This window comes from Pomacea canaliculata, linkage group LG11, assembly GCF_003073045.1.
Source record: "Pomacea canaliculata isolate SZHN2017 linkage group LG11, ASM307304v1, whole genome shotgun sequence".
Lineage (NCBI taxonomy): Eukaryota > Metazoa > Mollusca > Gastropoda > Architaenioglossa > Ampullariidae > Pomacea > Pomacea canaliculata.
This window is the reverse complement of record NC_037600.1, coordinates 19665437-19804133: the sequence shown is the minus strand read 5'-3', so window position 1 is coordinate 19804133 and position 138697 is coordinate 19665437. Positions and strand designations below refer to the sequence as shown.

At 38.9% G+C, this 138697-nt stretch overlaps 14 protein-coding genes and 1 long non-coding RNA gene across 33 annotated transcripts; 5 read left to right on the top strand and 10 right to left on the bottom strand.

Annotated features, from left to right (window-relative positions):
• Positions 1 to 2790: 2790 nt before the first annotated feature.
• On the bottom strand, positions 2791 to 7078 carry LOC112574693 (beta-1,4-N-acetylgalactosaminyltransferase bre-4-like). Its single transcript, XM_025255922.1, has 6 exons — positions 6853 to 7078; positions 6055 to 6290; positions 5428 to 5621; positions 5071 to 5214; positions 4092 to 4186; positions 2791 to 3533 (listed from the first exon to the last, which is right to left on the bottom strand). Exons 1-6 carry the CDS (start codon positions 7055 to 7057, stop codon positions 3370 to 3372), a joined length of 1038 nt encoding a protein of 345 aa, XP_025111707.1. The 5' UTR covers positions 7058 to 7078; the 3' UTR covers positions 2791 to 3369.
• An 11141-nt stretch (positions 7079 to 18219) lies between these two features.
• Positions 18220 to 25317, top strand: LOC112575366 (telomere length and silencing protein 1 homolog). The gene is made up of 9 exons (XM_025257174.1): positions 18220 to 18342; positions 18711 to 18825; positions 19084 to 19142; positions 19655 to 19735; positions 20194 to 20265; positions 21197 to 21328; positions 22609 to 22742; positions 23375 to 23476; positions 24081 to 25317. The coding sequence occupies exons 1-9, from the start codon at positions 18251 to 18253 to the stop codon at positions 24170 to 24172; spliced, it is 879 nt and encodes a 292-aa protein (XP_025112959.1). The 5' UTR covers positions 18220 to 18250; the 3' UTR covers positions 24173 to 25317.
• Positions 25318 to 27036: 1719 nt separating this feature from the next.
• Positions 27037 to 37176, top strand: LOC112574692. Its single transcript, XM_025255920.1, has 12 exons — positions 27037 to 27645; positions 29183 to 29495; positions 30745 to 30931; positions 31264 to 31453; positions 31583 to 31722; positions 32513 to 32635; positions 33040 to 33191; positions 33458 to 33501; positions 33720 to 33842; positions 34332 to 34541; positions 34878 to 34977; positions 35374 to 37176. The coding sequence occupies exons 2-12, from the start codon at positions 29285 to 29287 to the stop codon at positions 35406 to 35408; spliced, it is 1515 nt and encodes a 504-aa protein (XP_025111705.1). The 5' UTR covers positions 27037 to 27645; positions 29183 to 29284; the 3' UTR covers positions 35409 to 37176.
• On the bottom strand, positions 37138 to 44419 carry LOC112575367 (multivesicular body subunit 12B-like). Of its 3 annotated transcripts, none has more exons than XM_025257176.1 (10): positions 44351 to 44419; positions 43618 to 43721; positions 42937 to 43044; positions 42483 to 42573; positions 42108 to 42243; positions 40398 to 40508; positions 40020 to 40126; positions 39571 to 39632; positions 39125 to 39175; positions 37138 to 38619 (listed from the first exon to the last, which is right to left on the bottom strand). In XM_025257176.1, the coding sequence occupies exons 2-10, from the start codon at positions 43696 to 43698 to the stop codon at positions 38560 to 38562; spliced, it is 807 nt and encodes a 268-aa protein (XP_025112961.1). In that variant the 5' UTR covers positions 43699 to 43721; positions 44351 to 44419; the 3' UTR covers positions 37138 to 38559. The 3 variants fall into 3 exon arrangements, with proteins under 3 accessions (XP_025112961.1, XP_025112960.1, XP_025112962.1); XM_025257175.1 differs by having other exon boundaries at positions 43618 to 43698; positions 44351 to 44401; XM_025257177.1 differs by lacking the exon at positions 44351 to 44419 and adding an exon at positions 43932 to 44169.
• Positions 44420 to 45819: 1400 nt separating this feature from the next.
• LOC112576329 lies at positions 45820 to 49141 on the bottom strand. The gene is made up of 5 exons (XM_025258689.1): positions 49093 to 49141; positions 48350 to 48649; positions 47451 to 47663; positions 46806 to 46906; positions 45820 to 46549 (listed from the first exon to the last, which is right to left on the bottom strand). The coding sequence occupies exons 1-5, from the start codon at positions 49124 to 49126 to the stop codon at positions 46331 to 46333; spliced, it is 867 nt and encodes a 288-aa protein (XP_025114474.1). The 5' UTR covers positions 49127 to 49141; the 3' UTR covers positions 45820 to 46330.
• Positions 49142 to 50095: 954 nt separating this feature from the next.
• Positions 50096 to 53130, bottom strand: LOC112575447. Its single transcript, XM_025257323.1, has 3 exons — positions 52659 to 53130; positions 51611 to 51809; positions 50096 to 50967 (listed from the first exon to the last, which is right to left on the bottom strand). The coding sequence occupies exons 1-3, from the start codon at positions 52967 to 52969 to the stop codon at positions 50785 to 50787; spliced, it is 693 nt and encodes a 230-aa protein (XP_025113108.1). The 5' UTR covers positions 52970 to 53130; the 3' UTR covers positions 50096 to 50784.
• Positions 53131 to 54660: 1530 nt separating this feature from the next.
• LOC112575449 lies at positions 54661 to 55773 on the bottom strand. Of its 2 annotated transcripts, none has more exons than XM_025257325.1 (2): positions 55558 to 55773; positions 54661 to 55040 (listed from the first exon to the last, which is right to left on the bottom strand). In XM_025257325.1, exons 1-2 carry the CDS (start codon positions 55679 to 55681, stop codon positions 54778 to 54780), a joined length of 387 nt encoding a protein of 128 aa, XP_025113110.1. In that variant the 5' UTR covers positions 55682 to 55773; the 3' UTR covers positions 54661 to 54777. The 2 variants fall into 2 exon arrangements, with proteins under 2 accessions (XP_025113110.1, XP_025113111.1); XM_025257326.1 differs by having other exon boundaries at positions 55575 to 55709.
• A 41-nt stretch (positions 55774 to 55814) lies between these two features.
• On the top strand, positions 55815 to 59412 carry LOC112575448 (von Hippel-Lindau disease tumor suppressor-like). Its single transcript, XM_025257324.1, has 3 exons — positions 55815 to 55954; positions 56740 to 57178; positions 57506 to 59412. The coding sequence occupies exons 2-3, from the start codon at positions 56773 to 56775 to the stop codon at positions 57652 to 57654; spliced, it is 555 nt and encodes a 184-aa protein (XP_025113109.1). The 5' UTR covers positions 55815 to 55954; positions 56740 to 56772; the 3' UTR covers positions 57655 to 59412.
• Positions 59413 to 61725: 2313 nt separating this feature from the next.
• Positions 61726 to 65401, bottom strand: LOC112575451. 5 transcript variants are annotated; one of them, XR_003101645.1, is made up of 4 exons: positions 65338 to 65401; positions 63902 to 64354; positions 62504 to 62605; positions 61726 to 61865 (listed from the first exon to the last, which is right to left on the bottom strand). It is a non-coding gene; the product is annotated as an uncharacterized LOC112575451 (long non-coding RNA). The 5 variants fall into 5 exon arrangements; XR_003101646.1 differs by lacking the exon at positions 65338 to 65401 and adding an exon at positions 65267 to 65285; XR_003101643.1 differs by lacking the exon at positions 65338 to 65401 and adding an exon at positions 64837 to 64969.
• A 2110-nt stretch (positions 65402 to 67511) lies between these two features.
• On the top strand, positions 67512 to 77418 carry LOC112575190. 2 transcript variants are annotated; one of them, XM_025256855.1, is made up of 8 exons: positions 67512 to 67664; positions 68905 to 69064; positions 69364 to 69503; positions 69636 to 69821; positions 71162 to 71275; positions 72094 to 72180; positions 73491 to 73632; positions 74037 to 77418. In XM_025256855.1, exons 1-8 carry the CDS (start codon positions 67569 to 67571, stop codon positions 74108 to 74110), a joined length of 999 nt encoding a protein of 332 aa, XP_025112640.1. In that variant the 5' UTR covers positions 67512 to 67568; the 3' UTR covers positions 74111 to 77418. The 2 variants fall into 2 exon arrangements, with proteins under 2 accessions (XP_025112640.1, XP_025112641.1); XM_025256856.1 differs by lacking the exon at positions 71162 to 71275.
• Positions 77419 to 77571: 153 nt separating this feature from the next.
• On the top strand, positions 77572 to 81930 carry LOC112575191 (ribosome-recycling factor, mitochondrial-like). 2 transcript variants are annotated; one of them, XM_025256859.1, is made up of 7 exons: positions 77572 to 78178; positions 78431 to 78755; positions 79150 to 79299; positions 79701 to 79819; positions 80256 to 80347; positions 80883 to 81042; positions 81591 to 81930. In XM_025256859.1, exons 2-7 carry the CDS (start codon positions 78437 to 78439, stop codon positions 81675 to 81677), a joined length of 927 nt encoding a protein of 308 aa, XP_025112644.1. In that variant the 5' UTR covers positions 77572 to 78178; positions 78431 to 78436; the 3' UTR covers positions 81678 to 81930. The 2 variants fall into 2 exon arrangements, with proteins under 2 accessions (XP_025112644.1, XP_025112643.1); XM_025256858.1 differs by lacking the exon at positions 77572 to 78178 and having other exon boundaries at positions 78297 to 78755.
• Positions 81931 to 82036: 106 nt separating this feature from the next.
• On the bottom strand, positions 82037 to 93700 carry LOC112575189 (methyltransferase-like protein 13). Of its 2 annotated transcripts, none has more exons than XM_025256853.1 (14): positions 93624 to 93700; positions 91142 to 91267; positions 90051 to 90279; positions 89687 to 89895; positions 89326 to 89452; positions 88913 to 89034; positions 87700 to 87834; positions 87058 to 87244; positions 86645 to 86837; positions 85811 to 85927; positions 84712 to 84788; positions 84400 to 84535; positions 83885 to 84013; positions 82037 to 83612 (listed from the first exon to the last, which is right to left on the bottom strand). In XM_025256853.1, exons 2-14 carry the CDS (start codon positions 91231 to 91233, stop codon positions 83287 to 83289), a joined length of 2079 nt encoding a protein of 692 aa, XP_025112638.1. In that variant the 5' UTR covers positions 91234 to 91267; positions 93624 to 93700; the 3' UTR covers positions 82037 to 83286. The 2 variants fall into 2 exon arrangements, with proteins under 2 accessions (XP_025112638.1, XP_025112639.1); XM_025256854.1 differs by having other exon boundaries at positions 83479 to 83612; positions 83880 to 84013.
• A 278-nt stretch (positions 93701 to 93978) lies between these two features.
• On the bottom strand, positions 93979 to 111088 carry LOC112575867 (nose resistant to fluoxetine protein 6-like). 3 transcript variants are annotated; one of them, XM_025257970.1, is made up of 16 exons: positions 110982 to 111088; positions 107801 to 108196; positions 107038 to 107219; positions 106653 to 106743; positions 105660 to 105756; positions 104845 to 105056; positions 103792 to 103959; positions 103454 to 103550; positions 102795 to 102887; positions 102275 to 102440; positions 101790 to 101869; positions 101071 to 101199; positions 100008 to 100128; positions 99655 to 99844; positions 96627 to 96769; positions 93979 to 96177 (listed from the first exon to the last, which is right to left on the bottom strand). In XM_025257970.1, exons 2-16 carry the CDS (start codon positions 108174 to 108176, stop codon positions 96064 to 96066), a joined length of 2259 nt encoding a protein of 752 aa, XP_025113755.1. In that variant the 5' UTR covers positions 108177 to 108196; positions 110982 to 111088; the 3' UTR covers positions 93979 to 96063. The 3 variants fall into 3 exon arrangements, with proteins under 3 accessions (XP_025113755.1, XP_025113754.1, XP_025113752.1); XM_025257969.1 differs by lacking the exon at positions 110982 to 111088 and adding an exon at positions 110737 to 110933; XM_025257967.1 differs by lacking the exon at positions 110982 to 111088 and adding an exon at positions 109737 to 109863.
• A 2279-nt stretch (positions 111089 to 113367) lies between these two features.
• LOC112575866 (nose resistant to fluoxetine protein 6-like) lies at positions 113368 to 123792 on the bottom strand. 3 transcript variants are annotated; one of them, XM_025257964.1, is made up of 18 exons: positions 123353 to 123792; positions 122586 to 122740; positions 122128 to 122253; positions 120976 to 121378; positions 120430 to 120584; positions 120018 to 120114; positions 119531 to 119618; positions 119055 to 119242; positions 118620 to 118787; positions 117978 to 118074; positions 117600 to 117692; positions 117093 to 117258; positions 116878 to 116957; positions 116552 to 116680; positions 115905 to 116022; positions 115419 to 115605; positions 115069 to 115211; positions 113368 to 114742 (listed from the first exon to the last, which is right to left on the bottom strand). In XM_025257964.1, exons 2-18 carry the CDS (start codon positions 122685 to 122687, stop codon positions 114590 to 114592), a joined length of 2493 nt encoding a protein of 830 aa, XP_025113749.1. In that variant the 5' UTR covers positions 122688 to 122740; positions 123353 to 123792; the 3' UTR covers positions 113368 to 114589. The 3 variants fall into 3 exon arrangements, with proteins under 3 accessions (XP_025113749.1, XP_025113750.1, XP_025113751.1); XM_025257965.1 differs by lacking the exon at positions 122586 to 122740 and having other exon boundaries at positions 123353 to 123790; XM_025257966.1 differs by lacking the exons at positions 122128 to 122253; positions 122586 to 122740 and having other exon boundaries at positions 123353 to 123790.
• A 4057-nt stretch (positions 123793 to 127849) lies between these two features.
• LOC112575361 (nose resistant to fluoxetine protein 6-like) lies at positions 127850 to 138442 on the bottom strand. 5 transcript variants are annotated; one of them, XM_025257143.1, is made up of 16 exons: positions 138196 to 138442; positions 135943 to 136339; positions 135511 to 135671; positions 135296 to 135392; positions 134277 to 134364; positions 133784 to 133968; positions 133364 to 133531; positions 133017 to 133113; positions 132620 to 132712; positions 132257 to 132422; positions 132040 to 132119; positions 131521 to 131649; positions 130939 to 131056; positions 130458 to 130644; positions 129892 to 130034; positions 127850 to 129545 (listed from the first exon to the last, which is right to left on the bottom strand). In XM_025257143.1, exons 1-16 carry the CDS (start codon positions 138301 to 138303, stop codon positions 129393 to 129395), a joined length of 2370 nt encoding a protein of 789 aa, XP_025112928.1. In that variant the 5' UTR covers positions 138304 to 138442; the 3' UTR covers positions 127850 to 129392. The 5 variants fall into 5 exon arrangements, with proteins under 5 accessions (XP_025112928.1, XP_025112932.1, XP_025112930.1 ...); XM_025257147.1 differs by lacking the exon at positions 138196 to 138442 and adding an exon at positions 138033 to 138131; XM_025257145.1 differs by lacking the exon at positions 138196 to 138442 and adding an exon at positions 137894 to 137999.
• Between the last annotated feature and the right edge of the window lie 255 nt (positions 138443 to 138697).

Here is a 138697-nt window from a genome sequence, read left to right as displayed (position 1 = left end):
ACTCATCCATCTTTTGCGTTTAGCATTTAGGATCACACTCTTTTCATTCCTCATCTGATCCTCCAATCCTAGGCATTCCTTGTAGTCACAAGAAATGTTTGGTCTACAATCTGTACAACACTAGTTGCCCTTCCGTATTCGCAAAAAACGCTCTTTTTTTCAAAAGTTCTTTAGAAACTTACTCTTTCTTGAACTTTGATCTTCTAGTACTACTGTGCATAGCTCTATTTCTATCTCTCTCTTCCCATTAGAGTGTGTGTGCGAGAGAGAGACACGTGAAATTTTCTGACTTTTGTATTACACCAAAGAATGGCTTTCAGGTTTTGCAATTATTATTACTTAGATTTCTAGAAAACTTGAACATTAAACGGTGTATGTTATCAGCGCGCTAAGGACACTTTTTAAGTTATCTAATCTAAATATGCAGACAGGCATCAAAATTAACTCTTTGATTATTTATTACTAGAAATACATGTATTTGAGAACATAGAGAAGACCACAGATTCATAAAATACATCTTTCCGACCACACAAGAAGAAAAACTTAAGCATTGATGACTGTCACTTAGGTCCTTTCGAATGCATGAAAGGTCCTTTTAAGGTCCTTTTAAGGTCCTTTTTTGGCACCATCCCTGATCCCTGGGAACCCTGTAATAGCTTTAGACCAGGACAAAGAAAGAAACAAGTCTGGTACAAAGGAACCTCACTGTTCCGGGTGGCGAGGTAGCGAACGCCCGACGGAGGTCCGTCTGGTGTAAGACATAAAAGGGTCTGAGGGACCCGGGAATATTATTGTATCTGAAGTATATCTGAAGTAAGGAATTTATTAGTGAATCGTGAACTCTAACTTGGTGAATTTGTGCACCGTAGAATATTATTGTATACGAAGTTGGGAATGTGAACAGCGGAATTATTGGAATTTGTGAACTTGGTGAACTTGTGCTCCGTGGGATTATCACCAGGAGAGCAACACCCGAGAGATAAGTTCAGGATTTATGTAGTAACCTAAAGTATGACATATATATATATTCATGTATTTTTGAACTACATTCTGTTAATTATTACTAAGATCTTTATTGAACCTGTTGTAATTGCGATTTGCGAGTTGGCGAATGCTAGGTGAATGAATGCAAAGTTAGCTGTTGCGCGCAGGACCCACACCTTACGTCCATTACACACATATACTCATATTTACTTATGTATATATATGTAAACCTCCCCCCTCCGCACACATATACACATTCTATTAATTCTTCTAGATTACTGTTCTAATAACAAACTGAGATCATCTAATAAGGGTCTGTTTATTTGTTGATGTCAATGAACTGTTATGCATTAGGATTGTGAGTATATTAAGGTGATAAATTATTTGTATGTTGGTCAGTAAATTTTTTTACAGTTGAATAGATAATGAAATTACAAAGTATGTAGAGCCTTTCATTTCTAGGATTTCATTTTGTTTACATGTTTCTTGTATTCATGTATTGGACTGTAGGTTTGTTTTGCAATCCTTTCGTGTGTGGTGCATTGAGCAAACATTTACACGTGTACAAGCGCCTTACAAATTCAAGAATTAATATTATATATAAGTTGTTGTTTTTTTCCATTCGAGTCTGATATCAAGTTGCTGTCGATAAATCCAACTACTTTTAGAAATTCACAGGCCCGATGTGTCTGCATATCTTTGTCTTTTCAGCACAACCTTGATCCGGCAATGAAATTTTGTTAGGTGCTCGCCATGCAAACCATCGGTGACTCTCGCCACAATACGAATAACAGTCGATTTGTCTACGTCAGTGAATTCTCCACACACTTCTTGAGAGTTTGATGTGAAATAATATCGTCAAGTGATGAGCACTTGTAGTGAAGATGTTAGTGTACCTTGCCGACTGATGACAGCGATCTCGCATGATACTTCAGCGGTCAGCGCTAGAATGTTCTCTCGTGTAAAATGAATAGTCATTCAACACTTCAAACCGGTGCGATCTGTCACCAAACACTCTATTTGGTCTCGACAATCGACGTTGTTGTCACTGAACACAGTGAAGGCTGCCATTTTTCCTCGCGAGTAGCGAGTTATTCAGCCTCGGAACCACCGATAACTTTATACGCGAGAAGCCAGATCGGAGAGCTTCTCCGGGCTCTCGTGCATACGAATGTTTCGCTACTATCCACCCGGATGAGCTGGACATGAGGGTTACCTGGAGCGGGTTTCAGCCGAACGACATCAGTGGTGGACTCTGGTTGAGTCCTTATGTGCAACCTGATGCACGAAGAGGAATAGATAGATAGATATGCTTCCATTGGCAGTCAGTCTGTATGTTCATGTCAATATACGTCAAGATTCAGAAGTCAGGTGCCGTAAAGTTAACCGAATAATTCCACTTTCATCTTTTTTCCAGACAAGTACGAAAATCTTCATCAAAGAGTTTTGTGTGTATCAGTATCTGATAGTGGCTGTAAAGTAGTTTTCTTGCAAAATTGTTTTTAGAAATAAGAAACATCTAGGTGTCAAATATATTTTTTCAGAATCGTTCACCACTCATTTTATCCATTATCCGGATTCTCTAATCTCATTATATAATATGAAGCTTTATTTAGAATCGTAGAACATAACAGACTGATCCAGTACCAAACACACTAAGTCCCGCTCTGACCCCAGATGTCCCTATGTACCCTAAGCGCGTGGAAGCTAAATTAAAGGCAACAATTAAAAACTGTCTGCACTGCTTTGTAAAGAGAAAACAAAGGTCGACACTTGTAAACATACATACCATCAGCTTTTCCCAGTGCTACAAAATTGTGAGTCATCTACGAGATAACCCTGTGAAATGGCGTTTAAAGGACTCCTTACAGTGGACCCTAAACCAACGAGATTAGTTTCAACGATATAAGACAAATAAAATGATCTTTAATAAATTATATATAGATATCAAAGTATATATAAAATATATTATTAGAATCAAAACAATACTACTAACTCCACCATACACAATTTCTAATGACAATGATGAGTGTGACTGACATAAAAAAGATGGAATTCCAAATAAACTTGTACAAAATAATCCAAGAATAAATATCCATCAATGCGACTAAAGATAACTCACCTCCGCTGATAAAAAAGTATTTCATAAATCCCTCAAACACAGAGGCTGACCACAACGGGGTCAACAGGACAAACAAGAGATCGTGGGATGCTCAGTCAGTTAGTCTGTGTGTAAGTATAAACAACTCACTCCACTCGTCATCACATGTTCAAGCGGACAATCAAGTTCTCAAGTTTTCGGAACGAATGCGACACGTGGAAGCTTCAGCGACTAGAAATGTTCACTCAGCGTTGCTGTGTCCCACACCTCACATCAAGAAGCAATCATGGTGTAGGTGTGGTGCCATAGATGGAGGCTGGTGGTGGGGGAGGCTTCACGAGAAGCCACGTGTACAGTTCCTTTTCTTTCGCGTCAACCAGTTCGTACTGCAGCGAGTTCAAACCGTCCTTTTTCATCCGCTTTTTTGTGGTTTGGCGAAGAATTTCTCTGAAAGATTTAATAAACACTTACAGAAACAGTTGTCAACATGAATTTCGTCTATGTCTGTGTGTGTGAGGGGGAGGGTGATTGTGGGCGTATGTCTGTGTAGTATGTCTGTGTAGTTGTTTGCTAGCTTACACGCGTGCGTGCGTTCGTGTGTACAAACTTTTGCTCGCGTGTTTATATGTAAATTCCTGTGTAGTAATATGTGCAAGTACACTGTTGGATACTAGTTCTTTTCGAATATTTGAAACGTAATAGTAAATGCAGTATTGTGTGATTGATATCTCCGACTAAAGTTTAATCCCTTCTTACTTCAGTCCTGTGCAGTCCATGGTTTGGGTATGTGTTTATGTTTGTCTGTTTGTGTGTATGGTGGTGTGGTGGTGAAAGAGAGAGAGTACCATATTTTAACACCATTTTTCTATCAGTCTTGGTTTGGTAATGTGAAGAACCTGGCTACATGCTGGGATTTCTATACAATCACCATCGTCGTCATCATTGAGGTCGAAGTCGACGACAACCACAACTTAAACGTTTGTTTTTACCAATAGGGAAATATTACCCTGAGGATTACGAGTCTGCTTTTCATGCTTCAAGGTGTAGTATGCTCCGATCTCCCCTGGGTAACGAACAACATCAAGCCCTGTGTCTTCCATCCTGGAACAAAAATTGTTGTGAGTGCGGCGATGAGGTGATAATCTTTCTAAAGACACAATAGCGAGTGCTCATGCTGCCATATTTGTGTAGGAAACAAATACAATGGGGTAGCGTGGATACTTTACTCTTTTACAGGGTTTGCAATAAAAACAAATCAGAATGAGAGATTCTTGTCGTCGTTTATGAAGAGAACGTCAGACGTTTGAAGATAACTCTATGTTTACACTTTGTGAGCAAGATGGACAGGAGGCTGGTCTGGCGGCTGTTTCATCATGTTGTTGATCATTTGTCTCCGTGTTCTGCTTCTTTATTAGCTTCTGCCTACATTTGTCAGTGATTGATGTTTTCGGTTACAATCCCCGGACGATTCATTTGTAAAGACGGACCCAGGTTTCTGTAGTCACCGCCCTGTGTGACGCTCATCATCGTCTTCGTCAAACAAGTTTACTGATTCTGATGGTGATTGCCGAGGACCTGATGATGACTAGGGATCGTCTGAATGTCATAGGTTTTTTTCCTGCCTCTGGAAGGTATTTTTTGGTTTATTTATTTTTACATAATTATTATTAGGTATTTACTAGATTAATGGATTTAGTCCTTTATTATTTAACAGTTTTAGTCTTCAATCACTGTAGTGATTGCTAAGTTATTATTTAACAGTTTTAGTCTTCAATCACAGTGATTGCTAAGATGAAAACTTTATTTTGACCAGTTTTTAAAAAGTGAAAATTAGGACAGCTTGTGAGTGCCTCTCTGTGCGTGCGCCTGTGTTTACGAATTTATGTACCGCGCTTTGAACCCGGCTTTGAATGTCGTTAGATAAATTATGTTTCATTGTGAGTCTTACCTTCATCACAACTAGGACATCACCGTGTGACCCTGACCTTATTTTGAGGTCGTCGTCCTCAGATCCCCACCCGTAGAAGTAATTGGAGCAGCCATTACTCTTGTTCATGTGGTCCTTGCGAAGTCCCAACACTCCCCCGATAAAGGAGGGATACGGTAATCTGTAAAAACACGCGGACACACACACAAAACACACACACTCACAAAATTAATGTGCAAGACATGTTCCTACCTTTTTACCCGCCATGTTTGTATGTAACCTCGATTATCTTGAGTTTTTCTCACTCTTCTTGGTCACCTCCTCGTTAACATGCGCCAAATCAGTCTCTGTCTCTTTCTCTCTGTCCCTCCCTACGTGCGTGCATATGTGTGTTCCGATTTGACCCTTGACTCACTTTTGTTTCCATGTTTCGTTGCCGCGACTGGTGACGAAATGGCGGGGCACTTTGTCGCAACGGTACAGGTTGCGGTTGTCACGTGGTATCAGATCGGTGTCTTGAATTATGAAGCAGGTGAAATTCCCTCGTTTCTGAGCCTCTACGAAGCCGACGTTGAACATCAAGCAGCGGTTGAACAGGTAATCTTTAGTCTGGTCACGGAATTACACAGAAGAAATACATCATCCAAAGAATTTCTTGTCTGATTAAAGACCCTTCGTGTTCATCCACTTGCACCGGAATATGTCATTAGCCAACGTGGACTTAACAAAGGGACGAACATGTGACCAAAAAGTTTTTGCTTGACGGTTATAGAACATTGTCAAACGGTCAAACTTTCATCCCATTTTTGTCTAGTTTAGGAGGAGCTGTCTTCTGCGTGGATTTGTCTCTGCTCGGGTATTAATCAATCTTGGAATCCAGCACTCTAACCACTGAGATATTCGCATCAACACAAATACAATACAAAAAAAAGAGGGAAATTGCCATGCTTTTAGATCTGACCTGTTCTGTAAAAAGATTTAATGGCAATAAATACACAACCAAGACCTAGTAAAAAAAAAAGTTGACTAATTACCGTCTGACCTGCTCGACCACGAAGATGGTGAACTCCAGCTGCTGGCGCACCAAGAAGGGCACGAGGTTGCGGAGGAGGATGTGCAGGTTTTTTTCGCGATCCCTGTACGGGATGATCAGGGCCACTTTCTCCAGTGCCTTGCACGTGCCAGGACTGTAGCGGCCGCCAGTTTGAAGAATTCCTCCTAGGGCTTGTAGGAGAGCATCGTAGGAGACAGCAGATAAATTGAGAGCTACTTTCTCCTCTGTCCACAGACATCGAAACACAAACATGGATACAGCCGGGTAGATCCCTGTACCATAACCTACACCTCTGTCTGAATACCAGGACAGGATGTCCTATACAGAATCATCATCATCATCATCATCAGCAGCAGCAGCAGCAGCAGCAGCATCGAACTTATTTGTGTTTTATCCAAGACTAATCGACTCAACCCGTGCTTTGCCAAAATCACAAGTTACAAGATAAAGAATATTGCATGAGATCCTTCTTTGTAGGGGAGGTAAATATCCTCCAAAAAAGCTCTTAACTACAAGTACATAAAGGATATATCTCTAGTAAATTTGCTATCCTAACCTCTTCACGACATCAAAACATCACGATATGCTAAGTGTTTCCTGCCAAATACATTGCAGATACAATCACACTTTTAAAAGATAAGTTCGATTAATGAAAACCTCTGGTATATCTCCCGCTTTACTTCAGACAAGCCATGCTGCCTATGCTCATCTATGTCTGAGAATAAGAGAAAGAAAGAAAATTCCTGATATACCAGCACTTACAACAGAAGTTTCGAACCTGCTCACCTGTGACCTGGATGTCCTTAGGGCAGGGCATTGTTCTTCTCAGGAAACGTATCGGCGGTAAGGCTTTTAGTCTGTTCGCTACTTGCCGAAAAAGCATCCCAGGGGCTGGTGAAGACAACACTAACGAGCTCAGTATCAGAGTGAAAGAGATAGCAAAGAGAAGCAGCAGCATGAACATGGTTTGGTGTCTGGAAGGCTTGTCCATCCTTTACCGACAGGAGTTGCTTGTTCTTCCTGAAATGTTTTACGTCAGTATTGGCCTTTTTTGAGACCTTGTTAGATGGCCGATGTCCTTGCGACCTGACAGGAACACATTGCAAGGGGTCACTGAGATATGGAGATAAGGGTCGCAGTGCAGAGCGCTTGCAGTAAATAAAAAGCCATCAAGGTACAGACAAAAGTAAGAAGTGCCAAGCAGGAAACAATACAAGTCAACAATTTCTTTTGAACATATTTTTATTTGATCTTTATTCGATCGTACAACAACACACAACAACAGGACAGTCAACAGATCATTTATTTACAGTTTCTTTCCATTTCCCAAGTCAGGGAAGCCCAGCCTCTTCTTTTCCTCACTCAAATTTCAGTACTGGATCCAAACCAACGATCAAGCTATCAATCCTGCCGAGATCAGATGACCAATTTATGAATAGCCACCAACCGAAAAAAAAAACACAGGCATGGTCTAGACTCTAGACATCCCTGGTACAAAGCTGTCATAGCTATTCACCCGTTTAAGAGAGATTAACTTCATTTGTGCATTTGCCCTCCTCTCACAGAGTCACACTAGTCCAGACACGCTTCCACTTCCACCAATAAAGACGACGAAGTTGAAAAGTCATCTGTAAAATATTATAATGAGATTACCGTAAAAATACATCTTAGTAATGTTCGATGATTCGAATGCAAAGGTGGGCCTAGGTGCCTGCCAACTACAGGTGAGAACAGTATACCAGTCTGGCCCAGGGTAAGCCAACGACAAGGTCCTATATAATACTCCAGAAGCGTGTAGACAGCCACAGTCTCTGATTTGTCCATACCCTTCATTACAGTCAAAATGTGGAAAATGGGAAACAAAATTTGGAGAAAAAGTCTGAAATAGCCAGTTTTCCTGTCCTAAGCACTTAATTTATTTGTCAGTTTGTTGCAAAAAAATTATGAACTTGTTTTAAAAAGCTGTTTACCTGAAGTTCAGTGTTTCGTCCACGCTGTTCTTTCCATGTATGAAGGCATTTTTTTAATTTTGTAGAGTTGGTTATTTAAACAGCCTGCCATGCCTGCCATGCTATCGTCTTGTAGTTTTAGTTGTTGGCATAAAAAAAAATTCAGTGCCCTCCTCCCACATCCACACCGCCATTACGCCTCCTCATCTCGGGGAAAACCTTAAGGCTTTGGCCGAATTAAAAGGCAGATAAGCATCTGCTTCTAAAAGAGAATTGTCGATATCATTCTGGTTCGACTTCTTCCTATTTTTATATTCCATGTTATTGTAAATTGTCGTCCTACTACCGAGAGTTAGAAAATTAAACCACGTAAGGGTGAGCTGTGTTTCGGGTGGCACACTCCAAACTTCAAAGATGGGTGGTTGGTCTTGCTACTCGAAAAGTCAGAAATGCGTTTTAATAAGTTTTTTTGTTTTTAGAGATATAAATGGAGGGATTGCAGACAAATGGAGTTGGGGGATTGCTGCACCGCGGAGATACTGGACGGGTATATGTGAGGACTGACAGACGGGAAAAGATAGATATCAATGGATTGAAGAAAAATAAGAAGCATGATATACAGTTATTTTTTTTAAACTTGAACTACAGCGTCTTTGTCGTGTGTCATTAAAGTATGGGTATATACCTGAGCTGATGAAGAAGATCGTCGGGTATGTGAATGAAGTTATCGACGGATGAAAAGAAGAAAGCAACGCTTGCGGTTAGACTTTTTTTAAAAGGAAATAATTTGATGCACGACGTGAAATTTATTTTACAATATTTTCACGATATTTTCACATTCTCTAAGTGATACTTCTTGCTGCTAACCCTGTTTACTAATTCATTCTAAAGGCAGATTTCATGACACCAACGATATCATAACAAAAGCACCATCACGACATGGCAGACTGCGTGATATCAGATTTACTGTAAACATCTTTAGAGAAAGGAGTAGACACGAAACTGGAGCAACATAAAGGTAGTCTATGAACAAAGCTTTCCTGAACTGTCGGCTGAAGATGAGGCTCACAGAGAAGAGGAACGGTTGTGTCAGGTAGACTACCCACTCTGTCAGGTACGTCAACATGTAGGCAAGGTAACGGTTGACAGTAAACAGACCATAGTCGGGTACAACGCTGATGGCAGTGGTGTTCACAGCGCTGGGGAGAGCGAGGAAGAAGAAGGTAAGGGTGTGGATCAGAACGAGGCGAGAGGTTTTCATAACGGCTTCTGACCGGATGTTCCTTCCCCCCAAGTCCTGGGGTCGCAACTCCTTCTGATCCGCTTCATTTCGTTTTCACTCCCTTTCCTCTGGAGTCCAATGGGTTGTCTGTGTCTTTTGCTCCTCTTGTTGCCCGGATGTCGAGCTGCTTCGCTGCATGCGTGCGCAACGCAGCAACTAATGCCACGTTGATGGCTAACAAATACGTCAGAGGCACGTAAAAAAACGTTACCCTGCTCATGTGTCTTAGAAACACAAACAGCGAAGGGTTTTCTACCTGAGACCTCGACACCACCACCGTCCAAACATTGGCCTTGACTTCTCTGACCTCAAACTCCATTATTAAAGATAGATGAACGAGGAAAGACAGAATGAAAACGCCGACAATCACGTAACGAGGATAACTGCTGAGGACATTTGTCTTCATTTTGAATGGAAAAATTATTTTTATGAATCTCTCGGAAGAAGCGATTCCATTGATGACAATGGCACTGCGGCGACAGACTATGTTCGCAAAAGTAGATACATAGAAAGAATACGTTTCGCAAACCTGAGAATATAATGGGAAAACTAAACTCAGCATGAAGCTAGAGCAAACACTGAATAGGTACAGACTGTCCCCGACACTAACTCCAGTGAAATAAGAAAAATATGCCTCGTGACTACATCGTGAATAGGACAAAACATTTAGAACACTAGTTAATATCCCCACGACACAGAATAAGATTCCGAAAGACTTGTATTTACTGAACTCGTTCAGTTGCTGCAATGAAATTACTCCCTGGTCATAAAGACTGAGAACTGAGAAATTGTCAGTCTTATAACTGTCACTGTTCACACTGACTGAGGTGTTAGAAAACACATCTTGTGCCATGCCTGACATCTGGTGTATAAACCACACTGAACAGTTTATCTATGCACTGAACACTGTACTGTTCACAACACCACACAAATACAGTTCCTGTCCTTTGACAGTCAACCATCAGGGAGAATGGTCCGCCTGCTTCTTAAAGACAAAGACCGTCAAGAAGTTTTTGAATTAATTGGTAATCGCCTTTTATATCCAAAACATTGTTCTAAAGATTTAATTTTGTTTTAATAATTTTAAATATTGTAAGTTCAAGAGCAGGAATTGTCCTCAGAATAGCGTTAAAAGTCCTTAAGTAATTTTCATTTAAGTGTGCTTATTTGACACGCCTGTCCATAGAAACATTTATGAAGAAAAGTTGGAAGTGGAGAGTAAACAGACTGGAAAGATTAAAGGTCATGCCGAGACTATTTTCATCTTTTCCAAAGAAGCCTAAATGTCTCTCGTTTCTACACTGGATACAACAAGACGAAAATAACTGGGCCAAGTACTGACATCAATAAAAGAAATGTGAACGAGTGTTTTGACAAAACAAGTATCTACATAAATCCATTTCCTAATTTTTAACAAGCAAACGCAGAAAATTTATGGTCCTTATGCAGTCCTTTCGGGCAATACACAAATTTGCGTGAATCGAAACCAAAATGTCATTCTTTCTGGGAATATTGATCTCTATAATTATATCTCAATGTCTATGAACATAAAATGAGTGTCATAATCATATAATTGCTGTGTAAGTATTGTCGACACCTCCGTGAAAATAAGTGCTTGCGTGCGCGTATAGAAAAGAAGAATTGTGCTCCATGAAATAAAGTAGTCAAGAGTTATTTTTTCATATTCATAATATTAGTTATTTGACTTATGGCCTTTTCTTGCCAGCCTATTTCAATAAAATAACATACTTTTATCATTTCTGCTTTAAGCAAAAGGTAATTTTGTGGTTTCGAAGGTCCTTCCTGCCGATGAGTGTGATGAGAAATGTCTTCCATTAAGCGACGTCGACAACATCTCATATTTTATAATCTACATAAAATCCAGCGTTGCTTTCGGGATTGTTGACATTTTTTTCTTTTACTTACTCATTTCCAGTATCGCTTATACGTTTATATTTTTACTGGAGTTGAGCTTGTCTGACAGGCCTTGTAGCTAAGTTATTAGCAAAGAGATGGTTAGTGAGAGGCCTACCTCCGACCCTCATTGAGGTGTGCTGATGTTCGAGTATATCACACAGGATCATCTCTAGAAAGGTGTTGAGCAGCTTTGGATAGAGCATACAGCCCTCGAGTACACCAACAGTCATGGGAACGAGCTCACTTACCGGTACTTGGTTGTTGAAAAGTACCTCGCTACTGGAGCCGTCGTACAAGGCCTTAATGGTGTCTACCAGTCCATCTTCCACCTTGAAGGTCTCGTCAACCCGATGAGGGGCATCTGTTTACATCCCCCATGCCTACACACATACATACACACAGCCCACACCACACACACACCACACACACACACACACACACAGAGTTTCCCGAGAGCGGTCCTGTTAGCGTCTGTCGCCAATACAATGAAGGTTTTGTCCTGGGGTTAGATATTATCTCAGGCATGCTGTTCTTTCTCTGTATTCAGCATCTGCTTAAAAGGCTGGTTGTTTTGTGTTAGTTCAGTTTATGTTTATTCCTTGTTACTCCTCAAAGAGCGTAGGACGCAGGTTGTTTTGTGTAATATATGACTTATTTGCTGGTCCGGCCTGTAACACAAGTTTTTTCCACATTTGTGACATGTACATAGGACTTCTACAAAAATTCTAAAATGTAAAGTTTGTAACAAAATTTTTTTAAATTTTTTTCTCCTTTTATCTTTCTCATCCGTCACAGGACAGCAGGTGAGATGCTAACTAAAGTAAGATAATTCATGAAATCATTATGAACTGTGGAAAGATAATAAATTTCTATGGACCACAGCCTCTGAGAAGGCTCCCATGTCGCCTTCATTAATTTGCTCGCACCTTTTGTAACTACACCCTAAAGTATCATATTAGTGCCCCATTTTGTCTATGAGCCATTAAAACTGTCAGTTTTATTCAATCAAGTAAACACATCAACGTGGTTGGTGGATTGGGGGGGGGGAATGTTAATATTTGTCTATAAAACTGTGCATGTTTATAAGGCTACTGACAGGTGCGCATGAATATTTGCAACGCAATACTACTTTTATTACGAGCAACAGGTTACGGAGGTTTCGCACGTGGACAAAGTTACACCGTGTGAGGTTACCTTTAACTCCTGACAAACATCCGACCGTTGAAGGGTGGCTTCGTTGTCAACGCCGCCAGGTGAAGCGAGTGTTCTCTCGTTGTCAGAACTAATCACACCCGGCACAACCCCATTCGCTCTTTATTTGAAGATACAACAACAAGAAACAGTCCACATGTCATTTATTAACAGTTTCTTTCCATTTCCCAAGTCAGGGAAGCACAGCCTCTTCTTTGCTTCAGTCAAATTTCACTACTGGATCATAACCAGCGATAAAGACATCAGACTTGTAAAGATCAGATGGTTGATTTATGGGTATCCACCAACAGAGAAAAACCAAAACACAAACATGGTCTAAATATTCCTGGCCGAAGCCGTCTCACCCGTTTAAGAGAGACTAACTTCCATCGGTGCCTCTCACAAAGCCACCCTAGTCCAGACCCGCTTCCACTTCCAGCAATAAAGATGATGATCATTTGTTAGCAGTGCATTATAAACAGCTAAGAAAGAAAGAAAAACTGCAAAATGAATCGCAGACTGTGGGATATGGCTGATAAAAATAAATATTAAAATTTAAAAAGCCACTGTCAGACTAAACACTTCTAGATACTGCGCCACGCATATAAAAGAAAATGTGTTCCAGAGATGGAATGGAAAAAAATGTTGTGAACAGATGATTTCGCTTCGGGGGCAGATAGAGTCAAAATATAACCTCAAGAACTGATTATCATAAGAGCAGCAGTAGAAATCCCTGTTTAACAGAAGTCAGACAGAACAGGAAAATCCAGGTTTTGTAGAACAGTCAAAAAAAGAGATGAACAGCTTCTATCGGAACCTCCAAACTAAACAAGAACGAACTTCGCGACACCCATCACACAGTATAACAGGAAAACAAACATTGGCAACAACAACAACAACAACAACAACAACAAAAAACCAGAAACACGGGGTCACTCGAACAGTGTTATCAAAAAAAGGACAACACAGGAACAGACAAAACAAAAACAGAGAACAATTGAAAGCAAGTTTTTATTTTTAAGTAGAAGGAGATCCCGAGAAATTTTATTGAAAAAAAAAAATTATGAAGTTGTCAGATTTTACAAATCGGGCTTTTTCAATCATCAGAATAATAATTGGTGTGTGACAGAACACGATGTTGTCATGATTCTTTACATTAATTTCATTTATCTAGAGCAATAATCTACAAAATGTATGTTCAAAATTATATTCAAACACTGATGTTAGGCAAAACTCAATTCACATTATTTGGGATCATATACAGTAATATCGACTGTATATACCCTTTAACAGGCTTTATTTTGTATGCTTATCCGACTTCCACTAGTATATTTAATGGTATCAATATATATGTATAAGAGTATTTCTGAACTTTCCATTTCTTTTGTTTTAATTGCCATTACTTAATGTCTCCTGTACATGATATATGAATACAAGTCGCAATCATAAATTCCATTATGCTTCAAATAAATCGTTGTTGTCTATTCAGATATTTGGAAAACTTAGCGAAAATATAAGAGAATAAAATAACTTACAGACCTTAATGTAATAACTCACTGTTAAAAGATGTCGAATATTCGAAAGACCTACCTATTCAATGCCGTTACTAAATCTGTGTAAAATTTTACATGGAGGATATTTTGCAATTTCTCTTGGAAAATATCAGCAAGTTATCCAGAAATATAAATCAGCCATTTGTTACAAAAAATAAATAAACTTCTTTTCGCGCAACTGAAACAATTTTAATTTTAAAGACCATTACTTAAAACTATCGTTAAAATAATTTAATTACTCATATTCCGGTGTTTTAGATGATTGTCATAGTATAATCCATCCTGCAAAAAAGGGAGGGGTATCAAAAAGTTGAACAGTTTTTCTTGAATAAGACCTGACGCTGACAAAGACCTTCATAAAACTTATGAAAGAATGATTTTCGGAAACGTCGACTTAACACAATGCATGCAATGAGACTACAGGGTTGTGTGAGGTACACTATCCACTCCACCAAATGTGAAAGCAAAATACACAGATAACGGTTCCTGGAAAAAAATCCGTAATCAGCCAGAAAACTGCTCAGTGTGGCGTTCACGGTGCTAGGAAGTGCTAGGAGAAAAAAACTGCCGGAAATTATGAGAAACGAGGAGAGATGTTCTGACGAGGGCCTCAGTCTGTGAGTTCCTTTCCGCGGAGGATACCTGCGGTCTCCCTCGAGTTGCCCGGATGTTGCGTTGCTTCGCCGTGTGATGCTTCAAAGCTGCGACTAAAGCCAGGTTGATGCCGAGAGAATAAACGATGGGTAGATAGAAGAAACACTACCCTACTTGCGTTTCGTAAAATAAGGAAGGTGTAGTAGTTGTCGTGCTGCAGTCTCGTCGCCACGACCATCCACACGCTTTTTGTGATTTCTTTCACTTCGAGCTCCAGAACTAAAGGGAGATGACCGAGAACACAGACTATAAAGATGAAGAGAATTACACGTCGTGGATAACTGCTCAGAATTGTTCTCGATGTCTTAAATGGAAAAACCAGTTTGAAAAATCTCTCAGAAGCTGAGAGGCCGTTGAGGACAACCGCTGTTCGGCGGAAAACAACGCTTCCAAAAGAAGATACATAAAGAGAATAACATTCGTAGGGCTGTGATGACACTGGGAAGAAGACATTGAAGATTGAGCCGATGAAAACTGTGAAGAGGAACATATTGTCCCAGAAAGCTACTCCAATGAGATAGACGACATATGCGTCCTGCCTGAGGTACAAGTTGACCACAATGCTCATTAAACTCGCAAAAATTCCTGACACGCATAGAACAGTACACCCAGAGCCTTGTATTGATAAAATGTGATCAGATAATCCACAGAAACAAGTCCTTGGTCGTAAATGTTCACTCCAATTTTATCTTCTGTGGTAAGTCTGTTTGTCGAATTGTCGAGAATCATTGTTCTTTACTTGCTGCAAGATGAATTTTTATAAAACATATGTAGGTATTTTGAGTAAATATTTAGCAGTGTCGAAATGATTTTAGCCATAGAAAATATATGGCAGAGTCAGACTTCACCAATAAAGGAAATTTAAAAGTGTCTGGCAGTTAAAGCATTTTGTATTTTCATACTCTCACATTAATACAATACCATTGTTCCCAAATATTGTTTATAAGTATACACATCTTACCCTGGAGAAATATATAACACAACTTAGTTGCATGTGGAACATTAGCAGACTGGTCTATTGCACTCCAGGAAACGGCTTTTATTTGTTCAAATATTGACAAATAAGCGTGTGAAAATATTCAATCAATAAACTCCATTAAAATATTATTTTTTAAATAATACAATTATAAGAAAGTAGAAAAGCTTACAAAGTACTGACTACACTGTCTTTGAATATCTCACAGACATAACCGAATATTTTACTTAGACTTTCCTATGATTCGCACGGTAACATTAAATATTTTGTTGCTTGTTTGTTTAGCAAAAAACAAACGGTTATATTGAATAATCAACTTCTGTTCTTACTTGAGAGCGACAGCGAGGAGAAAAGACTTAATTACCAAGAGGAATTTTTAAAATTTTACTTTCTTAGATTGTTCGACAAATGTCGTGTGTGTGTGTGTGTGTGTGAGATAGATATGTAATAAGCAGCGTTTCGGCAAAGTCGCAAAAAAAAATTAACAAATACCGATCTGAGTTTCTTATAAAGGAGGAGCAACCCTTTCTAATTATTTACCATGATATATTATTACATCGAATTTTGGGGGTTTGTTCGATATGTTACTTTTATTACTGAGAAACAACCATATATTTAATTCCTGCAGCTGCTATAATAACTTTGCAACTGCTCATTAAAAGTAATTTTTCTATGTTTTATATTTATATCTGCAGTTTCGCTGTTTCAGTTCTGTTTACATTGTGATAAAAACGATCAGCCTTACGTAGGTAAACACTGTGACCAAACCATTGGTAGCCCTGGCTTCTGAAGTCAGTCTGTCAGTTGTCCCTTGACTGATACCGGTCGTTGGTGGGGACGAAGGATGGCCAGACTGTTGCAAGTAGGGGTTCCTATCCTTCATACAAAGCTTTTTTATTTTTTATTTTTTATTTTTTATTATTACTATTAAGGTGCTTCTCCTGCCCTGGAGGGTGGACAGAACCAGACACCTTGCGGTCTCCGGGGACATGGGAGGAGGGAATGAGGGGTGGCAGGCACTTAATTCATTGTTGGTGCTGTTGACACTTTTGTTGAACGTCTTGAAAGTATCACATCCTTCTGTGATTTGCACTCAGTCCCTTCCGCCGGCTAGTGAACTCAGTATGGTTTTTCAAAGAGGCAGCTGCTCTATAAGCAAAAACAATAACAACAACAACAACAAAAAAAGACTTCGATCTATTTGATCCGTTCTATGACTGGAACTGAGGTGTGGAAGAAACCATTTGCAGCCTGGATTACAGCCTGGATTACAGCTTTTCCAATGGATTGTGCACTCAGGGAGCATCTTTTGGCTACATAACTTTCATTCTATCTGGCATTCTATAGACACCAATTTTTCATGTTATGCTGCGTGCATCCGTGTATGTCTGTGTGTGTATATATCTTTCTAGGGGGGGGGGTTTGCTTGTTTGTTTCTTTGTTTGTTTGGTGGGTTTTTGGGGGGAGATTGTAAAACGCCATGATATCGACCTAATCAAGATGAACCTGAAATATTCTGGCAGTGTTCTTTGGAACAACCTTCCCTTCGATCTCCAAGGAACGGAATCCAGTCTGTACAAGTTCAAGGTGGGACTTCTTCAATACCTATTTCAAACCCTTCGATTACCTACAGAGGCTTCCCACCCAGCTTCATCATCTATTACTCGCACCGACAAAACAAACATTTCCATATGATAAGTGCTCAGGCAACAAAAAACAATGTTCTATTTATCGATGAGGGACAATAGCAGCTTACATCATGTTATACCCACCTGCTCCAAAGTCATTGGAACTGTCAAAAATGTTCTTAAGACTGTATCACAGAGAGATTCTTCTGAAAGCGTCCAAAATTCTTAGTGATGACAGGTATCTGCTGTCGGGAGAATCTTTCAAACTCCCATCGGCCCATGCACTGATTCTGTGTACTTGCATGCAGGACCAGCAGATTGACGCTGTCTTTCGTTGTTTTAGCCGTGCGGCTTCTGATTGTTACTGCGTGCGAATGAATACAGCTGCCTGAATGTATGAGTCTGTTGGGGATATGAATATGTTGTGGTAGCATTTTGTGGTATTGTTTTATGCTCTCGTATAGATCAGCTGCCCCTAATTTTCTAACTTGTTTGTTCATATTTTCTCTATGATTGTATTGCCTTGTTTTGAATTAACGTAGTATTTTTTTCTTTATTTGTTCTACTAAGAAATGGCTAGATGTTAAAAAAGAAAAAAAAATCCTAACTTTTGCTCATTCTGTTACCCTCGTAAAGAAAGATTTTTCATTTTTCACCCTCTGCTATTCAAGGTGCAGGAATGACAATGACAATGACAATTCTTTATTAACGAGAGGTAAAATAAGCAAGAAAATGCTTTTTCCCATTTAGCCCTCGCCCTTTACGGGGAAAAATAAATTTAGTAAAAAGAGGGGATGCAGGGTGGAGGTAAAAAAAAGCGCTTTCGCTTCAATATGATACATAGAAATATACTTATTCGGCGCATACTGACGTTTCGGTCAACTTCAGACTTATATCAGACGATGCCCACCATAAGAATATTGCGGTAACCTTGTTTTCATGTCTGCAGTTTCGTTACCGCAGCTGACAAAGAGTTATCTTTCTTGATCAGCTCTTCTTTCAAGTAAGGACAGGAATAAACATTAACGCAAAAGATGGCGGACTTCAAGAAGAGGAAAGTTGTTCTTCGCAAAAGAAATGAATCGTCAGACAGTGATGATAGCTCTGAAGACGAGGCAGCAGTACGGTAAGCATGTGTGGTGACAAAAGTGTTTTTATTACATTTTGCAACAACATTATTGGATCTTAATTCATTGTTCGTCATCTTGAGACTACGATGAGGAATAACATTATGTTGTTAAATGAAGAATAAATAAATAATTACACCGTAATGCATCTAGTATTATGTGTAATGTTATCATTCCATACAAGTATAGCATTGTACACTGCTGGCGAATACAAGTGTAGTATAGGATCATACACAAATAACCTAATGTGTTTTTAAATTATAACTAATTATTATACAACTTTTTTAGTTGATGCATAAAAAAGGTAGTTTCGAGCATTTATTGAATTCAACATAATAATATTTACTTAGCTGTTTCTTTCTTTTAGAGCCAAATTAGAGGACATTAGAGCTCTGCAACAGCTGAGAAATCGACAAAGCGGAGTCAGTGCTGCCAGTTTGGCTCTGGGGAAGAAGATAGCCAAAACAGAGGAAATAACTGATGTATATATTGGTTTTAATCTTTTTTGTTTGCTTTTAATCTTTTTTGCGAACAAAAAGATTTTGAAGATAACAGTTGTGTTTTAGTGTTTTAATTGCTAAAGGTATTTATTTAAATTCATGGATTAAAAAAAAACTCATAAGAGACAAGCCCGTGTGCCAACATACTCAGAAATATAAACTTATTAACACATAATATGAAGTGACAGTTTTTGTTTTCATACTGTGATGTATTTTTGAATTTTTTTTTTTCACTTTTAGAGTGATCCCTTTAAGATGAAGACTGGTGGATTTGTGGATATGAAGGCCTTAAAAACAAAGTAAGTTACCTGGAATGGTATAATCCTTAAATAAATTATGCTAAATTAATCATGCTCATTTCTTTATATTATTTAAACAGATATGATATCAGGGATAATGTATTCCTTCTTTTATTCAAGTTTTTGCCTAAAGCCTCATCAAATATGTTGAGTGCTATAACTATAGCTTCAAGCATTGCATTCACAAATGGAAGCAATATTTTTTAATACAGTGTACAACATTCGTATTATCTCTAAAATATTTGTGAAAAATATCCACCAAGAACATCAAAATAAAAATTAGCTACATTTTGGAAAACTAAAATTTAACTACTAAATAAGTGTCTTCAGATTATTTTCTCTATCCAAAAGGGTATTGTAAAATATTTATTGCTTGATAGTTTATGTGAGCTTATGGTGTACTGTATCATAGTAGACCAGGTTACTGAAGTTTTGGTGTCCATATCCAGGAAGGCAAATTAAGCTTTTGTTCATGCAGTTAAAACAGTCATTTCTTTATTATCTTTTTTCAGGCCCTTAACTGGTGATGTAGCTGAAGCTATTGGCACTGCTTTTGCTGCTGAGACAAACAGACGTGATGAGGATGCTGAAATGTGAGAAATACTAAATGCAAAAATTTTCTGTGTTCCAATTTTTTTGTGGGGAAAAGGGGGGAATATCTTCCTTATATGTAAAAGAAAAGCTTGGGTTTTTTTTTTTTTTTTTTTTTTGGGGGGGGGGGGGGGGGATATCATGTTTATCGGTTGCTAATATCGGAAGTTTCTGGTGGAGCAAGCTAGTTTATCAGTCATATGATCTGGGTTTTTTTTTTATCTTTTGTCATAAAGATTAAGATAATAAAGTTGTTTTGACAGATGTTAGACAATTTAGAGAACTAAAGATGGGAGGGAGTTAAGACACAAGAGAAAAGCAAAGGAATGTCTCAATTTCACAGGAGCGCATGCATGCACAACCCTTACACACATTCTCTATCTCTGTCTGTTTACAATATTTCTTTAAGCATTGATAAAGGATGTAAAGAAGAGTGACAGCAGTAATTATCTTGTTACAGGTTGAAGTATGTGGAGGAAGAAGTCGCCAAGCGCAAAGGTCATATGCAAGAGGAGAATAAATTAAAGACCAGGTGGGAAATAAAATTTGAAACTTGTGTTGTACTTTGATAATTTTGTACATATACATTTTGTATAGGGCCCTCAAACTATTGACTATATAGGGCAGAGAAATGCAAGTGGTTCATCAGATCCTAACCATCTTTTTCCACTGCCTTTTACCATCCTAGTAAATTATGTATCTATAAGCTAGGGTGGAGTGGAGGAAGTTTTCTGGATAAGAGGCCTCAGCAGGTCTCAAACCAGCAGCACACTTGGAATGTTTTCTGTTATGCCCTCAGGCATTTATTTTTAACTGTCAAAAATCCAGTTTACTATTAATACTAAATATCAACCAATAACACTCAAACGTGGTGTAAGTAATTATTAAATAACTAGTCTTTTGCTGTAGCTTGCTTTGTTGAATTCATTGCTTGTATTTAATAGCAATTGGATGGGTGCGGGCATGAGTTGGTCAAAGTGGTTGTCAAGTTTGAATGGTGGGAAAACATCAAACAAGCAACTTGTCATGAAGAGACATCTGTTTTCTTCTTTTTCTTCCTTTTCAAAGGCTAAGGCATATGGATGAGACATGCAGAATTTCTGTGATGCCATTCACGATGCAATTTACATGTTCATCTGCTACATAGATATACTCATAGACATACAGATCAGTTTTTCAGATCAAATTCATGGCCTTATTTGACAGGTTGAGGTATTTTTTTAAAAAATGGTTAAGCAAGCATCCAGACTGCAGCAGTTCAAATAGGAAGCCTTTATTGTACATTAAAACTGTGATTCTCTCTTACCTAAAATGTTTGTTCAAAGACATTAAATTTTGATTTATGTGTAACATGAGTAATGCTTCAGAAAGCTGTCTGAAATATTTCTTGATAATGTCAGTTTGATGTATTATATAGCCGTGGTTTCTTGATAGTGACTATCAACTCATTTGTCTTTATCTAGCATCCAAAAAGCTGAGGATTCCCTGTATGAGCTTCCAGATCATCTCAATTTAAAATCATCAACAAAGCGATCTGAGGACATGTTATCCAATCAAATGCTGTCTGGAATTCCAGAGGTTGACCTTGGCATAGAGTGAGTATCTTGTGTCTTAAATGTCGGTAATCATTTTTTTTTTTCATTTATTTATTTCTGCATTCCTGAGTAATCCTGGGTTACTTCGAAATAATTGTTGATTATTGATTTTTTTTTTCATTTCATCATTATGTTATATGTGCAATTTATAAAGCACAGAATCATGCTCAGCACTTGATTTTAAAAACAATAGGTCAATATCTAGTACATAAAGGAATAGAAAGAAGGGCAATGAAGATAAAGTACAAAAGACAGCAAAGACACTAAGGCAACAGCAAAAAAGTAATGAACAAAGTGATATCAACAAAAAAGAATGATAAAAAACGAGGAGAGAGATTAGTAGTGAACTTTCTTTTAGGAATAGTGTTCATAGAAAAATTGTTTTTAATGTACATTTCAAAGACTTAGATAAATGGTGTACACAAAAAGAGAAGGCAGTTCCACTATTTTGCTACACCATGGCTAAAAAGTTGGCGACCATATAGTATTGTTTTTGTGACAGAAGTAGATGGCACTCGCTGGTCTGGTGAAGATAGTCTCAAAATATTTATACTGAATTGTCCAGCTGTGCATATTTTGTTTCCCTTATGACTGTATAAATCTTAGTGCAAGATACTATTTCTGTGAATATTTTGCCCCAGCCTCCTTTTCAGTTCTTGATATACAGGCTTACAAATAACCATATGCACAGGAAGAGATCAACAACACAGAATCATATATGGATGTGTTGACATTATCAGTACTACAGTCAGTAGAAGAGCTCAAACTACTTTGTTGAGCTCCCCTACTGTCTGCTAGGCTCAAAATAATGCTGCTCATATTTTGTTCCATGGGCAAAAAGCAGACCATGCTGCACCCCTCATCTGGCAGCTTCTTGGGCTGCCAAGATCGTCATACCTCTCCCGTTTGTTTTCGCAATCTTGCCTGAGCATACCTGTCTGAGTTATTGGGGCCTTATACCAAGTCATTTTCTTTACTCCACTTATGTTGCTCTCCTCTCTGTGCCATGCAACAGACAACAGAAATTTAAATGATGCTCCTTCTTAGGCCTTATTAAGAATTCCCTGCCCCTTGCTCTTGGAACTGTCTATATTGGAAACTTTCAAATTCCAGCCTCAAATAGGCATCACTATGGATGAAGGTGATGTTACCTGTGTGACCTTTTTCTTGAACAGAAAATACACATTGGCATTAGTGTTAATGAAACTAAACTAGATATTCATTTGCACAGAATATGTCTTTGTGGAGATTTTCTAACTCGTAAAGTTTGCAACCTACAGAGCCAAAATCTGCAACATAGAAGCTACAGAAGAGGCGAAGCAAAAGCTGTTGTGGGAACGAATGCACAAGAAGGAGGAGGTGTCGGACTTTGTGCCCACGAACATTGCTGTCAACTATATGCAACACAATCGCTGTGAGTCTCTGGAGTTTGATGTCAGAAGAAAATGTGCAGCACATTTAGAAAGTTCCCTTTGTAATTGAGGCCATATCGGCTGAGGTCACATGACATAGTTAACCAGGGAAATGTGACTTTTTAAAGTTTTTAACATGTCTGCAACTGTTTTACATTTTGGGTTTTTAATCCCTTTTTTCGTTTTTCTTCCTTTTATTCTGCTATTTTTTAACAGAATATTTTTTTCATATTTTTAAGCACTTTGTTCCTTTATATGCTGTGCTTCTTCACTGATACAATTTGCTGCACTGCTCTGCATTTTCTTACCTTAGGACTAGATGCTGAAAGCATTCTGTATGGTGTGTAATTGTTTTTAATTTATTTATATTTGAGAATTTATTTTTGAGTCTTTTGAAAAAGTTGTGTTCCTTCTAATGCAGCGTGCTTAACTATCACAGTATATTTTTTGTTATGGCAGCTGTGAGCTTTGTGTCAGATGAGGCAGTAATGGCTTTTATTTTTATCTTGTGTGTATGTAGTATGTAGCAAATTTACTTGATTCTCTTTGTGTGTGTTTTTTTAAAGAATATTTTGATGCTGTGACCTGAGGCAGCTGTTATACTTATATGTGTTTGAATTTTGTTTGCCTGCAGTCAAACTTGAGGACCACCAAGCACCAAGAGTGAGAAAGGTTGAAGCCCCAAAACCTGTCCTGCTACGAGTTGGAGACGTTGATCAAGCAAATACCCCTGCTGGTGTGTAAATTTGTGGATTTGTTTTCTGATGATCGTTCCATTATCTTTTGTTCACATGAGGGAGAGGTTAGACAGCTCCTCTCAGACCCAGTTTTTTGTGAGAGAGACGGCATCTTCTTTCCCTCGCTGCCTTTCCTTTCCTATCCCTTTGTTAGTGGTGAGGTATCTGTTCAAGGGCTAGCTCATGCAGGAATTGTGCTGCACCAAATGGGTATCAGACTATCTGCTGTACATACCTTCTGTCTGGAACTCTTGCACTGGAACCACTTGGCAGTCTGCATGCAAATAAAATCTCTTAGACTTCCAGACAATTTTTTATTTATCAAAACTACATATTTTTAAGTCTTCACTTTCAGAATTTAAACTGGAAAAACGAGAGGCATTTAAAAAATGTTAATGAATTCTTAGCTCTTAGGAAACTTCTTTAGAGTGTACCTGAAATTTCATTGTTTCCTTAATGACATTTGTTTTGAAAATACAAGCACACTAATCATGTATCTGTGTTACATTCACTGTTGACGTGGACTTTTATTTTTATGTATCCGAGGGCACCTGTGTTCGTGCCAGAAGTTGTTGAAAAGTAAATTTTTGCTCTGTGTTTCAGCCCACAAGCGCAGCAATAAGTCTGTTCAGGATGAAAAAGCTACAGATGATTTCCACTATGAAAAGTTCAAGAAGCAGATGCGAAGGTTCTGATCACTATTGTGATTTCGAAGGAGATAGACACAAGAAACTTATGACTGCTTGTGATGTAATTCCATAGTGAAAGGGAGTTATTTCATATTAACCACTTGTTCAATAGTTTCAGTTGTGGTTGTTGATCAGTAGGAGAAACTGTTGACATAATCCTGGTCAAGCAGTTTGGCCTTTTTCCTGCTGAGGGAAGTGCAATCCCAGTGAGATTACGAGCCTAAAAATAAAGGAAAGCAGGTTAAAGAGGCTTCTGGTAACTAAGGCAACAAGATTATATTTCCCATCCAATTGACAGAAAATACACAGGTTTCCCCAAATGTACCTCTTGTACAGAAAAAGAATACATTGATGTGACTTCACTTGGGTCTGGTTGCAAGTCAGTTCATTTAAATCAGGATTGGTGGTAGGTAATAATCTAGAAACTTGTTTGACGTGTTCAGTTTTACTTTTCGTAACCAGTGCATCTTCAGTAAACTGACACTATTCCGCAGTGCTCCAGATTTTTTCCACGACAATATATTTTACTATGGAAGAGATTTGCTGTAAAAGCTAATGTTCACATGACGGCTTTTTCATCTTCAGAGGTTCCTATGCGATAAACGCTTCAAAGGGGAGACAGCTGCATGTCGTGGGGGAAGGAACGTGGAAGTTTTGTTGTAAGGAGAGGCAAGCGCCTGCCTTTTGACTTAATTTTTATCTTCATTTTAAAATATTATTATCTACACAGAATTCTTGCCCCACCTGTGTTGATGAGACATTTCCAGCACTTAAGTGGGAAAGTATCTGTTCTGGAGCAAGAATCCTGAGGGCTATAGACCTGAAGCTCATGAAGGTTCCGTCTCATTTCATAATTTCTGAAACAGGAAGTAACTCTTTGAATATTGGTAATATACCAAAAGACATCGTTAACAGTGCACTACAATAATTGTGATTGTAGATCTGTGTATCTGACTAAAAAGTCATCTACATGTAGGTTGCTGTTTTTAGTCATTTGTCCTGGAAGTGGTGTCATACAATACATGTATTTGGATACTGGATTTCACTTCATGAAGTGAATTTTCTGACAAAAGATTTTGAAGAAAAGGTCAGACAGGGCATTAAAACTGTAATAAGTATGAGTGAAAATTAAAACCAAACGCTTTACAAACTGTCATGTCACTTTTTTTTTAAGTTGAAACGTGACCACGTTGCACAATGCAGCTGTGTGTAAAAGTTTTATGTGATTACTTGTGCAGTGCGAGATATACATATTTCTACACACGTTATTCACAGAAAAAATTGCAGAAGCAAGCGAAAAGGTTGCAAAATGGTTTCCATTTGACCGGAGTTTTTTTTTCCTTTATACAAGTAGCTCTGGATTGATCAGAAATCTAAATTGTTGCTGTCCTGGGTGGCATCAGCATTTTATGTTAACTTAATTACCTCTTTCTCACCTTTTTTTTCACCTTTTAGTTTTTTCCTTAATGTTCACCAAATTGTTAACTCTAAATACATGATGTCCCCCCACAAAAATATAGTCAGCATACATATCATGTATCTGGAAAGTTCCAAGTCAGCATGAGAAATTTGTGCTGTTTACTATCTTCCTAACTCTGTACAAGACTGAGTAATTGAGTGTAAAAGAGACGGAGTGTGGAGGGATGTTCATTTCCTGTAACAGTAAATTCAAAATCTGTCTTGCAGTTTTCTTTTATGGCATTTCTTTATTATTGACCTTGACATACCCAAGTAGTTCCACAAGATATTAAAACATATCCAATAGTGAAACACTTTCCTTTATTTATAAAGCTTTCAAGTTTAAACCCTTTCTAAAGCTTTCCTAGTTTTCATCTTCCTTCATTGAAAATGGGGGCTCAGTACCAGGAGTAGTCGAACATATTAACTATCTGCATGTCAGCACAAGGTGGTGGTGTAAAAAACGCTGACGGTACACCTGGTAAATGGACGGACTTGGGACAGTTTATCTACAAACATTACATATGCTACAGAATAAGAGGGTTTTGGGGCAACGATTTAACCCTGTTTGTATTTTAACTTCATACCTTTCTTAGTTCTTCGCTTTTGTCGTTTTTTTTTTTCCTCTAGTTTCGAGGGTAGAATGATTTGCTTGTACTTCTCTCCATAGTAAGCAAACTGCCCGTCTATAAAATACTAACATGAAAAAATGTGTCCTAGACTTTCTGCACTATTCTCTACCAAAATAATAAGTGGATCTTTGGAACTTAATACTCTCATACCAAGAATAGTTATTCAAGACATGGAACAGCTTTCCTTCACACCTGTAGCCAGTGGAGTCCAGTGTATACCAGCTCAAAGCAGGATTTCAAAACGTTTGATCGCTTTGCAGCGGTCTTACTCTCAAAGTAAATATAACAAACAATGGAAAAAAAAAAAAGAACACGCACCATATGTTACTGATTCATTAGTCAAAAACCCGTGTAAAATAAACATCGACCCCCATCTGCGTATATAAACAAATTTTCCTCATTTTTTTTTTATTTTTATTTATTTTATTTATTTTTTTTAATGCCTTTGCTTTGTAGTCAAGTGGTGTTCAGTTTACTTTGATAGAGGACTAGATATTAAAAAAAGTATAACTTGTGCTTAGTCTTTTAGCCTCGTAAATAAAGATTCTCTCTCTCTCACGATACCCGCCAATTGTTTCCAGTTCCTCTCCCTCTTGTCTTGAGTTCCCAGCGCCGCTTTTTATGGCGATTTTTTTATCCTTTGAAGATCCTCCCGCTTCATTTTCGCTTTTTATTCTCCGGGTACATTTTTTCAGTCTGTCGAATGTTTTTGTGTCCGCAGAAAATTCCATTTATATACACATAGCTCCTTTTTTTGTTTTTTTTTTTTTTTTTTTTTTTTTTGTCGACTTGGCTTGCACCTGACTTGCGAAGTACATACATACACTTGCTTCTTATTTACAATTTGATTTTGATGAAAGACCGACACCATCTTACAACTGGAATAGTCTGTTTCTTGTGCGGTTTCTGTCATCGTCACTTTCCACTGCCAGGCGCCGTCTCCTGGAAACACATCCTCCTCCTATCAGCCCTCGCGCGTCAGACCGTGACGTGACGTGACGTGACGCTCGTAGGACGCGACGCAGCGCGACTTGCCGCAAGCTGTTGCGGAGCCTGGCTCGAGCGGTTCAGCGGGCCCAGCAGCCAGGCGACTGATGGGCGGGGACAGGCTGCTTGACAGTTGGTTCTGCTTCTGCCCTACCAAAAGGTCGCTTCGAAACAAGTCTGTGAAGTGGTGGAGATGGAAGGGGTTCACCGGCTCTAACGAAGATGATCACAGGATGTGAGTTTTGTCGCAAGTCGTGCCGCTGTGCAGCGATTCGTGTTTTGTAAATATTGCGAGCTGGACTGTCAACGAAGCAGAACGGCGCCAGTGACCAAAAGTGACGGTTTACTATAAACTACTCACGTGACTAGAGACTAACACTTGGTGACAGCACTCAAGTGCATGTAAGTATCACACGGTGTCATTAATTATTTGCGTCTACGTGATTCATTTTACAAAGTATTTTATTAGTCAAATGCATTCTTTTACTTTTATTCTTATTTTCTTGCTTTAATGTCCGTTAACCTGCGCTTAGTGTGTAGCTTGCTATTGTTAACTAATGTCTTAATATTATTTATTTTTATTATTATTATTCTTGGTCGGAGTAGAGTGCGCGACCTGCTGGGCGATAAACATGTGCTATTATGATCATCTTTAAAACATATTGTGAGGAAATGTTCTCTTTAAATTAAAAAAGGGGAAAAGAGGTCATAAGTGAAAAAACAGAACAGATTTAAAACTTTTCTTTTATTGGAGAGCTCCTCCACTCTCCGCTGATCCAAGTCCCTTTATCGTTTCCCAAACCCACCCTGCCAACTCAAGGGCCTGAGCTGAAAAAAACTGCTTGCTAATCAAGGAGATTCACAATTTCAAATGAAAAAGTAAATGATAAGAAATGATATCAGCTTTACTCACTAAATAGTCAGTGGTTGAAGCAAATGAGGACCGTGGTTTGAGGCTCAGATTGTTGCTGGCTTTTTGGTTTTTTCGTGCTTCTTCTTCCTCCGGGTGTGACATGGGTTTGCAGCTGTCTGTGATATGAGCTCAGCAGCTGCTGAGTCGGAGTAAAAAAAAAAAAAAAAAAAAAAAAAAATATGCTCTGAGAACAGGGTGCGGGAAGAAGAAAATATTGTGGAGAATCAAAGATTTTTTCTGGCTTTTGCCGCTCCATTTCCTGTTCTTCCCGTACTCCTCGCATTCATCTGCCTTCCTTTTTAATTAATCCTCAAGAGTTCAATGTTGGCGTGGTGTGTTGTATGAGCTGCAGACACTGGCATCCAGTCAACAACACTCATACAATTCATAGGGAAAAAAAGAAAATTGGAAGTCATGCGATCTAATCAGGTGCACTCAGCATTTAACTCAGTTCATGTCACGGAGCAGCCGCTCATTAATCACCTGGCTTATCCGCAAAGCAACATGTGTTCCACGATATATCGACCATCAATCAGTATAATCCCCAAAACGTAAGTGTAATATATATATTTATATATAACTCTGACCATCGGTGTGGTACAATTTGCTTCCTGTGGTTTGGTAGTTTGTTCGGATCTTTGCGATTGTTTCTGTCAAGAGCTTACAAGATCATTGCTGCCTTATCATCATGGACGTCGTCATCGACGCCATCATTATTGTTGTCTGACTCATCATTACAATTATCGTAGAAAGCATGTAATGTCCACACACTATCATGCAAGGGGACCCAGTGCATCAGGCATTGTTCATTTCTTTCGTAAGGTGAGCTCCCATAACGAAGAAACCTGCCCAGGTACACAGAATGTCTCCAGGCTCCAGGTGGATGCATAGCCTAACCGCGGATATCTTGTATAAAGTTTATGTTTCGCAATGGTTAGTCAGTTAGTCCCTAGGGATGTTCTGTGCAACCGGCCCCAGTAAGTTCGCAGCCGCTGACATAACTAGTTGTTTTGCTTTGTTAAGCAGGGTCTGAACCCCTTCGTCGTCCTCGTCGTCAGCATCATCAGTGGGTGCCAGCGGTCCGAACCTGGGGCAGACCGACGCCAGCATCTTGCTGCTGGAGGTGCCATGAACGGGGAGGTGGTGCAGGAGGCGGATGCCAAGACAGCGCATGCTGTTCTCGGTCAGCAGGCCGCGGACGACAAGCAGACGACCGGAAACAGCGGCGGGAGGTCCTTGGGAAAGAGGCTGACCGACTTCTGGCACCGACAGCGACGGTACTCGGTGGTCCTCGGGGGGATTTTTGTCTACTTGCCGATCGGCGTGCCATGGTACTATGGTGAGACACTGAATGTGTGTGTGTGTTGAGTATGGTGGTGGTGGTGGTTGTGGTGGTGTGTGTTGATTATGGTGGCTAATGAGACGAGACACCATCTGTTGGCAACAGTTTATTTGCCTGTGCGACTCAGCAGCTTTTAGTAGCTTAGGGTGCACCTACGACCGTAAACCGTAAGTGGTTCAATGTGAAAAATCGAGCTCAACTCTCAACTTCCGTCCTTTGAATCGTATACCCGTTGGGTGTGCAGGTGGAGTGTCATGGGCCAGGGAAGAGCACCAAACTGGTCACTTGTTCCGGAGTCCATAACACTAATCATAGTATACCCCCAACCCCTACCCTTGCCCTCTCAATAAGAATGAGACAACTACTTTCTCCAGACATGTAGATATGTAGCTCCTTAGAAACTATGATGGTGGACAGTTATTTTCTCTGTACACTGAAAAACTATTTTATAATCCTCGTAATAGTCGAGTGTTGTAAGAAAACAAGCTGTTGTAGTCACTACGTCTACCTCTTCACAGAACCACTTTGCCATCCCGTCCACGTACAGTCCTACGGCCCACTACGTGAAATGTACGTGGCTGTTTGCACGCTTTTTGTTAAAGACCCTGTGAGTGATAGATTACACATTAACAGTTATTCATTAACTGCCTTCTGCTGCATGTGGCGACGAGGGGTAATTTGTCACCCATCATCGTCCTGTCCTGCGTGTGGAGCCACCTGGTGGCTGTCATGCTGGCTGGCCGTGTTGCCAGATCGTCACCAATGGTTTCTAAAAGTGTCTCGCAAAGCCAAGCAAAAATTTGAAGTCACGAGCGTTGTTGATTCCGGTTGCCATCCGTAACAACCTGAGAACGATTATACCCATCCTACTTTATCTTTTTTCGTCCCTTTTTTTTTTTTTTCATTGCTGTCGTTATGCCGATTCATTGCACGCTCTCACACCCAACGATGGTTAGCATTGCTCTCTCTATAAATTAAATATAAAATACAATTTCTAACGTATATAAAACTATTTTCTATAATAACTGTGTCTGTCAGGAATGTTTAGTTTTGGCGTTCTTTCTCCTTAATCCTCCATCTCTCTCTATGTCTCTATCTTCTCCCTTTCCTTCTGTCTCTCTTGTTCTCTTTCTCAGCGGGAGCTTGTGAAGCCTTTTATTGAGAGAGAGAGAATAACAACCTACCTTTAAGATTCGACAGACGTTTATATGCATGTACCTGTTTTTCTTCCACGTCTCATTGCTAGGCAACCTGGCTACCTACCTGGCGTCTTACTTCCGGCGTCAGCAGGGTGGGGGAGACGAGATCGTGGACCCGCAGTGGGTTTTCTCCGCTTTCTTCGTGGCCTTCTCTGTGGCCATCGTGCTGTCCGGCTACCTGTCCAACGCCATCGGCACTCGGGTCACCATTATCATCGCCATGTTTATTCACAGGTGTAGTGTTGGTCACACGTGTAATTCTACCATTTCCTTGTTTTCCTACTTTCTTTCTTTCCAACTTATTGTTTGTACCTCTGATTTTTGGCTCGCCTTTGCTATTTGTTTTCAGTCATTTTTTTCCCTTCTTTCTCCCATTTGTTTGTTGGTTTTGTTTTTTTTTTTTTTTTTTTTTTTGTTTTTTTTTGTTTTTTTTTTTTTTGTTATTTACTACTTACCGTTATTCTGTCAATCCGTTGGGTTTTTTGGTTGTTTTTTTTTTGTTGTTTTTTTGTGTGTGTAATTTTGTTAAGCTTTTGCACTAAGGTATTGACGCTTGTCTTGACCAGTGGCGCCACGTTTCTGAGTTACTTCGCCGTGCAGATCTCCATGGTCGCCCTCATCATCGTATTCGGAGCAGTGGGAGGACTGGGGGCCGGACTAGCCTATGGACCGCCCAATGCCCACCGTCTCCAAGGTAATAAAGCAGCGACAGAGACCTCGCTAGTGTCACTTCCTCTGTCGGCGAGTGTGTGTCGAGTGTGCGTGTGTGTGTGTGATCGTTTGATTATGCATGCTACCTGCGCGTTTAGGCGTGGAGTGTGTGTGTGTGTGTGTGTGTGTTCATATCATTGAATCCACAATGACCGTATATCACCTTTGACCCAGTGGATGCCCCGCAATGTGGGGCTGGCCAGCGGCGTTCTGCTGACCGGCTTCGGAGGCGGCGCCGTCTTCTATAACGAGCTTATCACTTTCTACATCAACCCCGACAACGTGCGCCCCGACGTCCACACTGCAAGAACATCGTCAGTATCCTCTCCCACCTTCTTTCGCGTTACATAGTCTCATCTCGTCTCCTCTTGTCTTCTCTTGTCTTGTCCTCTCTTGTCCTGTCTTGTCCTGTCTGGTCTCATTTTTACATCCTCCTCCAACTTGTCCCGTTTGTCGCATCTCGCATTTGATTAAATTCTTCTCGTTTGTAGTCTCTTCTTGCCTCGCTCCGCTATCAGTACCATTATCATCAGCAGCATTCTTTGTAATGTTTGTCTCATTTCGCCTCACATATCTCGTTACATCAAAGAAAAAGCAGTCACCATGAGACACTCGCACTCACCCACGCAAAACACTCGCCATCCGCCCACGCTTCCTCTTCTCATTCAACAAAAATAAAGAAAATAGTTTTATGACAGCTCCTCCTCCCTTCAAACGTCTTTATGGTCTTAGGCGTCGTTAATTCTTCATTCATACATATTCTTAAGCTTGATGTGACAAGTGGTAGCTGAAGAAGCCCATGTCTTTGTTTTCATCATTAAAACAGTTAACTGCCTCGGTTAGTTTTGTATTTCACCCAGGACCTCGGTCGTGTTGCACTCAATCGTGGGTTGACACAGTTAAGCCGTCTGACATTTACAAACATTAATAATTAATTAATGACATTAATAAACATGCTTCTTAGTTGCAATTGTTCATATCTTTTTTTTTTTACCCTCTTCGGCTCTCGCTTCCAACTTTTCAGAATGTTGATTTTTTGCAATAATTGCTGTTACATTTGTAAAATCAAAGCGTGTGTTTGTTTCCCCTCCTCCAAATCCACAGTTACTTTTCTCAAAGTTTTATTTTGGACCGAGTACCTGAGTTATTCCTGGTGCTGGGTGGCTTGACACTGGTCCTGCAAATCATCGGTGTCATCCTTCTCCGGACCCTGGACCTGACGACGAGGTAAGCCGCGATCGCTCATTTGATACTTCAGTCCACGAGTTCTTTTCTAGTGTCGTACACATGTGTGTTGTGGGGGAAATGGTGTGTGTTAGTTATTTCAAAAGACCAGACTGCTATTTTCATACTTATATAATCATAAAATGTTTGTATTATCAAAAAGTTATTTACAATTCTTGTAGTGAAACTTTCTGCAGTTAAAATTCATGTCACAAATCCATCCAAACTTTTCAACTGCTCAAAGGATTTATCCATGTGCTAGCTTGATTATGTAGTTTTTGTGTTTGTTTTATTTGCTTCTGGTTGATTGATTACTTCTTTCAGAATGGTTAGGCTTGACTATGGATCACATTTTAGTGAGTAATTAAACTATTTTATGATTGACTTAATTTCTTCTTGATAATCAGGTCGACAAAGCAGACGCCACTGAGCTCAAGCCCACGCTCGCTAACAAAACTTCTGCACCCACAGCATCGCCCACTTCAAACGATAGCTTCCCTCCAGCATCTAACAAGGACTGCGAAAAACAAGAACCAGACACGAAGTCTGAGAAATCTGTGTAAGCTTTGGTTTTCTTTTCTCTCAAAGTCTGCAGTGCATTCATTACCGATAACATAACAATGAGATATATATATATACACCAAGTATGTACTCTCTAGAGTAGGAGAAATACAAGTACAAATTGGGAAAATGACTGTCACGGTGAATTGCATCATCTCGACAATACTTGTCTAAATAATTTCAGGTCGATTAGCGAGATAAGGGATATGACTCCGCTTGAGGTGTTGAAACAGAAAGAGTTTTATATCTTATGGCTGGCGTTAGGCATGAACCACTATGCCTACATCGTCAAGAACAACTATTACAAGGTAAGTGCTCTCGTCAGACCTGTTTCTTTCAACTATTGACTTTTCGCCAGTTCCTGACTTGTCCATATTCCCATATTTTTGATTTGTCCAAACTACCAGCTCTTGACTTGCGCCAACACTTGGCGCACCAACTCATAACTTGTACCAACACCGAACTTCTGCCATCTCCCGACTTGTGGCAACTCACGCCTGGTTCTAGCCTGTGTTTAATGTCGCAGGAGTTTGGTGCCAGCCGCATCGACAACGACCACCTGCTGACATCAATCGGCACTGTCTCCACCGTCTTCGTGGCCATCAGCAGACTCTTCTGGGGCTCACTGACCGACGTACTGGGCATCAAGGTACCGACCGCCACCTTACATGTAACCAACGTGCTTGGGTCACGTGATGCAGCAAAAAGACACACAGATTGCTGTCCAGTTTCGTTTGTGCATGTGCTATGGATGATATGTATAAACATACGCACACATGAGAAAGAAGGGAAGTAATGAAGGAATGAATAGGAAAATAAACCAAAAAAAAAAAAACAGAAAGGAAAGAGACGGTGATATAGAAACAAAAAATAAAGAAAACTTGACTTTGACTTGACAGATAAAGAATAATTAATTAATGGAAGAAAGCGAGAAAAAAATTGAGAGAGAGGGAGAATTGTAGATTTGGAAAGAGGAAACCAAATATATTAAGAAAGAAAACGTGAACGAAGAAACTAACATATAAACTGGAGGAATAGTGAGCAGGAGTAGTCCCGACTTAAAACAATGATCTGCCTCTGACCAATGGGTTTGAACATATCTGTACTGTACTACCCCTTAGCTGTGTGCATGCTGCAGCTGACTCTGATGCTGCTGTTGTGCGGCACGACGGTGTTGTCGGCGTTCTGGTACTGGAGCCTGGAGGTGGGGCCCGCGCTCTACTTCGCTTGGATCGTGGCCATCACCTTCCACCTGGCCGGCCCCTTCATCCTCTTCCCTCTCGCCGCTCTGCGCACCTTCGGACAGACGCACTACGCCTCCAACTACGGTCTCATCTCCACGGTGCAGGTTGGTTGGTTGGTTGGTTGTTAGGAGAGTGGTTCCAACATAGAGGATATTTTCATGTGGCATCTGTTTACAGTTTTGATTGTTTTGCTATGATATTGTTTTGGTTGCTAGCACGGCGTGAAACACCAAAACCCATCCACCTCACACACACCCCTATCTACAGTGAAAGCCATGGGAAGGTAGATCATCTAGCTAGAAGGTAGATCATCTAGATGGGGATGGAGGAGGGAGAACGAAAGTGGCAAAGGGATTCCTTGACATTATATTTTTTTCTTGGAAGGGGCAATGCGTTTTTCTGTTCCCACGTTCGCACCATCTTTTTGTCTTTCATTGCAGATTGTCATCAACTTGATCTCACCGCCCATCATCCGGGTCCTGATGGACAGCTATAGCTGGTTTGGAGTTTTCTGCAGTATAGCAGTGTGCAATCTCTTAGGTAACCAGAGGCCTAGCCTACTAGCGCAAAACTACAACAGTCGCTCCAACAAACATCATACTTAACCAATATATATATTCACAGTCCATGAAACAAAATCCGATATACGTAATAACTCTTAATATATGGTCGACACAGTAAGAGTTTTCAGCAGTTTTCTGTTTTTAAAACAAAATCATCGTTGAATTATTTCCCTCGATCGTATGCCTTACCTCCCCTCCTATTTTATATGCACTAACCTCTCAGCTTCCCATAATATCTGTACCAGTCTTCATGACCACTCTTTCACTTTATCTTTACCAAAATTGAGGCAGAAATTTTATACACAAAGTTATCAATTTTTTCTACTTTGTCATTGAAACTCGGAAAGACTGTGAGAATTGTTATTGTTTGCAGGAACGGCCCTGGTCTTGTTGCTACCCTTGATGTGATGCCAACCTGGGCTGTTTTCCTCATCATCTCTGTGCAGAAAATCAGTCATCAGAGCCAGCTGTTTACTATATTTCACTCAACCAACCAGGCCTCTTCTCACTCCCTTCTTTAAATATGTGTATGTAGGCTAACAAGCCTACTTTGTCTAGCACCAAGTCTGTCAGTGTACATCTGCATTCCAATCGATTTAAAAATTGACAGTGATATTATGGTAGACTGCTGGATTTGTTAATGTGTATATTGACAAAGCTTCTTTGTTGTGGTGTGTAGGCTGGCTTGAAGAAATAGCCAGGTTCCCCCCCACCACCACCACAACTCACCTTTTGCCCCATATTTCTGTCCTTTTCCCCCACAATGCGAAATTGCTAACAGGTGGAAGAAGTCTCACTCAAAACAAGGGATATATCAGTGACCTTTTCCCTAATCTCTATCCTCTCCTTAATTTTTCATACATTTATCCCTATTGCCATTTCTGCCTTACCTTCCTATACATGTACACATAACCAAATCCTTCCTTACTTTTTCATTTACCCATATCCCCCTTCTCCTTCTTACCTATTCATACCTTTATCCATTTCTATTCCCAAATAAGTGGAAGTGCTTTAAATCAAAACCAAAAGAATGTAAATAGCTAGGATGATTGGCAGATAAAAATGGAGGATGGTTTGTGGCCTGGTTTTAAATCACAATCAATATGTGAACAGTTGGCAAAGGTAACACAGAAGAGGGACAAATGGAAATTATACACAGACCCAAGTCCTGTTGACTGAAAGATTTTCTTTGACACTGGGTTATGGTGTCACAGTTCCTGCAATTATACACAGGGTCTGTAACATCATATCCTAGTTTGACCCTAGTGTCTCGGTTTCCTAAAGTGGGATTGAGTGTGTGCTGTGCTGTATCTCTCGTGATTGATTTTGGTGTCGGTGAAGTAAGCTCCGCCTTTAGAACCGTTCTGGTTTTACATGACGGATACATAAAAGCTTGACTAAACTTGGTCAAAGGTTTGTTTATTGTAGTCCAGTTATGAACAGCCTTGAAATTAGGCATTGAATGCTGCTTGGCAGCCCTCAGCATTGCATCTGAACTTGTTTCCTTCCCAAACTGTTCTTCCTTCAGCACGAGATACTTTTGTCTCAGACTGGCCAGTAGTACATACTACTTGCCGTCAACATCTCCAGTTGCCCAAATGGAAGCGAAATATGCCCTAGTCAAGTGTTGGATGCTAAAGGGAGGCTACTTGGTATCAGACGCGATTTATTTTTCCCAGCTGGATTATTTCCCTTCAACGACATAAGACCTTGTGAAGACCTGAATGCTGTACATTTCTGAACAGGCAATGCACATCATTTCCGGATATGCTGTCTGTTGCCTTCTAGTAAACATGGTTTACTGATGCAATGTGCATGTTCTACATTTTGTTATTATTCAACATACTGCCACTAAACCAGGATATGAGAACCTGACACAAGAAAGTAGATAAAACATATATATGTACCAATGCTTGAGTCAGTTTAAGGTGCAATTGAGTGATGTTTGTTATACTGCTCCCTTTATAGCAGCTTACTTAAGAGTTTTAAGTCTGTTTTCCATAAAGGTCATGAAATTCTATGGACAATTTGACTCTAAAATATTGGAAAGTGTTTGAATTTGAAAAGGCCATCACAGCCTCCTAATATCCATATGTACATTTTCTCCAAAATGAAAAATGAACTGTAATAATCTGCGCCATAAAAAGTGAAAGCTTTATTAAAATGTCAACTGTGATCAAGCATCTTTGTCACTCATGCATGCTCATGTTGACTAGTGGACCACTTCCACTCTCACCCCATCCCATCCACCCACCCAACACACACACACTCACAAAGATTTACATACATCTGCACGACATTATGAATATTTTGGCTTTCAGGATGACAGATGTTCAGTCTGCAGCCATAATTCTCGTTTTTCTTAAAAATACTCATGACATGCACACTTTCAAACCTACTTTTTACCCCATAAGGCTTATGGTTGGGTGCCAAAAATGCATTACATCACCACTATTATGACACTAGCAAGACTTTTAAGCAACACAAACACAATATTTAAGAATATCATAAACTTTTGTTGTGCTAGTTTTCAAAATGCATGTAGCACTTCATGTTTATATGTTTGATAAAATGAAGCTAAACATTGTAAAATTTTAACAACACATAAATCTAATGACAAATTGGTAACAAAATTAAACAAAACTTAAAATGGAAATGTTTATAAAATTGTATCATCATATAACACTTGCATCATGCAAACATTTTCATTTATATCTAGTTATTCCACAAGAAAGCAGGATGACACATTCCATGGTTTGATCTGTTAAAAAGTGCACTAAAATACATCAATATACCTTGCTTCATGTTCATTTAAGTGAGGTATCCATGAGTTAGTAACATTCAATGTGTGTGACATATTCTGGGCATATGCTGCCTCCAGGGTATTCAGTGCATAATTCTGACCCTACTGCATCATCAGGTGATTAGTACAAAAGGTCACATGACAATAGCCAGAAATGCCTTACAGTCCAGAATACTGTTGTTCAGTAAATTAATAATTTTAGGTAAACAGTTTGTTCATACTTATTATACAAATTACCAGAGATATTTATCTTTCTCATGCATCAGTTTTGAGCCACTGACAATATTCATTTTTACATTTAGCTTATGAATACACTGAAAGAGATAACATTCAATTCTCTAATAAGCTGTTTATACAAGACTAAAAGATTGATTTTATGTGACTTCCTGCATAAATAGCAGCTTTACAAAACTTACCACTTTTTTTACTTAGTAAAGGTTGTGATACCAAAAGAGCTTGATGGTGATGACCAGATAATTACTTACATTCATACCTGATGCAATTTGTTTCCAGTTCTTATTCTTTGAAGATGCAGAATAAGTCACAATAATGAACAAAAGGAATAAAAGATGATGACTGTTAAAAGTTTGGCAAACAATGAAAACATAATCTTGCTTACCCAAAAATGATAAGAAGGTATGACCATTTATGTGTGATAACAATCCACAGCTCTTTGACTCAAAGCAAGACATTTAGGTTCTACAACTAATGCCTGAAAAAGTGCTCTCCTCTGTATCACCTCAAAGGTGAGGTTAGTTAACTTCTCTCTGGCTGGACCCGGCTTGCTGAGTTCTCCACTCTGAAGTCATAATCATACTGCACACATAAAGTATGTCTCTTGTCTTCATTGCATGCATTTAATCTTTTCTTAAACCTTTCTTAAAATGTTTTCAAAAAGTCTTTTGTCTATAATTTGAGTTCAGATTTTCATCAAATACTACACAGAAGACCACTGCCATTTGACCTTATATCAAATTTCATTGTACTGTACAATGGTTTCTCCACTGTTGCTATGATGGCTAATTTACTTATGGAACAAAATCTGTGGAATGAATTGTGTTATACACAAAAACATTTGTCCTTTCTTTAACTGTGTCAAAAACCATTTACTTATTTGCTATCATTATCTATAATTCTTTGTCTTCTTTTTTCCCCATATCCTTTTGCATTTAATGTGTTGATAAAAAGACAGCAATAGGTCTAAAGTATTTCTCTGTCAGTGAAATTTCTAAAAAAATGTTGACATACTTTTGTTACCATCTAAGTCTTAGCAGGATAAGTCAGCAAAGTGAAAGTAATTTAGTTTCTCTAATAACTCTACCTGTTTCTCGATGTCCAAGATGCTTTTGTAGCGCACTTCAGGTATTGTCATCTGCACAGATGTTAAAAGTAAATAAGAAAGAGAAACACAAAATTTCTTAAGAAAATGTTAAAAGCAAAAAAATTTAAGTGCTCGATATCAACTTTAAATAGTCACCTCAATTTAATCTGCCCTCTACCTTTCTAGAAGTGATGTTGCAACACTTAACATTGAGTTACTTATGATACAACCCAACACAAACTTATCAAAATAGTGCTTTATTTATTTAAACTAATTGTAAGGCAACTTATAAATAGATTTCTTTCTTGCTAATTTCTTCTTCATATGCATTTCCTACCCATCATGATGAACAGGCAAAACTAGTTGACATTGCATAAAGAAAAACGTACATTTCTTGATCCAATAAAATAAAATAAAACAATCATTGTTTTAAAAGTTAGTCTTACATTTAAAAACGCTGTCAAGTTTTTGAGTTTGGGATTCAGCTGCCATGGAATTCCAGAAATTGCTGAGGACAAAGATGAAGATAAAAATAGGAACACTCAAAAGCAGTTGCAAAAAGTGACAGTGACTGCAATTTCCAAAAAGCAGTAATTTCAGAGTTTCCTTTTAAACATAAGAATTTTGTAGGGTAAAATTTACCCACTGCTATACTCTGTCTAAACATACCAAACTTAGTTAACATTTTGAACAAGGGCCACAAAATAAGCTATGTCAGTGCTAAAAAAAAACATGCATGCTTTAAAGAAATGGTTTCAATGAAAAGGTGGATTTTCAGAAAGACATAAAATATGAGTAACTGCATGTCCAGAAATAAAACACATCTAAATCATAAGACGTCTTTACTAGTGGAAAACAACAGCTTAAAACATTTACGCAAGACAAATAAACCTACGAGAGATGGTGCTTGTGTGACTGGCAATGTTCTCTGGGCGCAAAACCGTACTTCCTGAAGGCTTGTTTGGAGGTAAGGAATATGGCAAGGAAGAAGCCACAGGTGCCCTTACATTGAAAAAGAAAACTAAAGACTTCACAAATAAAAATATGCATACATAAATAAGAAAATATTGACCTTCTTTTTAGCATCTCTCCCTTCCACCATATACAATTAACATTTGCCTTTAGCTCAGGAAGCCAGATGCAATTTCCTAGTAGAATTAATTCAGTTCATTCAATGTAACATTGTGTCAGTTACCAATGTTCTCTCTCTCCCCCTTCCCCTAAGAATATCACTGACTTGAAGCCTGGAGGTAGTAAATATACACACACTCACATGTGAAATGCCTTTAAAGGATAGCTCTGTGATGTCTCTGCTGGAGGCTGCAGAACTGGTGGTTTAGGTAGCTTCCCCATTTTAAAGCACAAAGACATGCTATTGGTTTCACTATATTTAAAAAAAAAGCACCAAAACAAAGCATCTGTCATGTGACAAGAACATATGCCAAACAAACAATTGAATATATATGTATACCTAAATACTGTCCCACATTTCTCCCTCAATTTTGTCCACCACAGCAAACTCAAATTGCCAATTATTTTCAAATAAGTGAGCTTAACTCACAGAACACAGGCAATATACTCTATAATTTTGACCACGTTTGATTAAAGATCACATACTGAATGCAGTCACAAGCAGTAATAATGTTTCAAGTCCCAGTCCCAAAATCTGTGCCCACCAAAACAAAAATAAAAAAAAATGTTATGTTAGCAAGATATGAGCCTTTAAATATTAAAAATTTTATTTTGATTTTATAAAGCATTCCCTATTTCATTTCTCATGATGTCACAAAAATAAGCTTGTTGATTAAGCAGTTCCTCACCATGCTAAAAAACAACAGCATTTGTAAACCACCCACACTTACAAGAACAATTCAAAGTGCACACATATAAGCACCCATGTATAGACGCACGAACCCACCTACACATCCAAATAAAATAAAATAATGTGTACATCAAACAGAAGTGGACGACAGGACTCATCTTCAAATATACCATATCTGGTTTGAGGAATACAAAGAGTAGTGGATCAGAAGTGAAGTGGATTGAACAAGGTGGTAAGTAGGTAAGGTAAGCAGGTAGACAAGGGCAGATCCCTTAAGAGACTTGTAACATAAATATCACATCAAGGTCTGAGTGGCTGCAGCCCTGAACAATATTAGTAGTTATAATTTAGTTCAATCCACCTGTGTTTTTCTTTAATAAAACTAACTGAAGATTTCTCAAATAAACTAAAGACAAGACTATACTACCTAGCAAGCATCTTGAGGAACTTGGCTTTATACTTCTTTTTTCTTTTTTGAATGCTCAGACAATGACTTCAGAGGTCCTAACAAAGTCTGCTGTGCACTGTGGACATTGCAGCGATCCAAAGATTCTTCATTTCCCTGTGTCAGTAGGCCATGTCTCTGCTCTTAGCTGGTCTTTTTGGTTGGACAGTTATGCATGAAGTGGGCCACCATCACTAGGGCTGTATTGCAGGGGCACTCTGGTAACTCTCTTATGTAAAACTTGATAAAATTGTGATGTCAGAGTCTGGAGTGGCTCATTCTCAGTCTTATAATAGATCCCTGCTCTTCCCACTCTAGTCTGTAAACTGGGTCTTGACCGCTGTAGCTGGGATGTTAATGAAACTATCTTTCCTGTTGTCTGGCTTGCTTTAATTAATGTTTTGGCCTCGGAAAAAAATGCCTTGGGTGAGGGTCACTAAAGCCAGCCTCTCTCCCTAATTTGTCAATCTGTCACTGCCTCTAAGCCAGGGATGTTGCAATGAGAAGGAATCTACTGAAAGACTACTTGTAGTTGTACAGTGGATTGCTGCAGGTTGCTTACGGCTAATGTAAGGTCATTCACTTCCATGTTCCAGCTGTTTGAGAGGGAACTTCATGCTTCACTTGGTAATCATCAAAGTATAGATTAATGCATGAGCAACAATCACAACATAGCAAAGAATATTAAAGTACAGTACTTGTTCTGTCTAACTTACCCAATCAGTGTATATCCACCTGGAGGTCTGCGGGAAGCTTTTGACGAAAGGAATATCAGTTCGGTAATGGCATCGTTTGTCATTGTTGACACCATCCAGCGAAGACATAACTGCTTCTTTTGCAGGGCTTTCTCTCCTGGAAAGAAGCATAAACTATAACAGATTACAAATTTTATGTTCATGCACATCAATTTGTTTCTTCAATCCGTTTGTATGTACTAAGCAAAAGTTACTCAATTAGAAAAAGATGTTACATAAATAGAAGTATGGAGGCACGGATTTCATTAGAATTGTCCATGACATTAGCAACAGACTGGCACATTTCCTACCATCTCTAATATTTCAATAAAATTTTGTAATTAGTCTACAACTCACGTGTATCATGTGTTGTGTCTACAACAGCAAAGCCAGCAGGCACTGGATCTTTTTCATTGATAAATGTGACATCAACAAGAACATCATCTGTCTGGATGCAAATTATAAAAGCAATGAAGATCTTAACTGCATAAGGAAAGCTATAAAAATATGAGATTTACATTTTTTTTGACAGCATGGGTACAAGTGCCTGATCCTTTTGCTGTGGTGCAAGTGCATATATGTGCACATGCAGATACCATACTCCCATGTGTTCTGTATATTGCTGAAAGCACATTTTGCTGCTTGTTCTGACACAATGTGTTTGAGATAAAATATCTACACTCAATTATTACTATACATCATGTGAGTATATGGGGGTATGTGAGTATATGGGAGTATGTGAGACACATATATAAATATTTTCATGCTCTCATGTGTACATTATGTACAAGGCTGAAACAAACATCACTACCTGGTCTGGCACTGAGCGTTTGACACATAAATATCTCATTGTGCGACGACGTAAAGGGCCATCTTTCCAGAGGTCAGCATCTTCTGATTTGTCATATGTTTTGTCAATCTGGAAAAAAGTTCAGCATTAAGTTTGAGGACAGCTGTCAGAGAAAAGGCATTATGACATAAAACTAAAATCATATACACATTATAAGTTTAGTTTAGTCTCTTGAGCTGTAGAGGTTGATGGAGGAGAAGGATACAGCAGATAACTAGACTCTCTACAGCAGACCTGTGCAAACGCCGGCCCGCGGGCCGGATCCGGCCCGCCTCCTGTCTCTGACCGGCCCGCCCGCTGGCCGCCCACCAGTAAATATACTATATATACAGTATTGGGTAAAACTGAGTTAACTATATTAGTCCGGCCCTCTAGAACCATCCCAGTTTCTCATCCGGCCCTCTAGAACCATCCCAGTTTCTCATCCGGCCCTCTAGAACCATCCCAGTTTCTCATCCGGCCCCTTGGGAAAATTAATTGCCCACCCCTGCTCTACAGAATACATTATACATCTGCTAACTATCCACAGAATACATTATATGTCTGCTAACTGTAAGCAAATGCTATTTTCTGTCTGGACTTAAACAGCACCCATGTCATTACATGTTTTTAAATGTTCGGCATGTACCAATTCTTACTTACCACAGTATAATTTGGGGGTGCCCTATTTGGATCACTGACAATGCATACTCCTGTGATTGGCCAGTCTGCAGGTGGATCCATCTCGCCAAATTAAAACACAAGTTCTGTCAAAAATAATATACAAGCTTTTAACTAAAGACTTTTAAATATGTCTATGGATGCCCCCTTGCCAACAAACCTATACCACAGACTATGCAAACTAGCACATAAAACAAATGACACAAACATATGCACAATAAGGCTAGTAAAATTTTACCTTTGTTTGATAACAGACTAAACTGTCTTCAGATTATAATTTGCTATAGCAAATTTACCTGAAAGCACTGGATATTGTCAATGAACTGTAAATATACGAGTTTACGGAAGACTTTCTAAATCATCCAAATGACATCAGAACATGATGAGAGTAATGTGTTAGCAAAGCTAAGAAGTCGTTTCGTTTAGGCAGACAAGTTATGAAACATGAAAGTTTCTTATCCTGTAAACAAAACTTTTTTTCCGATCTGTGGAAACGATAACTTGTAATTCACAACACTCCCTCACTAATGTTAAGACTTGCGCAACGACTTAAAGGAACCTTAAATGATTTGTGGGCGATCGCGGATAGTAAAACTATTTTCCAGCTTCGAGGATAGATAATAGACTAAAATTATCTTCCTAGCTTGCCTCATCAAGATATTAAAATTGGTCGTAATTATAAAAAAATAAAACAAAAATAAAATAAATACTCAACCCCCGATCGGCAAGTGTCGGTACTCTGTTTACATCCTATTTGGCTGATGCGCATGCGTGAACTGCCTGAGAACAGGAATATGAGAATGGAACACAATAAGGATCAGCAGCTTTTCGCCAGAAATTACTTCTTACCAAGGTTTATTTATCCTTTTCAAATTAAATACCAGCAAAATGAAAGTGTGATTCGATCTGCTTTCTCAATATACTCAATAGAAAAGCATTATACTGACACGAGCGCCCTGTAGTGCATAGTGACTCGCTTGTCGATCACTGCAGCGAGAAACTCGGGGTTCAGATCTCCTCTCGGGACGCTCGATCGCTGTGCGTGATACCTGTCCGCAGGGTTGGGTGTCAGGGGTCTTCTTAGGGTACTTCGCTTTTCTTCCCTTCTCCCCACCGAAGCGGTGGAAACACTTTCTTACCAAATAAAAGAAAATGGCCACTGGTGAAGACCTGTCAAAAATTTTCTGCAAGTCCTGATGGTATTTGCTCCTCGACAGGAGACTTGACTTGAATGCCAACACTCAACACACTTGAAGGTTCAACAGAGCCTTTTCTTTTTATGGAAGCTGAAGTCTTTTTTTCAATCCTCCATAGGTTTCTTCAGCTATTCTACCTATCCCATGAAGAGAGTGTGCTCATCTTCTCGTCCATTATATGTTACTACAACAATTTACCAGAGAAGGACAAGAACATTGTGAAATGAGTTTTATACACTTACATAAAAGTTACTGGGACGGCCCCGAGTGACCTTCAGAATCTCAAACAGGGAGACTATTTAAAAGCTTATTCAAAAGTATCTACATTTCTACGGGATGATAAGCATATATTTTGAGTAGAGTTCCGTCAGCTCCCGTCGGGTCGCCGAATCTTTGTGCCTATATGCAGGACCGTGCGACTTCTGAAGTCTACCATGTGTGAATGAATCTTGATTATAGACAAGTATGAAGAGGTCTGTTGGCTGTGGTGAGGATGAATGTGTAATGGTAGTGTTGAATTCGCTATGTTTGGCTTTAACCTGTGCTTCCTTAATTCCTCTGGGATACAGGAGGCAGCATCGTATCTTATCTAATACATCGATCTTGGATACACAAAGCCATATCCAAAACCTCATTCCCCAACGACCCTATATGGTTGCAGGACTATACCTTTGGCGAAAGACGGCAGATACTGTTAGTCGAAATTTTACTTTCATTTGTTTGGTTTGGTTTTTGTTTTGTCTGTCTGTTTGTTTGTTTGTTTGTTTGTTTTTTTGTTTGTTTGTTTGTTTGTTTTGACTTTTTTGTCATGATTGTCTTCAGACCTTGTAATTATGACGTTTAGTCTAGGGTTGTTATACCTTTAATATGTCAGATGTAGTTTCTTATAATTCATGGGCGGATGCGTGCACAATTGTTTGTGTGTTTGTTTTAGTGTGTGTCCTTCAATTAAAAAGAAAACATCAAGAGAGAAAAAAAGGCTGAATAGTTTTGTAGTTCAAAACAGTCTTTACTCACAAACGGGAAGCATCTTGTACACTAGCAATCATTCGCTGTACAAAGGCAGCCACGAAACAGCAGTGATTTACCGAACTGTACACGATAGCGATTTCACAATCAAAAATGTGAGAAAAACTGTCGTTAGTAAAACTTGACCTTTAACTTATATAGTCGTCTAGCTTAATCAGGAAGAAGTCTATATAAAAAAAAGATCAAATTCTTTTTTTTTCTTTCAACAGTCCTTATTCGTAAAAAGACATTAAAAACTAATCTGAACAGAGCCACCGTACAGCAAAGGATTATCAGCAGACCAGTTGAAACGAAACATTTGTTTTCGTCCTCAAATGAGTAAGCCAATAATAATTGCGCTAGTGCAAACCTATACCACAGACTATAGAAACTATAATATGCTATCTCCATGAAATCTTGTAAAGCTCAAGAGTTCTCCTCAGCCATAGTGATACCACTTCACGTGACCTTGTAAGTGTGTCCGCCATATTTTAATATCCTCCATGGTTGCCATAACCACCCACGATGTTGTAGGACTCGGGAAGGTACACGAAACGGCGGGTGACGTAGCTGTAGGGGGACCTGTTGGCTATGACGTCGATCTTGGGGTAGCCGTAGTAGCAGTCCTTGCAGATGGTGGCGGTGTAGTCGTTAGCGGCTTGAATGTGTCCAGTGTAGCCGATGGTGTTATAGGATGTGAATGGGACCACCTGCAACAGACGAGAGATGGCATTGGTTGAGCTCTCAATATACAGGTTTTTCAGGTGATATAAAAGTGCACGGACTCCTCAAGACAGGAAAGACAGTGAAGGTAGTCTAATGACTAAACAGAAGAAAGATTGTGATCGTCTCAGATTTTCCACTCTTTTAATATTAAGACACCTGTAAGAGAGAGTAGAGAGAGATGGGAGGGGGGCTTTGAAGATGACAGAGGATACATTTGCTTGTGTCCTCTAAGATTCTGACCTTGATGACGGGGATGAACTTGTAGTGCTGGAGGGCAACCTCGTAGGAGCCGTGACGGTAGTAGTTGCGGATCACCTTGCCCTGTTCCACGTAGGACTTGCCTGCAAAACGCCAGCCAAGAATCCACCCTCTCAAACCTGTTTCGACTTTGAACTAAACATACGATTTCAGTGATCTACCTTCTTCTATCCCTCTCAAGATCACTTTCAAACTGAATGAGGTTTTTTGGTGGTGTTTTTTTTTTTTTTTTTTAATTTTAACTTTGGAACTCCTCGATGTCGAGTTTGCTATCGATACAACATGAGACATCATCATCAAACGTTAACTCACAACATAGTTTGCACTCCATCCGTCAAGTTTTGATAGTATATTGTGAGTAAAAAATTTCCGAGCATTAAATATAGTTTCATTTATAGGTTGAGTACTAGCTTAGTGTGTTCATTCAAATTAGTTTGGACTCTCCTGTCAGTTTAAACTCGCTCCTGAAAGCCATACTTAATACGAAAAGTATAGATGAATGTTTGATCCAGTTTCTGATGTTTTATATTCTTTGTCAAACTTTCGTTAGTGGTTAAGAAAGGACCAGCATAGAATCCTATTTTTTCAAATAATTCGAGTTTTACAGATACCGTGAAAATTAATTACCGGGTCTGAAGCCCTTGACGAAAGTCAGGACTGGAGAATGAGAATAGGTCTGGTCATAGCTGATGTGGCCTCCGTTGTTGTAGCCTCCTGCATAGCCACCATAGCCGCCAGCGTAGCCGTCGTCGCCGTAGGCCGAGCCGTAGTTAACAAGACCACCATAGCCATAGCCTGCAGACCGCTTGCTTCTCTTTTCTTTTGGTTCAGCCTCCATTTCTGAAAGAGAAAGCCAACAACGAAGTGATGGAGTGACGAAGCTGTACTGTGTGAAGCTGAGTTCCAACGAATCATCCAGCACTTCCAATGGCTGGTTGATTCGTTCATTAGAGTAGGAAAAAAAAAAAACCTTTCACCCAGCTGGAGGGTTAGCTATCAAGTAACTAAACTGTGCACTGTGAGGCTGGGATCGAACAACCTCCAACCTCTTCAGCACTGCCCCTTATTATCGGGTGGTTTATATCAAGCTCCTCGTCACAAGCATTGTTCTTTTATCTAGACTTCAGTCGCATTCGTCGGCGATGACCAATCAGCATGTTACCGGGACAACCATGAGATGGCAGTTAAACTTCAAGCTTGTGTAAAAAGACCAAGTCGTGTAAAGAGAAATACCGAGACAAAGCTTTATCCCTTTCTTTAAAGGGGTTAAAACTGGCATTCGCTTCTGAGAACTCTCTCGTAAACAAGTATTACTACAAGAATTTAGCCGATCCTTTTAAAAGCACACATTTTTTAGTTTGAACTAGAAATATCCAAGAAAAGGAAGGGTGCCCATAAATATCGGATGGAAGAAGCAGAAAACTTTAACTGGACATAAAAAAAGAGAAATTTGGGTCCCTCGTGGGGAATAAAAAGAAAGAGAAGAGAGGATGTGAAAGGATGAGAAGATAAATCTGCACACTGACCATCCATCTCGTCGATCATCTGCTCGCACATGTGCTTCAACACTTTGGGGGCTTGGTCATCGTTGTCTTTGATTTTCCCCTCGATGTCTTTCATGGAAGGAGGTTCCACCGTCGTCACCGCGTCCTGGGCCCAAATGGCGACGAAGAGACCGAGCAGAAGGCAGCATGCCAATACCGGAAGTGACGTCATCTTGCAATGGCCTGGGTGGGAAATCGGCTCGAGCGATGCAGCTGTAGGAGGCTGAGAGGAAGAGGAGGGCTGCTGTTGCCTTCTGACGGCAGGCAGAGCTCCTATATACCCTGGACAGTTTGAAGAGAGGATGTTTAGTTTGCAGCATGGCAAATGTCGCCGGAAAGGTGCAGGCTATTACTGCGACCACTGCAGTTTAATGGTATTGTCACATGTAGAGATAACAAATTTTTTCTCCTCTATAATTAGATGTTAATAGTGATGACGTGTGTTCCGTTAAGATTTGCAGCATCTAGCACTGAATGCTGTGCACGCGAACAAAGCCTGATGAATGAAAAGCGAAGGTCGTCCAGTATAGTAGGTAGACAAATTGATACTTAAATAGCTGGGCAATATGGAGAGAAAGGGAAGAGACTGGTACAGCATTAAATTTATTTTTTAATGTAGCCCTCGCATGTGCTTTGTTATGACTAACATCCCACCTCCACACCTCAGCCTGACATAGATTGGAATTACTTAACACGCGTACATCCTCTCATGTTTACTTACTTACTCACAATTAAACTCACACACGCACACACATTCATCGTCCCCTGAACTTCATCTCTGTTGTTTTTAGTATTGCTAATAAACGCCACCAACATGGACCGAATTTAAGATTCACTTAATTGAATTATTTAGTAACAGTTTCGATCTACGAAACTCCTCTTTAGTGTTTGAAAGCAAACATGGTGTCGACCTCGGACGTGTTGACGAAGAGGTCGTGCGCGTTGGCGTCTGGGAACGAGGAGCCCCGATCTTGCAAAGGTCTTGACATTATAAAATGGCGGCAGTCATTTGATGAGTACCTGTAAAGATGGAGTCTTCGTACAGGTATGTGTGCTAAGATGTGCCCCGGCGCAATTCGATATTATGCTTCTTTTTGTCTACCTTGGCTTGGCCTTGCCTGGCCGGAAGGTCAGGGGTTAAGTCTATGCTCACAATGGAGTGGGTCGACGTGAGAAAACCAAACTGGCTGGCCTGCTCAGATCAGACAACTTTAGCGAGTACTTCTTTTCGATGGGAAGTACACTTGTTTTCGATGTAATTTACTTGGCAAAATGAATGTGTTCTTACATAGTGCGTGTGTGTGGTGGGTGGTGAGACGATCGGACTAAAGTGGGGGCGCGAGGTATGTGCTCCACTTTAGAGATGAAATCCGCTGTTTCAATCTTTCGCCATAGTTTGATGTAGTATAAAAAAAGTACTTAAATATATATATACCGAAGAAAGACAGACATCTTAACTGCATAACTGCATCGACGAGTGCCTAAAATTGCCTTTCGCCTTCAGTGACGCATAGATAAGTTTTTTATTTACCTATTATTTTTGTTCAAGCATCGGACATGATGAAGAACTCGAAACTTATTTCGTATTTGTTTGTGATCAAGGTGCCGGAGGTGAAAAGAGTCAAAAAATATATATATATTGTTTCACTAGTGCTACTGTATGCCGACGATGCCTTGTATTTTATTCTTTCACGAGGCCCGTTGACAGAATTCACCCCGGGGAAGACATTTTAAAACTTCTTAGTCTGCAGGCAAACCTGGTTTATTTTAAAAGGCAGAAAGGTTACAACCATGTAATTCCACGGCATTTTTGTTTATATTTCGTGCAATAAATAAGAGATTACGACACGTTAGATAACTGAATACATAACAGCATTATGCGGCAGAGATATTGCAATATTACATTATACCTTGTGCTCTAAGGTTACAAAAGCACTGCAAAAGAGGTCTAAATGGCTCAGATAATCGTTTACCATGCACACGTATGTGTATGTGTGCGTGCGTGCGTGAATCAAATCTTTGTTTCGTGCACACACCAGTTTCTTGTAAAAGAGAAAGTCTATCTTCGGTCAAACTAAAAAATGAAAGGACAGGACACATTGACTTTTCCCAAAGACATTTTCACAAAATCTTGTTCGAGTTCAGGTTTACAATAAAATACAGACAGCAAAATGTAGGGATATAATGGGAATGATAGAAGAAGAACCAGCAGAGCAATACGTAAATTTTATGCAACAAAGCAGATTTGCACAGTCAAAAGCTACTTTTCAATATTTGTTTAGCTGGCGTTTCAGCCTTCTCCCCAACACCAAAGGCAGAACTGTTGCCCATTGCCAAGCTGGCAAGTCTGTCTTCGCTGTTTGCTCAGTTCTCCGTAGGACTGCTAGATGCAGGTGAGAGTCAAAGGCTCCATGTGTCTAGTTGACGTAGACTGGCGTCCTGATGCGGTTGTAGACGTTGTAGTCAGACTCTTGGGCGACCTGGCGATCCACGTAGACAAACTGGCGAACGCTGCCCTCGTAGCTGGGGTCGCTGACGACGATGCAGTTGTGCGCGCCGGGGAAGCCTTCAAGTTGACATCCGGACTTGATGACCTTTACCTGAAACCAAGAGGAACCAGGTAAGAAACGCTATCAAGAATATGCCGTATTCATAAATCGGAGGTCAGTTGTCGTCCCAGGTCCATTAAGGGCAAGAGTCTTGTTTCCGTAGTTACCAAGTGGCGTTCATACGCCGCGGAGGTTGCTGAACCTCTGGGATTCAAATCATTAATGAGATGGCTGAGGGTAAAATAACATAAAGCAATACTAACTGGTCTTAGTAGCGTGTTGTAACTACGGAAATAAGACGGTTTCCTGGCTTTCCTCATTTTACTCACTACTAACGACTTTCCCTGGCTTCTTGAATACTTTCCCAACTAGACAAATTGGAGAGCCAAGTATGCAAACACCTGACTGACTGACTCTTTCGTGTGAGCACACACTCTCCTAGCTCCTCTTCGGTGTTACAATTACCTTTACAAATATCAGTTTCTCGCCATGTTTGCTAATTAATTAGTTGTCGTGTGTTTCATATATGTAAAATACCCAACATAAATATACTTTCATTTCTTAGAACTGTTTTTTAATGAGTTTTTTGAGATAAGCTTTTCGTAGTTAGTGCTTTCTATTTGTTCTGGAAAAATAGTCTTTGTGTGTCCTCCAACAGATTCTTTTTATGATGTTTAGTCTCACAGCGATTTACCTCATAGGGGAGATTTCGCAGGTAGCCAGCATAGCCGATGACTTCATCCTCCTGCTGTACTCTGGTGTAGGAACGTTCAGCCACTCCTGTCCGGCTACCCAGCAGACCTGAAAGGCCGGCGACCGAAGGAGTGATTACCCTCACGCTGATAGGGCGAAGATTCCGGAAGTCAGCCAAGCATTCGTCGAAGGAGCCATATCTGTTAGGTCACACAATCAGAAGTAAGTTTACAGTTTTACAAATTTTGTACGCATTAACTTTTATATAGACACAAATGTTTTCTGTCCCATCATGTACTCATATGTGTCATGTTTATACCTTGCCTGTCCCTCAAAGTTTACGTTAATTTAAATTTATTTATTGATTTATTTATTGATAGATTTATTGAGTTTCGAGTCCCACCTGCGGTTGGCATGGTAGGGCCAGACCAAACGATTTCGCAGGCCAGACGTTCTCCACACTTGTCACAGAGGGTCGGGAAAGGTAAAGCAGCGAAGAAAAGGAGATGGACACCGCCCTCACAAAAAGCTGGCGCCGAGAAAAGTGTGGTCTTTAATACTTCACTCCCCAAAGACCGAAAAGACAGGTTAGGGGACAATCTTTATCTTGAGCTTACCTCTAATAAATCAGTTATGCACTATACTGCTGTTCCACGCGGAACTCCAACCGGCTAGTGTGCGCTCCTCTGAGCACGAAAGTCTGTACTCTAACCTCTCGTCTATCACCTTCCCTTGATTCCACTGAAACATTCGTGGTATCCGACTAATAGTGGAATGTCATGTCCTATAGCCTAGGATTTGTGAATAATTTCAGTTGTTCCCCGTGTCTACAGCATGACAAGTAGAAAGGGAGCCCAACGACCTCCCTATGCCGACTTCACGTCCCTGATAAACTTGGTGAGCAGCACAAGAGTTCTTAAGCCATAGGACTGAACGAGCCTCTGTCCTGCCACCATCTGCTTGGTACCACCCACTTGGTAGCAATAACTACCAGACCCGAGACCTTCCATATGATCCTAGCACCAGACTAGGAGCCTTCCCCATCTCACCTGATGTACGACCTGACCAAGGCGTCGCCAGCCAGGCGCGACACGCGGTACGGGCGGAAAGCGTCGACGAAGTCCAAGAAGGTGCGCTGGGTGGTGGCTGTGACCTGCTCGCCAAAATACTCGCCGGAAGTGGCATAGGCGGAAGCACCGTAGACTCCGGGGAGATTGTAGTAGTAAGAGTAGCCGCGAGCGGGGCTCCGGTAGTAGCCGGCGTCGACACGGTAGCTAGGGGAGACAACGTCTGCGCTCCTGATGGTGCCATAAGCGAGGCACGTGAGGGCGGCCATCAACACCAGTGACAGCGACGACATGGCGAGGGATCGACTCTGAAGGCGAGCAGGGATGAACAATCACCGCAGGCCGTGGCAGCGTCTGATGATCTGTCGGGTTGTTTCCCCCTGTTTTATAGGGTCATCGCTAGCCCCTGTGGTGCTTGCGTTTGAGCTCCTCCTCCCACCTCATCCTACCATAACAAAAGAAAAAAAAAGTGATTTAAACCTGCCACAGAAAAAAATTTGTTTCAACGTGGAACAATTTCTCGTTAAAAGCAGGATTTTTTTATAAGCCATGTTTTAGGGATCTAGCACGCACGAATGTTTGCAAGCCCTGGGAGGGTCTGGTGACCGCTAAACTTGACGTTTAAATTTCGTACCGATGTGCCAAACGGGTCCCTTTTCTTAGGTTAGTTCTGGATCCAAGCTCTATGTTGGTCTGACGGCAAGAGTGCACTTAAGCGGATATAGTCAGACAAAACCTTCAAAGGAGGGAGAGAGCAGACGCTACTCCAGAAGGCAAACACAGGTAGCGGACCTCAAAGAGCCTCTTCAATTAGGAGAGAGCTCGCTATATTTCCACCTGCCGTACGAAAATGAGGTGAAACAGCGTTCAGCACGTATGTGAAAGGTTAAAGACCTCATCTGTGCATCCCGTACCGTTTCTGATCTCTATTGCACAGAGTGCAAGAAAGCCCAACAGAGAAAGGAGACAATCGGACAGGAAAGTTGACGAGACGCTCAAAACAAAATATTAAAGAAAGTGGCAAAGATTATGTAATGTGTTAGTCTTGCAAATATTCACTGTTTCGATCCACTTATCCCTTTCTATTATTACTTCCACCACCGACATTTCTGATGCTTATTTTGTTTTACGGGGCATATTATGCAGAAAACAGTACCATGCAGTTAACTGCATGTCCACCTCATCAACTTATGTATTTCCCTGCAGCCATTCCCATTTCCAGCATTGTTCTTATTCCTTAATTATTCTTAAAGTCAGTTTGGTTCGCCCAAAGAGAACGGTCAAAGAAAATGGTCACAGCTAATGTGTGAATATAAAATAGTGCATCAGTCAAAGCATCTTTCTAGTTTTGCTGTTACATTCAAAGGATTGGGCTAGAGATTTCAAATCCTAATAAATGAAAACCTCATCAATCCCACACAAAAAACAACAAATTGGAATTCTGCTTTTGCCAAACTTGAATGCTCAGAATCTACCTTTCTAAGGCCCATATTGTAGATACCTCTTATTTTGCCCATGGATATTAATAGCAGTTGTCCTTGTGATGTTATGTAAATGAAATCATTTTACCTTTGTATGTGTAGATCTGCTTGTGCTTATGAGAGTGAGAAAGACCATCTTCTTTAATAAAATAGTCTAATATTTGTAGGAGTTACAGAAAATAAAGAGCATACACACACCCAAGATCAAAATGTGGCAGCTGCACACAACTTCATTAATCCACAAGGGCTATTTTGATGGTGTCCTACTAGCAATATACAGATTAAGTATATACATGTACATGCTAAAATAATTTCTTTCTCACAATATACACACACACACACATATTTGAAAGTGTATTCAAGAGGGATGCATATGTTTTAGTGTTTCTAAAGAAATGAACGCAAGAAAATTCAGGATTTTCATGTTTCTATGTAAATGCATGTCTATAGTAAGCATTACATGCTTATCATACATTTTGAATAAAAAATTCAAAGAAAAGTCATGCTGTCAAACATTCCTTTATGTTAAAACAGAGCATCTGACAGAAGCAGTTTTTAGTACATTTTACTATACTCTACAATATTATATTCTACTTTACAACATTCAAAGAAGCCTTATATTATTTTTTCTTTTTGATATTCTTTGTAAAATAATTTGAAGAGTCTTTAAGCTCATTTATAGCTTTGGTCATTTCTTTGCCAAGCTCTTCCAGCTGGGAGTATTGAGATTGAAGGTTTGAGGGAATTTCTTGCAGAGTTCGTACTCGTTCTAAGAGTTCAACAGCTTTTTGATACATTCTCTGTGCTGTCTCTGCTTCCAAAAGAGTTGTCTGAGAATCATCTGTTCCAGAAGCTGTGCCTTCAGGCAAGTCTGTTGTCAAATCTGAAAGAAATGTATTAATGAAAGATGAGTATCAATGCCATCAGCAAACGTGTCTCATCCCCCCCCCCACCACCACCACCATTTTTAACAATCATAAAACAAATGTAATGAATTGGCACGAAAATAATTTTAATTTTTCTGAGTCCTTTAAATTACATCGTCCATATTGATTAACAATAACATTGCTTTCAATTAACCACTGATTTCAGATTATTATTTTATCCGTACCAATGAAACTAGTAAAACAAAAATACTTGTAAACATAAATATCACTCTATAGCATGGTTGAGATGTTGTGCTACATTTGGATCTCTTTTGTACAGATATATTCTCGCAAATCTCTGGGAAACGCTCGGTGTTGTGAATCAACCCTATAGCTTACACGTACCCTTATAATCATTGCTTCAGCCATTAATACGTACTTTATTGTTTTTGGGTCATTTGCCAACAAGCAATTTATTTTTAAAGGAAAGTTTACAGGTTTATTATTTATTAACACGTGGAAAGAATTTTTAACCTGCAAGTTCAACGTACTGCCCAGACGTAAACACGACATCGTCGTCATTTGTACCAGCAATGTCTGCAAGCATCTCTCGTCCAGTTGGAGGTTTAGGACGCTCGGGTAAACCTGCGTGTGTCATATTATATAATGTTCTTGTTCTCTCTTACAGTGATATAAACAATAAGGTTTTCGCCACTTTGTTTCACTGACCACAACAGCAGGGGCAGAAACACCTACACTGTTTTATAGTAGAGTAGGTGCCCTTGATTTTCCCGGACATCAACAGATAATGCGATTGGTTGATAGTCGCCAGAATATCCAAAATGGCTGAGGATTTCTAGCAAGTAGACCGCGTCCGCTCGGTTTAATTAAAGACGACAGTGGCCATGGAAACAAATATTAAAAAAAAGAAGTAAGGAGTTTATACTATGTGACATTTTCTCGACTTTTTCTCAGTCTGCGTTGTTTTTGTCACTTTTCAGGGTCCTTTTTGTCAGCTGTTTCAGTAAGGTTGTGTACTTGCATCTTCAGAATAAATAGTAGGGACTATCATCCATTAGTCCTAAATCAGGTCCTCTCTTAAAGTCGCTCTAATATTTTCAGGGTCTGAGTTACACGTACTATATTATCCATAAAAACTATGAAACATTTGAAGGTATTCAAATTTGTATATTTAATGTTTGCTGGAAGTGAGTTCCGAACAGCAACTCTTTGTGAAAAATAACGTTGGTTTTTGGTAGTTTGATAATAACTAGTAACTTCAAATCTTTCTTGAATAAAACTATTACCTTTGATGTCTTACAATCAGCAAATCCTGATTTTGATGAGTTGTCAAGTAAGGAGCTCAACAAACAGATAACTCAATACTCAGTTCTCAGGATAAATAAAGCCTACTGCGTACTGATACTACTAATAATCATACCCGTTATATAGATAGTAAATACAGGTCTTATTCTTTTATTTAATTCCACTACCACATATGGGTAATTTTGATTTTAAAAATGTACATTTACTGTGCACAGTTCACGCAACATTTATAACTATTAAAATTTAATTTATTAATGACATGATTGCTGATTTCTCTAGTCAGTCACACTCACACATGAAGGCTGTCATTGCTTTTCCTGCATCAGTCTTAATACATTTTCACATATGCAGATACTATTATCATTTTGCTTCTATTCTTATTTCCTTCAGGATTGATCACCTTGTCATGCATTCTTCTCATGCATGAGAAAAATCACATCAGTAAGTGGCATTAAAATGCCGAGAAATGCTGCATCTGGCATTAACATGGCAAGTCCTGTTGGTGAGTCCGAAGCGGGAAGCAGCACTTTGCACAGGCTACGATCAGGGCGGTCACAGATTCATTCATTTGTGAGGTTTGTGAATCTTACTCTGCGTAAAGTTGACATCGTGTGGCTCAACTATGAAGGTGCACGTGTGCGCTATAAGACACTTCATCCAGGGCAGTTTGTTGATGTCAACACTTTTGTGGGACATCCATGGATTTTTCGAGATGCTGATACAGGGGACCGACTGATGGTACAGTTGAAGGAAGTTTATGAGCCCATAGGCTACAATATTGCTCAAGGATGGCCTCCTCAGCGACGTATTGTTAATATTACCATTCCAGGTAAATCTTGAAACAGTTATGAAGTTATTACTATGGAATATTATATGTCTGGCACCAGATCTTTAAAATTTATAAGCCAGATAAAAAAGATTTTCTTATAGTTTTTTTAATTGTATATGAGCAAAAGTGAGGATGTTAATAACAACTAACTTTTGTTTCACAAGTCACACAGACCTGCATGTGCATTCAGTAATGAACTTCATAATTTGCAAATCTGAGCATAAATAGATGCAACACAGTTACAGTGCTCATCACCACAGGGTGTGCCATGCTGTGGCAAAAGTAAGACTTTTTAAGATAACTGCTCACTTGTTATTTTATTTTCAGTCTATACACTTCAAGAGCGATGTCTGCAGGTGTTGAGGGACATTGTACCAGCTAACATGATCAACAGACTGGACCTTCCTAGTGCTTTAAAGCAGGAGATGATGGAGTACTCAGCCATTAAGACTCGTCATTATTCTTCATGTACTTGATATGATGTTGGCAGTTAAAGTGCAAAGATCTGCTTCAGTCATTGTGTCATATGAGCTTACAGTACTTTCTGTCCACCAGAATGTCAGTGCTGTGTGTAGGCTGAACACAGCTCACAATACTTTTTCTCTACCATGAATGTCAGTGATGTGTGTAGGCGGAACACAGTCATGAATGGGGGGGTGTGTACTTGTTTGGGCTTGCATGTGTATGTGTTACAAGTGTTTTTGCTTCATGATTTGTCTCTGTGTCAGTTTTTGAAGTGTACATAGGAATTAAACAGCATTATCCAAGAAAAGGATATATTATGGTGATTTATTTGCTTGGTCAGTGATGTGATAGAAATTTTTTTTCTGTTTAATCCAAAATTCCCCTGAGGCTTACAATTACACTGTTTTCTGTCAGCATACTAAAATCACCTCTCCCACATAAAAGATTTTTTTTTTGTCTATAATTTAGAGCGTAATTTGCTTCTGTTGTAAAAGTATGGCATTAAAATAATGTATGTAGCAATGTTGGGGTAGTACGAAAATACCAATTACAGTATTTAAAGACCACCTCTTCATTGATATGCTGTCGGTTACAAGTAAAATACTAAACAAGTTGTAATGTTATGTTATGACATATGCACGTACATTTACACATGCATGGATGCACATACAAGTTCAGTTGGGGATGTGTGCACTCTAGCTGGATACTCTAACAGATAGAATTTTTATGTACCACCAAATGTCAAAAAAAAAAGTCAGCATAGAACACATGATGCATGTTTGTTGGCAATCTGTACCTAAGAATTGTTATTGAAGATATTTCATACATAGGGTGGTCTATGAGGCCAATTATAAAAATATCGTGATGTGTTCTGCAATATTATTTTGTTACTAAATCTTTTGCTCAAAAAAATATAGTGTTTCTAGTATTCTCCTACACTGTACATCTGTGTGATTCCTAAACAAATCTTCATGCAATAATGGTACAGTAAAAGGAAGTTTAATAACCCATAGTCTATTATACTGCTCAAGGTAGCTTCTTCAGAGATGCATTGTTAATATTACAATTCCCGGTGAATGTTATGATAATGAGTTTGTAATGTGCATCACTGATAAACATAAGTTTTAAGTCAAGGAAGTTTATGGCCTTAGATAAATCATTTGATCAAGAAAGAAAAATGGAATTTGAAACACATGCCATAATTCCCACATGAAACATAGACTGGCCAGCTTTGGCGCTTCCAGAATTTTGCTCTGCTTCTTTATGACCTGTTTGTTTTCAACTTCCAGTGGCATTAGTGGTAACTATATTTTTGTTACAACAGAATTTCTAATCAAATGTACATATTGTATTCCTGAAACAGGATTTTGGATTAGAGAAGTTACTATAACTTGCTTGTGTATGCTGTCCCAGGTTTATAAGAAGTTTGTGTAAACATTTTCTGACACGTTCATACTTGAAAAGTGCCTGTGGTCTTCCCATACTGTAGCAGCTTTTATTGTTGTCAACAAATCAGTTGTAATAATTATAACAGCTTTAAATATGATTAATTCTGCCAGACTTTGTAATCAAGCTGTGATCTTCTCATTAACTGTGTATTATGTTTTTCTCCCTGTGTCTATGCCTATACGGTTATTTTAAGAAGTGTTTTTGGATTATTTTATCTCTCTTCCCTTTGACATCATTGACTTTAATTTATAAGTATCAAGCTATATTTTAACCGTCACTTCACTCTGGTGAAAATCATTAAACAATTTACGTATTCTGAATGGTCAGTGAATTTTCAGTGTAGTCTCTGAGCAACTGTTTTAACCATAAAAATCACCTGGTTATCAAAAAAATAATCTTCCAGTTCAGTCTGGAACAAAAGGCTTGCATATTTGACAAAAAATAGTCACATGGGTCACTCTCCTTTCAAATATAGTCAATACCATTTTTATATAATTTCTGTCTTTTCTGTACCACGGCTTCATAGCCTGGTGGTGGTGTGCTTCACTTGGGAGCAACAAATCACTTTGAGGCTACGTGGGCTTGTGACTGGAAAATTGCTCTTGCCCATCCAATAGAAACGAAAACTGAGAGTTGAGCTCTGCTCACCATGTGGCATACTCTATTCATAGTTCGCTGTCTTTCTGGCTTCTATTCTGTGCGAGACATTACCTTGAACAAAAAACATTACCAAACTGCTTCTCACCCTTAGCTGTCTTGATATGCACTGTAAGCTAATGATGACCTGGCAACAATGCTTATTAGTATCCTGCTGAACATTGGGGGTATTTTTAAATAAATCTTAGATGTTTTTCAGATGATTACCCTCATGTAAATAGATCTTACTGAGTTTGGGCTCCCCTTCACAATTTTTCTTTACCAAAAAATCATAAATGATCTTTTATTAATTTCTATTTTCAAAAACCTCATGCATGTGTGGTGGCAAAAGCTTTAAAATATGTATCATGTGTTGAGAAATCTGTATTTTAAAAAAAAATTGAAGTGAGAAGCACTTACATTATGGCTTTCTTGGTTGCTTTATTTCACCAGCTGATCAACAATTACCATCATTTAAAAAGTTTCCAATTTATCAGAAATGTACCCATGTCTTTTCTATATAGCTGCATTAATGTGTTGATATCTTGGTCTGCAAGCACTAAAGTGCAGTGACACTGGAACAGTGGATATAAAATATTTAAACAAAGAAGACTGTGCTTGGTGCAGTTTGAGTTATTAAAGAAATAGCATGTCTCTTCTAACACATTGGACCTGCATCGTAACTATTATTTTGGTCACTTCACATTTGCAGCCGGAATTACGTAGTAAATGGCTCATATCTTTACGTTTACTTAAGTATTTTATAGTGAAGGTGATGACTACAAACATGAAAATTTATACTTTGTAAAAGTATGACCTTAAATACAAAATTTGGTCCTCGTGGGGTTCCAACTAGTCTTACCTGGAGATCAGTTATTCATCAAATTCTCATGGTGCTACTGTCACAGGGGTGACACGAGACTAAACAGCCAGCACAGCAAGGGTGGCCAAGCCATACCTGTTGCATGACTACAGATTTTTGTTGGTATAGTGGGAAAACTATTGAACTAACTGTTGCCGGCGAGCACTTTGGGAAATGGCAAGTAGAGGGACATTGTGTCTAGGGGAGTGGAGGCTGTATCTGCCTAGAAAGGTGTGGTATTCATAGTTTTGTGCATTGCAGATTTTTTTATGCTAACCTTCTCCTTTACTTCTGTAAAAGATATGGATATGTGTATAAGTAATGTGCTCTCTTTCTTGTAACTGTTAATAGATGCGGTCTACAAGGCCGGAAGATGGGCCACAAGGCTTTGGGCCTGGCTAATGCCAAGGAGTCATGGGCATGGCAGATGCCATGTAGTATTTGAAAAGTTTGTTTTGTTTTGTTTTGTGAGTTGTTTAAAGTTTATTGGTGTCCTGGAGTATTTGGCCCAGGAAAGTTGAGGTAGCTCGTCCCCAAGAGGCAGCGCCAGTTTGAAAGTCTGACCCTAAGTGGCAGCATTTGAGATATGAGGTTAGGTCGTTCATCCCCATAGTGATATAATGTGTAGTGAGGTTAGGGTGTATAATGTGTCCCTGAGAGTAGGCCTAAGTGGTGTTCTGTTTGTTTCTACAGTTTAAGATAACTTGCGAGCGTGTGTGTGGAAGATATATATTTGGATTGTGGAACATTAATCCCCAGTGACTGTTGGTACAGTGGGACAACAATACTCAGTGACTGAAATCGAGAGTATTATCCGATTAGTTATCAGTGAAAGCAGTGCTATGCCGAAATCTAAACTTTATGTTTCCTCTTCAACCAAGAAAAGTATCTTTCAAGACTGTGTTTAAAATCAGATATATTAGATAAAAGTAGGATTTATGTATTTTTTATGAGTTGCTGTAGTATAAATTTAGTTAATATAATTAAATGTATACAGGCCTACAAAAGAGGCAGAGTTATTTTCTAAAGAAAGAACCCACAAATGTCCACCTCTACATGTCTGCGACAGCTACAGAATGTCAACATGCATACTGAACATCAGGTATACCGAGGATTCACTTTTAAAAACCAGGCGTCATGAGACTTGTGACCTCCAACACACCACATTTTTTAATAAATATACTCTACACAGCAGCTTTATCCTCTTCATTCATAAAAGGCTGAATTGTGTTTTTTGAGGCGATGACTAGGAGCATTCCTCTGGCCATAAGGACACTGGAACAGACATGACTTACTTGAGAATCATTTCAAATGGCAGTATGGAAGGTCTCTGAACTAAATAGATCCTAAATGTTTTCCAGTTGATTTTTGTCAACAGCATATGAATTCAAAAGACTTCTGTGATCATAATTATACGTCTATGTGTTTTGTATAAAATGGATGCTAGCACCTACAAGACATGCATGAAATCATGACAATTTTCTTCAGTTTCAATGGGCCACTTACAGATTCAATGCACCTACTCACTGAATATAAAAAGATGTCACTAATTTGTTTACCTGAAACAAATTTATAAATTATTCTTTCTTGCTCCCTCTCTTTTTCTTTCTAACAAAACCTTTAAAGTTAAGGGAGGTTCCATAGTCCAGGGGTTATTTCAGATAACTTCAAAGCAGATCAACTTCACTCAAGCCAGAAATCAGAAAATTCCTTCTGTCCACTTTACAGAAAACAGATACAATTTATCAGGTATGCAAATAAAGGTGAAAGGAGAAAACGGGACCACATGCTGTGACCTATATAAAGGAGACTTCTTGCAGGACAGCCCCTCAAAAGTCATCAGACCTTTAGCTTTAAAAGCAATAATCTCCAGACCTGATAAATCTTATGTTACACCTCTGATATCTACTCACATGTCTGCATGCATTGCCACAGCAGTCACCACGCCTCAAATGAGCCAAGCGAGACATAACCTGATACCCTGTAATGGGGTCTTTGTAAAAGCTTTCTCCTTTCTGAAATGGCGAATCAGCTAGGATTACTTCTTTTTCAGCTTAACTCATGAATCATTATATCAGCAGTCATAAGAAGCCAGTAAAAATGGAAGCGTGCTGTTAAAGGGGACAAAATGGCATATGAAGAGACCAAGGGGATGTTTTTGGAAGGTGCATGTTTTGTTTTTTTTAAGACTTAAGATGACTTCAGTCTTTTAAAATAAAGTCCTATTAAAAATGTTTGGTATCTAAATTGAGACAACATGTTATGTGGACATAAGGAGGATACACTTCCATTGAAAGGAATCTCTATACTTGCAAGAAAATGAACATAAACTTCTCTGCTATGGCACAAACTTAGCAAGTGCAACAGCTGGCAGCTCAGTAGCACTGCCAGTTATAAAGGAAGAACAATCAGATAATACAGTGTCACTTGAAAAAGATATTTTAGTTTTCATTTGTCTGCAGGTAAACAAAGCCTGCTGTAAACTGTGTTACGCACTTCACCATGTTCAGTCTCCGTTTAAACTGTTTGGGATATAGGAAAATTGAGGTCTGTTCTGCAACTTTTATCAGGAATCTCTATACTTGCAAGAAAATGAACATAAACTTCTCTGCTATGGCACAAACTTAGCAAGTGCAACAGCTGGCAGCTCAGTAGCACTACCAGTTATAAAGGAAGAACAATCAGATAATACAGTGTCACTTGAAAAAGATATTTTAGTTTTCATTTGTCTGCAGGTAAACAAAGCCTGCTGTAAACTGTGTTACGCACTTCACCATGTTCAGTCTCCGTTTAAACTGTTTGGGATATAGGAAAATTGAGGTCTGTTCTGCAACTTTTCTTGGTTGTTGGCTATGGTTGTGAAGGTAACCCCAATAATATATTTTTTTAAATGTATTCAAATGAACGATATGTCAAGAGTTTCACATGGGTTATTGTGTTGTGACATATAATTATTGGTTATTGTGTTGACATTTACAGACTACATTCTTACAACCAAAAATGCAGCACATCGCTGGTCTGCATGGACTTACAAATGTATCAGTGTGATAGGAAATACCTTTTCTTATGTTTCCTCAAAATGCATCCCCTCACATATAAAATATATTTTCTAGAAAGTTGCTGCTTGCTCTCAAAGTGTGAATATATAACAAAAATAGAAATATACCATATACAGAAATAGAATATATAAAAAATAGTAAAAGATATTAAAAAAAGCTTTTATGATTACATGTAAGAACAAACCCCTTCCCTCATATACATATGCACCTCTCTCCTTATACTACATACATGCACACAACAAAAATATTCACCTGGAGGGCGTTCAGGTGAGCTCTATGGATTTCAATTTGCTTGTGATTGAGTAAAGCTTCATTCACAGTCAGTGCATAAGCGACAGCTTTTTCTTGAAAGTTGATGTTCATCTCTCCTTGTGGCACAGCTTGTAAACTACATTTTTCATTTTCATTATTTTGCACTGTTGACAAACTATGTCCTATGCTTTCTTTGGCATGTGTGGTGATGCCCTCTATGCCAGATGAGCCCTGGATATTTGAAATTTGGTTTGAATTTGATCCTGAAGTTCGAAAAAATAGTTTCATGGACGTGCTCACTGGAAGAAGTCCAACAGTCAAGTATTTTCGTTTAGATTTCAAAGAATAAACTACAGGATATTTCACACTGCACAGCAGATATTTTTGGATAAACTTCATTCTTCAAGTGCCAATTAATGAGGTCCGTGATTTATTAAGCATCCAGTGTAAAATCTGTGCAGAAGAACACGTCAAGTTTACTTTTTAATTAGTAATTCAAGATAATGCTCAATATATATCTATGAATATGAGACACCTAAGAAATGAACTGTACAGACATTTTAATTCATACAGCACAGTAGATGCATGTTAGATAAAACTCATTTCAGATCCGCGATCTATTGACCATTAAATACAATCTGTGCAGAAAAAGCATGCAATTGAGTTTTTTAAATCATTAGTTTAACATTGTCTACACTTCAAATAATGGATGCATAAACCTTTTTAAGATTAAAGCTAATGCTGATCAGTGATACCAAGGGTTCAAGAAATATAACCTGCACATAACCGCGTAATACCATATTGGTAGAGAAGAGTTTTGTTTCTGATGATGCTTGTTTCAATGAGAAATTAGTTTATACAAGCAAGTTTCATTCGTTGCCCCAAACATAATGACCTCAATTTGTTATTTAAGATTCGAGATAAAAGCAAAATACCTCGACACTGAGGTCAAGAACGATAACTCTTATCTACTTTCGAACTGGATGTGACCTCGGGTCAATCACTTGTACAATAATTAATTAGTCGCTCGATCATTAGGAGGTTGTGCTGAACCTTCTTAACTAGATACATATTGTCGATTATGTGATTATATTGGACTTTTTTCATATATGGCCTTCAAGTAAACATATGGCACTTTCGATCATTACATATATATACACACAGTCAGACCTCGATAAGTCGAACTCAAAGGGACCCGAAAAAAAAATTCGACTTACGATCGAGTTTTCGAGTTAGGGAAAATGGCGTAATAGGCGCAGGTTAATCATGGACAATATTTTTCCGGATTAATTACTGTATTATAACCGTTTATTATATTATCGTTTTATACGGATGCATGTATATAGTACAGTACACTGTACGTACTATCGAACAGTACAATCAAATGATGACTATAACTGTTTGTGCGATTGACAAAGTTTTCAGCTGACGCTCACCACTTGGCATGTCCGCGGCACGTACCGCATGGGCACAACCACACCGACACGAACTCTATTCAGTGCTCGTCCCGATAACAGACTGACAAAGATGAATTTAAAGGACAATTAATGGGGTAAAGCGTCTTTCTTGAGGCAGTTTGGAACATTTTTATAGTCTGGAACAGTTTGAGACATATATAGTGCACCATTGTTTCTGGTGAATGTCAGATGCTGCATCTTTGTTGTATGCTTTGTTATACTTCGATTTTTGACAAAAACAAAAAACGCTGCGACCTATATATGTATACGTTGCCAGTCAATGCTGCATGTCGACATCCGAACGCCGCAAACGACACAACCACCATGCAGCGGATTTTATGTATCAACATATCCTTGCTGGGCCTGTGCATTCGAACCAATCAAGGCTAATTATATCCGGCCCGCTCATTTTAACAGGATACAATTAACATAATTTAATTTTAACGTCAGGATTCTATCAAAACCGCCATATTCTGGCCCGCGAGATTGTATAATGGGCACCACGTCCAGACAGTCTAGCATACTATAGTAGACCATCGACACCACAGAATCTGGATGTGTTGATTGTCAGTAGGTGATCGTAGTTTTTAAAAATATATCCTAGACGTCTGGTTGGTTGGTGGGTGGGTGGGTGGGTTGGTTGGTTGGTTTAGTAGGAAAGTGCTTCCACCTTGCGGCGATTTCGCACTATGGGGGTATAGGGAGGGGGTGGAAACCGGAGTACCCGGAGAAAACCCCCGACACCCGTCTGCGGTCGCTCAAGAGATTTATACATTTGGATATCCTGGCGCATGGTCGACTCTGTGCAAACATTTTCTGCAGTGGCCGGACAACTTTTTTTAAAGTTAAAAAGAACTTGTGTAAGGCAATTGTGGCTCTGGTGTAATTGGAGTTTCTTTCATAACCGTTTCATTCGATAAATAAAATAGCAATATTATGAAATAGAAGAGAGTGGGGTAACAGCAATAAAGCAGACCACCATATAATAAGCAATAGCAAAGACAAGCAGCTAGACGGCTAAACAAAACGACGATGAATATGAAAGACGCATTGAAAGGTTGAAGGCCAGGAACGTGGGCGAAAATGTAATAGGAAATATTTCAGAATTCTTTCACTTTCAGAGCTTCCTACTTGTGCAAAATGGCCAGGACAGTACACAGCATTTTGGACATGTTGGGGCAAACGTGAGGAAGTCTTAAAAAAAAAAAAAAAAAATACACATCGCAACTATCTGTAAAGCTAAACTGTGCACTAGTTTTGTACATGCATGTATTTTCCACCACCACCACCACCGATTGACCGATGAGAAGAAATCGAGTTTCGGAAGGTTCGAGTTAAGGAAGTTATATAGAGAGATAATGAACATTTAATTGTCACCGTGGACTTATCTTTATTTCTGCATGTGTTCGCGCATCACTGTTCCCAGCAAAAAAGTCTGTTATAGACGTCTGACGACAATTTCTCTTCATTTCTTGTAAAAGTAGCGAGTTTATGACATGATCATTAATATTCGTGGGTACATGGCGCTACTTGTTCAATGAATTAATGTCATTCAGGAATATATGGTTCTTGCCTCCTTCAGGGGCGGAAGTATTGGCGATTCTTCACAATCTTTCTCGTCTGATTCCCCCCGAATTCTCGACCAACGTTGACCTGTACGTCGTCCTTATCACACATGTTTTTCATATACAAAAAGGAGAACATATATATATAGAGAGAGAGCGCAGGGTCGATATAGGGGAGGAGTATATATATATACGATTTTACACTTTTCGACCTATTTTCAAATGATTTCAGGATGCTGACCGGCTTAAAATTAATCGAGTTGTGGAAGTTTTTGGCCAGGCTGATTCGAGCTACGGAAGTTGAATATATGCATTACTCTCATGGGAACTTAATTAATTGTAACTGCAATTAATCATGCAGTAAATATATATAGCGGTCAGTGAGCGTTTTACCCACTACGCTACCAGGCGACCCGACTCTAGTAAAACTGGTGGTTTGGTTGTTTTAGCAGGAAAGTGCTTACACCTGGAGATGATTTCAAACTATGGGGGAGATGGAGAGGGGTGAGGGGTGGGGAAACGGATCGAGTACCCGGAGAAAACCACCCGACTGAACTGCAAGCCTCAAACACTTCCGCGAATCAGTGGGCGTCTTTCCAACGATAGCGACGACGCATGCGCGCTGGACATTTGACCTCATAAAATATGGCCGAAGCTGCTGCAGACGACGCCGGGCCCATCACATTCGCTGATCTTGGCATTCCACAGGGACCACAGCTCCAGGAGTCTTTACTGGGAAAGGTTATTTCTCAACATATTTTTTGTTTCAATAATAAGTTCGGTGCCTACAAACTAAGAACGCTTAAAAGTTTGTTAAATGTGGCACGACTGTAGAATGGTGATTGCATTGGTTTCACTTTACCGCATGCCTACGTTGTCACATAACCTGTGTGAGTTGAAATAGTTCCGGGTTCTCAAGCTGACAGGTACATGTCAGAAGGTCTAAAGATGATCGAGATACTGCTGTACGGTCATATCCTGTTTACGTCCTTTTCGCTCGAGCACGCGCGCGCGCACACACACAAATGCAATGATCGAATTTACAAAATCATAAACAATGATCGATCGATGAGCGCAACGGGTAACGTACGTCTGTCACCAATACAGTGAGGGCTGGCTGTTTTGGGTTCAGATCTCACCTCAGGCACGCTGTTCTTTCTCTGCATGTAGCATTTGTTTACAGGGCTGGCTGCCTTGCCGTGATACATAAATTGCTCTTTGCAATATACTTATGTTAGCAAATTTATTTTCTGTATATATCTTAATCCCCTATTCCATCCTACCCATTCCCAGCTCACCTTAACCCCCTTTCCATCTCTGTCGCTCTCAGTCTCTTACTCTCATTAAACTTGGTGCTGTCAGAACTTTATTGATTAGGCCATCGGCCTGTTTCAAGTGGTCGATGATTTTACAGGTACATAAATAGATATATATAGGTTTAGAATAGCATAGAAACACCAAAAACTACATATACAATTTGAAAACAGTTACATTAACACACTATCTTACACACCAGTGGACAATATTTTTATTCAAGAACCGTATGAATAGCCATACAAATTTGAATTGCCTGAAAGTTGAATAGTGATAGGTTGAACAATATTTTAGCATTTATCTACAAAACGTTATGAGTGTAAATTTCTCACAGAGACTTGTGTACGTATGCCTGGAAAACAAAAATAAAATGCAGTTTTGGTATAGATAGAAACAATTGCAACCTTGATTACAGTTTTTTTTTGTCCCTTATTATCATTATTTGTAAAGTGCCTTGAGCTTGTGCATTAGGCTGGGATATGGCAGTTTGTAACTGTACTTTATTATGATTAATACTAGTAACAGTGTAGGTGTATAGTAAACACAGCTGACGCAGATCCTTACTGTTCACTGTTCAGTTGATCAAAATGTATCTCAGTCAAGAGTAAAATTCTTTGTTAATATGACTACGAGCTGTCTCAACAAGTTTGTTTTCTTTATAATCTAGGCAAGGTCAATTAAAGACTTGGAAAGGAAAGAATATGTGTATACAGTGGTTGCTGTGCTGACATTAGTGGTCACTACAGGATTTACCATCTACAAAATATCTACTGTTGGTAGAGATAACCCAGATTTTACATTTGCTCTTATCCTTCTTACAAGTTCAGGTATGTTTCTACATATTGTTTGGCATTCCTTATTGTGATTACTTTATGCAGTTGTTGTATATAAAAAAAAGACAGTTGCATGGCTGGTGTGATTGTCAAAATGGTCATGCCAGCCTCCTTTTAGTTCCCAGAATCAGGAAGAATACCCTTTGTGAATTCATGGTTGCACATTTAGCATCACCTTGATAGTAGAGTCTTTCAAATATGCCTTTAAAAAACATCTGGAGTTTTAACTTAATCATATATGTTAGCAGTTTTATTTTTGGAGGTTATTTTTTGGACTTAATTTTTTTTTTCAGTCTTTGGCATTTACTATGTTGTGCATGGAGTCCTTCAAGAACGAGCAACAGAAATTATCATCTTCTCTGTTGCTAATTTTGCGGTGTTGATGTACCTTATTGTCAACTATGCAGCAGGGTCAAAGGATGACATTAAGCTGGTAAGGTGTTAATACATTTGCCATGTGTTGCTTTACTGTTATTTTTGTTTACATGTTTGTAAGGTGCTACTGTACCATTCTTTTTTGTTGGTGCAATATCTTTGATGTTATTTTATTTCTTATTTTTTTAAGGCACGGCTGATTATTGCTGTTGTTTTGTGCCCATTTCTTATCTGCGCTGGAGTGTGGATAGGTGTTTCATATCATCAGTCAGGAAACCTGATCTTCCGGACTGTTGGGGCCAGCACTGAACTACAGAGAATATGTCGGACTGTCTTCTTTTTCTTTGACATTCTAAAATTTGACTTGCAACTAGCAGTAAGTAGACTTTAAAGTCCCCCTAGTAATACTCTTTTTTTATATGAATGCCTTCGCTGAGACTGCTGTGCATGTTATTAAAAGTCTTAATAACTTACATTTCTAAGAAGCTTAAGTTAATCATTGTGCTAGTTCTGTTTTTTAAGGCAACTTAAAAAAAAATTTAAGGTGTTCACAAAATATCATCTTTTAACAGCCCCTGTAACTTTATACATTTTATCAGGGTGTTGGAAAAGATTCCCATAAACATTCCATTTATTCATCTAAAGGATATTATTTAATTATAAATAGTAGTGTAAGCCCTGAAAATATAAGAACCTTCAGTTGTGACTCTTGCCTTTTACAGTCACCTGAAGAATTTAAGTACACACTTAAAATACATCATTTACATAAATATGATTCCATCCTTTAACTCATATATCCGTACTATTGTTGGTTTTTTTTATTATTTTATCTTTTGTTCTGTTTGGCTGCTTTTTATTTAGTTAATTTATGTTGATTATCTACATTAATGTTCACTTTCTAGTTTTTTATTCTTTCTGTTGTTTTAGCTTGGGTAGTGTTACAATTTTGTTTTTCTAAGAGGAAATTAGAAAGCAGGTCATAACTAATTAATAATCAGAACCCAGTGACAACACCATCACAAATTGTGGTAATGGGATATGCAAACCCATATTATGCATTTTCTTGAACAAAGTTTGAAACTGTATGTTTATCTTTCCTCTTTCTTTTGATAAACATTCCGTTCAGACAATAAATCTTAACAACTCTTAAGTTGCTATTGTGTTTGGTAAATCAACTTATATAGACTTAAGTAAATAAAAAAAAGTCACTGTAATGATAATGCAAACTTATGTGTACCGATAAAACTTAATGAAACAACAAAATAAAAATATGGCAATAACAGAAAGAAAACAGTAATCAAAGGGTGTACCGAATTGGAGAATAAAGGCAATGAGAGATATTTTCTCTCATTTTCTTTTTATAATACTCATTTATTCTAAAAGTGTCTTCACAAATGTTACAGCATTCCTTTCTAACTTTGCAATATGACTAGTAATGTACTATTTTCTTACAAAAAGACCTATGAAAGTTGTGAAAAGTATTCTGCATAAAATGTTGGTTTCAATTGCAATCTGGTCTAAAAAAAACTTTTTTATTCTTTCATGCTAACACTGACTTATAAAGTTTTGTTCACTAATTGTGTTGATTGCATTTCAAAGCCAGCTGAAGTATGATAATGGTAGCTATGACCACAAAAATCCGGAATGTCTCATGCCAGATAAGAAATGCGAATTAGAATGAAGAAGTTTTGACTACTCTCACTTTATGTTTGCCAGATCAGTATGGTGCTGCTAATAGTGGTGCCTGGTAAGCTGAACACAGAAGAAATTGTTGTTCTGTCTGTGGGCAGTGTGCTTTGTCTTGCTTGGTTTGTTCTTGGTTTTTATGGCGTGAGTCATTAAGTTTATTTTTCTTTTGTTTCTTTTTATAATTTGCTGAAACTGTTTATCAGATGTTGCGAGCTATAGTTTTTCCTTTCTTTTTAGCCTTTTTAAATGTCTTAGTGAGTCTAAATTTTTCAATGCTATACATACTAATTTTCCATATAAAAAGTATTTTAAGTATATATTATTTTATATTTAATTATATAATATCAGTTGTGTATAATTAGTTCTACAAGATAAGGGAGCACATTAATTGCCTATTGAATAATAAATATTTAAGAAGCACTCTTCAAATATACAGCATTGGACATTGTATAATGTAATGAGAATGTCACCCTGAATGATTGCTAAAAAATAACGCCACATAACATCCATGGATGGCATCAAGTTAAAAATGTAAGAAAGTAGAAGTGAAAAACATACTAATAGAAGGTGTGTTAGCATCTGGTTCAGTTAATTATGTTTCTGTTGGTTTTTTTGGTTGCTTTGTTTGATGTCTATTTTTTTTTTTTTTGTATCACTGTAAACATTACCACATTAAATTAAATTGACATTTTCTTTAACAAGAGCAGTTGCAAGTCCATTGCTCCAAGCTGCTGATAGCATGTATTATCATGTCTTGAATCATGCCTTTATACTTCTGTGTGTATATGCTTTTGTACTTCTGTATGTGTATCAAGTCTTGTATTGTTCCTTTGTACTTATGCCTCTTTGAACAACCACTTAATTATACTTCTTGTATGTCATATGGATGTGTAATAATACTGTGGCATCAAGGCTTTGCTGCCTGGTAGCCTAACACCGTTAACTCCATTCTGTTACAGATGAAATATGAGAATAAAATAGGTGCCATCATGTTTCTTGCTATGAGCCCTTTGGAAGTTGCCTATGTCATTTACAAACTTGTTAAGGTGAGAAGCAAATTTTTAAACTTTACACATCAGGTTTGTTTTCACAAGTCAAATTATTGTTTTGCATATTATAACTGACACTCTTCCTGATGGTCATAGACTGGATTATAAGCAGGATGACCCAGAACAACAGGACTGGTATCCAGTGAGCCTTCACCAAACAGCTAGAGGACCTGGACTTCGCAGATGACATTAGTCTCCTATCTCATCAGCAGCAACATGCACAAACCAAACTGAGTAAGGTAACAGAGGAAGCAGAAAAGACTGACTTAAATGTCAACAGAAAGAAGATCAAAGTGATGAGAATCAACAACTAGCAGGAACTACCAATCCAACTTCAAGGAGAGAACATCCTGGAAAAAGATCACTTCTTGTGTCTGGGGAACATTGTCAACAAGGACAGTGGAGTGGACGAAGACATCAAAAGCCACATCAAGGCCAGGCAGGCTTTCAACAGCCTATGCCTCACCTGGAACTCTCAAGCATTGTTCTTGCGCAGTAAGACCTGCATTTTCAATGCCAATGAGAAGGCAGTCCTACGATATGTTTCTAAAACCTGCAGAGTGACAAATATCAGTAACAAGCTCCAGACCTTTACCAACGCCTACCTATGCCATATCCTGGGAATAAGAATAAGGCCTGAAAAGATCTCCAACAGCAGTCTGTGGAATAGAACCAACCAGAATGACACTAGCGCAAATGGGGCTGGATAGGACACCCTGTGCAAACCAGATGTCACCATTGCTAAGCATGCATTTGAGTGGAACTCTCAGGGGAAGAAGAGAGGAGGCCTAAGAAAACTTGAAAAAGAACATTAGAGAGCTAGGCAAAGGACATTGGAACCACATGGACCCAACTGAGGAGGGCTGCCCAAAACCGGGTCCGGTGGCAAGGAATAAACTAAGTCAAATTATTTTAGCTGCATTTTGTGGATCATTTATAACAATTGTGTTTTGATATAAATATACCCCTCTTACAGGCCAGTCAAGCTGATAACCTGTCCTATGTACAAGAAGGCTTACAACTGTAATGGACACACTAAATCCCATGGATTTTAGTTGTTACATGTTGAGTGTGTACACAGTTTTTAATGTTGTCACTAGCTGATGTCAATGCTGAAATAAAGTTTAGATTTGTGGCCTTTAAGCTTTATCACATCTATAATGGCCATATATTTCCTGAAGTTATGGGCTTGATCAGCCTTTAGGTGGGATACAGGCTTGATATGAATTAGGCTTCGGCAATCTCTGGCAGAGTTTTATTGATCTTGCAGAAATTACATGAGAAAAGATTTATTGTTGATGTTACAGACCGCATCAGTTATGCAACGTTTTGGTGGTCTTGCGGGAAGCACCATAGTATGCGGAGTAATAGCCCTTGTTGTTCGGATTCTTGTTGTCATTGCTGCGGTACTGGTGATTCGCAGCTTCAATAAAGGGCTGAAGCAAAAAGGTCAATTTTTGCTTTTATTTGTATTGTTTTCTTCAAGCAATAAATGTGTAATAACAATTTTTAATATCTGCATGGTGAATTCTGCAGACTGCATGCTTATAACAATTTATTTTTATTACTCTCGCCTGAAATTGTATGATAGTTGTGATAACAAAAGTACTGATGATTTTTAAATTACATATCTTAAACAATATAGTTTGCAGAATTGTGGATTAATGTAGTTTGAATGTCTGTATGTGCTCATAATTATTCAAAAATGTATTGATTAGGGTCTCTATTATATGTCTTTGAGGTATTGCCTCTTTATTCTCCCTGGTCTATATGTATTGCAGTTACTTCAGACTTTGAAAAAAAATATGTGCTGTGTTTTTCCATTTTCTATTCTCTCAGTTTTGCTTTTGCAGCTTTTGGAATTGAAGAGCATCAGACAGGTAATATCATAAATGCAGAAGATCCAGGATCCTCTGGTGCCCATTAGGGAAAGGGGTGCTGTTTATAGATTTTTGGAAGCCTTCATCAAAATTAAGGTCAATCACTTTCTTTCAGAACCCTAAAGTCGATGACAGACTTAGAATTTCTGCTACCTTTTCTGACATTCATGTGCTTTGTGATTTATTCTTAAGGCTAACATGACACATTCTGTTGAGGCAATATTGTTAGAAGAAAACTGCCTACTGCTGCTTTTCTGTTGACTTTAAAAGGTACTCAGTGTGTATGTTTGCATGTGTGTATGTGAGTGAGGGAGCATATGTGTGCATGACAATGACAATTCTTTATTAAAGAGAGGTAAAATAAGCAAAAAAATGCTTTTTTCAATTTACCCCTCACCCTTTATGAGTAAAGAATAAACTAAGTAATGAAGTACTATAAGAAAAAGAACCAGTAAACACAAAGTAAGATATCAAAGGAGAGTGGAAGGTGAATATGTACAAGAGGGTGGAGGCTTAGTAAATGATAAACTGAAGGTGGCTAGTATAAAAGTTTTCTTGTGTGAGGATCTAGGAAATGTTTAATTCTTGACAGCTGGTAGACTTTTTTGGAGATACTTTTGCTTCTGGCAGAGATGTGTTGGGACCACGATAAGTCATTGTCGATGGTAACGCCAAGAGTTTGTGGTACTGTACTTCCATTATTGATTGATTGAATACTTAGAAATGGGGTGGCTTTGTCTTTTCAAACTGTTAGAAGCATGACTTCAGTTTTCTGGGGGTTGAGTGACAGGTAGTTTGATTCAGTCAAAGCCCAAAGCTCATTGGCGCTCAGCCGTAGGAAGGAACCAAGTGGCACAATTGTGGTGTCGTCTGCAAACATTTCACATGATTGAGATATGTGGAGAGGAAGATTGTTTCTGTATATGGAGAAAAGAGGAGATCCTATTACTGAGCCTTGAGGAACACCAGATTTAACTTCAAGAGGATCAGACGTGGTTGTTTACAGTGACTTTGAGTTTGATTATCGAGAAAGGAGGCCTAAAACTGGATTGGTTTGTGTGGAGAAGTTCATGTCTTATAAGGTGCTCTTGTAGGTGCTTAAGGATGTGTTTTTCTAAGGATTTTGAGAGAGTAGATAAGATTGGGCAATAGCTTGTAGAGTCACCTGGCTCACCTGATTTGTGTACAGGGATAACTTTTGCTTGCTTAAGGTGTGTTGGAAAGTGGAATTTATCAATACAGTGGTTGTACAGGTAGGCCAGAGTTTCAGCGATGGCCAGTGCTGAGAGCTTTAGAATTTTGTTTGTGCATGCATGCACAGAGCCATACATGTGCTTCATTCAAGCAAATGAAAATAAATTAGTTACAAGCCCTTCTGGTGGTAAAAAGAAGGGAGATCATTTCATAGGTGGCGAAAGCATATGAAGATTGCTACACTGACTATTGACTGGTTCAGATGGAAAAGGTGACAATTTCATACATGATGCATACACATAAAGAAGTGAGGCAAAAGAAGCACTCATTGTGCAGTTTGGCAAGACATTTTTATCACTGTGGTAGACAAAGCTTTATTCCTAGTATTGTGATATGTGATAATCTGTTATTACTTTTATCATTCCATAATAGTCTGTTATTTGTGTGAGTACTGCCATGCATTACTCAAAGCAATGTATGTACAGAGTGAACTTTAAACATATATGCTGCCCCATTGACCCACATAAATATCTGTTATTTTGAACAGAAGATAGCAAGTCATCAAGTTCACCTATAACATATTTTTGAAAAGTGTTACTTTTGATCATATTAACTTTTTTCTTTGAATATATTTTTTTTTACACTTTTTAACTGCATATTTTAAACTATTTATGATTTTTCCCTTTGTAATCAGAGATGTTTACATTTGTATAAACATACCTTTGTATATTTTCCTGCAAATTCCTTGTCCATGTAGTCCAGAGTTCTGTGTTGGAATGATTTTATGGAAGAATGCTACCCATAGTTGTTATATTGGGTATGTATATTTGAAGCCATGCCAAAGCTCAATTTATGCACAAGCTAGATTAAGTAGTGGCTGGAGGAAAAATATCAGCATTATATTAAAGTTTTACATGATTCTTGTCTTTACAAATGCAAGACCAGATAAACATTTTCTTTGTTGTTTTGTTTCCTTTTTGTGGAAATTAGGCAAATCAGATGTATTTTCAGTATTATCAAACCTGCATTTATTTGAGAATATGATTACTAAATGTTAGGTACAGGCTTTGTGTGGGACATGATTAAATAATATAATCACTATAGTGTTTAAGGGAAAAGCAAGTGAAATACCAAGTTGTGTTTAAGGATATATACCAGGGGTGGGAAAACTACAGCTCATCGGCCCATCTGCAAAAATATGAAGTGCACTTGTTGTTATATTTTTATTCAGCCTAAGTTAATATGACTGAAGTACAACAGCATTAGAAATAAACAGTCCATAACATACTAACACAAAGTACAAAGATAGCAAATAACATGTACGTATGACTTCGACATGTCTGATGTAGAGCATCGGGGGCGGTGCCTTCAAAAGAAAGGCTGGTTTTTAATTTTTATTGTGAGCAAATTCACCACACAATAAATTCGGTAGGCGAACGGCATTATGTGCTCATTTATTATCCATTTCATTATCACTAAGTTTGTTGTGTCACCTGACGTGCGTCTTTTGGTATTTTACCGGCCCTGCTGCACAGCTTAGAATTTTGAGACCAGCCCGCAAAAAGAAAGCTTTGCCCACCCCTGATGTATACCGATTTTCTGGATCATTCCCACTCATAATTTTCTTGCAAAATGATTGTTAATTTTTTATGATGACATCTGTAACATATATCTAGGGTGGTATAAGATCAAGGCTGCCTTGTTTTGTTTTCAAGTGAGATCTTCGAACCCAACTTTTAAGTCTCATAAGTGCGGTCTCAATGACTGGCAGGGGATATACATGCTGTACAATTTTGAACGCTGAATACAGTGAGAAGGAGCTGAACAAAGTGGAGAAGACTGGCAGGAGAGATCGAGTTACCTTACTGCTAGTCAAATATGATGCATAACTGTTGTGGTCAGTTTTTCCTCTGTGATGGTGTACAGAAACATGGCAGCTGTGGCTTTAGAGGTGTAAATGCAGTTTACACAAAACAAAAATTTTTAGTGGAAACAATTCTGAATGTCAGCATCTATCGCGCCATCCTAATTATTATTTCACTTGCCTTTTCGTTTAAAGCGTGTGAATGATGTTATAGATCAGTAGAGGAGTGTGGGAACATAATTCGAATCCATTTATTCACACTGTTTTTCATAACATCAATACAAGCGTTGATACATTTGGTGTTGTGTTTGTTTTTTCTGTAGATAGCACCTAAGCATACGTTTTCACACATCCACACACGTCTGAGCAGTTCATGGAAACATAAATGTACATGTATCCACAAACTTGTATTACTATCCACATATCTATGATGTATCGGTAACTACAAATGGAAAACAAAACAAATCCAATTCATGGAGGTCGTCGTTTTCAAACGAATAAATTCATGCAAAATATCAGTTTTCCAATAACTGACACAGCTTTCTCTTCTTGTCTCTTTAAAAGTAATCCTAACTACTGAATCTCAAGCCTCATTCAGTCCTTGAACCCGAACCTCTATAACCCAAAACAATAATAACCGACCATGCTGCACCTGCCTATGGTTTTTCGATCGAGTCTCTTATATTTTACAGCAGTTACTGTCCTCCATATATCTAGGAAATAGGCAAGTCTAAGGTACACTTTAACTGATAAATAAATAGCGATTGAGATTAGATTTGCAAACCAAGCCGTCTTCGGAGTTGTATATCATATGATACATAAGGTGAAAGGTCAAAGCCGAGGCTCTCCAGAAAAGGCATCGCTTTCATACTTTCCATTAGAAGCATCCATAACTATTCATTTGAAAATGAGGTATTCTTTCACTGACACGCTTTTTAAAGTTGACATCTTTTTGCCACAAAAACCACAGATGTCTATGTAAGTATGTGTACAGGAGATCCTACTGTCAGGGGACGATACTATTGTCAAAGTCCCGGAGTAACAGTTCTTGAGCCAGGTAAGGCGATTTGCTGTGGACGCTGATTTAAAACTTTTTTTTAAATTATTTTTTTTTGGACTTCAACATCAAAGGCATACATTACATACGAGAAATAATTTTTTATGTCCATTTTATTTGTATATGCACTGCGACTAAACAATTCTGTCCTTTCCGTGTACACCAAAACGTACGCACCACATAAAACGTGTTGACTACTGACAATTATGTAGACAGCAAAACATGTGCGTAACCCTGTTTTCTTCTTTTCAGAACGAAATGGTGACCAAAAAAGTGCTCTCATATTTGCTTTCACGGACCCTTGGCCCAAACGCTGCACTCAAACACATTTTCCATCATTGCAGCGCTTGTTATGCAACTACTAGCGACCATCCGTTTTCGCAAAGTCAACTTCAAACTTCAACGAAGGTTGTTTTGCCAAGTTTCCCATGCCAGCAGTGGAAAACGAGAAGGGGATTTGAAATGTGTGTAACGATACTCAACAACAATGCTTCGGTTTGCAGTGGCATTGTTTCCCCGCCAGTCTCCTGGCATCTGTCTCGGAATTATTCTACTAAAAAAGACAAAAAGTCAAAAGGTATAAGGACGGTGAAAGGCAATATTTTATTCTGGAAATTTACACCCAGAAACCAATAGCATATCTGTTCATCAGGCAACAAAGAATATTAATAAAGAGCTCAGTTTTGTAATTTATTATCAGAGTTTCCAGAAGATGAAATATATCATTGCATACTCTAGGCTACCATTCTCAGGATCTGGTTGGTCTAGCTGTTAGTAAGTTACATATGCTAAATTACATTATTTGCAATACCCTTTTAAAAAAATCCTTTTTAAGCCAATATGTGAGCTACCTACTTTCTTTTGATAGCTGTTGGTCCTGTAACTTTCCAGCCTTCTTGGCATTTTAACTGGCTGTTTTTGTTTTTCATAAAAATTTCTGTTAAAATAATTTACAATTAAAATTTTTCTAGTTGTAAAGGGAGGCAAGAAGAAAGTAGAGCTTACTCCAGAGGAGCTGGATGGTGTGCTCGCTTTACCAAAGCTAAAAAAGGAAATGCAATCAGCAGTAGAGGATTTTACACGGCAGATAATAGAACAGGTGTCCATCAGGACAAACATTGGTAATTTTTTTGTTGCACAGATTATTTAGAACAGCTTGGCTTCACATGTCCTTGGAGTGCATAAGATATATTTTAAAAAGTGCAAAATTTAGCGTTGAAATTTGTTTATGAGCCAAAGCAAGTAGTTCTTTATTATTTTGTTTAGAAACGAGGAGAAGATAAATTATTTTAGTCATTTAGTTGCTTACCTTTATTATCCTGTTTTAAAATTATATGAACTTTAAATTCAGCATGTTTATTATTATTCCCATAAAGGTGAATGAATTATTACACAGAACAATTTTATTGGTGTAGCAATGACCTAGGCACTGGGAATGTAAGTATTTGATTTTTGATGAAAGACTTCATGCTTGCATGTAAAAGAAAAGATGAGGTTCTGAAATATTGTATGTGATATGCAGGTGTGTATGACAGTCTTCAAATACGAACACCAGATGGGGTCTTCCCCCTCATTCAGCTTGGGCAAATTGTGCAGAAAAACCCAAATTTGATTCTTGTGAATATGGCTTCCTCTCCTCAGGTTGGTACTTAAAAAAAAAAAATACACAATTTTCACGCAAAGCAGTCTTGAGTGAGTAAGAGGGAAACGTGTGCACACACGCACAATCTTGAGAGAGAGAGACAGATGGAATTGAACCTTGAAGTTCACGCTGAATTTTATCAAAGAAGCTGACCACCCTTTTCTGAAAGAAAAGTAAACCCCAGAAAGAGAATCACTCTTAAATAAATTACTTTAAGTAGAACTTAAATTATGTCAGTTAAATAGAAGTACTTTTACTGACTTAAAAACTTAATCATAACCTAGAAGTGTGTACTGTTGTAATGGTACAGTAATTACAGTATGTTGACAGCGTGAAATCTATTATGACTTCATTATTTATTTTGTTGTACAAGTGTTTAAACTTCACTGCTCTAAGAATTTTGGGGAATAAAGTTTACATCAGTGTTGATTGCAGTACATACAAGCTGTGAAAGAAGCTATCGCACAGTCTGGACTGAATGTCAACCCACAGCAGGATGGAACCACCATTTTCATTCCTATCCCCAAGTAAGTAGGTTAGAGTGCACTAGTTATTCCAAAATTCCAAATGCCTGCAATCAGATGTCTACATGCTGCTTGAGAAATGTTTCTTACCATTTTAGAAATTCATTTTATCTTATTATCACATGCAGACTTACCAATATGGACATCCTCACCTTTCTTAATAAATCTCCCCTAAAATTCCTACAGTATTACATGTCTTTTAATTTAGGTAAAATCAGGTTTTTAAAATATTTATTATTATTGCTGCGTTGAGTAGTAATTTATGATTATTGTTAAGAGTTGATAGATTATTGGTAATCAACCCACCTGTCGGAAACAGGTACTGGCTACATAGAGTTGGAGAAGGTAAGGCAGTGAAGATGAGGACAAGGGCATCATTTTCTCAAATTGTAGGCCTGAAGAAAAGTAGTCTCTCGCACATACTTACCCCAACCTTCCTCCATTAACAAGACTTTATATTGCCTTCTGTTGGTAGATTGACTAAACTTTTATAGCAACCATAATTACAGTTGAGACATGTGATTGCCTTGTTCACCAGAGTAACAAGAGAACACAGAGAAAGCCTAGCCCGCAATGCGAAGATGCTGCATGATAAGGCAAAAGAGAAGCTCAGAGATATCAGCAACAAGTATGTCAAAAAGGTGAAGTCTGCAAAGGAACACCACTCTGAGGATATTATAAAAAGTGCTCAAGATATGGTAAGCATCTTTTGTCCCTTTGGGAGCATTACGTTGGTTTGTGCATAAAGGAACTGGTGGTCACTAGATTTAATAGAATGTTTTGTTGAAGCAATGTGCAGTACTTTGTTGCATTTTAGATTTGAGGAAAACAAAACCCATGCTCATATAGTTTCATCTACATTAACATCTGCACCTATTATGTGCTCAGTTTTTGTGTTAAAAGGGAGTCTTTTTTTTGACTTTTTTTGTCTTTTGCTACTTTTCAAACTTGTGGTAGGATTGCAAGCTTCCATCTTTTTGCAGTATTATAGGAGCACCCTCAGTCATATAAATTGCCCTACTCTCCTTGTGAGCATGCAGGCACTTTTATAAAGGGAGATATAAAAAAACCCTTTTCAACAACTCAGTGTAAGAGAACAAGAAACAAATGTTGCATTAGGTAAGATAATGCCATGATCTGGACCTCAGACAGGACTAGTACTACTGTGGCATAAAGCAATAAATTGCACAACATGGTAAGAAACCTTTGTTGGCACTGATCCTTATATTACATTTTCTTTCTAAAGGTTCTTGATGAAATGCATCAATTTGGAGAAGAGCTGGATAAGATCCTGCATGCTAAGCAGGAGGAGTTGTTGGGAGGAAAGAATTAAGCAGCCATCCAAAGAATCATTGCATTTTTCAACGTTTACAAAAGTGTGTTTTTGTATTGCCACACTAGAATGTGCATGTTGATAGGAAAACTTTTTGATGTAGGTATGGAATGCCAAGTTGAAAGAATCATTTTATATTAAAAAAAAATACTGTGTTTAGATGCACATGCTTCTTTGTATTGAGGATGTCTGTGTACATGATGCTGCAGTTGAATAATAATGCAAATTAGTTAACCTTTCAAATAAAGATATATATATTATATTAGGCAGTTTTTGCTTGAGATTTTTTAAAAATTACGTGCATTCACCATGCCATGCACTAACAAGACATTTTTATTTAAACATTTTGTTAAAATTCATAAACTGCAATATCTTTATTTAGAAACATTCACATTTTTCCATCCAGAATAATGCTTGCATTCTTTTGTAATATGATTATGCATCCATGCATACAATTGTTTTCAACATACCCAAAACAAGCTTGAAGTGAATGCATTAGTGTCACTTAATATTGAAAGATGCAGTTCACAACAAGGAGAGTGCAACATTCACTCTTTACAAAAAATCTTAAACCTTCCTCAGAATTGTACATGCCTTTACTTACATAAACATACACTAGTAACCATGTATTGATACATTCAGTAAATCTTGCACTTACAAAGTCCAGAAAAATGACACCAGGAACCCGGTTGGATGAAGAAATTTCTGGCATTTAGACAGGGAATTGCTTGCTTCTATAGTCCTTATTGTAAACATAGGAAGCATTCTACATCCAACTGGATCTACTAATAAATTCCTTGCCACAAATCTACAAACTCCAATGCATAGTCAACTGGGGCTACCACACCTAAACTTTACAGTCACTTTTACTTTCTTGATGGTGACACTACAACACTCCTAACACTATTCATTTACTTCAATATTAGACATTCTTTTTTGTTTCTATTCAATCTATTTCAGCACAATCTAATTGTTTGAGATTGTTCAGGATTATTGCCAATAATTACAAATCCATGGTAGGACTAGACATTTAAAGCACAGAGAACGGGGAACTTAGGAAAAACAAACTTCTGAAAGGAGGATGTGCAACCAACAGCCTACAGTAAATAATGTATTTCTGGAGACCACTGGACTGATGGTACAACGTAGCCAAACTTTCATCAAGTGCTCAGGATCAAAATCTATTCTCTAATTATGAATATTCTAACAGTAAGCTCAACTTGAAGGACATGTATTTACAGCTCTGTATTTTCCTAACGTTCTGTCATCTTTTGGACCATCATCAGATTGTTGACCCATACAATTTGGGCGACATTGACTTTTGAATGGCACGTTGCCGGACTGCCATATAACTCGTATTTGTCGTTTGGCATATGTAGCTATTCGGCAGCAAGAAAAGTGCTGGCTTGTTCCCCTAACTTGATCTTGTCAACTCTCTATTTGCTGGATGTCCACACCACAGAACTAAAAAAAGTTTTTTCCAAAGATAAACCATTGGAAAGCTTAGGGAGTGGGAAGAAGGATGCTTGACACTAACTTGAATGACATCTGAGGCAGAGTAGCTTCATAGCTGTGGCTCTGTGGACAATCAAACCCAAACACACTCTCTTCATGTAGCAGTGCTCAGCACAGTCAGCTTTGATAGGCAGTCAATCACATCTCCCATGCACGATTCGGAGTTCTGTTTTCGACTTTTAAACATTTTCTCAGCCTCATCCTTCACCTTGTCCAATGACAATGTCCGGGTGAGCTTGACACAATCTCTTTCAGTTTTCAAGACTGTGTTCTCCATAGGAATGGTGGAGGCAAAGATAACTCTGTTAACTTCTTGAGGAATGTCCACACTCATGACTGTTGGAAACACTTCACACAAGCGATTCAGCACAGTGTGTCGCAGATTTTCATCTCGGCATACAAAATTCAACAGGAGCATTCCTATAGGGAACAGAAAAGGTAAAACCATTAAGAAGATTTTATGAAATGGCACACACACACACACATATTCTTCACTGAAACCCCCTAAAGTAAAAGTGGCAGTTTTCAACAACACAATATGTACATCATTTCAATGTTCTTCCCATCTGTCTCTTCTCTGTACTCCAAGCAAGTGAGGTACAAAGAAAATCACAAACAGAACATAGCTTAAATACAACAAACATGTTCCTGCAGCTTCACACAATAAAAACAGCATTTGCTTCATACTTAACCACCATCTTCCAAAAGGCTGTAAATGATGCTCAGAAACTCCTTTTCCACAAAGGATGGTGGAGGGCATGACAGACCAAGGGACATGTCTTTACTGTCAACATCAAGCATCACCATCTGACGTTTTTCACCTGCAAATATATGTATTAGTTTTCTGGGATTATGATAAAGCACTTCCATTACTCTTCTTAAGAATTATGATGAGATTAATTTTTGTCTCCTATTGTCACGAAACGTATCATTGTCCTCCATGCTCTTTCCCCTAGTTATGGTAAATCAGCTGTGAATCAGAATAGCAAAACTGTTCCATCAAATGAATTGTTTGATCTGTGATTGGCTTTTACAACCAGTACAACCAGAAGGATTTAATAATAATAAAAGTTGTACTCTCTATATATAGAATCATCTCACAAAAAGGCATCCTATATGGACAGAAAACTGCTTACTTTTATCTAATTTCACTGAACTCTCAGCTTGTTTCGGAGACTGGCAAATGAAGTGCACAAAAAGTACTTACATTTTGTGCCTAGATTTCTGATGTAATCCAGACCATCAACAATGTGTACGACTACATTCCTGTCATGGCTGAAGCCAAACCACTCCCTTGCAACCTTTGACATCTCAGGATCAATCTCTACAGCCTCTAATTGTACCTGGCATCCGCAAACAAAGTGACCCTTATAAAAGTCTGGCATTGAACCTTCTTTCACTAGCACATATAAGGACAATGAAAAACATTTCACATTTTAAAAATGTTTAATTACTGCCTTTAACTTGTCCTTTTTGATACAAACTATTTTTCCTGTCACAGAAAATCAAATCTACTCACTTTGGGAAAGTGATGATTGATGAATGCAGCAAGAGGGCCTCCCCCCAGTCCAACCAACAGTACCTGTGGACTAATCACTGAAAGTAGCAAGACAAAGTTCTGAAAATTTTCATTCATGGATGTTCCATCATGATGGGATCAACAAACTAAAAGAAAATCACATATTTAGAACCATTATATGAGGCGTAATAGACTTATAAAAGATAAAGATTAAAAATAAAAATAAAAATAAAACTCCCCTAATTTCTGTTATGTGAAACATGAAATGTGATAAACTCATGTAGGATGGAAGTTCCCAAGGAGAATTTTTTTCTAAAATTCTAGACGTGTTCATTTACCCCCCCCCCTTTTATAAAGTGTATTTTCTCAGGTGCGTTGTTTAACTCCATGGATCTTCATATGTGCTCTGCTTTGCCAGAACTAAGGACGACAAATCTCTTTCCCTCTAATGATACATGTTCACCTCATTCCGCAACGAGGACACATAACACGCTAGCATTCATGCAGACTGACAAGCTCACATGGATAAATAAGTTAAAAGATATAAATTTATTTACATTATTTACACAAATAACTATTTATATTCTAACCCATCTACCTAGCCTACTAAAACCTAGCACCAAACTCCCTGGGATGGGGAAAGAGTAGGGTTATAGCACTTTCCAGTGAGACCAAAACACTTTGCAAATTGATACTTCTCTTGTACTCAGGGCAGTCAGAACTAAAGTCACCTAGAGGTGGGGTGGGGTAGGTGGTTGTGGGATTTGAGTGACATGAGCCACTTTCCAGCGAGACCACAGCACCTTGCGGGAAAAATGGTATTTCTGTCATACTCGGGGTGGTCAGAACTAAAACTTTACTGCTCTTTCAAGCTGGACCAGCTGCCTTTCAGTAATGGGTGCAAGCACAGAATTTTTTACGGCTATTTATATTGGAAAGTTTGGGTGCTATGTCACCCAGTGCGGTGTTGTCTCTTGCTGCACTGCTCACGTGACCAAGTTTATGGGTGGAATGGAGTGCAAGGTGGAGGGAACAAAGTACTGTCAGTGGTACATGTTGCCCTAATCAAGACATATAACAAAAACATCACATTGCTTACCATCAGATGGAATAAAGGCCAGACCCGCAACCATGGCATGGTGATGTCGACAAGCAAGGTAGTCTTTGTCAATGGAAAGATTCTGGCATCTATTCTTGGCTTTCTTCTTCCTTTTGTCTGCAGCATAGTACAGTGATAGATTGTACAAGATAAAGAACTAAACTACACCCAAGTTTATGGTATATAAACCTTGTATCTATTACCTACAATCATTTCTATTGTTTTATATTATGACCTTTAACTTGTTTATCTTTAGGATGAATGACCAATAAGTCTTTCTGAGAAAACCTGTAATAAGGTAAAATCTGCAATCTTGATGTGTTTAATCATTCACAGAGATTTTAAGGTCAAAGAGCAACTATGAAACAAAATCTTTGTTTTAAGAATTTTTTTCTGATACATAATAAAATAATAAAAAAATTCTTCAAGTCTCTATAAAGAGGATTTTAACTAAGAGCAACAATTTTATTCAAAAACGGAATAATTAAAAATTCATTTCAGAGAGTATCCTAAATTATAGACCATTAATTTTGGTCAATTTGTTAAGTACAAACTACTTATTTAAATTTGGTAGCACTGGCTTTTAGGCATCTTTAAAAGTCTTGGAGCAGATATAAAGTCAAAGTGGGAATCCCTGCTCTCACTTCACACAAAAAAATGAAGCTTTTCTTTAAACATTCAAGAAATGTTTTTAGTTGTGGGCCATGATTATATATAAATGATGGCTACAGTATGGCCAGTCATGCTGCCTGCTTCAAAGGGATACGGTAAAGGTTGTCGGCACCATGGTTTTACAACACCTTTGTCAGATCTATTACAATGAATGTTCCTCACCAGATGAATGTGGAGCAACTAAACGGACTTCACTCTGTACAACATTCTGATTGGTGAGAAATATCAAGCGACGAAACACCTGCCCATCTTCATCCTCAAAATCTTCTACAACATATCCTCCACTGAGCTCACTGTTCCCACGATGCCGTACAGTCCGCTTACCAATGTCACTGCCAAGACTAAGAAAGGGAACCTGTAAGAACAAATGACAGAGTGATAGTGCTTATGCAGACACTGTCTGCCTGCAAATTATTTTTAATCTGTGCTTCTGATCTATGCATAAACCAATACTAGTTCAAAGATAATGGCCACTCATTAACTCAGCAAAAATTACTATAGAGACTTGGAATATCAATATAAGAAAGTTACTCAGAAAGTATCAAGAGGGAAAACCATGTATAAACAACTTATACCTGGATACCTTTCTTGTAACTTGAAGGCACCAGCTCCATAACCTTTGAAGAAAGCTCTGCTTTTACAGCTTCCATGTCTTTGTATTCATGCTCTCGGCTCAAAGCCACCACCAGCAGGCGCTGGAAGCCAGCACTGACACCCAATGCTCTTCGACCAGCACTTGTGGAGAACATCCACTCCATCTCTCTATATCACAGGACAAAAATGTTGTCTTTATAGCATGCAGAACATTTTGTTTGTAACAAATCATATGAAAGCAAATTTCTAGCCTCTGTGAGTCTTCAGTGACAATGAAAATTAATACAAAACTTAAACTCCTGCCAAACATATACACCTTCATAGCCATACACAAAATACAAATCACAGGGACCAACTTTATTTCTCTCACACTCAACAATAAAAAATAAATTTCATTATTTAATGGTAACTGCATAAACACCTCTGATGATTTTTAAAAGAGATTTTCCTAGAACACGTAATGCTTAGATGATGAAGTTAGGGAATCAAAGAGGATGTTGGTAACTAACATATTTTTATGTGTAATTCTTTCCATTTAACTTATTCAGCACATCAGGTTGTGCAGACTGTTTCTTAATGTTCATCTTTCTTCTGAAAACACATCATGATTGTGTTCAACAGACCTGCCCTGAGGAACGATGAAAACTGCAAACTTGTTGCTACACCTCTCTTCGCTGTCCACCACCCAGAGTGTGTAACGTGGTGTGGTGGTAAGACTGCTATAGAGCGCAAGCTCAAGCTGTTCTTCAGTAACACTTCTGAAATGTGGTAATAGGAATTTTCACAAGATCCATAGTTTAATGTAAGAATGTTTGATTAACTCTGTACTTTGCCCAGTGACCTTCACCAGGCATTAAAAAAAGGCAACGCAATGAATGAATTATGAAACCAATGAATCTAACACTGCAATGCACAAAGACAGTTCACAAAGGGAATAAACCATCAGGGCTTTGGAAGGAAACTGGCTGGTTAGGTTACTGTGCAAGGCAAACTAATTCTCAATTTATAAGCCACTTTTCATATGGAACTACATATGTTATAACCAAGCAACCTAGCAAGTATTCCCAATGTGCACGTATTGTTCAAAGGATGAAGCAAGATATAGCTAAAATGAGCAGCAGTTTTAAAATATGAGAAAGCAAGCAACTACAGAAGATCAAATTTATTCCATCTTATCAAATGATGCTAGTCATTTTCACCCTCCCACTTTGCTGCTTTTGAAACTTTCCTACTTGTCTTTCTCTATCTCGATTTTCTCAGTTCTTGTTACTCAGTGCCTCTGCGTGTTTTCTATACTTTCTTCTATTTGTCATCAGTACTGTTGTTTAGTCTTTCGTCCTTCGTATACTGTCCATGTTGTTTCATTCCTGTTGTAAGCGCTAAATACATGCTCCGCAGGAGTGTGAATATGAACTTTATAAAATCTTTATTATTATGTCTCTTAATGAGATGACAAAAAACATTAATTTTGTGTTCATTTAGAAACTGACCAGGAAGAAAAGAAATGAAGGGCGCCATGTTAACTGCAACATTAAATTTTGTTTCTTTGTGGCATCTGCTACTTTCAGGTTACAAATATGATGAATTAAATTTTAACATTTATCTGCAGATAGCCAATTAGCCCAGCTCAGGATAGGTAATGGGCTGAGTAAATGCATTTCATCAAGAAAAGCCCTGTCTGGTACATACCATGTTTCTATAAATGTTCTCTCCTTTGACATTAAAAAGAAAATTCCCATCAAAGAGAACAATTTAAATAAATGGGAGCAATTCATAGAAGAAACATTTCAACTACATGAAAATGGCTGAAGTGTCAGGGTTTGAAATGAGAAGTACCTCTTGCTGAGCTGTAGTCTAACAATGCCGTAGTACTGCATTTGCTTAACTGTTGAAAGCAGCTGATCTATGGACTCCAGCCTTTGGACCTCATCATCATCAGAGCTGCAGACTTCCACTATCTGGAGACAGCAATTGAAATGAATTTTAAATAAATGAGATAGAAGATGATATATATTCAATTATTATATAGAAGATAAATAACAGAACACAGTTAAAAAGATACCTAATTTTAAATTGAAAACAATTACTACAATAGCCAGTCACATTTGTGCAAAAGGATCTTTAAACAGTCTAATTGCTTTTGGAATGCTTATTATACTTTTCTTATTGCTTCTTTAAGCCAATATACTAAAGATCTAGGCTAGTGATAGTGCCTACTAAAGAACTGAGATTTGTTAATAAGTTCTTACCTGCATTGCACTTGACATCTTTTTGAACTTGGTCAAAACAACAGCAAATACTGGCAAGCTAAACTCTTCATTTCCAGCATCACCCTCAGGGCGAGCAGGGACACGGTGCACTCGAATGGGCCAGCCTCTGCCATCAGAATAGTACACGACAAAAGTAAAGTAAATACAAGATTAAAAAAAATATATATATTATGCAATATACTGTTTAACCAAGGTTGCATCCCCTGGATTTCTCTGTCAAAAGTTCCTGTACTGATGCTACCATGGTAAGCAGTAGTGAAACAGCTTTACTAAGAGAATTATCTAGAACTGAGTATTTTTCCCCAAAGTCTTAAAAAGGTAAATTTTAAAATAAACTTACAAGTCAGAGAAGTATTTTGCGAGGACACTGATGACATGGTCTTGCAATAATGACACGATGATATATCTTCCACCAAACCGCAAAACACGATCTATTTCATTAAACATAGCTTTCACGGTTTCCAGTGTTTTTTCTTCCTGGTCAACAGCCAAAGCATCAAGTGTGCCCTTGTCTAACGCCACAGAGAATGATGAATCGTTGTATGTCATCTAGCACAAAATCACATCAGCCAATTAACAAGCGTTACATAGTTTTACACAGTATTTAAAAAGGTAAACTGCTTTATAAATCTTAACCCTTCTTTGTCCTTAAGCATAAGAATAACAGTGAAAATATGAGTATATCTTTATTTATTTCAACTAACCTGTGTAACATCCATTTTTTCAAATGTCATTTCTAATCGCTGCTTCGCATTTTTTTCCCTCATCTGTTTGATGACAATATCACTGATGTCAATGTTAGCAATACTGTGATAGCCCACATCATACATTTCTTCACTGAGCCGGGAGTTCCCACAGCCAACCATTAGCACTCGATCAGAGAGCTTGATGTACTTATGAAATATGCCACAAAGCTCTGTAAATTCCCCATACCTGTAAAATATTTCAGTTATGAAAATCTGCCAGCATAATATTATAGCAATCAAAGTATGCCACAGATATGTAAACCATAACATCAGATAGGTGCCCATGGAGCAGTTAGATAGTGCTACCATCGATATAATCAAAAAGACTTTTTTTTTTACACCCAGTTATGAAACCAAATCTCTACGTAAAATGAAAGTCCAATGAACAATATTTTAGTATAACTATAGCTTAAATCAATTAAGATAACCAGTTAATCATAAATGATGGTAGCTGATGCAATATTGCACTTTATTTGCTAAATATAGTTTTTGCTGTATAAGCCATTGTTATTGAGGAATACTGTGATTTTTTTTTACACACCAACCATAGACAAATACAGATTTTTAAAATCTCTAACATTACTGAAATAGTATTAAATATCTTAATCTAATGACTAGAAAAGCTCAGCACAATATACTAATACTCAAAATCTGATCGAATAGCCCCCAAAGAAAGTTCTCAAGATATATATCTACAAATATCACCATGCACAGAAAAAAGTCAAACCCATGATGTCATGTTTTTACATATATGCTTAATACGCATGTTGTCCCAGCTTTTCCACTGGCTGAGGACTTGACAGTGTAAATTTATACACACACAAATCTGAATGTCTGTGTTGTTGACTTTTTTCCTCTGCATGATGATTGTGTATCTTGAGAACAGAAGACTCATCTTCACTCAGATTTTTGGAAATAGTATCCTGCGCTAAATTTTAGCCTGTCATTAGAAAAAGGTGTGCACAACACTAAACTTTTAATAAATTGAAACAGTACTCATGTTTTGCATATGTTGAAAATTAAAACATTTACAAAAGTGACTTGCTTACCACTCAAAAGCTTTCTGCCCTCGTTTCCTAAAGAAAGAGTTCCAGTATTCAGAAGAAGAAAATTCGGTATGGCTTCGAGGCAGAAGATCCATAGTGATAACAGCAGTGATAGGTTAAGTCCTGAGTCTACAACATCAAAGAAGAGAAATTTCCTTTTACGAAAATATTCAATAAAATGCACTAAAAAACAAATATTCCAAAAGAGATTAAAAAACAAACACATGTTCACAAGCAATGTCATAATTTAAGACTGATCAAAGGTCTAAAAAGCCATTTTAACAAAAGTCATGCATATATGTATCATGTATCTTTTTCTGTCCCCAACCTTTCCATCCAATAATTTGTCATAATAACAACAAAACCAAAAGCAGCAATAAATTTAAAAAGCACAATGACTATCCCAAATCACAAAAACTCTAGGAAACTCTTTTTGAAGCCTATATGATATAATATATAGCATATCTTGTTAGCCACAAGTGTTACCAGAGTCTCCTAGCAGAATTTCAATGAACAAGATCTTTTTCAAGTTTTGAGGCAACCAAAGTATTACCAAAACAGTGAAAAAGTGAGCTTGGAGTCCTGCCATTAAGATGCAAGCTTAACTACAAATATATAGTGTTTACACAATATTAAATGGCATATTGTCTACTAGACTTTATATACTACCACAATGCATTCATAAGGCTCTCTCAGACTTTGTTTCTTTTTTTTTTTTTTACTTTTGATTCAAGCATGAATTTGTCATGAAATTGGAACACCCTCCTTTCTATTCATGACACTGAACTAAAATCTAGTCTATATTTCTTCGTTCAAGACAGGATTAGTGAAACATTTATCTCACTACTTCTAAGGCCTTTTCCAATAAACTAGAGGATCTGCATTAAATTTCCATGTAAACAAGTGCATTACTTGAAGGCATGTGACACTGACAATGAAAGTCAAGAGTGGATAGTGGGAGGGAGGTATGCAAGGTGCTTGAACAGAGATTTTGGGGTAAGATTTCACTAAATAAAAGAATTGATTAGCATGCCATTAATGAACTGACTTTAATGAATCACATGATAGGAATACTTTAGGTGATAGGGATCTGATGATAATCAGGTGATCAGGATATTTTGCTTTATAGGTGATCTATCAGATGATAGGAATACTTTTTCTGTGCATTGTTAAAACTTGGGTTCAGACCTCAGGGCCGACGAGAGCCAGCAAGGACACCAGGGTAGACGATCTCTCGGGGCCCCTCGTAATTGCAATCATAATTTTCCCAGTATATAATTATGCTTACAATTCAATTGTCAATATTTTCATTTCAGAAATGTAATATAGACTGCAAACATTAGGACAAGTGGACTATGATCAACATCACTACTTGAGCATAGAGTTGTTTAGTAAATGAGGAAAAATGACATAATAGGTTCTAACTTGTAGTACACCGCTCCATAAAAAAAATCCCGAGAGTGAGGAATGATATGTTAATCTCTCCTTAAAAGAAAAAGAAAAGGAACAGAAGGAAAAGAAATCCACCAGCCAAAGCCGCGCCCCCTTCACAGCCCCAGGCACACCACACCCCGCTCTCGTCAGGCCTGCTAGACCTTTCTAAAATGCAACTGTGTACCTCTTATCTAATCAATGGTGGAGACAATATTTTGCTTGGACATGCTTCTGGGTGGTCAGGCTCATGGAGTTGGAAGCCCTTGCGTAATACATTTCAAAACAAATCTGACCAGAAGATGCACTCAATGTACACTGTGGCAGGAATGAAGGGCAGGGCTATGGAAATGAGTGTAGCTAAGCTTGTATGTGAAGCTGTATGTTGGAACATAATTATGTCTCCTAATGTTTACTGTACAATGGTAGAGTTTACTGCATTGGTATTTTTGGCAGAGGGAAGATGAAGTTCTTAGAAGCTGTTGCAGTCTAAGGACATAGTAAAATCCTTACAAAGTGATGAAAAAAAAAATGTTTTGCTGTTGTTATGGAGCATTCTTTAGTATTTTCCAAGTTCTTTTTTGACTGTTTAGCAAGAATTGCACGTGTGATACCGGGATGATATTGTAGAAAACTAAATTATAGTAAAGATATCAATCAGGTGCTTGAATAGAGGCATCGGGTATGATCCTACTGAACTATGGCATGGAGTTGTGTGCTGTTAAATCACCTGCCTTTAATGAACTAGGTAATAAGGATATAGTCTTGGTAGGTATTGATCATGGCGTCGCGTGCGCCCTCCATGAACTGAGTAGTTCACTTATTTACTATCTCCCAAAATGTGTAATATAAAAATATTTTACTAGTTCCCACCACCACCAAACTCGTGACGGTGCACAGCTATCAGTAGATGTAAAATGCTGGAGGCTGCTTATTTAATGCTTGAAAACTTTTTTTTTTTTGGATGAAACTCGTTAATTAAAAAAATTTGTTCTTCGAGAACTCCACTAAAGAAACTGAAATTTTGTAAAAATGTATTCCTTCATCGACCCACCTCGCAGCAAATTTCGTAAACTTCACTAACACGCGGACACCATCAACACAAACTCACTAGTTGGCTTTATGCGCATGCGTCAAAATGGCTTCTGTAACCACGTGGTGTAACTAGCCAATCAAGGGCTTCGCGGCTGTTGTTTGCGTTCCCAAAGACGCCACCATGGTGGGAGATATTCGTGATGCCACGAACTTCTCGACAGTCTTTAGTGTCTCTGATCGTGTTCATTGTTGTGCCAGCCACACATACACACAGAATTTGCGAACCAGTGGTAGGGAGGCAAGTGGGGAAGCCGCCCCCTAAAAACTTTCAGAGCGTGCAAGAATTAATTCTTCACAAAGTACGAAAAGGCAGATGACAAATCTTTATTTACAAAGGTAACAATAAACAAGTTAATACTTTTTTATATCTAGCCCTTGGACTCAATATAGCAGAAATAAAATTATATTACATTAATTCAAAACAAGTTAATAAAAACATATATATAAATTATATGTACAAACACGGTGATTGATATTTGAATTGACAGGTTTTTTCCTAGTTGGCTTGAGGACTTGCAACATGTGGTACATGTTTGCTTCGTCGGTACAAGTATATATATATCATTTCGTCGGTACAAGTATACATATATCATATATTAAGCTGGGTAGGAATTAAGCCTCGATCGATCTGTATCTAGGTATATAATCAAAGGGTTTGGAAAGAGAGAGAAGACATTTTTTGGGAGGGAGAAGGGAACACGTTGGATGACTTACAAATCTTGAATGGAGTAAATGAAGCAGGGATCGAGATGACTGAAAAAAGGAAAGGGTATAAAGGTAGTTTGAACTTTAAACTTAAAACCCACTGCATGGATCGTTAAAAATCTCACTTTTCTGAGCAACTGCAAACATCTCGTGAGAATGCTAAAACATATGCTGTTTGATTTTACTTTGTATTTGACCTACAACCACATCGTCATGAGGCTTTGTAAAGATAATTAAGTTTGCATGTTTTTTTTTATACATCCTATAGCCCTTGCATACTTTAAAAAGGAGCTTGTGTGCCGGGAAGTAGACATAACCCAGGCCCTTTTACTGGAACATTCACTCCTTTCCCATCCACTATATGCTGCCTTTTATCTAAGCAACTTGAAACCCACTACTTTCAAATGACTTTCAGACACACCCCAGAGCCTTGAACTGTTTCAAGGTATCAGTGCACACTACAAATTAAGTCAAGCTCTCCTAATGTAACTAACTTTAAAAAAGCTTTGGTATAAGTAGAACTGGGATACGCTTATTGTGTAAGTAGAGAGTACGAGTATAAGCACAGCTGTTAAAATACAACCACCAAACAAAATGAAAATATTATATTTTATTATATATTAAACTATTTTAAACTATTGCTTGTCAACAATGTCTCAATTATATATACATAAAACGACTGAACTTTCAAACTTTAAAAAAAATCTGACTGAATAACTGGATGCAAAGTGAGATGCAAATCCATATCACAACATTCATTTACTTAAAAAATTATTCAGCCATTTTGTCATGAATGATTGTCATTGAGGCATAATAAACTATAATACAAGTATATTTTCACAGGCTGTGATTGTATCACATTAATTTACCTCACCATATTATGTGTTGATTACAAAATTGTCTCGACATACATTTTATAAATTTAAAAAAATAAAAAAACTTAAGTCTCTTTATCAAAGTTTTTGTCAGCATACTGAAAAAAAATAACTTCTGATACTGTCTCACACATGACACAATCACACGCCTAACTATATTTGCATTTCCTGCTTTTTTGCGTTTACTTCTTTAAAGTAAATAAGATTCAATCAGCAATATAAAGTATCTCTTAAAAATATACCTTTAAAAAGAATAGACTTTCACATACATTCATACTTTTGCTACAAAAAATTATGTTCATGTATATGCTATTGAAAAGAGATGATAGTAAGTAGAAGGTGCATGTTCAAATATGTCATGAACAGATTTTGCAAAAAGAAAATATATAATATTCATAATTTGCAGCATAAGCTCTCGATTTTTAAAGCTGTTATGATGTATATGTACATGTTTCCTGATTTGCTCACATTTGTTCTTAAATGCCGTAATATATAAATAAAAAATACCATTATAACAGTTTCTTTGGAATGATTTTTAACAAGACTAGGACAACAATTAAAAACAAATTTCTCACACCCAAGATTTGCAGGCAATGTTCAGCATCTGTTATGGCAATAGCCATGTCAACAATGCTGATGTACTAAATGTGCATATAAAGGGAAAAATTACAAAAATGTATTGGCTGAAATATATATATACCATTACTTATCTAAACAAATTAAAACACCAATAAAAGCTGTGGTGGATTTGACATCAAATGTGAGCTTGGTAAGCTTCAATTTGCATGTCATGATTATGGAAATCACAATGGTGACTGATTATTTTCGACGTATGAGAATTTTTTCCAGACCCAGCATGGGTGCCTCAAAGGCTAGGGACACTACAAAGCCAACCACATAAGACACAACCAGCATGGCTAGGAAGAACATCACCTGTGGACAAGAGGAAAACAAATCTCATTTGCCTTAGAGGAGAAGAGCTATATATGGCTGCACACCATGGCCTCCCATATACCATGGTGTCACGGTTCTATAGTCATGCACACTAGATTAAAACTGAATTAAAAATGAAAATAATATTTAAAAAATAACAAACACAATGCTTCACTATACTTGAAAACACATAACAGTAATCTCCCCTCTCTGCAGTAAAAATCTTTGATTAAAAGTTCACATGATAAGTCTTCATCAATAAAAAAGTAATTAGCAGGTTTGTGATGTATGGCCTAGACACGAAACGCCTAGATTCACTGCACCAGTGGCTATAAGGCAATGGGATCCTTCATTACTGAAATAATTAGTACAATGTGATGGTGGTGGTAATGTTGAGTGCCAGTGAGAGTGACAAGTTGAGAAATAGATAAGAGAAGTGCGCAACTTACCAAATTAACATCATTAAAATAAAAAACCGACTGTGCGTTCAATGCATATATTGCCAATATCTCAATGTGGACCAGGTAGATGCAGTAAGTCAGACGACTAAGTGGTACAAAGGCTGACCATGACAGTAAGGAGTTGACAAAACCTGAAACACATTTACTTTCATCAAGCATCTTGCATTGTGGGGAAATCAAGGGCAAATATCTTGTCTCCATAGTTACAGAGAGGTGTTAATGCAGATAATGCTTGAAGTTATTTTTCCATTAGCATCTTTGCCTTGTAACTATATGGTCCCTGGGGTAAAGCCAAAATGCTTGACCTTGATTTCTCTATGGTGCCCCTGGATAACTGGGGGTGAACTGTGTTCACGAGCTGTGCGGACGCTTTTTTTCCACGCTCTTCAATACAAGGTGCATTTTGCCTAGTTTTACGGAAGTTACTCATCTTTGTGGTGTATTATGCAAAAATACTGATCTCCCAATTACAGGCTGCATAAAAAAGTAAATTTTATGCGAATATTCAGTCAAAATAGTTGAATTTTACAAAATTTACGAAAGAAGCCAGGTGACCACAGTGTTCAACGGAGCGTGAACAGCACGGCGGTAGCCTTGTGTGATTCGTGAGTGTGTGACACCTCCACTGGACGCTATGGCCCGCTCCAACGAGAGTGGTGTCTTAACTGATATCCAGACACTACTTAACAAACAAGAGGAAAACATTAAACACCACATAGACGAAGTTAGAGACGAACTGAGACTTTTCAAATCGGCCATTGATAAACTGTGTATGGAGTTACAGCAAGTTAAACAAAGGCAAGAGTCACTCGAGCAAAACACCGAGAGTCTAAAAGATCATGTAGACCAGTCTCTCCAGGTCTTTGACGACAAGCTCGACAAGCTCGAAGGTTTCTCACGCAGAGACAATCTGAAGTTCTTCGGGATACCAGAAACTGGAGAGGATTCATACGAAACCTGTGCTGCTACGATAATACAACTCCTACAAGAAACAATTCCAGGAAAGTGTGGCAACTACTGACATCGTGCGAGCGCACAGAGTCGGTAAGAAAATTGTGCCAGCAGGACATACCCGAAACAGAGAAAACAAACCACGTCCCATAATCGCTAAGTTCACTCGATGGTCTGACAAGTTGGATATACTTACCAAAGCACGAGAGAAACTGAGAGCAAAAGGTGTATCTGTGGCTAGTGATCTCACAGAAAGACAACAGTCGATCATAAAGTGCTACAGAAATAGCGGGGTGCGTGCGTTCTACAGAGGAGACCGGCTCGTTGTTGGAGGATCCTTACACCAAAATACGAACAGACAACAGGAAGAGAGGGAGAATCCTCGAACCAACGCGGACAGATCCCCCTCTCAGCACCAGACAACTCTACAGCAACAGACTGATAAATACACACCAACAACAGCGCAGCAGAACAAAGGAGTCCGACAGCACCGGAGCAGTCAGTCCTACCTACCTCTACCTCTTTGGAACCGCTATCTACCTCTGCAATCAGAAGATGAGGAAGAAGATACCAACAGATTACAGGCTGATAAGCATGGGGAGCAAATTGACACGAACGCTGATACTGGCAGAGGGGCAACAGTGGAAAACCGGCATTCCAAGAGAATTCAGTGCACACCGACCACAATAGCACACGCCTTAGGCAACATTAGCAACAACCTGCAGATGATTCCGACTGCTATCTTGCCTACTAAATGCCCTTCTGAATCCAGTATTACCAATACATCTACCGGCGACAATACAAAGGGGAAGGACACAACTCCATACACCAGTGTAACAGAAGCCAACAACAGCCAGACAGCCGATGTCAGCAGCGGGTGTCCACCTGACAGCAATGTGCAAGTATCGTCCCACACCCGGCATCGTGTCCTCGGCTAGTCGTGACCCAGAAACCACGCACGGGTACCCGTGCTGACTAGCCGGGTAAAGACAAGGAGCACGACGGCCGGACACGCTGAAGAGGTCAAAGGGACGCAACAGCTGATGAGAGATGACAGTACACGAACACCCAAACGGCGCAAGAATAAGAACGGAGGAGCAAGCGAAAAGGGAAGAAACAAGGCTCTCTGGACAGTTATACATGTATAAGTGACAAGAACACCTCAGATAGTTCAACAAGATCACAACCCAAGTGGAAATAGGAAAAAACTGGCCGTCAGGCAAGGCGTTTGACTTTTGCTAATTATAACGTAGAGGAGATAACTTGTTTGTAGATGATATCATGTCATTTGACTTTATTTGTTTAACAGGGACGCACATGGAGATAATCTTAACATCCTGCCAGAATATATTAAGATTTATGCCCCTGCAAGAAAATTGTTTAAGAAGGGCCGATGGTCAGATAGGGTTCTTCTTATGGTAAAAAGCTGTTGGTCACAATATATAAAGGAAGCAAGATTTGATTCAACCAATATAGTTACACTGAAAATTGATAAAGAATTAATGAACTCTGACAAAGATGTTATCTTGATATCATGCTATGTAGACATGTAGTGCCAGAAGGCAGCCCTCTTTACAATTTGTTAGAGATAAAAGATGGCATTCACCTATTAGAGGAAAGTGTATTGCAGTATATAGATAAAGATGAATTCTACTAAATTTCATGTGGAGGACAGTGTCCGAACAAGTTAGTACAGATGATGTTGTAAATTATTTTCCTTCTATGCCGCATTGTGTTACCACCATGTATGTATCCCCCCATGTCAAAATGACTATATGAGTCACTGACATTAAAGATCTCGTACTCGTACTCGTACCCTGGATAACTCCTGCTTCATAACTATAGTACCCTAAAGAAAATAACCTAAGGTAGGTCTGAACTACTGGTATTTGCAAAGGTAAAATATACCATGGTCTCTGCACAAATATTTTAAGCAGATTTTTTTCTCAACAACCACTTTTTTAAAAAAAGAACTAGTCATATGCTTTTTTTAAAATAAAATTGCTTATGAGCAACCAAGTATGCATGAGTACCGAGAACATGTGCGTGCAAATATTTCACTCACCTCCATTTCCAGTGACACATGCAATAATAACCCAGGCAAGACATGCTCCCCACACTGTTCTGTGAACAGCATTGTAAAAAGCTGAAGTGGCTAATTCCATTGTTCCTTGATTATCACTGGCATCATACAGACCATACACCACTGCACAGGCAGAAGCTGCAGCAACTGCCCAAATGGTTAAGTTGACAACCTGGACAATCAAAGACTCGCATGGTAGATTCTTCAAAGACCAAAACTGGATGTTCACAATGCAATTTCTACCAACCACAGATGACCTATATTATACGTAAGAGTTTGTAGGTAACATTCTGTGACAGTATCCACAAACTTATACAAGTAGAATTATACTAAACCTTGTTAAGTCGAAGAGTGCAGTTACAGCGGTACAAGAAGTAACCTGCCAGAAGTCCCACAATGTAAGGTCCCATGCGGTTCCATGGCTTGATGTAATAATGAATCATATAATCCGTTGTGCTGTAGTATAATAGTATACATAGTATAATGATGTAAGTCAGGTTAATACTCAACCAAATAATAAAAAATCACAAAACTGGCACAACAGTATCCCATCACTACCAGTCTCAAGGTACCTATATTTTGTCAATCTAAATTCTTTTCAGAAGAACAATCTATCGTTCCTTAAAAAAATAAAAGGAACTGCAGGCTCTTTAGCTATAGTGATAGCTATAGTGCGCTCAGCTGTAAAATAAAAGGCTGCTGGCTTCAGGTCTCCTTGTAAACATTATTGGAAAACTTTTCTGCCCACCCATCAACTGCTAATAACCAGAAAGGGGGACCTGACCAATAGATGGGGAAGTAAAGGCAGCAGGAGAGGGTTCCACATGCTGTGCTGTAGACAAAGTGAACCAGTTACTTTCACTTTCAATAGACTATGGGACTGTTAGCTTTTGTTTTCTACAGAGATCAAGATTTCAGCAAAGTATTGGTTCCTTTCTTAGCACTCAATAGTTTTCATTACATGCACATCACACACATGACAAAAAGATATCTGTTTAAGCACACAAAATATTTGTTATTGCTACCTTAATAGAGTTTCTTTGATAAGTTTTGATAGTCCTAACCAATATGTGTTTGCTGTTTGAAACAGCAGGTTTTTATCACACTTCAGAATTCTATCATCGAATCACTTCAAACAATTATGAGGACGTCAAAATCTTAATTTTCACACCCCAGCTACACCGTGTCAGAATCAAAATTCTAAAACAACAATAAAATTAACACCCTTGGCCTATACTTGCATGCGACCTGTGACTTTTAGTCACTTTCATGTGACTGCAACAGCAGTCAGAATTCCACAATATCCCAGATCCAGTGAGTTGATTGAATAATGTAGAGTCAGATTCTAGTAAGCTTCGGTTAAAATTCAAACCAAAAATAATCTCAGTTAAAACTCACTTGGCTTCATCTACATTTAACTGTACCAAGAAGCTAGGCGGAAAATGCTTTATGACTGTCAGAACAGCAGGTGTAACTGTGGTTGCTATCAGAAATAATCCTGCTGACACTGCACCAAGTAGGGGTTTGCTGACAACAGGAAAAAAGGAAGTGCTGTATTAAAGAACATTTTAATTTTATCTTTCACATGCTGAAAAAAAGAAGGGGTAAATATTTTAAGTTACTAAATGCAGTGAAAACGAAAAATAACTACAACACCTTCATAACTTCCATTGAACACATTTTGCAGACTAGTCAGGCAGTCTGCCACTCACTAGGAGATGGAAAATTTTGGTTAGATATTACATTGCCATCTTCATATATTTAAGAGATCTTTTTCAAATATTTTAAATCAAGTTTCTGTCAAGTTTACAAGCTGGCTTTCTTTTTAAAATATGATATATCAATGTACAAATTTAGGGACTCGGTGACTCCCCCTAAAATGCTTATATATATATTCATAAACTTACCATAGATATTCAGTGATGAAAATTAATAGAAATTCTTTAACATCAACAACTGTTTGAACCGTATTATTAATGTATCACATAAACTTCACTCAGAGAATGTTAAACTATATAACATATGAAAAAATTATGAAGTTTTTCATTACAAGCATCATTGTAATTAATATGGATGTGAATAGTGCACAAAATATCAGTAAAATCGGACAAACTTACTAGTAAAATGGGACAAAGATAAGAGGACTTAAGATGTAAAACTGCATGTCATTGGCCAGATACCAGGAAACCCCTAGACACTGCATTAAAAAAAAGTCACATAGCATTTAGCTGATTTATATTTTTTTTTACATTTGAAAAGCAAATCGATCAAAGCAAAAGAAGCAGATGTTCACCTCAGTCCAGAATACCATGTGGTATATGCATTACTTACATCAGTCTTTTTAATGTTATCAAACATCATATAAGAACAAATTCATCAGTGTTACTGCTTTTATTATTTTATTTAAATTGGCAACTTCAACAATAATTAATGAACTAAAATCAACTTTCATCATTCTTATTGCTACTGTTGTAATCTGATTGCAAGATTTATAAGCATTCAACAAATGTGCACATGTACAGAAACCTGATCCATAAAATACCTATCTTTTATAGCACAGATACAAACAGGGAAATTTATATTGACATGAGACAGGCCATACCATTTTATCTTCATTCACAAGGTTATTGACATATAAGAGGTTTGTCCACCAGTTGTCTTCGCAGTTATCACTGTCTGCAGATTGGTTAGTCCAAAAGGGGCCAGACCCCATGTAGGGGTAAAAACACGTGTACACCATGATGACCAGCATGAGAGCTGGGGTCAACCTGTATAGGTAAAGAAGGTCGACTCATTTTCCTATGCTGATACATATAGTTCTCTATGATATGCAACAGGATAACAATTAGTTGGCTCAAAATAAACGTCATCCTTTCTATTTCTGTTGGAAGGCAAAGAAAAACATATTGGAGAGACCTGCTGCTTTCAAGAAAATGTTTTTTTTAAGGATAATTATTCGAAGAAACATATTTTAATACACAAAACATGATGTTAATATCAGTACTAATGTTTGTTATCAACGGATAGGCCAATAATGAAGAACTCGTTTGGTCTGAGACTTTCCTATAAGTAGCACTGAGACACTAGAAAATAATAAGTCACAAGACATAAGTAAACATTACCGCCAGAATCGGTGAAAATAAAAGAGGAACCAGTTAATCTTTCCATTGTTTTTCTTCATCTCTTTTAGAGACAGATAGGCAACCAGAAGACCACTGAAATGATAATGGTGAAATGACAAATATTAAATAAATCAAATCAAAGTACTTTATTGTCTGTCTGATGAAGCCCAAGACAGAAAGGTTTTGTTTTCTCACAAACCCGACCACATATACAAACATAATATGAGCATATAAATATATACAACATAATGGGCAGACATACATACCAATACAAGACATTCAACACCCGCACACCTACATCTTCTCACACATACATGTGAAACCTCCTCCAAGGCTGTGAAATGAATATTTTTAATAATTTAAAAACAGCAATAAATCTTTTTAAGAATAAGCAAACACACATCAAAAGTATTAATTTTTAAAGCTGAGAAAACTTGCTTCTAAAATGGTGATCAGCTAAAAATAGTCTTTTTTTCTAGTACTAGCCAATTATATAATGACAAATGAAGACGACAAAGAAAAAAAGGATTATAAAATGTAAAAAAAAAAAAAAAGGAGGGAGGGGGCAAAAGAACATATACATATTCTCTCTATCAAACACATGTAGGCAAAGTCTTTTCAGATAATAAAAGAATGAACAAGAAGCGTATTAAAGTTACCTTAGCAAAAAGAAAGAATCCACAGATACAAAGGCATTACAAATGGCTTGATAAGTCCATCTTCCTAGAATATCACTGAAGTAAGAAGTAAGATTCTCTGTTTAAAAAGACACAAGAAATAAATCTTTTTATCTTGTTGCAATATCTATTATTATGAAATTAAAACATCAAAGTTTGTCCTAATTAAGAAGTTAAATTTCGTCTCAGGAAAGATACACCCATGGATATTCAGTGACAAAGATCATTAACTTTGTTGCCAACCATGTCTTGTAGTAGGAATACGAAATCTGAAACATGAACCAACTGATGGTTCTATCAGTTGTGACTATGACATCTACCTCCTTGGCCCATATTAGAGGTTAGGGCATGACCCAAGACCACCCAGGTCATGCTGAAGAAGCGGATGCCATGGATACAGGTGAGACTGCCAGATGCCTGTTCAGTGGATAGCATCTTTGCTCCATTTGTGTAGACTGAGAAAGTTGCAAGCAGCTTAATGCATATACCTGTGTAAAAAAACAATGCACACAAAACTAAGCATAAAATTATTTTTAAAAAAACAAGAGAATGCACCCTAACAAAATATTCCGCAAGCCCATATATGCTATCGTGATGTAGAGTGTTGGTAGTTTCAGGCTCCATTATTTGCAAGATCTATTATCTTCATTATCATGTTAACATCTGTCTTATGTTATCAGGAGAGCAGATCCTCTGTAAAGTATACATATGGTCTACAAAACAAGTATATCAGGTAAAGAAAATCAAAGACTGAACCACACTAATGAAAACTGTATGTAATTGGGTTAGTTGGGCTAGTTCTTGAAAGATATGCCTGGTGTGGATGGCGGGAAATCGGCATTTTAAGCAAAGCCAGGAACTATACCACGGCAAGGCAGCCAGGCCTGTGAATAAACCCACATGCAGAGAAGGAACAGTGTGCCCGAGCAAGAGCTGAACCTAGGACAGAAAACCCTCCCAGCATTGGTGACAGGCGCCACCAGACCTCCCCAAGACATGCATATATGACATGACATTTGTGTGGATCTTTATACTTGTGTGTAAAGGTTTAATGGAAAAACATGGCTTGGTGGTGGGGGATAATTACTCGCCGGGTGACAGGATGGAGGTGCGGGGATGTTTTGGAGAGATGTGGGGTGTGAAGGTCGGGGGAAGAGGGCAGGAGGACAGAACGTATGGGGACAGCGCAGAGGTGAGAGCTACGTTTCATCGAGAAATAAAACGAGTGTGTGGTGTGGAAGTTCTGCCTTAGCCAGAACCATCGATTGGCATTAAAATAAAAGGATTTGGAACCCATGACAGCCTACGTTGTGTTTGCTCTTGTGGTGAGATCGGGAAAGCAACCCCATCTACCCTGTTACACCTGTGTTTACCTGGTTCTGGGATCTCTACTGCAGTTACGTCTGGCTTTTCTAGAAGTGGGTGACGCTCATCTGCTTTAGATACATAGCCATTGAAACTGGTGATGAAGCTGTTGGCAGACACACTAGACACCTTCTTCAGCCTCCACTTGGGCATCTGGATATAAAGAATGTCAGCTGCTGTCCCAGCAATCATCAGAAACAAGATGCAACTACAGACCACACTGCACACAAAAAAAAGAAAAAATATTTCTTCATGGTGCACAAAATAAATGAGACATATTAATGTATTTAAAAAAAGAATAGTAATCAATAATAGAAAAGTTAAAACTTGTAACGTGTCCGTTATGTATTAAATCAAATAACTTAGGCAATACATAAACACACTTTTTGTGTCTTTTTTGTCTCACCCTCATTTTTCATTCTCCCCTTCTCGTGCATATATGATGAAAGCCCAGGGTGACTCATTTTATGCAAATTTTGAGGTAAAATTTAGTCCTTGCATTTGACAGGAACTGTAGCCTCAAGGTTATTGCAGGAAATTTCAGAGCAGAGGTTTATCTGTTTGATGATAGCACGGGCCTGTGACTGGAAAACTCCCATTACAACCCCAGAAAAAAAAATCGGTATTAGATTTATCAAGAAAACTAGTGCCAGTGCCTGGGCTCTTGCATCCACATTGCTCTACACACATTGAATCAACCATATATTAATCTGCTCCAATGGCCACTAAGGTATAGGATCAATACCAGTTTTTATTTTATCATGCACTTGAGTAAGAAAGACAGTTTGACTGAGTAGAAAGATAACATTAACAATTAGCTCACATTGCAACAATGGTTTTTGTTTCCAGAGGTTTCCAGCCTGGGTCCTGGCATAATGCACTTGGTGAATTAGGTAGGGAAATATTCAAAACAGCAACAACTGTAATGAAGAAGATAAAAGATACCAGTGGTTAGCCACCAATATTAAGTTTTCAGATAACTTACAAGTTTCTGGCTTTGATGACAAATAATTATCACAAAGTACCATACAGCATATACCTAAGAGCATTTCTTATGAGTTGCAAAAATAAATCCCTTTTTTCTCATCTTCTTTCCCTCTCTGACTTCACACCTCACTTTCACAGCACAGATGTCATTGTGACTTCACTGACAGGTATGTATACTTCAAGCACATAAACATGTATAAAAAAAGTACATGAGTTGGTATCCAATAAAACATATCGACACTTTAAACAAGAAAATAAATATACATAACAGAAAACCCAGGAACAGATGTTACTTAACACTTTCACATGATAATGTGGTTCTGCGACTAACACTAAGGCTGCATGTAGGACAATCCTTTTTTTTTAAGTTGTGAATTTGGCAAGGTTATGGAAAACTTGTTCATGAAGAAGTGATTTTATATTACCATCAATTTTTTAACTAATCCATTTGCTCTAACAAGAGTTATGTGGATAAAAAATGATATTTCTGTTTGCAAAGGCTGGGCTGAAGCACCAAGAATTGTGATTTGAGCTTCCATTCAAGTGTTATGATAACTTTCAGCTACTTTTCAAAGCGTATCGTTTCTTTAAATCTGCAGTGCAATAGTTCCATGCCACCCGCATCTGTTCTGATGGCATTCACCTTCTTCAAACGAGTGGCTACACTACAGGGGCACACAGGGATCTCTTTGTTTTGAGTCTGATATCCACAATTATTGTTAAGTCTGTGTGTTTTTTGTGTGGTTTTTTGTGGGGCACCTTGTGCCTACCTTTGATTGTGGATAAAATGCTCTCTCAATAAACTGGAAACCAGGGTTTTGTTACTAACCTTCGGTGAGTATGAGTGTTACGCTCTCACTGGAACATGAATCTGGCATACATAGACCAATGGAGAGTGTTGCTGTCAGCGGCGAGGCTCCCTAATACCAAAATAATAATCAATAGAAGATTTTACATATAGAAAAATATATTTCAAGATTAACCAACGCGACTTTTCTAAAGAAAAACGGAATGCATAGTTTATAATTGTGACACCAGCCTGAACAGAAGTCAAAAGAATCTGGAATTTTACAACATGAATATTCTTATTAACATGTTATTCAAGCTTTTCTGTTTGCTGAAACATAGACAACGCAGCATAGCTATGTACTTCACATGTGTTCACATAAACCTTTACTTGACATGCTTGGACAAAATCTTAAAAATCAACTCACCACCACTGAGGACAGCATCGCAGTAGCTGTGCAGTATCGTCCAGAAAAAAGAGGGGCAGTTTCATTGCTACCACTGGAGGCATTTATAAAGGCCTGAACTTTTAAGCACTGTTCATAAGCACCCGGCCAGATTAAATTGCCTTCAGTGATACCTGGGAGTGGTTTCCCCATGGCATCAATCACTGAAAGAGAAAAAGAGCATAGTGGTTCTGATAGTTCTCAATTGGTGGTGAAGAGATGATCCAGTTATAACCTCAAACACTCGGCAGCTTTATGTTGTCAACAGGACATGGAGCACAGTTATATCGTCATTATACTCTCCCTCCTGGTTGCTTAGATGATTTAGTGGGAAAGTGCTTCCGCCTTGAGGTGATTGTGCACTATGGGGGAGCGGAAGAAGGTAACTGGAGAAAACTCCAGATGCCCAACCCTGTAAACTGTCACTCCCTTTCTTTCCTTCTCTCTCTTTTATACTTTCTGTCTTTCTTAATCTTTTCCTTTCATCTTATCATGGTTTTCAGATATATTGGCCATGTCATTTCATATTAATATTAATTAATAATATTCATATTTATTTATTTTATCTGTAGAGACATTTATGCATTTGTTTTTCTCTTATTAATGGATTCATCTGCACATATGAACAAATACATCCACACAACACAACCATTCTGCCAATCTGAAGGGTATTATATATCTAAGTTGTCTTAAGTTTAAGATCATCAGCCAACGAGAGCTAATTGCACCAATGTTTCTGACTTACTCTGAGTAGCCCAAGCCTGACGGGCTCTCACTCCACTAATAATCTCCATGGTATGATTCAAGCAAAGTTCATAATTTTCACTTGCATCTACATTTGCTGCCAAGAGATTTCTTTGCTGTGAACTGACAGTCTGTAAAATGGCCTGCTGAACTACATCTGCTGGCAGCTTTTGAAAAGCCTCAATCATTCCAAGGACTTGGGCAGCTGGACCACTTGCTCCCTTGTTGGACTGAGACTGCAGGACTGTGTTTGCAAGAATGGCAAATCTGTCAAGGTAAGGGCGGCTTAGCTGTCCAGCAGTTGGTGAGGAACTGCAGAGCAGGCAGATGAGTGTAACGAGCAGTGATGACCTTATTGTCTCCAACATTTTTTTCATACTTGATGGCAATGAAAAACCTGCAGAGAACAAAAGTTGGTTATACAAAGTTGGATTTGTATCACTATTTCTCCAAATATTTCGATCTCTGCAGCTGTGTACATTAGTTTCTGTTATCTTGTAAACAACCTGGACTAGGCACTTCTTGAAAGATCGGGGTGAGAAGTCATTTCCTAGTCATTATAATTATATAATTTAGAAAGTCAAATTTAAATGTTTGTTTCTTCATTTGAACACAACAACATCAATGAGAAGAATGTCATGATAGGTATTTAATTATTCAGGTGAGAGATGAGTCACAAATGATGTCCTCATAGAAATTTTGAAAGAGATTGATGCGTAATGAGACTGATTCCATTTAAATGTTGTTTTGTAGCAAGGCTGTTGCGAGGAAAAAGGTCGTAGAGAGGACCTCAGGCATGAACATGTGGTCATTTTCGCGATGGTCGCTGGGCAAGGCGGCGGGTGGGCTCATTCTCGTCTGTGTCCCATCCTCCGTTTATCTCCGGTCTCTCCGTCCATGGTGCTCTTCGCTGATTTTTATGGGCGGTCGGAACGTGTTCACGTTGAAGAAATTGTAAAGTATTCGCAGCAAGCTCCTTAGTCTGAATAATAGTGCATGGAATAGTGGAATAGGACCTCGGTTCTATTTTGATGGTTTTCGGAACACGAGGTAATGATTAAGGACATTGTGGTTTTAGAGGTGGATAATCTCAATTTCAAAAGCATTTGCGAAGTATGTTTTCATCAGTCAAGAACAAAAGTCAAAGGTTCTAAGACGATCAGATACAGTTTTACTTAAGACTATAAATGATGTCATCCAGCAGCTTCCAGGATACCAAAGCTTTCTGGTTTCGGGGAAAATATGACTGCAAAGCTGAATTGACAGAAGGTGAACACCATCGGGTAGGGAAAGTCCACATGAAGCTGAGCAAGAGAGTAGAAACATCAGTTTTGTCATAAAAACATAGGTTGTACAAGTCTCTCTCGTACCAGGAATTAGCAAAGAACAAAGAGAATTCGTACGCAACGTACTCGCCATCCCGGAGAGAATCTATAGGAACTATGGCTAACCTCCGTCAAACAACTAGCTTGGTTCCGCTTTATCACATGATACAATACACAACAGTCCTGGATCTCATCCAGTCCCTCCCACCTCCTCCACAACCCCTCCCAGACGACAGGTACTGACAAGTCGACCCCACGGGAGGATGGATTTGTTTGGATATGGTGTGATGATGATATGTCAGCTTTCAGCATCACTATGGACTGAGAACAGAATGTTTGACAACATAACAGGAAACATACCCCCAGAAATCAACTTATGAATTTCGCTAGGAAGAATGCTGGACAAAATTATATATACATATAGACTGGGTAATTTTTGTATCTGAAACATATGCTGCCTATTACAATTTCTCTAGAGATAATAATATAAATATAGCTTCTAACCTGATAATTGCACTGGGGATAAAAATGTTGTTTTAAAAATAACACCGAATTAAAGTAATCTATTACATATAGTTTGTAGATGATAGATGTAAATATACCGTTACGAACCTTCTAATTTTGCGGAGAGTAAAATATGTTTCAACCACTTTGCCACAGGAGTAACTGCTCAGAATAGTGTTTTAAGTAGAAATGGTGTAATCTTCAACAACCCTTCAGTACCTGCCGTACAGGTAAGTGTCAGCCTCTCAACTGCACCAGTTCCTACCTATTGTGAAAGTTATCTGATGGATAAGGTAATGAGCACGTGATGGTGATGACGGATGCTGCACCACTCCTCTTTGTCTATACTTGTGGCGGCAATTTGTACCCATACAGAAAGGGTATGAGTAATCAGAATAATGGAATGTGTTAAAGGAGTAATGGTACATCTATTCAGAAGAAGACAAAAAGAAGAAAATTATAAACAAAAAAGACCTTTGTGTCAGCCCAATGTATTTCAAATGGTTCTTGGACTCAGATTTAAGCTGTAGTTTTTCTGTACTTGAGACCAATTGCTGACATTTTAAAATATCTTTTAAAACTGATTCAAAACAGTTTGTCTGCTCGTTATAAAATTTTAATAAAAGGATGAACCTTCTCTGTTTGTCTCCACTTATGTGTAAAACGAAGAATATATAGATATTTATTATATTATATAATTAATAATATTTCTCGCCCTTCAGTCCCCTGTGTGTGTGTGGACTGTAGAGTCATCCAGTCCAGTATCCCTGGCACAATTTTAAGGTGTACATGTCACATTAAGGTTGCATTATGTAAGGTGATCAGTGTCAGGTGTGTGACTATAACACACTACATGATAATGTGAAATTCTCCATTAAGTCTAAATGTGAATTAAACCTCTTTTAGTCCAGCAATAAAAATGCAATTGTCAATGTAAGTTATTTAAATGTTTACTTTGTTTAAATGTTTAAAATAAACAGATAAAAATATCTACAGATGCCTTAACGGACCATGAAAGAGAGAACATTACATCAGTGTTATGACAGTTGTAAGAGAAGATGTTTTCCTTCCTTTGAAGGTAACCATGAAATTAGCTACAACAACTCACCTCTCTCAAGTGTCAGTAAAGTTCTTTAGTCTTGTTGTCTCCCACGCCTACATCAGTGGTGACAGGTGTCTTCAGACTTAAAAAAATACCCTACACGTGACACCTCTGCAACTTTCACATTACCTAAACGGGTGGTGCAATCGAAATATTTCCTGTGCACCTACACGATGTAACAGGTACACGACTTAGATAAGCCCATACACTTGATGCCTTTACTTCGAGATATCGCGCGCTCGTGTACTTACCTGGCCGCCCGTGACGTCATACGTAGACAGGTGATTTGGTTACCGGAGTCTCTCCAGTGGGTTGCACCTTGATTATAGGTCACGATGGGCTCTGGGCGAAGTACAACAGTGCTGAGATATAAAAAGTGCAGGTTTAAACTGTGGTGAAACAACACCGCCAGGGCGAGCGAACTCTACTGGCGTAACGGTAAAGATGGAACAGAAAGTACCCACGGACACCCCAATATGGGTGCGAAGATATTGCCTGAGCAAACACACCTGGAGCGAGAGAAGGACGAGGTGGAAAAGAACAGCGACTATAAAATATGGTGGTTTTTATAAAGATTTGTAAACTTGATGCTGATACGACATCACTTTTTCAAAACACTTCTCTGATAAGTCAACGGCCAGCACTGAGGTGTCGGAAGATGAACCCAAGGGTCATCATGTCTGTGATTGCGGGCGAGTCACATCTTAGCTGTGGATTTTGTGTTTCTCCCATTCAGTGTCTTCCAAGGCAGGGACATCTGTCTGTCTGTCTGTCTGTCTGTCTGTCTGTCTGTCTGTCTGTCTGTCTGTCTGTCAGTCATACGCATACAAGAGCACGTATGAACTCTTGACACAGAGACATACTTTCAGGACTTCAAGTACTTGTCGTCTGTGTGACATCATGCTCGCAAGGCCAGTCGTCGGTGGTTCACCTTTCCTTTCGTATCATCCGGTAGTGCAAAACCACATCGAGGTAGAAAACTTCTTCGCCAAACCAAACCAGTATATTTCGGATCAAAATCTGTTTGCATGAGAAATATCACTGAACCATAATAAACGAAACAGTGATGACTTTATCTTGACAATTATTCAGTTAATGTATCCTCCATAATGACCTCTTGACTTTCCAGCATTGAGTACGATAGATAGTTGCCCCAAAGATTGAGTATAATATCTTTGGTTGCACTAGCAGCAAAGGTTATATCACAGAGGATGACCTTTCAGCGGACACGGGGTCGGGGTGGTGTGACTGCGTGTGAAGCAGAAGACAGACATGACTAAGACAGAGAGATAAAGTGCAGACAACACGAGTGAAGAGGAGCACTCATCTCACAGTGATTGCACAATGAACCCTACAGGAAATGAACACCGAAATGAAAACAAGGGGCGAAGCTTACCTCAAGGGTCTAACCATGGGCTTGGAGCTACCTCCGCGATCTCAGTACAGAACATGTTTTTCAGTGAAGTCACAGAGTATGTAAAGGGATGATAATATAAAAGAATTTAAAAATCTACCCTAACTGGATTAAATTTAGGACAAAAGATGTTTATTTCACATGGTTATACCAAAAATAGTTCTCTAAATTGTACGAGAAGGCTGTATATTAATCATAATTACAGAATGTATAGAGCTTTCCTTGTTCTGTGGAAAATACACTATTTTATTTATATATATATATGTGATTACTTCAAGAAGGAAAGAAAAAGATTGATTCCTAAATTTTATTTTAAACACCCGAATGCAGTTAAATTTAATAGTCTCTTCTGTTCTACTTTTATGTACTGAAAAAAAAACGTATCGAATTTAATTAGCAGTGTTATTTAATTGTGATGCTTTGCTAAGTAATGTCACTATTTAACTTCACGTAAGGAGGTACAAAATCTTAGCCATTATTATTATTATTATTATTATTATTATTATTATTATTATTATTATTATTATTATTATTATTATTATTATTATTATTATTATTCAGTATCATTGTTAAGCTTTACTGGGGTTCAACAACCTCACTTATAAGATAAAAGTTTTTTCCGACATTATTATATTAATCTTTAGTTTCGTAGATAATTACAGATACAGCACATAGCAATGGTTAACGATTTAATTATTTTATTAGTAACGGAATCTTTACAAAAGCACGTAATATACTTGGATATAGTAAGATCTGAAGTATCTCTAAAATAGAATATTTTTATTCCGAGATTACTTGGATCAGTAGACGAAATACATTTAAAAATACCCACTCCATTCTTTTAGCGACTTACAGGGACCTATGATCTGTCTTTAATTCAATACCAGATAATCTTTAAGATTTATATGACAAATAATGCGCAGACTTCCCATGACAACATAAAGTCAATGATCGTCTTGTCACGAGTTTCCACAATGTCATATACAGCTTTTATCTGAATACGAGATTAGGTCACATGAGCCAGGTGGCCAATCAGAAGGCTCAGGTAAGGTCTACAACCCCATATAACTTTATTTTGTGAATAATAATATCGCGGAACCCTGTGGAACTCTTTAGGTAAGAGACAGTCTAAGTCCTTAGCTTCAAGAGGGTCCACATACGTTGTGTGTGTGTGTGTTTATTGTGGGAGAAACACTCGTAAACAAACAATGCAACAAACAACATCAAATTTCAATAATCGACTTTTTATGAAGCTAAAAATGACTTCTTATAAGTTGGGATTTACCTTCAATAAAATTATCACACAGTTCAACTCTCCATTAAGTCAATGGAAAGTAAAAAGTTTCTGTTTGATACTTTTCTGCATAAATGCTTCCAATAATTTATATCCTAGTAGAAAATAGTCTAGAATATTACACACATTTAAACAGGAACACAAAGTTTAAAATATTTGCTATAGAATCATACCATTATGGAACAGAGTAATGGCGTCGTTTCGCTGATTCTGATTTTGTATCAGTAATTCTAGAAAGAAGGTTTGTAAAAAAAAAAAAAAAATCTAAAATATATGGTGATGTTCCTTACTTCTTTTTTTTCGAGAATGGAGTGTGAATGCCCAGTTCATTTCATTGATGGATGGTGAAAAATATTTTAATACTCAAAAAGGAATTGATCATTGGAATTGAAAATAGCAAGGAAAAAACATAGACCATTCTAGATTAGTAAAAATGACAAACAAGTAACAAATAAATAACTAAACCACATAAGAAACATGTTGAGCGACATACATACAATACTACACCGTAAATAAATTATCAATGAGAGACCTTGGAAGAATGTTATCTAAATACAATGTGATAGACGGGGACACGCGTTTCCTTTTGTGAAATTATGGGACACGGCGGCCTTGCTTGGTGTGTTCTTCATAAAACAATCGCTGCTAACCGTTACATAGATAATTAAAGTTTATTTTTAGCAAGTTAAGTTTGTACATTAAGTACGGTCACAAACGACCTCATCAGCATCGGTCATGCTCGAACAGTGGGAGAAGTTGGTAAATAAGGAAGTGAGATTGCTGTTTACTGAGGTAAACCAATGTAAACCACTGTACAATGAGCAGTTTAACAGTCAAATCAATTATCCGTAGTAATTAAATCATTTTTGTGTCATGTGAAGTGTATGTTGCTGTTGTATGATGATGACGACGACGATGATGAGTCGAACCATCCCAGTGTACAGTAAAGAACAACAGACAAATGTCTCCAGTGATAGCTCGTCAATCCAATGTTTCGCCACTGATCCACTGTAGAAAAATGACATTTTGATGTAATGTCACGATTTTCTCTCTCTCCATAACAGACCAACAACTGCTTCCCGTTTTTATACGTTCGTAAACTGAACTCATTCCTGCGTCTTTGTCACACAAGCAGTCTGGGAGCCGCGGGCTCATCTGCTCTGTACATCTGCTTTGCTGCCCTCGTCGGATTTCTCTCGATGAAGAAGAACCTTCTCCAGCCCCATCAACGGCGCCTCGAAAGCCATAGAGGCAACTGTAGCCGCCATGTAGGAAACAACCAGAATGGACAAGAAAAACATCACCTGCAAAAAAATAAAAAAATAAATAAAAAATAAAAATTTTGCCCTCATTCATGTATTCCGATAGAGTCACACAAAAATATAACAATTAAAATATTATTTCTCATTGGAAGTACAATTTTTAGAGTGGTTTACAATTTCGTATTTGTTTTCTCAGAAAAGAGTCACCAATGTTAGTGAAAACATCATGCTTCTATTACAGAAATTTCTAAAAGAACAGGACGAAACTGTGATTATGGTGGCGTCGCCATGGCGAGTGATGATAAGAAGACGATGACGATACTGAAGTTGATGGCATACAATGATCCTGAAATCAATCTTGTACTGACCACATTGATGTCGTTCATGTAAAATGTTGTGTCAGAGTTGAGAAGATAAAGCTCCATCATCATGAGGTGTAACAAGTAGATGCAGTAGGTCAACCGACTCAACGGTACAAAGGCTGACCAGGAGAGGATGGTGTTGACGAAACCTGCAATAAAATGGGACAAGTGCAGTAACCCCATCTCTCTTGTTACATTCAGAGACGCTGCTGATCGGGTCTGGGACGATTTGACTTTCCCGTCTTGGGACGAAATGGTCTTACCTGAGACAAAATGGACAGCTATAGGGGTGAATGGACTTAGACCCCGGGGCGACATGACAGAACTTTCATCAAGACACAGGAAGTCCTACCCACCTCCGTTTCCGGTGACGCAAGCGACCACCACCCAGCACACGCAAGCCCCCCACACGTGTCGGTGGACGGCGTTGTAGAAGGCGGAGGTTGCCAAGGTGACGGGGGACCCACTGGACGCCCCGTAGAGACCGTAGAGGATGGCCAGGGAGCAGGCAGTCGCCACTGCCCATGCGCACAAGTTGACGACCTGTGACGTAACATCCCCTGAATAACACCATCATGTGGTTGTCTCTCTTTATGTGATCCTAAATCAACTTAATCATCGTAATTAGTAAATAAACTTTTATTTGTGAGCAAGGAATTTACGAAAAAAGTTTAGTTATAAAGAACAAGCCTTTTTGGTTTTTTTTAATTCATTAGAAATTGATTGGGGAACATCTGCTAGTGAAGTATTGCAGTATTGTAGCATATAATTCACGTACTAAAAGAGAGAAAAAAGGAAAGAAAGCCCCATTTTTACAAAGCAACTGTCTACAAATTTCCCACCTTTTTTATTTTCAACCTACAATCGCTGCGATATAAAAAGTAGCCGGCCAGCATTCCCACAACATATGGACCCATTCTGTTGTAGGGCTTGATATAGAAGTCCATGTAGTCCGTCATGCTGTGGAACAATTCAACAATGTAGTTAAGTGTTTCCTTGCGAAAAAATGTACATTGGGATATTAGTGAAAACATGTTAAATCAGTCATAATCACAGTTCAGGAGAAGCCGTGGTTAGTAAACTCCACTGTGCAGCAGAGGATGGTTAGTTTGAGACACAATCTGGCCTCCATCATGCCATGGAACAGTTGAATGCATAATGTATTTGTGTTTTTGTGAAAATGAATTAATAGAACAAAAGTTAAAACATTTGTAATCAGTTATAATGACAGTTTAAGAAAAGACTTGATTAGTGGATTCGAGTGTAAAGCAGAAGGTCGTCGGTTTGAGACCAGATCCTGGTTTAGCCGCTGGAAGATGTTTAGCAGAAGGTAATGGTCTCCTGCTCAAAGGTAAAAGCAGCGAAAGGAGAGGAATAGGCCATGGGACATATCAACTTTTTTTTGTAACTTCATGATTCAAATATGCTTAATAGACTTATTGGTGAACTTTCAGCATCTTTCTTGTCCTACAAGCGTTTCGATACTCACATTGTGGAGTTGACCTCAACCTTCGCCACGATACCAGGAGGAAGACTGTCCCTCATTGTCAGCATGGCAGGTGTGATGGCCGACACCAACATGAACACCGTCGCCGAGCCAATACCCAGCAGTGGGAAGCTGTTGAGAGTGGCACAGTGGGCAAACGTATGCGAGTGGTGAGGTTGTGTGGTATTTTGCGAATTTGTATAAATATATATATATCACAAACTTTCTATCCCAGAAGCCATTACTGCCCTCTTTCCCCCTTTTCCCCGATCATCCATAACAATTCCAAAAAAAAATTATAAATTAAAAAGAGAAAAGTAAGATCTCACTAGAACAAGGGCAGAAAAATCAAGGGGCTTAGAATGTAGAACTGTATGTCATTAGCCAAGTACCAGGACTGCGCCAAACACTGTAATACAGAAAAAAAACCTCATTTGAAGTGCGTGTTAAAAAACTTAAGCAAAATGTAATTTGAATTTTTATTCATGCTACAACAAATGGGAATGAACAGAAAATTCGGAAGACATGGGGCAGCAACGCTTACCATCTGTTCAAAGGGAAACAAATTGTTGATGTACAAGAAGTTCCTCCACCAGTAGGAGATGCACTTGTCCCTGTCCCCTAATGTTTCCGGCCACAAGGGTCCGTCTCCCCAGTATGGGGACAGACATGTGTAGACCATGATGACCAGCATGTAAGCCGGGGTCAGTCTGTCACAAAGTGATGGCATCAGGTCCATGTTCATTAAGTAAAGAGATAATGAACAAACAAGTGAACTGACTGACTAGTCTCTACTTAATGACAGGCATTGTTTTGTCTGTTGGAGAGAGGTCAGAGGACATTAACTGCATGGTTTCAATGCATACCTGTGTAAATATAAAAAAGTTAATGAACAAAGTAATGAACTGACTGACTAGCCGCTAGCTCAATAACTAAATACATAAAACCATTTAAAAACCTCTAACTACATGTCACAGACCCTTAACTGTAGGGTTCTGATGCACCTCTGTATCAATCTAACACTCATCTAACTAGATAACAATGGCTGTACCTCCAGAACCGATGAAAGTAGAACATGAACCAGTTGAGTTTTCCGTTCCTCTTTTTCATTTCCTTCAAAGTTAAATAAGCCACCAGCATTCCGCTGTGAACATGTTAGGTAGTATTTTATTTTTAGAATGAAATAATGTTGCTTGATAAAATTAGAAAAAAAAATCAAGCATACTAATCAGTAATATATATATATATATTTGATTTTAGAAACAAAGGTGAGTCAAACAGAAAGGCTTTTTTTAATTGATGTGTGTATCGTAAAAGACAACGACTTGCATGAAAAACACATTCTGCAAACGACACTTTCATCTGCACACGACCCTGTCATTGCATCCTACACTTATTGCTGACGTAACTGTTTTTAACTGGAGGTTACCTGAGGGCAAAGAAACTGTCCACCGATACAGTGGCGCTGGTAATGGCTTGTGAGGTCCAACGCTGAATAAAGACAGGAAGGTACCGCCCCGCATTTTCTGGAAAACACGTACATTAATTAGCAGTACTTAAAAGTACTAAAGGCAAACCCAGAAATAACAGCAACAATTTTATAGTCTCTCATACATAAGATCTGGAAGCAAGTGCTAGTAACAACAGACTAGGCCACCTGATCAAGTTACCAAAGAAAGTAGACCTCTTCCAGTGCAACAACTGGCGAGGATCAGGCTGCTGTCCATCCCCAGCAAGGTCCTGACAAGTATAATACTAGAGAGACTAAAGAAGGCACTAGACAAGAGACTGAAACAAGAACAAGCAGGGTTTCACCAGGATATATCATGCACTGACCACATTGCCCCCCTTCATATCATCACTGGGAAGTCTACACACGTTGTTCTAACAAGCGGTCTAACGACATTTAACGTAAAGAAAGGGTATACTGGCATGGGAAAGATTCTAAAATATTTTATACATTAATTTTTTTCTCCTAACGATTTATTGTTAAGGTCAGAAAGACATTAAGAAAAGCTTACTCTACGACAGAAAAGTTTTTTTTTTTAAAAAGCTCAAAAGGACAAATCACCTGCTGAGGACATCGCAAACAGGAAGCTGTGACCCAGGACGACCCAGGTCATGCTCAGGAAGCGGATGCCGTGAATGCAGGTCAGGCTGCCGGGTGGCTGGCGGGTGGACAACAGCTTGGAGCAGTTGGTGTAGATGGAAAAAGCGATAAGAAACCTACTAACGACACCTGAACACCCAAGTGAATCAAGGTTATTAGAGGATCTGAGTAAATAATGATTCGGCTCTGACCTTAGAAAGGATGTGACCGTTACAGTCTTCTTATGATAGTTTTCTAAACCACTTTTCACAAAAATTAAATGTTTCTCTCTTTCAACCCGGCTGTAATCAATTTTATCAATTAAAAATATTATTTGAAGAAATAACATTTTAGAGAGTATTGTAACGATCGTCGAAGCTTTGATACTTAAGACTGTCAGGTGAACTTTCAACCTACCAGGCTCGGGGACATAGGCTTTAGCTGGCTGATGGTGTAACAGTGGCTGATGTTCATCCTGACCGACAAAGCCATTGGTGGCCTTAAAAGACATTATGTCCTGAGACCGCCATTTGGGCATCTGGATGAAAAGGATGTCGAGAACGGTTCCGGCGATGAGCATGGCCAGCAGGACACTGCAGATGGCGCTGTACACAGACAATAACGACGACTGTAAGACGATGATGTCACTGCGTGTAAAGAAATGAGTTCTGTATTCAGGTGAGGACATTGCAGTGTCTGGTAAATGGCTCGGGCAAAAATGTAGATTGTACAAAAAATGTATCGGTGTAAATTTGAGTTTTGTTTTTGTTGGGGGAAGGTTTTAACATTTACATTAAGTGTTCGATGTGTTATATGGAGGCAAAAGATGTATACAAGGACGTTTATGTAAAAAAGAAGGAAATAGTTAAATATACAATAATTTTCTCCCTTACATGCCGACCTTGGCTTTTGTATCCATTGGTTTGTCTTTCTCGCGACACGTTACTTTCACAGTCAGTGACGTGTTCAATAGAGCAAGAACTGTAAACAAACGTTTCTCAAATTAAAATATTCTCGAACAAACCTGGACATCACGTCCATCAGTTATGAACAAGAGATTTTAAAAGATTATTTAGCCTGGCTCGAAAAATTTATGAATTGTAATCTGTTAATTGTTTTGTTAACTAGAATCATGTAGCGTCAGATGCTAAAAATACTTCGGAAGAGTTGAATATAGTAAAGAATGAAAATGTGCCATGTGGACTACTGGAGCTAGGAGAGGCATTTTCTACGACCATCGACCAGTTAGTTGAGATTGGGTCAAGGGCATCAAAAAGGAATGGATGGAACCTACTGGGAGGTCCCAGATTAAAGCAGCTGGAAGATCTAATATTGCCGCCAAACGAACATATAATTAGAGTTTATGTGAACTTTACTCACCATCTGTCAGAAGCGAGGTCATGTCGGTGCTAGAACAGGTACTGGGAACACACAGTCCTATAGACAGGACTATAGGGAAGAAAGAAACTTGAGGTGCCTGCCAAGGAAAGTCATCTCTATTTTTAGACTGCTAACAACTTATTGAAACTCTTTTTGGAAGACATATTTTATTTGTTCAGATGTGAATTCTCCCCTCCCATCTCCCTGCCCCCCCCCAAAAAAAAAAACTTATTTCAATGAAAAGCAATTATTCCACACAGTGGTATGAAGGAGCACAGTGTCTTTGTTGAGATCCAATGTCTTCAGCAACTCTCCGCTTTCCCATTGACCTTTGGTCTGGCCAAAGTAATTATCAACCATTCAACAACCCGAAGAATTTACAAATCTTAAGTATATGTGCACTTGTACTCACAGCAGCAAGTGGTACAGTGGCCGTGCAGTACTGGCCGGAGAACTGACTCGACTGGTTCCCATCAGAGCGGATGGAGAAGCACAGGTCGTAGGATCCAGGCCAGAGGAAGTTGCCGTCCAGTATGTCTGGTTTGGGTTTGCCGGCAGCATCCGCCACTGGAAGGAGAACATTGAATCTTCTGAATTTTGTTTCGATGTCATTCCGCCAAGATATCTCCTTTAGTGGCTTTAATCAGCTTGAGGATCACCTCTTTGATATGAGTTGTAATTTAACTCTTTAAACTCTTTTAATGGGACCACAGTCACTTAAACTCAACTTTGACATGAATGTACTTTTATTGTCTTCTTCGTCAGTCCACATCAAATCCTTGAGTTAATTATAATAATTGTAAAAATAATTACTAAAACATTAATTATATCTGACAATTATTTCTAACTCCTTGGGTTAAATTAAATCACGACACCTCACAAACCTCCGCTCATCTTAGTCTTCCGTTGACTGACACCCAGTCACTCACCCACCATCTACACAGAGCACCAGACTCACTCTGCACGGCCCACATCTGTCTCTGTGTCAGCGCCATGATGGTGGCGATGGTGTCGTTGGCACACACCTCCGCCCCGCTCGCGCCGGCTGCCACGTCACTCGACGAACCGGTCGACGACGGCGACGACAAGGTAGTGGCGGAGGTCAGCACGGCCTGCTGGACGGTGGCGCTGGACAGAGCCAACAGGTTCTGTACATCCGGGGCTGTGACGAGGCTGGCGGTGTCCGCGGTGGCGCCCCTGGTGAGAAGGGACGCCTGGTCCAGGCGCTGCGCGTACGTCGGTCCTGTAGCAGCATCTGCAGCAGTGTGGACGCCGAGCAGCAGCAGCAGCAGCAGCAACAACATTCGCGGTCCTGGCAGCGCCACAACATGTCGCCAAGCGCCAGATTTCATGGCTGTACTCTGTGGTCACATACAAAGGGTTAAAGACCATTAGCCAAAAAACAAAACAAAGAAAAAAATCCAATACGAACGAGGCTGTAACCTAATTACAAGCCTACTAATTACACGCTTAATTAAGAACCTCAGCTTTTCCTGATATGTGTTTCGTGTGGCCTGTCACAACTCGTTTATACATCAAACACAGAGTAACTCCTTTCATACAAACTCCTTTAAGTTTTGATAACTTGGAGTTACTTACGACTGGTTTACCTTATAATTATGATTTACTTAATACAAATTTATGCTGATATGGACAAAATAATCTATGAACTTCAAACTCATTCGATTATCGTGCCCGTTTTCCTCATTTTTTATGTGAATTGATTTAAAACATAGATAAATAGATTGATGTGTTCTTTTGTCCATAGCAGCAAACTTAAAAAAAAAATTGTGAGTTCAAACATAAACGCAGCACCGAACACAAATACAGTAATACTGCTGCAAAATTCAAAATGGGTATATGAGAGGGAGAGATGATGGAAAAAGGAGACAATAAACTGCTAGAGGTGTTGAAGAAAGGGATGGAAGGTAAGTCCTGCCTTGAGGTGGTCACAGTGAGATGCTATGGAGCTGGGGTGCAAGATGTTGCTTGCCAGCAATCCTTCCCTGAACTTGTATTACTGGCAGACGATTTTTTTCCACTCAACTTCTAGAACTAGGCATGATACCACAAAACTTCCGGTTTAGTCATACTCTTTGTTTAGGCTCACCGAGACTAACAGCGGAGAACTTCGCAAGAGGCTAAGCGTTGGTCTCGGCAGACACACAGCAGTCCACCTGTCCGTGGTCTTTCTTATTATAGTGCTTACGTCCTCGCAATGAAAACACCTGCTTACCTGTAAAAAAGGTAAAATATGGCTGACAGTTTAAATTACTCTCCTGCATTCATGATTAGCATGATGTGATCACACATAGCGGTACAAGTGATACGCCTACAAGTGGTTTGCAGACCTGATACATAATATATATATAAATATCTATTGCTAGGATGGTGCGGATAAGATGTAAGTCAGAGCTGCGCTAACGCAAGCACCTGATAGTGTCCTCCCTTATCTCTGCATCTACCACGATACCCGCTCCACTTTCTGTCCTCGACAGGTTCATCTACCTTTACCTGAGTTGACTGACCTCCAGTGGTATGAAAAGACCTATATACTCAGGTACCTACACCTGGTGTACTATTCCGTCGATGACTGAAGATCACGTGACGATTGCACAAGACATCCGGAGCTCGTGTCCGACACTTCAGCAGCTCGACGTGACTGCTCATCCCGAAATATTCATTAGGGTTCGGATCTCTATGTTCTGAAAAATGGACAGGGCCTGGACACAACAAAGAACGAATGAATCTACGTATTATTTCTCTGCGAATGAAAGCCACTGGATGTGGTCCTGGATCCTCCTCCTCCTCCTCCTCCTCCTCCTCATCATCATCATCATCATCATCATCATCATCATCATCATCATTACTATTATTCAGTTAATAGCCAAGTCAAGTTTCCTCTTCTGACACACACAGAGAGCAGATCAGTCATGATAAAGAACTATACTAATGTTTACCTGTTGTTCCGCTGTGATAACGCATAAATAACCGTCAACTTAGCGACCACATGATTCTTAAATATGACAAAGGCAGATGAAATAGAGTGAACGAATAAAGATTACAGGAACAAAGTGAATACAATGACCGTTAACGAAAAAACTAATAAATATTTCATTATCTTCAAAAGAAATTAACGAGCATTTTCTCACTATGATTATCTTCCTTACTTGATGAGTTTATCACTGACGTTTCTTGATAACATCGACCATAGCGTCTTGGTCGTCAATTAATAAAGCAAAACGACAGATTAACCAGGTAACAGTTGAACAGTTGACTGACAGTGTGACTCGACAAAAATCAGAGTAAGAAAAGCAGCAGCCATGTTTTTTTACCTGTTTGTGTGTCAGTGCGTCAACACCCGATGCTGTGTCAGCCCACCTGTGATTCCAGTAACGGAAAGTCCTTGTGTACCTGGCTGGAAATAGTTGTAGAGACTGGTTTACACAGAACACACCTGTACAGCGTGTCAATGATGCAGGTGCCAGCACACACACACACACGGATGTTCTACTGCAGCCCTCGTGTGGTGAGTGAGTACAGCACACAGTCCCACAGACACAGTGCAGGTGACTGACTGCCAGGTGTGTGTAGGATGCACGGCTAAATATGTCACTGTGACTGTCAACACTGCGCCGCCGAACCCCACGTGACCTGGGCTGGTCTTCAAGACCTTGGAGGACCGTTATGCGTGCGTGCGTGCGGCGCTAGGCTGTGTTGCGCCCTAGGCGAAAGAAAAATTCTGCGCCCCCCTCCCCCACCTCACAAAAAGTGAACCATGTTATATCATTTATTTACCGCTATGTATATATCCCCCCCCTCCCCATGTCAAAATGACTCTATGAGTCACTGACATTACAGATCTCGTACTCGTATTGGAATAAATAAATATACGTTTAATTCTATTTTTATCAGAAATTTCAAAGAAAGCTAGGCTTAAGTATCACCAGTAATGATTGCGGCGGTCTGTCTCAGAACTCAACTCGCTTGTGATGTGCTAAAGACCACAAACTGTAACGGACCCGTTTGTACAATGAAAAGTTTTGCAAAAAGTTACACCAGCGCTATCGCAACCCGTTGCATCCACACAATCAAAATAAGCACTATAAGAAATAAGGAAATGAAATTAATGTAAAGAAAGACATAAATCGTGTTAATAAAATATATACAGCTATGTCACAGTGTATAAAATTCATGCGAACTTATCTGTACAAACTCTCATGAAGTGGCTGTAGGACAGTAGCACTGTTCAGTCTGGCACGGCTAAATGCAGTTCACAACCTTTACTGACTCAGCTGTGGAAGGATGATAGCTCCAAGCATCCAAACAGACGATTACAAAGTCAATTCAAACAGCAGCACGAGATGTCTGCAGTCGCTCAGACAAGTGAGGTTTTGACATTGTCCTGTGGGTTTTAAGTTAAAAGTTCAAACTACCTCTTCCCTCAGTCTCGGCTGTCCAGCCCTGGTAATGTGATCTGACTGTCTTTAAAGTGGTAGAGATATCTCTACCCTTCTCCACTAAGCCACCCCACTGAGGTCCTTTCAATCTTTCTCTCTTCTCTCTTTCTCATCTCACGGACAACTATCAAGTAACATCCCACCACCTTCTTTGTCCAGTCTTCTAGTCTGATCCGACTGGTCATTAACTGTGACAGATTTATCGCTACCCTGTGGGCCTGTCCACCTATAGCACCTCCATCGGCAAGTCCTTTCAATCGTTCTCTTCTTTCTCATCTTACAGACGAACTAAGAAGTAAAACCGAACTGACTACATGTTTGCTGCTTAAAAATAGTAGAAAAGTGGTTTTCTACAAGAACTCATTACGACCAGAGGCGTTAGAACCCAGAAGTGTCAAAGAATGGCTTATTAAAATTAAATCTTTTTCGAGAATTTGCTGCAGATTTGATTAATAACTTATAAGTAAGAACTACTTTTTGTCAAGAAAAGGTACGTCTGTTTTTCAATTGCAGGCTAGCATCATACACACATGGATACTTGCATGCCTCCTAAATCAGACCTACACTTATGAGTAGAGGATTTCAAACACTCGTGTAAAAGGTTTTATGGAGTGCACACTGATGGAGACAAGAAATGTGTAGCACCTTGCTCTGGTCTTATTTTGCTGTGTGGTCTATAACTCAAGGTATCACAGCTTCCAGCATCTAGACCACCCTGATAGCAGCTACCTCATGTTCCCATCCAAAGTCACACCTCACAGCGAGTCACAGGTGGGTGGGCAATGAGAGAGTCTGTCAAGAGAGAGTCTTCTGGACACTAACAATACAAAGTTGTAAATCATGGTGTCAGCTCCCCAAACACAGTCCAGGGATCAACACTGCGTGGTGTCCAGCATAGGGTTTGTTGAAAACAAGAGAAGTATACAGTGTATAGACTGTAGGTCTTAATACGCATTATCTCCTAATAACGAATTTCAAATATTCTGTCAATGGAGCATAACAACAAGCTATCAATTTAAACTGTAGACAAACAGATGCACTTTAGATAATAAAGATAAACATTACAATTTGACAACTAAATTAAGCCTAAAACACCAATCGAACAGAAATGTAATAATTAATAAGAAAGTTAAATATTCACGACCATGAGTCACAACAGTAAGTACAAGACTACAGGCCATCAGTGTCAGTAAATAGATATGCTATAAACTTCAAATGGCTCTACCTTGATGTTTGTCTGCTAAAGACTTTAATACTCTTATTAACTAAGAACGCGTTCGTGACATTAGCTAAGTTCCTTCGGGTTGAAAGTTCGTAAGTGTAAACAATACTGAGCATAAAACAGTTGTCATAACCACAGAGAAACTCGCGTAGCAAATTCAAGTCAGTGTTGTTGTCCCTGATCTCACCTGCAGTGTTTTCAATGCATAAGTGTGGAACCTCTTCTAAAGTAGGATAAAAGAAAGAAAGGTGAAGTTGGTATTAGTGGAATGTGGTCCACTCCATCGTAGGGGTCCGCACTGAGTCCCAAACACCAACCCGCCCCTCCGCTGTCTATCCTCCGCGCCCTCCGCCCTCTTCTTCCCCGCTGGTTAGCTGGTCACTTCAAGTGCGCCCTGTAATAATGGGTTTTCCTGTACTACATCACTACATGAACTGAGAAACTCGGTGGTGAAGTCAACCTACAAGCTGAGGAAAAGGTGCTTTTCACCTTTGGTCCTTTGCCTTCCTTTGCCTTCCACCAACGCCGCCCCTCTCAGCGCCCTTCCCCGCCCCTCTTTCGCCCTCTACTTGCCGGTTAGCTGTGGTCACTGCAGGTGCGCCCTGGGATAATGTGATAGTGGGGTTTTCCTGTCATGCATGTACTGACAAACTAGCGTGGTGATCAGTCTACAAGCAGAGGAAAAGTGTCCTGCTAATTTCATTTTGTGAAAATGATATTTTTCCATAAAATTATTCATCTTAAAAAAAAAAATTAAAAAAAAAAGCAGGCCATTTTTTTTCCGCCCCCCTCGGTCGCTGCGCCCTAGGCAGTTGCCTAGTTCGCCTAATAGGTAGAACCGGGCCTGTGTGAGTCTGTGTATCTGATGTGCACTTGTGTATGTCTGTCAATCTGTTACGAGTGTCTTTGAGTGTGTTTGTGTTTGTGTTAGTATGTTTTTCAGTATATAAGTGTATGTGTATATTTGCGTATATGTGTATATTTGTGTTTGCGAATGGATGTCTAATCAAGAAATATGGAAATAATATAATGCTTCTGGCTTACAGGTACATACATTCTCTCTGACACCTTAGCTTGCTTTGAACATAAAGACTAAGATGGTGACATACACGTTGTACTATAAAGTTCAGTATTGCAGTATTTCAGATGGCTCTGCTATCAATTTAGACTATGAGTTTTTTTTCTTCTACATTTCTGCTCTGAATTTGTTTGCGTGAAAAAAATCCCTGAACAACAGTAATGAAACAGTAATGACTTTATCTTAACAATTATTCAGTTTGTGTAACCTCCTTCTAATGGTAGAGGAACACTTTATTCTCTTTATCATGACCCCTTGACCTTCCAGCGTTTTGGTCCACAGGTAGTTGCACCTAAGGTGTCCTCTGTGGTTGCACTAGCAGAAAAGATTATATCAGCAGACAAGGGGTTGGGGTGGAGTAACTGCGTGTGAAGCAAATGCAGACATGACAGCACGATTTGAAGTGTAGATGACCTGAGAGTAGAAGGCAGTAGAGTGATTGCGAAATGAACTGTAAATAAACAAACCTGGTGAAGAGCACGGCAAGGGTCTTACCTCAGCGTCCCCTTGTGAAAAACATGTTTCTTCAGTAGGTGTAGTTACAGGGTCTGTAAAGTGTTGAAACTTATCTAGACAGAAAAGTTACTCTCGGCAAATCTCTCTAGTTTCTTCTTGCAGTCTCCTAATATTTTCTGGCTGAGTCTGGAGGTTATACCGATAGTCTATCCTCGTATGTGTGTGTCTACTAAAAAAAATGAAGGGGAATTCTATTTTTGTACAAGAGCCAGATTAGGCGCAACGAGGAGACTTTTCTGGTCAGGTGTATCGCAAGATAAACCCAAGAGCCATCATGTCCACTACTGAGGTCGAGTCACATCTTTGCTGTGGATTTCGGTTTTCAGCCATCCATCCCAACGAAGGCCGACATGCTGGCTATAATCTCTGGACATACTGTGGAACCCTTTAGCAAACGAGCTCATAGGATCGCCTTGCAGGTCCCTGTGTCTTGCCAGGTAGCGACCTTCTGAGCCCTTAGTCTTCAAGAGTCCCCAACAGCCTGTGGTTCTTTGTGTGTGCATATTAGAGGTAGACAAACACTCGTAAATAAAGCATGCAACAAATAACATCAGCGTTTCAATTTTCCACTTTTTATGAAGGTATATAAGGTAGGTTTTCTCTCCAATAAAATTATCACAGACACACACAGTTCAACTCTCCGTTAAATCAGTGAAAAGTAAAGGCTTTCATAAAATATTTTGCGATATTAAGCATGCTTCTACTAATTTCTTCATCCTAGTAAGGAATAGTGTAGGAAAATACAAACATTTTAATGGAAAGAGAAAGTTCAACATTTTCTCCATTAAATCAAACATTATGAAATGTCAGCATTTAGCTCATTCAGATTTTGTATCAATAATTTGTTATAAATATGTATGTCTAAAAACCTTTAAAAACATGGTTATAAAAATATGTTCCTTGCTTTCTTCAAGAACGGAATGCGAATGGCCTAAAAATTTCATTGATAATAAATTGAGAAAAAATATTTAAGTACTCAGAAAGGCATCGATCACCAGGGCTGAGTTTTAATAGCAAGAAAACAACATAATTTTTCATCAAGTTTTACAAAACGAGAAAAGGAAATTTATTATCTTTGTCTTGAAGGGTTGTTTTAAAAAGCTATTCTATGGCGATGAAGTGTAAAATAGGAAAATCGTTGAGATGAAATATTCAGACCTACCGAATTCGACAATAAATGAATCATAACAACTGAAGACAATAAATGGATCGTAAGAAATGAAGACCATAGTAGATTTGTAAAAGGTAACGAAAACAACAAACCACGTGGGATAACTGTTGAGCGACTTGTATACAGTACAGCAAAGTAAAATAAAAAAAAAAAAGAAAGAAATCTGTTGACCGATTCAAGAAGAATGTCATCTAAATGCAATTTGCAAAATTTTTGTACAAAGTGGGATTGCTCGTAATGTTCTTCGTGAAACACCCGCTGGTAACCGTTACACAGATAATTAAAGTTTCTTTTTGGCAAGTTAAATTTATACATTAGGTACAGTCGCGATTCCTTATCTCACCATCATCGGTCAAGCTCCAATGCTGGGCGAGAGGCGAGGATGGCGACATAAAGAGGGAATATTATGTTCTCACGGCTATGGGGGACCCTTGGGGAAAATCTGTCTTGTTACAAAGTGTAGCGACAGGAGAGGTTGGTGAAACAATAAAGTGAGATTGCTGTGTACTGAGCAATGCCAGAGGTAACACAATTTAAAACACTGTAAAGTAATCAGTTTACCAGAGAAATTGAAGTCATGCCTATCTGTAGTGATAAAACAATTTTTTGTTACATGTGAGATGTATGTTGATGTATGAAGATGACGACGACGGCAATAATGAGTGAAAAAATATGATAGTGATCCATACCAATGTGCAGTAAACAGCAACAGACAAATGTCTCTTGTGAAAGTTCGTCAATGGAGTGTATGCCACTGATCCACTGTAGAAAAATGACATTTTGATGTCATGTCACATGACTTTCTCTCACACTATAATATCTTGGTCCACCAAAGAGTAGACCAGCAACAGCTTTCCGTTGTTATACATCCGTGAATTGAACTCACTCCTGCTTTTTCTCTCGCACAAGCAGTCAGGGAGCCGCGGGCTCATCTGCTCTGTACATCTGCCTTGCTGGCCTCGTCGGGTGTCTCGCGATGAAGAAGAACCTTCTCCAGCCCCATCATGGGTGCCTCGAAAGCCAGAGAGGCAACTGTAGCCGCCATGTAGGAAACAACCAGAATGGACAAGAAAAACATCACCTGCAAGAAAAAAATAAATAAAAATAAATTAAATAAAAAAATAATGAAGTTTGTCTTCACTTGTGTATCCCGATAGAGTCACACAAAAATATAATAATTAAACTATTATTTCTCACTGGAAGCGCCATTTTTACAGCGGTTTATAATTTCATCTTTGTTTTTTAAGAAGAGGAGTCATCAAACTTAGTGAAAGCACCATGCATCTGTTATAGAACTTTATAAAAGAACAGGATGAAACTGTGATTATGGTGGCGTCGCCATGGCGGTTGGCGAGTGATGATAAGAAGACGATGACGATACTGAAGTTGATGGCATACAATGATCCTGAAATCAATCTTGTACTGACCACATTGATGTCGTTCATGTAAAATGTTGTGTCAGAGTTGAGCAGGTAAAGCTCCATCATCATGAGGTGTAACAAGTAGATGCAGTAGGTCAACCGACTCAGCGGTACAAAGGCTGGCCAGGAGAGGATGGTGTTGACGAAACCTGAAATAAAATGTGTGCTGCAGTTTTCATTCTTAGTACCTTTACAGGTAAACAAAATAATACAGTAAACTGTATCGGCTCAACGTGAAAAAGAATAGAAAAAAAGTCAAACAATAACATGAAAGCGTCAGCGGAAGATGCAGAAGAAAGTTAATTAGCTTAAAGCTCTTCGTGAATGAATAAATTAATCATTTATTAGTCGATTATTCAATTAACCGCAGCACATATCTCAGCGAACAAAACAGCTTTAATGTTAGAACAGAGCGACAGAAAGCTGATAAATCTAACAAACCACCAAGAGTTATCTCTGGCATACACCACAACTTCACTGGAATAGTTGGAAAACGTGTCAAGACAAGTGAAATTCACTTCTAAGACATAGGACACAACTTTCATCTTGAAGATACAGGAAGTCCTACCCACCTCCATTTCCGGTGACGCAAGCGACCACCACCCAGCACACGCAGGCCCCCCACACGTGTCGTTGGACGGCGTTGTAGAAGGCGGAGGTTGCCAAGGTGACGGGGGACCCGGTGGACGCCCCGTAGAGACCGTAGAGCACGGCCAGGGCGCAGGCAGCAGCCACTGCCCATGCGCACAGGTTGACAATCTGTGATGAACATCATAGTCAATGGCTACGTTTGTGTTTCCGTAATGTAGACTTGAGTTTATTTAATATACAAGGACTAGAAAAACACGTTTAGCCACAAATTACTACCGTTCAGACATTATTTTTATCTGAAAACTTGATCGAAATCGTTTGGAGGACGTATACATTAGGTAGCTTCGGAAGAAGCTAAGAAGAGGTTTGTAAAATGTATCGTGATATGTAATACAGACATTAAATAAATAAGTCAAGAACACAATTTTGAGAATGCGCAGAAGCAACCAAAAATGTCCTCACCTTGTTGATTTTCAACCTGCAATCATTGCGATATAAAAAGTAGCCGGCCAGCATTCCCACAACATATGGACCCATTCTGTTGTAGGGCTTGACATAGAAGTCCATGTAGTCCATCGTGCTGTGGAACAATTGAACGGGCAGCGGTTTCATAGGGAAATGGATACAAAGGTGAAAACAGTCATCAGTCACGATCATAAGTTAGGAAAGGAGTTGTGGTTTATGTAGTGGACTGTGCAGCAGAAGTTTACTAGTTTGAAACCCAATCCAGTATCCATCATGTAGAACAGTTGTATCGTGATGAAAATGGATTTATAGGGCAAAGTTGAAAACTTTTTCAGTCATTATCACAGTTTAAGAGTGTCAATGTACTTGACTGTAAAGCCAAAAGAAATAGGTTCCAGACCCTAATTGCAGATTATTAACAGAAAATAACGGACCCTGATTAAATCAGGGAAGGTAAAGACGGCAGAAGAAGAAAAGATTAGACTTTGGGACCTTTTACCATTTCCTGTTACTTCAAAATGAAGATCAGCTTCAAAGACTTAATGGTAGACTTTGTCCTACGAGCGTTTCGATACTTACTTTGTGAAGTTGCCATCAATCTTCGCCACGATACCCGGTGGAAGACTGTCCCTCATTGTCAGGATACCAGGTGTGATGGCCGACACCAACATGAACACCATCGCCGAGCCCAAACCCAGCAGTGGCAAGCTGTAGAGAGTGGCACAGTGGGCAAAGTATGCTGTCGTTTGCGTTCTTTTAATCACAGTATACATCACGGAACTATGATGAACTTGTTTTATCTCTGGTCATGGTTTGATAATAGTGACAATTCCTGTTAATACTACCTTTTATTTTGTGCATAGGCATGCCAAGAACATTACCAAGAGTAAAATTGTAAAATTTTGATATTATTTTTCAAACTGTTGTGTTTCTTCCGGTGTTTGAGTTTTTTGCAAATTAGCCGCCATCTTACAATGCAAGTATATTTCTATCCCCAACTTTCTATTCTCAATGATCTTACTGCCTTCTTGCGCCCCTATCTTCCACAACGATAAGAAAATTATTTCATAAGTTAAAAAGAGAAAAGTAAGATCTCACTAGAACAAGGGAAGTAAAATCAAGGGGCTGAGAATGTAAAACTGCATGTCATTAGCCAAGTACCAGGACTGCCCCAGACACTGCAAATACAAGAAAAGAAACTGATTAAAAGTGCATGCTAAAAAAGGTCTGCAACATGAAATTTCAGTTTTCATTCATGCTACAACAAACGGGATTTAAAACAAAAATTCGGAAGACACCGGAGAGCAACACATACCATCTGTTCAGTGTGTACCAAATTGTTGATGTACAGCAAGTTCCTCCACCAGTAGGAGTTGCAATTGTCTCTGTCCCCTAATGTTGCCGGCCACAAGGGTCCGTCTCCCCAGTATGGGGACAGACATGTGTAGACCATGATGACCAGCATGTAAGCCGGGGTCAGTCTGTCACAAAGTGATGGCATAAGGTCCATGTTCATTAAGAGATAACGAACAAACAAGTGAACGGACTGACTAGCCGCTAGTTTATTAACTAAACACATGAAATCACCAGAAGACCTCTAAGTACATTGTTACAAGAACCCTAACTGCGGGTATTTTACAAACCTAACACTAATCTAACTACACAACAATGGCTGTACCTCCAGAACCGATGAAAGTAGAACATGAACCAGTTGAGTTTTCCGTTTCTCTTTTTCATTTCCTTCAAAGTTAAATAAGCCACCAGCAGCCCGCTGTGAACAGTATATGTTATGCACAATTTGTTTTGCAAAATGAAATAATGTTACTTGATAAAGGTGTATACGAATCAAGTTTACTAAATAAAGCAAATATTGTACACAAGGACATTATTTGATGACAGAAATAAAGCTGATTTTAAAATAAAATAATTTCGACCCACGTGTGACTACGACATCCAACATGATATTTACATTTTTCAAACAGTCCATTGATCTGCCCACGACCGTTTCATTTGCACACGACGATTAATTGCATCCTGCGCTAATTGCACAGATAACTGTTCTTCTCTGACGTTACCTGAGGGCAAAGAAACTGTCCACCGACACAGTGGCGCTCGTAATGGCTTGTGCGGTCCAACGCTGAATAAAGGCGGAAAGGTACCTCCCCGCATTTTCTGGAACACACATTAATTAGCAGTGCACACATGTTAAAAAGATTAAGGAAAGGGCCATTTATGAGAACCTTTTATATTTTGGTATTCATCATAAGTTAGAGATGATTACTATATTAACGTAAGCAAGGGGTATGCTGGATTAAGGATTCAACAATGTAGTATAAATTATTGTTTCTCATCTTAACAATTTACTCCTAGTTTAAAAAACCTATTCGAAAATAGAGAACATACGTTCAAAAGGACAAATCACCTGCTGAGGACAGAGGAAACATGAAGCTGTGACCCAGGACGACCCAGGTCATGCTCAGGAAGCGGATGCCGTGAATACAGGTCAGGCTGCCGGGTGGCTGGCGGGTGGACAACAGCTTGGAGCCGTTGGTGTAGATGGAGAAGGCGATGAGAAACTTGCTAACGAAACCTGAACACCGGTGTTCATAGAAACAAGGTTATTAGAGGGTCTGATTAGATAATGATTTGGGTTTGATGATAGTATGAACTGTTAGGACTCCTTAGTATAGCCTTTCAAACAACGTCTCACAATAACAAATTGTACTTTAAAATGTTCTCTTCTAACCCGGGAGTCTTCAATCCTATTTTAAAAATATTGTTTCAATAAATTATGTTTCTAGAATGTATTGTTGTGACATTCTAAGGTGAACTTTCAACCTACCAGGTTTGGGGACAAAGACTTTGGCTGGCTGATTGTGTAAGAGTGGCTGACGTTCATCCAGAATGTCTGAGCCATTGGCGATGTAAGCCAGTACTTCCTGAGATCGCCATTTGGGCATCTGGATGAAAAGGATGTCAAGAACAGTCCCAGCGACCATCATGGCCAGCAGGACACTGCAGATGGCGCTGTACACAGACAATAATGAAGACTGAAAGGCGATGATGGTAAAGGGCACTGGTTGTAAAGAAATGTCGATTCATGTGAGACATTGCACGGGCAGAGTCAGATTGCTCGAAAAAATCTTTAAAAAAATTTTTTTTGCCAGATTAAAAATCAGTAAATGCATTGATGTAAATTTGAGATTTAAAAAAAAACATAAAATATATTTTCACTTGCCGTTAGTATAAGATACGTCACATCAAGAGACAAAAAGTATGTCCTTAAGTATGAACATAAAGTAAACTGGTAGGATCACAATAGTTTTCTCGCTTACATGGCGACTTTGGCTTTTGTATCCAGTGGCTTGTCTTTCTCAGGACACGTTACTTGCACAGTAAGCGACGTGTTTAACAGAACAAAAACTGAAAACAAACGTCACTCAAATCAACGGAAGATTCTCGACCGAACCTGGGCATCTCGTCCACCAGTTATTAACAAGAAGCTCAGAATGTGGTTAAATTTACCTGAGAAAGTTATGACCCACAATTTGTTAACCCTTTAGTTAAATAGAATCAGGATCAAATGTTTTAACTCCGCCTGGAAACCCCCCGGGTAACCCCGGTCCCAAGCCCGGATGAAGGAGGAGGGTTGGGCGTGGGGCTAACAACCCCCAGGCCTGACGAGAGGGGGGGACAGGGGGGTCTAGTGTACCCGGGCCCGCGGCTGTCAAGGGGGCCCGGCCTTGGTCAGTGGATTTTTTTTTCTTCTTCTCCTTTTCTTTTTCTTTTAAATAAAGGTCTAAGGACAGAACACCCAAGCATTACACATGCAGAAGTTGAGTTTGAGCGTAGATATTGAGATTCGAATTGTAAACATACATTATATACTGGGAAAATAATTTACGATTACAAGTACAAGGGGCCCGGAGAGGTCGTCTGTCCCGGGGCCCGGGCTGGCTCTCGGCGGCCCTGACAACCCCACCCTGTAAAACATCTGCTACAGAAACCGCAAATACAACACAAGCATCAAATGTTAAAAAGTGTTCAGGAGAGTTAAGAGATTAATGAATGGAGGTGTGCCATCTCGACTACTCCTTTGGTTCCTTTTGAAAGAAAAATTAAAAATTACCAGACTGATTTGTCCGAACAAATTACAGTCGCTACTCGAGTTACGAGGTATTTGAGATACAAGAGGTATTTCCTACGACCATCGACCAGTTAGTCAAGATTGGGCCAAACACATCAAAAAGAGAAAGTAGGGGGCCGAGTGGGAGGTCCGACACCAAAGCAGCTGGAGGATCTGATATTGCCCCCAAACGTACATATAATTAGAGTTTATGTGAACTTTACTCACCATCTGTCAGGAGCGAGGTCATGTCGGTGCTAGAACAGGTACTGGGAACACACAGCCCTATAGACAGGACTATAGGGAAGAAAGAACCTTGAGGTGCCTGCCAAGGAAAGTCATCTGTATTTTTAAACTGTAAACGATTTATTGAAACTTACTTACTAACTATTCAACAACCCGGACTATCTATAGACATTAAGTACATGTACACTTGTACTCACAGGAGCAATTGGTACAGTGGCCGTGCAGTACTGGCCGGAGAACTGACTCGACTGGTTCCCTGTGATGTCAGAACGGATGGAGAAGCACATGTCGTAGGCGCCGGGCCAGACGAAGTTGCCGTCCAGTATGCCTGGTTTGGGTTTGCCGGCAGCATCCACCACTGGAAGGCGATAGAACACAATGTATCTTGCTCTGAATTTGGTCTCGATACCACTCTGCTAGTCTGGTTTCAAGCAGGTTCTTAAGAATCAACTCTTAGAAATAAAATTCAATCACTAGACAGCATCTGGGAATGTTTACATGTGCGCTTTACAGTCTCTTAAAACTTAACGGTGATATGAATTTATTTTTATTCTTTTCTTCGTCGACAGATCAGTTGACTGCTGACACCCAGCCACTCACCCACCATCTACACAGAGCATCAGACTCACTCCGCACGGCCCACATCTGTCTCTGTGTCAGCGCCATGATGGTGGCGATGGTGTCGTTGGCACACACCTCCGCACCGCTCGCGCCGGCTCCCACGTCACTCGATGATCCGGTCGACGACGGCGACGACAAGGTAGTGGCGGAGGCCAGCACGGCCTGCTGGACGGTGGCACTGGACAGAGTCAACAGGTTCACTACATCCGGGGCTGTGAGGGAACTGGTGGGGTCCGCGGTGGCGCCCCTGGTGAGACGAGAAGCCAGTTGCAGGCGCTGTGCGTACGTGGGTCCTGTAGCAGCATCTGCAGCAGTGTGGACGCTGAGCAGCAGCAACAACAACAACATCCGGGGTCCTGGCCACGCCACGACATGGCGCCAAGTGGCAGATGTCATTGCTGTACTCTGTTGTCACATACAAAGGGTTAGAGACCATTAGTCAAAACAACAACAACAAACAAAAAACAGAACAAAACAACAAAAAAATAAATCAAAACAAAACAAACAAAACAAAATAAAAACGAAAGCGCTCTTTTAGTTGGTGAACTCCATAGCCTTGATGTTTTCGTGCTGATTAAAAGCCTTCAAATAACAATATAATTACAAACCTCAGCTCTTAGTACCATGATGTGTGTGTTGGTTGTGGCCAGCAGCAGCTTGAGTATGAATGAAGCACACACAGGTGAATTCGTTTCTTACAGAACTCGTTCAGTGTTTGACAGCTTGGAGTTATTGTGAATGGTTCAGAATATTAATCGCGAAAATAACATTATCTACCTCAGTGCTTTACCCTTTCAACAATTTGTTTTCGATTTTCTTTTTAAAGAATAGCCTGCCTTGGTTAATAACTCTAGCTCACCGTTTGTCTGCATTATTTTGTTTGTAATAATTGTTTGTGTGAAATTTGACCAATATAAACAAACTTTATTATTATTTTCTTGACACCTTGATATGATCGCGCACTGCGGTACAAGTGATCGGCCTACAAGTGGTTGGCAGGTGCGATATATTATATATAATATATATTGCTGGGCGGGTACAGATATAAAGTCAGAGCTCCGCTAACACAAGAACTATTGTCCTCCCTTATCTCCGTATCTACCACGACACTTACTCCACTTTCTCTACCTGCCAGGTTAGTGTATGTTTGCCTTACTTTACTGACCTCCAGCGGTCTGTCAAGACCTATTCAGGGTACATGTACCTGGTGTAGCTATTCTGTCAATGACTGAAGGAGTGAAGGTCACTTGACAATTACACAAGCCAGAGCCCGTCTCCTACACTTCAACACCTCACCACACCTGTTCATCCCGAAATATCCATCAGGGTTTGAACCCGTCTGTCTTATGAATGGCACAGGTTCCGGACTCAACAGTGAATGAATGGATGAATCATAGTGTCATTTCCCTGAAACAGGAAGCCACTGAATGTTGTCCTGCCTTTCTTCATTTTTCTAAGCCAGTCTGTCAAGATTACGGTTATAACACCGTATACAAGAGTTTGATGGGAGCAAGAAATTATTGTTGTACTTGTTTATTTATTTTTTTAGTCGTGCTTAGAATATTTTTGGAAATCCACAATAAAAGATTTCTTATCCGTTGCAGCTGACACTGTCAAATATTTTCTCCAGTCAAAACAAACCCCAGTAACCCATCTCTCTGCCATTACAAATTTCACATTTGTATCTACCTTTTTTTTTCTATCTTACAAAATGTCTTTGTTTACTCCTACGAACTCTAGTCAAGGTCATTAATTCACTCATCGTCACTTTGTCAGTGACCTAAAATTAGCTCACAGCAGCAGCAGCAGTTAGGAAAAACAATTACTAATATTCAGCTTCCGCTGTGATAATAACTCAAAGCAACATGTCGACCGAGGAAACATTCTAACCTTAGCGACTACATGATTATAAAATACGACAAAAGCAATGAAAAAGAGTGAAATAATAAAAAAAATTACCATGCCACTAGCACTGTTTAGAACAGACACAACAGTAAACACAAATGACTACAATAACAATTAACGAGAGAAAAATAAACATTCCATTATCACCAAGAGAAGTTAACGCTTAATGCCTCACTATGATTATCCCCCTTACATGTTCTCGGCTAACGTTACTCGATAATATCGACGACAGCGTCTCGATCTTCAAATAATAAAGTAAACCGACAGATTAACCAGGTAACAGTTGAACTGAACCACCGATAGTATGAACAGAGTGAGTCGACAAAGAGTAAAGAAAGGCCGCGGCCATGCTTGACCTGTTTGTGGCAGCGGGAGTCAGCGCCCGTTGTGATTGCGGTAACGGCAAGTCCGTCTGTACCTGGCTGGAACCACTTGGTTACACACAACACACCTGTACCGGTCATGCAGGTGCCTCCAGCACACACACACACGGATGTCTGTACTGTAGTCCTCGTGTAGTCGGCTAGTAGCTGACACAGTCACACAGTCCGCTGACTGCGGCTCAAGTAGTGCTGCGTGTGCCGCGCGGCACGAGTGTCAGTGACAGTGTCAACACTTGGCTGCTGCTGTGTAGTGCCACGTGACCTGGGGTGGGCTTCATCTTGGAGCATGGTTATGTGTGCGTGTGTGACACAGAGAGACAGGGAGTGAGTGCCAGTTTGAATGTGCACGTGTATGTCAGTGAATGTGTTAGTGTGCGTGCGTGTGTGTGTGCGTATGTGTTTGCGTGTGTGCGTTTGTGTTTGTGTGTGTGTGTTATTTTACTACGTATGTGTTTGTTTGAATATATATGTGTGA

Excerpts from the sequence above, each read along its gene's own strand:
- LOC112575447 (XM_025257323.1), bottom strand. The coding sequence starts at position 52,969 with ATGTCGTCGCTGTCACTGGTGTTGATGGCCGCCCTCACGTGCCTCGCT. Across the intron at positions 51,810-52,658 it reads TTGGTCAGGTCGTACATCAG|ATATGGCTCCTTCGACGAAT; the intron begins GTGAGATGGGGA and ends GTGACCTAACAG. Across the intron at positions 50,968-51,610 it reads TGCGAAATCTCCCCTATGAG|GTAAAGGTCATCAAGTCCGG; the intron begins GTAAATCGCTGT and ends TCTTGGTTTCAG.
- LOC112576329 (XM_025258689.1), bottom strand. The coding sequence starts at position 49,126 with ATGAATGTGTGTGCGTGTGTGAGTTTAATTGTGA. Across the intron at positions 48,650-49,092 it reads GTGTGTGAGTTTAATTGTGA|GGTATATAGGAGCTCTGCCT; the intron begins GTAAGTAAGTAA and ends CAAACTGTCCAG. Across the intron at positions 46,550-46,805 it reads AGTTCATCCCCGTCATCAAG|GTGGTCCCATTCACATCCTA; the intron begins GTCAGAATCTTA and ends CGTCTGTTGCAG.
- LOC112575866 (XM_025257964.1), bottom strand. The coding sequence starts at position 122,687 with ATGAGCAGTCACGTCGAGCTGCTGAAGTGTCGGACACGAGCTCCGGAT. Across the intron at positions 120,115-120,429 it reads CCACTGTACCACTTGCTGCT|GCACCTCAAGTTTCTTTCTT; the intron begins GTGAGTACAAGT and ends TTTCCTTGGCAG. Across the intron at positions 118,075-118,619 it reads GTTTGCGATGTCCTCAGCAG|AAAATGCGGGGCGGTACCTT; the intron begins GTGATTTGTCCT and ends CGTGTTTTCCAG.
- LOC112575191 (XM_025256858.1), top strand. The coding sequence starts at position 78,401 with ATGTGCGTAACCCTGTTTTCTTCTTTTCAGAACGAAATGGTGACCAAA. Across the intron at positions 78,756-79,149 it reads AAAAGACAAAAAGTCAAAAG|TTGTAAAGGGAGGCAAGAAG; the intron begins GTATAAGGACGG and ends AAATTTTTCTAG. Across the intron at positions 79,820-80,255 it reads ATATGGCTTCCTCTCCTCAG|TACATACAAGCTGTGAAAGA; the intron begins GTTGGTACTTAA and ends TGTTGATTGCAG.
- LOC112574693 (XM_025255922.1), bottom strand. The coding sequence starts at position 7,057 with ATGGACAAGCCTTCCAGACACCAAACCATGTTCATGCTGCTGCTTCTC. Across the intron at positions 5,622-6,054 it reads CCATCTTCGTGGTCGAGCAG|ACTAAAGATTACCTGTTCAA; the intron begins GTCAGACGGTAA and ends TTCCGTGACCAG. Across the intron at positions 3,534-4,091 it reads GCAGACTCGTAATCCTCAGG|GAGAAATTCTTCGCCAAACC; the intron begins GTAATATTTCCC and ends TTAAATCTTTCA.
- LOC112575189 (XM_025256853.1), bottom strand. The coding sequence starts at position 91,233 with ATGGATCTTCTGCCTCGAAGCCATACCGAATTTTCTTCTTCTGAATAC. Across the intron at positions 89,896-90,050 it reads AAAAAATGGATGTTACACAG|ATGACATACAACGATTCATC; the intron begins GTTAGTTGAAAT and ends ATTTTGTGCTAG. Across the intron at positions 87,245-87,699 it reads TTCATCGTTCCTCAGGGCAG|AGAGATGGAGTGGATGTTCT; the intron begins GTCTGTTGAACA and ends CCTGTGATATAG.
- LOC112574692 (XM_025255920.1), top strand. The coding sequence starts at position 29,285 with ATGAACGGGGAGGTGGTGCAGGAGGCGGATGCCAAGACAGCGCATGCT. Across the intron at positions 29,496-30,744 it reads CGGCGTGCCATGGTACTATG|GCAACCTGGCTACCTACCTG; the intron begins GTGAGACACTGA and ends TCTCATTGCTAG. Across the intron at positions 33,502-33,719 it reads TCAAGAACAACTATTACAAG|GAGTTTGGTGCCAGCCGCAT; the intron begins GTAAGTGCTCTC and ends TTAATGTCGCAG.
- LOC112575449 (XM_025257325.1), bottom strand. The coding sequence starts at position 55,681 with ATGACACACGCAGGTTTACCCGAGCGTCCTAAACCTCCAACTGGACGA. Across the intron at positions 55,041-55,557 it reads GCAGTACGTTGAACTTGCAG|ATTTGACAACAGACTTGCCT; the intron begins GTTAAAAATTCT and ends CATTTCTTTCAG.
- LOC112575361 (XM_025257143.1), bottom strand. The coding sequence starts at position 138,303 with ATGACCGGTACAGGTGTGTTGTGTGTAACCAAGTGGTTCCAGCCAGGT. Across the intron at positions 135,393-135,510 it reads CCACTGTACCAATTGCTCCT|GCACCTCAAGGTTCTTTCTT; the intron begins GTGAGTACAAGT and ends TTTCCTTGGCAG. Across the intron at positions 133,532-133,783 it reads AGTCTTTGTCCCCAAACCTG|GTTTCGTTAGCAAGTTTCTC; the intron begins GTAGGTTGAAAG and ends ACCGGTGTTCAG.
- LOC112575190 (XM_025256855.1), top strand. The coding sequence starts at position 67,569 with ATGGCCGAAGCTGCTGCAGACGACGCCGGGCCCATCACATTCGCTGAT. Across the intron at positions 71,276-72,093 it reads TTGTTCTTGGTTTTTATGGC|ATGAAATATGAGAATAAAAT; the intron begins GTGAGTCATTAA and ends ATTCTGTTACAG. Across the intron at positions 73,633-74,036 it reads TAAAGGGCTGAAGCAAAAAG|CTTTTGGAATTGAAGAGCAT; the intron begins GTCAATTTTTGC and ends TTGCTTTTGCAG.
- LOC112575448 (XM_025257324.1), top strand. The coding sequence starts at position 56,773 with ATGAGAAAAATCACATCAGTAAGTGGCATTAAAATGCCGAGAAATGCT. Across the intron at positions 57,179-57,505 it reads TGTTAATATTACCATTCCAG|TCTATACACTTCAAGAGCGA; the intron begins GTAAATCTTGAA and ends TTTTATTTTCAG.
- LOC112575367 (XM_025257176.1), bottom strand. The coding sequence starts at position 43,698 with ATGGATCCACCTGCAGACTGGCCAATCACAGGAGTATGCATTGTCAGT. Across the intron at positions 39,633-40,019 it reads TCACACAAGCACCATCTCTC|CAATTTCTGGAATTCCATGG; the intron begins GTAGGTTTATTT and ends CTTTGTCCTCAG. Across the intron at positions 39,176-39,570 it reads ACTTGACAGCGTTTTTAAAT|ATGACAATACCTGAAGTGCG; the intron begins GTAAGACTAACT and ends ACATCTGTGCAG.
- LOC112575366 (XM_025257174.1), top strand. The coding sequence starts at position 18,251 with ATGGCGGACTTCAAGAAGAGGAAAGTTGTTCTTCGCAAAAGAAATGAA. Across the intron at positions 18,826-19,083 it reads AAACAGAGGAAATAACTGAT|AGTGATCCCTTTAAGATGAA; the intron begins GTATATATTGGT and ends TTTCACTTTTAG. Across the intron at positions 19,143-19,654 it reads ATGAAGGCCTTAAAAACAAA|GCCCTTAACTGGTGATGTAG; the intron begins GTAAGTTACCTG and ends ATCTTTTTTCAG.
- LOC112575867 (XM_025257970.1), bottom strand. The coding sequence starts at position 108,176 with ATGAAAAAAATGTTGGAGACAATAAGGTCATCACTGCTCGTTACACTC. Across the intron at positions 106,744-107,037 it reads CGATGCTGTCCTCAGTGGTG|GGAGCCTCGCCGCTGACAGC; the intron begins GTGAGTTGATTT and ends TTTTGGTATTAG. Across the intron at positions 105,757-106,652 it reads AACACTCATACTCACCGAAG|TTGTTGCTGTTTTGAATATT; the intron begins GTTAGTAACAAA and ends TCTTCATTACAG.